Raw genomic sequence first — 144179 nt, forward strand, 5'->3', positions numbered from 1 at the left:
CCTCCCACCTTCCCCGCTTGTAGTTTCTTTGGATTCTAGAAGTCGAATGAGGGTGTCTCGTACTGGGTACGAGATCTGTGGCGTGACACGCTACGGGAGGCAACCCAGGGTAGCAAGCTTGCTACTTTTTTAGCTTGGGTTGCTTCCCTTAGACTATAGACGGGATAGCGTTTCAGTTTACCTAGCATCTCGACTGCGTCAATGCTAAATATGTGACTCGGGTAAGTATATTAATCAAATGAAAATTTAATTAAAAATTTTCGATTCTAACACACACGCACATAAGAAAAAACAATGGTTTATTTTCTTATGCCATTGGATCTGGAAAGGGGTAATGTACAGAATGACGTTTTTTGACAAGTACATTCTGAAAAAGAAAAAAACCCACCCAGATGTATCCTAAGACAAACGCACTCACGCACGCATACACACTGACACACACATGCACATACACGCACACACCTTTAATCAAATTCAACATTATATCAGCAACATTAACAAGATACAAAGCTAGTAAAGGTACATAAATGAGGGCATGAAATGACTGGTGTTTTTTTGTGTCTGTGCAACAGATCAGCTGTATGGCTTGGAGAAGTTCTGGGCGTTCCTCAAGTACTCACGAAAAAAGGTTGAAATCAACCCCAAGTTGAAGGTGGCATTGGCTCACTACAAGCGCCTTGAAGACTTCAGAGTCGAGGTGAGTGTATTGTGCACAGAATGTCTCGTTGATTAATTTTCAAATCAACCTTAACGGTCGAACGCGGAAGAGGAAGAAGAAGAAGAAATCAACCTGAATTTGAAGGACCCTATTGTCTCGCTGTAAGCGCCTTGAAGATTTAAGAGTTTAAACATTCATATATTTTTTATTCTTTTGTTTCACCAGGTTCAGAGGTGGACTTCATTTTGATTGCAATAGCTTTTTGATAGGTGTGTCAAACAAAAGGGCCAGAGAGCTCAGGCACAGCTTTTAAACCCCACGTGCGCCCATTTAACTGACGCATGTTTCGTTGACTGCTGTTCATGTCCGCTTTCCTGTGTTTCAGCCCCCAGAGTCGGAGATGCACTCCAGTCTAAGTCAAGCGTTCTCCGGCCCGTCAGGCACACGGTCGCGCACCACCAGTTCTTCGGAGTGCGGGCGACGATCGCGGACAACCAGCGCCTCTGAGGGCCACCCCCCCATCTCCCACAAGCCTCACCCCCACACCACCTCTGCAGTGGCAACGGAGGGGGCTGCTGGGGACGCTTCTGCCAAATAACCATCTGCGATATCTCTCCCTCTGGTTTCAACCTGTGCACCACAGAAGAAAACTTTGTGATCGGAGGGCACACAAAAACTGGAGACATTGGGCGCTCTGATTAGGAGAGCCAGCTGGCTGGATGTGTTCCATCTTCATCATGAGAACTGGTGAACATCATCCGCTTGGATAAAACAACAAAACCTAGTGATTCGTTGTGGTGTGGGGATTCTTCTGTCTTCTTTTTTGTGTTGTCATCAAAAAGCGCGAAGCGAGGATTGGATTTGGATTCTCTGTTCTTCGTGTTTGCCTTCAGCGAGGATTGATTCTGTGCGTGTGGTTGTGACGTAACAGTTATATATATGCACATCTTCTTTTACATCGTTTTTGGTGGAAGGTTTCTTCGTCTCGTCCGCATTTCTTGTGGAACGTGTGCTTCTCTTTTTACTTTCCGGATTTAGAATTGTAATGCATAATGTTGCCTACTCTTCATGCGCTCAAAATATCTGAAGCTTTATTGAATAATAACCAGCAGAGCCAGATTGTGAACTTTTTGGCAAGCGGTTGAGCAGGAATAAAAACGTGATGAAAACCAAGATGGAAGCTTGTCAAGAGAACTTACCTGAAGAAGGAAAGACATGTTTCTAAACAAAGCAATCCCTCAGTCAAAGTGAAACGGGACGTACGTTTCCAATATGGTTTGTCTGTCAGTGTCAGCAACGCCTAGCAAGACGCCCTTGAATACCACAGAATCCAAACCATGACCAGATGGGTGGAAGAAGGAATCGTGTGTTTGCAGTGAAGAAGTTAATCTGGCCGGACTCCACACAGCCCTGAATGCAAGCCATCAAAACCACTTCTGGCAGAGAGAACCATTCTCACACCTATGCAATGTGTGCTCTCAACGTGTCTCTGCGTCTCTCTGCTACCAGGTAGCTGAGCACAAACTTGTCCTTGACTGGGTGTCGTGATTCACATTATCCATTGCAGGTTGGATGAATATGCTGCTTAGTGCAGGGAAAAGACTTAAAGATAAGATGCCCGTTTCCTTGGAACGATATCACACATTTCTGCAGAAAGCAGTCTAAACCAATCTTATGGTATTGGTATACGGGGTTTTCTGCGTTACACATCGTTATGCTCTTTATAACAATATTATGGGTATTTGTATGGCGCAAATCCTGCCATAGTTGTAAGCACATCTTACGACGATGAGGTTAGCTACAGATTTTTCCATCCCAACCCAACCACCCACCCAGACGAAATCTGGTGACAATAGCCATTAAAATAACTTTCATAAGAACCAAGATATAATTTGTATGGGTCTGAATTGAAACTTGTTGGTTGTCTCTGTGACGTGTGTAGTGTCATACCTGCTTACCGTTGCCAAATGGTGTGCATAACTGTGAAACTGAGGTCAAGTTTCCAGGGATTTTTTTCTTCTGTATTTAAGGGAGAAGGTGCGTTTTTTGCTTATCGTGTTTGACAGACTGTTATTGGTGAGTGTGTATGATGCAATGTGTTCAGGATATGTTGTGAAAACTGTACTGCTATGTATGTCAGGTTTCCTGTCCTGTGATTTTTTTTTTCAAAAAGAAAAAAAAAGAAAAAAAATCCAATCATTGGTGGTAAAAACACAAAAAAAGTTACAGAGAATTTCATTTTCAGTGTTTATCTCAAAATACATCCATCAGATTATTTTGTCAAGGGCATTGTGTGCATTTGCTGCAAAATCTTCAACTTGATAATTTCTCTCCTGCTCGATGATAGCATGCGTACAAGTGTGAAGAAAGTATGGCGTTCTAGTTGGAGAATGTCTGTTAAATTGCGTGCAAAGGTACCAGTGGTATGCGTTTATTAGCCTAAGAATGTGTTACAGAACTTTGAGTCAGTGTAAAATAAATGGAGAAATATACCCGTAAATAAATAAGAATGAAACATTGTGAATGTGATGATGTACTATCGGAGACTGATTCGGTGATTAGGACCACTGTAGGCTCCACAAGAATTTGTCCGATATATTGCAGTTGTGCTTTTATGTGTCGTTTTAATATGCATGGAGATTTATCCTCTAATGGGATTGGATGAGAATGTGTATGTTCCTCTCTTTGTGTACTACATTAGAGGTTTTTTTATTCTTTGGTTTGTGCTTCACACTGATGGCATTTGTGACACTTTGTTGATGTAGGTGACAAGCAAGAGATCTTGATTCTTTAATGAAATTAAAATAAAGAATTAAAAACAAATAAAAGGCCAAGATGTGATGAACTATGCCAAGTTATATTGTTTAAGTCCATCTAATCGTGTGTTTTTTCCTTCTTTTTTGTTATTGTAATTACGCTTGTTGTCCACTTGCTATCCCTGTACCTCAAGGTTCCACTTCCTGGCTTCTCTGCATTTTCAGCGCTCATTTTTCATTCTTGTTACAGTGGGTGTCGGCATAACACCAAGTCTTTCAGATTTCACAGCAGCATATTAAAGTATTTAAACAGTAAAAGTAAACACCAATGATGTTCGCATTTTGGAACTTAAAAAGAATAAAAGGAGGGGAGGCTGACTTGAGAGAGTTTTCTTGGGAGTTCCATTCACCGACTTGGTACTTATAGTGGAAATGACTGCGTGTCATGTACAAACCAAGAATTCCAGCCTTTGCCATCCCCCCCCCCCCCCCCCCCCCCCATAGTTTGTGTAAATATTGCTTTTGTTTTGGTTGCAACAGGGGAAAATGTTTGTGCGTTTAACTCCAGCACAAAAGACGTCTGATGCAAACGTTTTTGAGTTTTTTACTTTTGCAGAAGTTGCCAGTGAAAATCAGTTTGTTTTGTTTGTAAAATCATGTAAGAATCAATTAAGTCACTGAGACATTGCAAAGTATACATTTGAATGTCATTATGTTGTGTTACATTGACAAAGGGTCTATGAACAGGGTCAGACAGTATGCATGTTTTGTGAAACCCACACCCATCCACTTAATTTCTCGTGATATTGCTCACATGTGTCCTCAGTCGGTTTATCCTTCGTCAGCCAGTCACGGTGTTCATCCTTCATGTACACTTTCTGTTTATTCATTTAAAAATGTAGACAATGGATTATCATGTTCTTCCAGGCTAAATCATTGCTTGTTACCTGTGTCTGTGTGGAAACTGATGTGCAATTAAGATTTTCAGTACATAGACTCCTTAAACGAAAATAGCTGTATATGTCAAAGAATATGCAGACCTGTTTACCCTTACGATTTTGGCGTAATTTATTACGATTTTCTGAAAAAAATACGCCATTCCGCTATCCGTGTCAAGACTACGATTTTCATAAATAAAAAAAATGTAAAAAAAAAATTTTTTTTTTTTTTCTTTTTTTCTCTATTCACGTTTGGCATTGTTTTTTTCAATGGCAAAATGGGGTGAAAAAGCACAGGACTGACCAGAGATCATGTCTGTCTGATGAGACGCTGGAGAGCCTTATTCTAGTGGTGAAGTCTCGCCCTCACTCATTCGGCAAGCGCAAGTACAGTAGAGAAGCGCTTGACACACTGAAAAAGGCCTACTACGAGCAAAAGAAAAAGAATCAGTGATGCATGTGCTTTTGATGTGATCTTCTTTGAAATTATGATGACTACAAAAACTGACTGATGTGTGAATGATGGATATATGTGCATGATTGCCTTTCACAGTTGTCATGTGCGTTGTAATTGGCGACGAATGCTGGATGATTACTATTTTTGTGCCAGGATTACTATTTTTGGGGCTGAGCATTACTCCAAAACACTTATGGGGGTAAACAGGTCTGAATATGGGAGAACGATTGGGGAGGAGGGGGGAATGATGGGGGGGGGGGGTGTGCAAGCGTGTCCTTGTGGACAAGTGTTCTATTTGATGTTAAGACCTTGTGTTCCTTGATTAGCTGCAAGGTATGATGTTGAAAAATATTTTGTTGACTCTACAAAATAAGTTGAAGAAGAAAAAAAGAAAAGCAATGGTTGGTATTCATCTAACCCTGAAGTGGCTGGCAAATGTTTGTACTCGCATCCGTTGATACCAGTCTTTGACCTTTGGAACTTCTCTCCCCTTCCCTAGTTCGTCTCCTAACCCCCGCCCTCATCTCCTTTCCCCAGCTCCCTTTTATCCCTTCTGACACCTTCTGTCTCTGCCTTACTGTCTGGACTTTCTTTTTCTTTTTTTGGGGGGAGGAGGTGAGTGGGGGGGATTCTTGCTTTCCTCTTGAGCTCTTATTGCCAAGGAACTGTTACTGTACATAGTTTTTATGTGTTGAAATTGTGTAAATAGTAATCTGCAAACAAAAAATATCTATATGATACCATGCTGAATTGTGCGTGTTGCATTTTATTCCACAGGTTTGCTGGTTGGGGTTTTACTTTTGTACATTGATACTTCCCCTGTGTGTTATCTCCCTTCTGTGAGTTCGACAAGTATTGCTTCAGCGTACCCCAGTGATTAGAGCTTTCTCTCAGACAAGTTTCACAGTAAATTTTCACGATACTTTCAAACAACTGTGAACACAGAATCATCTTAACAATGGAAGAGAAATATATGTTTGAATAGGGAAATGTGATATGATTTCTTGAGTTGACGTAATGAATTTTCGGCTGCTTCAAGGTTTGAGCTTTCGACGTGTGGCTTTTCAGACAGAAGAGCCTGTGTGGTTTGATCTAAGCTCTTTGATGTTTTTTCCATTTTTTTATCAATTGTTTTTACAGTGTATCTTGATATGCTTATTCTGTGAAAGCTTTCTCGTTAGGTCTTTAAACAGAGTGATGAAATGTGTTTCAGATGAACATTATTTTGATTGCATTATCTGCTAAAAACAAGTATCAAAAAAGATAATGGTTATTCTTTTCTTTTTGAATTGTGTGTACATAGAAATATAGGAAAAAGGTGAAGGATTTTTCTCTTTTTGCTTTATCGTGTTCTGTGGCACAACAATTTTGGGAGCTTTTTTTATTTGGTTTGCTTCAACAAAACCAATAGTTACGATTTTAAATTCTATTGCCATTCATGGCAAATTTTTAACATTGGAATAGTTGGATCAAAAATTGTAAATCTGATGTATGATCTGGATTTAGATGTATAATTGAATAAAGTAAGCCCAGGCAATCAATCATGTAACATTATCCAGCTGCAGGATAGGTCAGAGCCCAGCTGGTTTGCAAATCGCAAGAATTGCTTGAAGAGTCCACAGGGATGTTGTTTGGCATTTGGCAAAATGCTGAAACCTTCTTTCAAATTGCTGAAAACTGTTCCGTCATATCGGCAGATGACACAGCAGGTGAAGGCAACTCCAAGGACTGTACTTAACTGCCCAAATTTGCCAAAACTTTCATGGCCATTTTGTCAAATTTGGTGTAGAAAATGAATCTTGGCAACATCCCTGGTCCATCAGACTTGCTCTTGAAAAACTTCTTTACACAAATGGCCATCGAGACTTTGAAGATTGACTCACTATGTTTCACGTAGTGTAAAAGTGTAAAACCTATTGATGCAGTTTGTTTACAGGTGATCAGGGCATGTTTTGCATTCTGTTTGGTTTGCAGTTACATGTAGTGTTGCACTTCACAAGTCCGGTGGTCGGTGCTGAATAATGTAGAGCTGACTTAGCATCAGATTTCATCTGGTTTCTTTCGTTTCATCGGGTCTGTTTCGTATTTTGTGTCCGCTCCATCTCTTATACTTCTCTTTTTTACTGGGCTGGAGACTGAAAGCATACTTGATTTACTTGTACTTCATATCCAACTTGTAGTTATATTTAGAAAAAATAAGATATTAAAAAGTGTAAATATTTGAATTGGTGTTGTCTTTTTCTTTCTGAAGTGTGAAAACGCAACTCTCAGGTCGAAAAGTATTTTTTTCATTGGGCAGCAAAAGAAACTTGACAGTTGTTTCTGCGTATAATGTTTATACACTGAAACTTTTGAAAACTTGGGAACAGAATTTTTGTTTCTTTAAATTCTGCATCAGATACACACAGTCATCTGCTTCTAGTTTAGTTGAGAATCGTAGGTTCAGTTGACTAAAAGGGGCCAACAGTAACGCTAACAATGAGACCATTTATGAATGAAGAAGCTTGACAATGCCACTGATAATGATGACTTTCTTGATGTCTTTCTTTATTTGGTGTTTAACGTCGTTTTCAACCACGAAGGTTATATCGCGACGGGGAAAGGGGGGGAGATGGGATAGAGCCACTTGTTAATTGTTTCTTGTTCACAAAAGCACTGATCAAAAAATTGCTCCAGGGGCTTGCAACGTAGTACAATATATGATCTTACTGGGAGAATGCAAGTTTCCAGTACAAAGGACTTAACATTTCTTACATACTGCTTGACTAAAATCTTTACAAACATTGACTATATTCTATACAAGAAACACTTAACAAGGGTAAAAGGAGAAACAGAATCCGTTAGTCGCCTCTTACGGCATGCTGGGGAGCATCGGGTAAATTCTTCCCTCTAACCCGCGGTGGGTACTGTCTTGATAATGATAGACAACGACGATGATGACAATGGTGGTGGTTGTGATGATGATGATTCATACAATTATAAAACACAGAGCAAGAGACACATTCATGCAACACAGTACAGACAGCAGTTGTTCAGTTTTACTGGGTGACTTTATTGAGACCTGGCAGGCATGGCACAATGTACACAGTGAGTGAGACGTGAACAAAGACGGCACAACGTTGAGACGTGAACAAAGACGGCACAACGTTGTGTTCACTATGCACTCATCTAGACTGACCACAAACACATCCGTGCCACAATAAAATGTTTGCCAAAATATCAACAGTACACAGACTTTACCTGTATACGGCGATCTGATAATGGAATAACCTCATCATTCAAATCGCGCTAAAATATCTGAATGTCAATTTTAAAGATAAAAAAAGAATCTTCTCTAAAACTGACTTGCGCTAAGAATTTTCCATATATATCACAAGTGTTACAAGTGTTTAACCATACCTTCCTTCCAACTTAAACCCTCTTTCAAATGAGCACAAGACTAAAAAATGTACAGCTTGGCTGTATTCTGTGCAGTTGTGGACAATGCTTGCTGACACCTGTGTCATTCAGTTCAGCCATAACATTCTTATTCTACACACGAAGCAGCCGTGCTGTTGACTTTGGCAAGTGTTCAAAAAAAATATGCTAAAATATATCCCAAGTAAAAACCTAGACAGACCTGTAGTGGTTTATATCATGGTTTTCACAGTCCAACCTGCCTTTGCGACTTCCTCTCAAACGACCACCTGCCCACAACGACCCCGGAGAAGGACGAGATTTTCTTCCAAAGCGACCACCTGTCTGATGATAAATGAGCACTTTTGGTCAGTCCTTTGGGTGATTGTTATGGATAGGTTTGACTGTATCTTGAAGTCACTAGTAACATGCATTGCTTTAACTTCCTTGAGCACCTGCTGCCAAGATTTTTTTTATTATCGCAATTTGATCCTTATTATTAGATCACAATATTATTAACAGTGGACGGATTGGTTTATCAACAACAAAAATGTTTTCTTCTGTCACAAAAATAATGATGCCTGAACAGCAGTTATCTGAGGAGTCATGTTCTACTCAACAATCATTTTACAATACTACTTCATGAGTTCAAACAGTCCTTAGGGCATGTAAAAGTTATCCTAAATTTAGAATTTCAAGATAAAATGAGTACCTGCAAAGTGCTCATTTGGGCATAACTATGCACACACGATACATGTATACTGTTAGAAGGCATCATGAAGTTGCACAAGGCCTACCAATTCCCATACAAGAACACTTTTTTTCTCTCCATTTTAAGTTCCCATACTCAGTGCATTTATAATGTTTTAGTTGAATTTTTATTTTTGAATCAGAAAGTGGTAAAGATGAACCACTGCAGTGCTGCATGCTCAATGCTTGCTGCAGTTTGTGACGGGTACTTCAGAAACTATAACAGTAGCACTTTTTTTTTTGTCCTGCAGAAAGTTATGTTAATTTTTATTCATTAAGTGGTTAGCTGAAGTTTGCAGAGTAATACTGGACGATACAAAAGTTGGTAGGGAGTATAACACCAGGTGCTTGTATGCAAACTGTACATGAACAATATGTCAGAGTATTTACAAGACAAATGCAAACATACAGGTAACCTTTCTGGCTGCAACGCTTAAATAAAACTAAACAACAAATGCAAGGGCTACTGATTTCTATGCGGGAAAACGTAAAGAAATTGTTGCAGCTGCACATACAATAAACAGTACTGATTCAAACAAAGGAAAAAAGCTTTCTGGTGGTGGGGGGGGGAGATAAATATCTAGGTAAAGATTCAAAATAAAGGGCAAAAAATCGTTGACTAAAACAGCTCCTATCAAACAACTAATGACAAGAATTAACAACTAATGACAAGAAGTACAGCGGCAAAAAATACAATGTGTCTCCATTGTGAATGATTGTCTGGAGATTTGGAATACATGACATGTTCTCACACTTGGCTAATGCATTCACTACAATATTGACACATGTTGGTCTGCAATACTTCTTCTTCTTGTCGATCACTCAGATGGGAGTGGTCTGCAATACTAGGGAGAGGAAAAAATTTGACAGGCAGCAGCAGGTCCTAAAGAGGGGGGGGGGGGGGGGGGGGTACCGCTTCCCACTAGTATTATACCTTGTTTGAATTTTTGACCAAAATATGACAATTTGATTTAACACAGATCGAGACAGCTATTGTTCTGCAAGAAAGCAAGACTGAACAATGACTACATGTATAATCAAGATCTGTGTTAAATGTCATACAGTATTTTGGTCAAAAATACAAATAACATTTATGTATCGGTCCATTTTAGTTCAAATTCTTCTTATTTTTTTACCACCGAATGCTCACAAACATGCACTCTTTTGCAGTCTCGGCCAGTTGCCTAAATAAGAGTTTAATCGGCCTCTCAAGTCACATTTTAAGCACAAAGAAGGGAAATCCTAGGTTGAATTGATACATTCAGTTTTAACTTGTGTTGGCAACATGTTCAAGAATCTCTGACAACGGCGTACAATGGTAAAACGCTTCCTCTGGCTCTGCCGCTGCCGTTCATGCTAAGGCTAACAGCTGGCACAAAGCAAAATCGGACCACAAAGCACCCTTGTACTTCCCATCATTGTCAGAGGCTATCAGTCATGTTAGGGACTTGATTCAAATTTCTGTAACTTTCAAGCGTAATAAGATGATTATTGGCACCAATATCCTGATTTGCAGAATGTGACACCACAGATTTGTAGAGAAAAGTAAGAGAGACGCGATATATACTGAGCAACAAAAGAAACGCGAAAAAATTCTGCAATGTTTCATTGACAAAATCTCGAACAATTATAGAGTTAGAATTATCAAACAACAAAAGTTTGAAGAAGGCATGTTTGACCTAGCTGTTGTGTGATTATTTTGATGCTGCGACTGTTTCAACACACGGGACAAGCAGGTTTAACGTTGACGAAGTTTTGGAGGTCATCGCGCTCTCTGGCCACTGATCGGACAATGGTGGCTTCCAATGATGTTCCTTGTAGTGTCAGTGGCTGTATTGAATCGATCTCGAAGACGTTGTGGCAGGAAATTGCGATCTTGTCTTATTTGGGGTAATCCGAAAAATCCACCGCGTTGCATAACTGCAGTGCTTCCAATGTCAACGGAACATTGCTGAAGGTGATAGACTGTTGACATATGCACGTTTAAAGCACATGCCAGTGCTTCTGGATCATCCCCAGCTTTAAATCGACCTGGCATTTTGGTGGTGTCAATCTTGGCATGCTGGCTGTTTCAAAAGTGAGACTGGCAGCAAGCGTGCCATGGTCTCTTTTGGTTGCTAATGCATTAGTGAACACATCTCACACATCAGATTTCTCCTGCTCCACTTGCACGTGCTGCGAGCGCGCATTATGTGTTTAACGTTAAACCTGCTTGTCCCGTGTGTTCAAACAGTCACAGCATCAAAATAATCACACAAAAGCAGGGTCAAACATGCCTTCATCAAACTTTTGTGGTTTAATACTTCTAACTCTATAATTGTTGGAGAATTCGTCAATCAAACAATGATGAATTTTTTCGCGTTTCTTTTGTTGCTCGGTACATGTATATATGCGTCTGACCCATAGCTTAGGGTCTGCTCCGCTTTTAGAACCAAAGTCACCCACCATCAATCAATGTAGAGTTCTCATTAGACTAGAAAAACACCAATGCTGAAACTGAGGTACTGAACACTAACTCTCGATATATCTTTGAAATACGTACAAAAAGCCTACAAGCCTTTTTCCTCAACTACTGAGCATCAATTTAGGTAAGGGGAAACAACTGTTGTTCGACCACCAGGATCCTCAATGGCTCAGCTGGTAAACAGCTATTATCAACATCCAGAGGCAGATGAAATGAGGGACACAGACACAGGATACAAGGTGATAGTAACTGAAGTGAACCAGGTCTAATACACAAAAATAAAAGAAGTTTATACAAAAACATCCTACAGTTCAGTGCATCTTTTTTTCACCAAACACGCACAGAAACAATCATAAAATTTCAATGATCACAGAATATCACTTCTTTCTTCAGGCAAAAGGACCCACAATGTAACTGACACAAATCTAAGCAAGACATCTGTGTAACATTAACCACAGTAAAGTTTAGGTTACTAAACTTTACTGTGGTTAATGTTACACAGATGTGAAACCACATCCGTGACTCAAATGGTAACTGCAGAACCTAAAAAATTGAGCCGTCTTTTGATTTGATATTTGGAAGATCTTTTCATCTCTTGGCAGCATTTTATTACAACTCTGCACAGACAATTAAAATTACATTTGTCTTTTTTTGCTCTTGAAAAAGAGTAGAACGTAATTATAGCTCAACCTCTACTGACATAGACAGTGACTCAACGTCTACTGACATGACAGCGACTCAACGTCTCCTGACAAAGACAGCGACTCAACGTCTACTGACATAGACAGTGACTCAACGTCTACTGACATAGACAGCGACTCAACGTCTACTGACATAGACAGCGACTCAACATCCACTGACATAGACAGTGAGTCAACGTCTACTGACATAGACAGTGACTCAAGGTCTACTGACATAGACAAACTAAAAGGAAATATAGTTAGAAACTACAACGCCAAAGTCAAGAAGTACTGAAATTGTATATATTTTGAATAGAAAGAAAAGCCACAAACTCTGCTGGTTTTTTTCGGCCACCTCCATTCACCACAGGAATGGATGTAAGTGAAGATGGGTAGTTAAACAGTCACACATTCAACACCATAAATGCTACAAACTTGATCAGTCAGACAATTTCAGGAAATCTAAAATGGGCAGTGAACACTGTGTACAATGCAAACATACAGGCACACACATAGGTATATAAATATATATATATATATATATTATACGTTATTTGCGTGTTTGACCAAAATATGACATTTTACACAGATCGAGACAGTCATTGTTCTCCGAGACCGCGATAGCGGTCGAGGTGAACAATGACTGTCGAGATCTGTGTAAAATGTCATATTTTGGTCAAAAACGCAAATAACATTTATGTATCGATCGAATTCCTTTCAGGTACTATGACTTTGTTGTTGTTTTGACGATTGAACGAGCACACACACACATGCAATCAAACACATAAGCTTCATATTTGGGCGTTTCAGGTTGACCGAAACTTCAAAGGAACTACAAAACACACGTCATGTACTGACTTTGTTGTTGTTTTGACATTGAACAGCACACACACATGCAAACAAACACATGACGTGTGTTTTGTAGTTCCTTTAAAGTTTTGGTCAACCTGAAACGCCCAATTATAAAGTTTTGTCGGCCTCTGACGTCACATGACTCAAAGAAGGGAAATCCAATCTCCAATCGATACATATATATACACATGGCTGCACATTTAGGTGTATATGACATGGATTGTACATGAAAGAAAAGGTACATGAATATGTACCAATAGAGAAAAACGGCAACACACCAATATCATAAAACCGTTATCAAATAATTGTCTCACTCAGTCGGTCACTGTACACAAGTGCCAATAAATCTTGTTTTTTAAAAAGAAAACAACATGAAACAAAAACAAGTCGCGTAAGGCAAAATTACTACATTTAGTCAAGCTGTGGAACTCACAGAATGAAACTGAACGTAGTCCGCCGCTAGTGCAAAAGGCAGTGAAAGTGACGAGCCTGTTTGGCGCGGCAGCGGTTGCGCTGTGCTTCATAGCACGCTTTACTGTACCTCTCTTCGTTTTAACTTTCTGAGCGTGTTTTTAATCCAATCATATCATATCTATTATGTTTTTGGAATCAGGAACCGACAAGGAATAAGATGAAGTAGTTTCTAAATCGATTTCGGAAATTTAATTTTGATCATAATTTTTATATTTTTAATTTTCAGAGATTGTTTTTAATCCAAATATAACATATGTATATGTTTTTGGAATCAGAAAATGACAAAGAATAAGATGAAATTGTTTTTGGATCGTTTAATAAAAAAATAATTTTAATTACAAGTTTCCGATTTTTAATGACCAAACTCACTTATTAGTTTTTAAGCCACAAAGCTGAAATGCAATACCAAACCCCGGCCTTCGTCGAAGATTGCTTTGCCAAAATTTCAATCAATTTAATTGAAAAATGAGGGTGTGACAGTGCCGCCTCAACTTTTACAAAAAGCCGGATATGACGTCATCAAAGGTATTTATCGAAAAAAAGAAAAAAATGTCCGGGGATATCATTCCCAGGAACTCTCATGTCAAGATCGGTCCAGTAGTTTGGTCTGAATCGCTCTACACACACACAGACACACAGACACACATACACCACAACCCTCGTCTCGATTCCCCCCTCTATGTTAAAACATTTAGTCAAAACTTGACTAAATGTAAAAAGGAGAAAATATAAATGACATGTTATCAATCTATCAAAAAGCTGTCGTTCCACAGTCACAAATTTGCGGCACCATTAACGAAGTCGTCATAAAGACATGTCTTAGTCATTACACTTCACACCACCCCATTCACTAGCACAACCACCACCTTCTCATCAGGCACACTCCTTCTCGTGAAAACAGTTCAGCTCACCATCTCAGACCTGGTGAGGCTTTTAACTGGGACAAGACCATCCCTCTACTTGGTCACAAATAACAACAGCCTTGGTGCTCTCTGTGGACAGTGGACATTGTTTGACCAATTCATTTTTTAAAAAGCCACCAGTGGCCACCAGTGACTTTTACGAAATGAATTCATCAAACAATTCCAAATCACCACAGCTAGCAGTCATGGTGTTGATTTTTGGTTCTATCTATGTCTCTGATATGACCAAATGGAGTGGTCTTATCCCATGTACAAGCCTGGCTAGATCTGAGAGGTTTTCATGAGAAGGAGTGTCTTTAAAATTCGACCACATACACACACACAATAATAGATATTATTGTAAAAAATACAAACCAACTCACAAACATTATAAGATACTAATAAACACACCAGCAGAATATAATTACATGTACATGCATTTAGTATAGATAAAAAAAATGGATCTATATATAAATACTTTAATTTCCCACGCACACACAATTTTAAGTATCTAGATCTGTTTCAATATAAAAAATGAACCATCAAAATTCACGAAGGCATGTATTTTGTATTTTATTCATTTTGTATTAGCAAAAATCAAAGTGTTAGGATCCCATTTTCTTAGAGAACACTGTCTTTCTCCCCACCGTCACCAAATGCATTGACTGGCCTGACGTGAAGGTGTGCTAAACCTAAGCATCAAGCCCACGATGGTCGATATTCTCACTGTCAGGAGATCCAGTACGTGCTCTTCTAGCAGAACATGAGTTTGTCCCTGAAAATTATGACTGGAACCAAATATGTGTAAAAATGATGCCTGTATACCTTCACACTTTGTGCCAATATTTCACTCTTGTTTGAGCGACTTCTGTCAACAGCACAATTTTAATTACGTCAACTTATAATTCAGTCTATTTCATCTCACTGCACACAACTGATCTAAACTGGCAAGTCTCTTTCGCATTCTCGCCATCACAATTTGGCAGATGACAGTTTTAATATAAGATCAGAACAATAAATGGATGTAACTCAATGAACTCGCTAGAATTTGTTTCAAGGAGACCTTCACTTGACTTTTTGCTCTAAAGTGTATGTTTCTAATGCTAATTTTGTTCCCAATCCAAGCCAAAGAAAGTGCTGTCTATTTGTTTTTCTTAACTTCAAGGTGACACAGTATTAACCAAATACAACACAAACCAATGTCCTACCAACTCAAGCTAGACTCTCTGCAACACATAAAGCCAGTAACTAAATGCTCTTGATTTCTGCGCAAAACAGTTTCCTCAGTATAAATTGTGCCTATCCCGAGTTCTCTGCCCCTTCTCCCAATTCTCTCCCTTCTGCCTTTGTACAAGTCGCTTTGATACTCCAAACTTCCCCATGACGATGAAGGAAAGCAGCGACAGGCTCTTAGGAAAGTAAAAGGATGTTCATGTGTGGGTGCAGGGAGAGCTAGAGCTCAATACTGGGAATGGTTGCGTCCAGTTTTGCTCGGCTTGAGGGATCGGAGGTCGTTGTGCCGCGGCGACGTGCTTTCTAGGTGGCTGTCCATCCCCAGCACAGACGGAACCCGCCCTTTGTGCTCCGAGCTCCCAGCATGCAGCACCTGACACAACGACGCAACACACAAATATAATTTATGTGAAGGAATGGTGGACAAGAGTGGTGAACTGTTGAGGAATTCTCGTTTCGTACCCAATCCGAAAGTTTCATACCAACGTTTGAATACCCATAAGGCAATGCTTCCTTCCACCTACAACTGGGCAACAAGAAAGAACGCTTTAGTCATCAACTGGAAATTACTGGAAAATGATGCTGCCTTATTTTCTTAATTTTTTTTTAAAGTCTTTACAATGACAATGACAACTTTTTATTTTTGAGGGTAACAGCATGCATATAAGCTTTAAAAGGGTGGGAGTTTTAAAATTGGGGTAAATGCACAGAGGTTTATGAACATAAATTTGAAAAAGCAGGGTCTCAAAAAGGTATCAGTGGAATCAATCCTGCTTTTGTCCTTTTTCACGGAATAAAGTGAAGAGTCTACCTTAGAGTTGTTAGTGTTTCTGTGAGCAAGCTCCGCATTGTGGGGACCGAAAGACATCTGCGTTAAATTCATCAGAGGCTGAAGACGTGTACCCTGCACACAAAAAGATTACACACATTCACACATCTTGATATGGCTCAGCTGGCATGTGTCAAATTGACACTACATATGAATAAAGATAAGCCTGAACCATTCTTTCAACAATTCCATAATACATGTGTATGAATTGATGCACCAATACTTTAAATTCAATGTTTTGTCAACTCTCTCTCTCTTCACAATTAGAGGTGAATATCTAAACATAATTAACAATAACAGATCCACCGTATAATAACTGGAAAATCTAGATATGTCAGAAGTTGGAAACAGTCCAAATAGAATGACAACTTGTACTTTTTTTTTATCTTCTTCTTCTTCTGCGTTCGTGGGCTGAAACTCCCACGTACACTCGTGTTTTTTGCACGAGTGGAATTTTTACGTGTATGACCATTTTTTACCCCGCCATTTAGGCAGCCATACGCCGTTTTCGGAGGAAGCATGCTGGGTATTTTCGTGTTTCTATAACCCACCGAACTCCGACATGGATTACAGGATCTTTTTCGTGCGCACTTGGTCTTGTGCTTGCGTGTACACACGGGGGTGTTCGGACACCGAGGAGAGTCTGCACACAAAGTTGACTCTGAGAAATAAATCTCTCGCCGAACGTGGGGACGAACTGACGCTGACAGCGGCCAACTGGATACAAATCCAGCGCACTACCGACTGAGCTACATCTTGGAAGCTGAGCACCTTTTAACATAGCACCTTCCACACAAGAATATTTCTGATTCAGAGTATAACAAATACTACTTTATCACAGACAGATCAAGTATTACTTTCACTGCATCACTATCAACTTAACCAACTTTCAAGTCTACAGAGTCTACAAGAAAAAAAGCAGCAAGCAGACCTCATGACCAAAATAGATTATTTCATAGATCTGATCATTACTCCACTACTCATTGCTATGCATAAAAAGTGGAAGTTACTACTGTTCTTTGATGAAGAGTGGAGAAACTGGTGTCAGGTTAAACTGCTTACATTTTAAGCTCACACGAAGCTGAGTCCTACAGCAACGGCAAGATGCAATGTTACCTCAGAATTAAGTTTGACGAAGTTCTACCAAGCATAGCTACGAATGAAAGACTTGAATTCTTCAATTAATCTTTCTCTCTACTTTAGATGAAACACACGTGAAACACAATTCTTATCAGAAATAAGATTTTCACTTTAAACATTTTGTTATGTGTGACCTGTCGTCACACATGACAAAATGTTTCGAAAATTTCAAAACTAAATTTTCATTTAATTAATATACTTACTCAACTCACATAAATGGCATTAACTTCAGTTCATTGCTAAGATATTGAAGTAGTACTCGACCCTGGTAAGGGAGGAAGTAACTCCCAAAGAAAACAAAGTCCGTAGTCAAGGACGGGAGTCACCTCCCCTACCGGTAACCCGCGCATGTGCGGTCCTACTACCGGCCGTCATTCCCCCACGGAAACACACACCTGTAACACATATAATGTTAGCGGGGATGGATGGGAGGGTATAAACGATGTGAGTTGAGTAAGTATATTAATTAAATGAAAATTTAGTTTTGAAATTTTCGATTCAATCACATATTCTTACCTCAACTCACATAAATGGCAGATTGCACATAAAGGCGGTGGGATACTCACATTAATCTCTTGGAAGTATCTGGCCTGCGGCAACCATAACTGGGAGGCAGTTGGTACCGTCCGGATGAGTGCTGGCAATGCCCCGGAGGTAGTAGCTGAGGAAGACATCATGAGTCGTCCAGTATGCAGCTTTGAGGACATCTGACATCCTTCCAGACTTGAGGACAGCTAAGGAAGTTGCCCACGCTCAAGCCTCGTGCGTACGAGGTGATCGAGGAGGAAGGACTGACTGCCCCCCCCCCTTTTGTGTCTGCCACCACTGATAAGCCTGCCTTATAAGTGTGGAAGACCATCTGGAAAACGTGGTTTTTGCAAAGTCTTTATTTCGGGCTGAAATGATCGAAATAAACAACAACTTCGGAGCTGATGCTCGAAACGGAGCGGTGCGCGACAAGTAAGCCTTAAGCGCGCGTACCGGACAGTTAGAAAGATCCGGATCGCCGGGGGCTAAAAATGTCCCGGAGAGGCCGAATGGAAATGATCGGTGAAAGTTGACCAGGTTTTTGATTCTTGGCGAGAAAATCGGGACGGACACGCAGTGAAACCGAGCCGTCTCTTTCGAAAGTGATATCCCGGTCTAGGCCTGAGAGGCCGTGGATCTCACTGCCCCTCCGCGCGGAAGCGAGCAGTATGAGCATGAGAGGTTTGCGCGTAAGGTCAGAGAGACTGGCGTCTTGTAAAGGTTCAAAAGCACTAGAACGGAGAAATTCGAGTACTAGAAGAACGTCCCAAGCCGGGACAGAAGTTCTCTCCGTTGCAGAACTGAGGGCCGCGCCCTTTAGCACACTCGCGATAACTCCCCCGAGGGAGATGGAGCGTCCAAGTTGCTTAAAAGTAACAGAGATGGCTGAGCGGCGAGCGCGCAAAGCGGACGCGGCGCGTCCCCGAGCGGAGAGCCATGCCAGATGGTTTGCGACCTGCATTGATCGCAGGGCGACCGGGACAACATTGTTAGCCGCAAACCATCGAGTCCAAGCCAGCCAGTGTGACTAGTAGACAGAGGAGGTGGCCTGTGAGCCTTCTGGCCTAAGTCCAAAAGCGAAAACGGAGGCGCCTGAGCACCCCAGTGATCTCCGAACCCTCTCCAGGCGTGAGGATCCAGGCCCTCGGGGCGATTGTGCAGAGTCCCCGTTCTGGGCTGGAAAAGCTCCCCTCGCCGGCGGCCGAGCGGGATTGGCGGGCCGCTGGCGAGCCGCATGGGGTCCGGGAACTAATGCTGACTGGGCCAGCGCGGTGCCACGAGAAGGAGATGAAGCCGCTCTAAGTCGGCTTTAGGCTGAACCCTTCCGATGAGTGGAGTGGGAGGGAAGGCGTAAGCCTCTAGCCCTGTCCAGCTGATCGTCATCGCGTCGATCTGCCAAGCTTCCGGGCCCGGAAACAGACACAACGATCGGGAGGCGACGTGAAAATCTCGTGGCGAAAAGGACGACCATCGGACGCTCTACCTGCGCCCAAAGAAGGAGGAGCGCCTGATGGGTGATGGTCCACTCCGTGTGGAGGATCTGGAAGGAACGGCTGATGACGTCGGCAAGGACGTTCAGGCAGCCGGGCAGATAGCGAGCCGAGATCAGGATCTAAGAAAGAGTCTCGCATGCTCGGCTGGACCACAGCCGAGATCGGGACCCGCCCTGTTTGTTGGAATAAGCAGAGACCGCCGTGTTGTCGTAAAGAAACAACACATGGGTGCCCTGGAAAGCGGAGAGAAAGTGATGAAAACCCAGAAAGACCGCCTCGAGCTCGAGGCGAATGTTGTGCCATAGACCGCTGCTCTTGTGACCACCGACCGGAAGTCGTGTGCGTGTCCAAGTGAGCCCCGCAGCCCTTCTGTGCTGCGCCCGCAAAGAGATGCGTGTAAGGAGGAGGAAGCGCTATGGGCACTCCCTGCAGAAGCCAAGGAGTGTTCATCCACTGAGGCGTGGTCTGCTGCAACCAGACCCCGAAACGGAACTGAGACGTCCCAGCCGTGTGACGTCGGATTCCAGACTGAACTGAGCGCCGCCTGAAAAGGGCGCGCCTGCAGTTTGTATAAACGACGTTGAGTGGGACGGACTGCCCACTCCCGTGAATCGAACACCATGCCTTGGTGCAACACCCCGGGGACGACCAAAATTCTGCCGTAAAGTCCCAAGAAGGGGTGGCCGAGAAACTCCTCTATAGCCTGCTTCCGCAGAAAGAGAAGGATTTCCGCCTGTAAAGTCTCCTGAGCGTCTGGGCTGACCGGAAACCGGAAGTTGGCCGGCGCCCTGGACGAAGGGGCTTTGCCTTCCTGCCAAGGAAGGCGGAACCCCGATCGAATCACCCCCATGCTCCATAGGCTGCTTGTCCGAGACAGCCAAGCTGGAAGAACCCGGAAGAGGCCGCCTGCTACCAAAAGGGTAGAGGCTGGGGGGGGGGTGACTGGATCGGGGGTGGCTCATTGGGGGTTGGGCTTGTGCCCAGACCCCCGCTTCCCGAAGGAAGGTTTACGCTGGTAAGGACGGGACCGTGACCCACCCCTACCTGCGCGAGACGACTGCTGCCCAGAAGAGCTGTCTGGCGCTGACGCAGAACTCCGTGGTTTGTTGCTGTGCTGCTTAAGAGCGAGTTCCGTCAGTTGCACCACATGTTGGTCACGAGTTTCCTCAGTTTGCTGCCGAAGGGCATCCAAAGAGCGTGACCCCAGCAACGCACCCTCTGAAAAGGGAGAGACTCTCAAAGAGTCTATGGTGGCCTTATCCGTCAGGCGAGAGCCGTTAAGAAAAGCCTCGCGCCTCCAGAACACCACCTGAGAGTAGAGCCGAGCAGCAAGCGTCATCTGACTGTCAGTGACCTTCGCAAGCGCCGCCAGGAGCATGGCAGCATCAGCCTCAATAGCATCGTCACGAAACCTAAAAGGCTCGATGGACGAAGCGATGGCTCTCATGAGAGACCGGATGAGCGTTTCCGCTAAAGAGGTCAGTTCAAGGGAAGAACGCCCGCTTTCCTCCAGCCCGAGTAGACTCTGTTCCGTACAAACGGAAGTCCTATCTCGGCTATAACCATCCTGCCGCAAGCGAGCCAGTTCCGGAGTCACCGGAAGTGGAGCTGTGGGCAGCGAAAAAGAGGAGAGAAGAGAATGTGGCCTGCTAGGCAGCCGCGATCTTCTTGAGTTGGCTGGGAGGCCGCCGCCTGCCTGAGCCGAGGTTAACCAAGGCTGGGCAGAAGGGGGGGCTTCCCCATGAGCAGCCAAAAGAGGGTAGGGTGTGTTAGCGTCCGCCAACACCTGAGCCATCACAAACGGGACGGAAGGAGATTCCATGAAACGGAACTTCGCCCTCGTGTCCCCCGCGCCCGCAAAGTCTGCTAAAGCAGAAGGAGGGGGTGCGACAACAGTAGAGTCGGCGGAGACACCCTCAGGGAAGTACCGTGAGGTTATCTCCGCAGCCAACTCCAGAGTAGGGCCCAGCTTATTGGGAATCCGTAAGGGGGTAACGGATTCGGAACGATCCTCATCCCCTTCCTGTTCCTCTGCAAAACCTTCCTGATCCCCATCGAAAGGAGGGTCCGGCAAACCGGAAACCCACCCATCCACGGAAGAGGAAGTGGCTAACGTCGGTTGAACAGTAGACGGAAGCGCCGCAAACTGTCCACCAACAGCACCGCCGACAACCGGAACCGCCGCGGCGGAACCGGAAGTCAGGGCCGGATGTCGATGCGTGACCAGGGACGGGATAGCAGGGACACTGCCACCGGAACCGCTAGCCCGCTGTCCTCCACCGGAAATGCCTGCCACAGCACAACCGGAAGTCGAGGACGACAACCCGCGGGTAGGCCCGACCGGAAGCCCCGAGGGGAAACCAGAGGAGCCTACCCCCTGCGAGCTCGAAACAGGAACGGCGGCAGCCGAACCAAGAGCTACAGGACGATGACCGCCGACAGAATCTTGCAGGCCAGAGCTGGACAAGCAAGACGCTGCTGCCTGTCCCCCAGAGGCCGGGACAGCCGAAACTGATCCCAGGGGGGCAAGCTGGCGCGCTTCGCCGCTCCCTAGCGCACCTGCCACATGATGGACGGTGTACTGCCGGGGAGGAGCCGTCTGTGAACCCGAAGGAGACGCAAGAGCGTAACCAGGGAACGCAGGCAAGTGTGAGCCCCCAAAAAGATGGGGACTCCCACAAACGCCGCCCAACGCCGAAGCGCTAGAACCGGGCGGCGCTATGGACGCGAACCCCCCTGAAAAGGCAGGGGGATCCGCTACCGAACCGGAAAAATCCGGTCCGAGATCAGCCGAAGTGATCGTCGCTGAAGGCCGCAGCCTAGAAAGTGAAGCCACCCCCCCCACGCCAGGCGGGAGGGGAGCGACAGGCCTTTCCGCAGAATGCAAGGCAACCAAATCATGCTTCAAAGTAGCAAACATTGCCAAGATTTCTTCCCGAGACACGGACTCGCTAGGCCGAGGCGCCTGCGAGCGCGAGAGAGGAGAAGTAGCGCGTTCCTGCGTAAGAAAAACCGGTGACGGTGACGTGGAGTCAATCGAAACCCGTTCTGACTTCTTAGTCACCGGGTCAGTAACCAGAACTAAAGACGTAGCCTGTGACGAAGTTACAGAGGCACGCGTCTTTGATTTAGACTTAGACTTGTCCTTATCTTTCTCTTTCCCCGGTGAAGAGAGCAGAGAAACAAGATTGCCCTTGCTTTTAGAGCTTTTGTCCGCCATTTGCAATTTCGAACACGCGCACGTGGAGACGAATTACAACAGCGAAATACTCAAACAAACGCAACGCGCAGCGAAGAGAAGTGAAACGATCTTACCTAAAGATAGCAACGCAAATACCAGGGTCAAATGGCCTTCCACAAAAGGCCAAGGCAAAAAAGATGCCGGAGTACCACAACACGTCTGTGCTCGAGTGTTGAAGTGGGTGGAATGACGGCCGGTAGTAGGACCGCACATGCGCGGGTTACCGGTAGGGGAGGTGACTCCCGTCCTTGACTACGGACTTTGTTTTCTTTGGGAGTTACTTCCTCCCTTACCAGGGTCGAGTACTACTTCAATATCTTAGCAATGAACTGAAGTTAATGCCATTTATGTGAGTTGAGGTAAGAATATGTGATTGAATGTGTAAATTATAAAACACCAGTTTTGGCATGTTAGTAAAGGACTTGACCAAGCCAGTCAATTTCTTACTGAATAACCTCGGTGTAATCTAACCCGTTATTTACATTACAAAGCCACAGGCTTTAACATTACTTCTATGACAACACGTCCAGGGGTGGAGTAAGAAAAGATCGCGAAGAATACTGCTTGAATCTCCACGTTTTACTCAGGCACTGCCTGCAGTAAGATGCTATAAACGCCACACAAAGCACAACATTTTAAGCAACAATTTCGGAATTTTACCCGAAAATTCCATCTTTTTTCGGGAAATGAAACCAGCAATGGATCATCAAAACCGGTTGAAATTTTGCTTGACCAGTTTCTTTCCCAACAAATATAATGCAATCACTTTGTTTTAGACTAGGGCAGGTTAATGTCACTTAAAAGGGTATCTGGTTACTGTGAGAAGCAGGTTTCCTAGTTGCATAGAAATATAGTAAAACCTGCCTTTGTGACCACCTTTGCCCACAACAATCGCCTACAAAAATCCAAGATTATTTGTTTCTATATAATTGGCCTTTGCGGGGCAACCACCTACATGTATCTATAACAACCATTTTGAACAGTCTCTAGCAGGTTTGACTGTACAGGTTTTGAACATGGCAAGTTTAGCGCAGTAACTGATATGCATTATCCTATGCAAATGACGCACATAGGGCCAGCAAAAAACAACAAGCATCTTTAATCTTGTAGCTCAGGTGGTAAACTTAATTTTTAATTGGCCTTTGAATGGAAGTATAAAATGTGAAACATGGATTGAGTCTACTCCTTATTTTCTGTCAAGGGCATGGAGCATCAAGCATTCACATTCAGCCTGAAAGCCAAAGAGCTTTGCAACAAAAGCTAACCACAAGAAGTTTTTACTCCATTACACAAAACATTTCCTCAAAGTTCCTCTACGAATCTTAGCTGAGAACTGTGAATCTTTGCATTCTACCTTCGAATACAAATTCTTACCATTTGTTTTCTCACAGTTTTCTTCCTTTTCTAACACTCTTTATTAGTATGGCCGTCGTGGTGAGTTAAGGAGCAGCAACCAAAGCACAAGTCTACAGACTATGACCTCCTAATAAGATATCAATCGCTGCCCTTTACCTGACTGTCGTACTGATCTGCTGCTATCATCTGGAACTCCTGACAGAGGTAGGGTAAACTATTTGAACTGGTGAGTTCCATTTCTCTAACACTCACAAATATCTTTGCTTGCTTAAGTAATTTATGTTTACCCTTATAAGTTCTATGAACAGTTCTTATCGTGATAAGTAATTTATGTTTACCCTTATAAGTTATATGAACAGTTGTTATGGTGATAAGTAATTTATGTTTACCCTTATAAGTTATATGAACAGTTCTTATCGTGAAAACATTTGGGCTCACTGTCTCCAATCTGCCCAGGCTATTCCATAGGTTGAGACCATTCCTCCACTTAGGACACATACCAAAAATCAACATCCTGGCTGCTTACTGTTCAAAGTTGGATTTTTGTTATGAATTAATTTTGCGCACTTATACTAATGGCTTTTAATAATTCAATTAAGCAAAAAACATTCTGCTCTGCACAGAAAGCATCCGGGGTGTTCATTTTTGGTTCGTGTCCAAGTGGTGAGATTGGCTTCATCTCATGTAAACGCCTGGCCATTCCTGAGATGGTGAGCCAAATCGTTAACATGGAAAGGACTGTGCATTTCACCATCATCAAAATTGTAATTTTTTTTTTTTACCAAAATAAAGTACACATGTACAGTAAATATTAAGTTTTGCTGCAGAAGACCACAAAGAAAAGCTCTTTTCAGTCAGAGAACTCAAGCTCACGCTTGCCAAGACAGTCAACCACAACCATATGACAAAGAGGCCAAAAGCGAGATATGAATGTAGCACCCTCAATCCCCTACAGTTCTGATTATCTTGAAAGGATAAAGTGAATTACCGCACACACTGGTGATTAAAACCATGCACAAATACACAACAGGGTTGATTAATATGTTAAACAGTGGATTAAAGTCAATTCACTTTTCAAGCAGGCTACGTGAAACAATTCGTTTTCTGGAGACAGCAAACACTGTGCTCAAACAACACCATAACATTGAGTGTGTGTTAATATTTTCCAAAGCCGAGACCACACACGAAAATCTTTCTCAGAACTGTTCAGTCATCAGTACTTAACCTATCAAAATAATAAAGCCCCAAAAATGTATATAGCCCATGTGAGTGAGAGAAATATCTCACTCTGAAAATAAGTCTGAGTTGTACACACTTTGGACCATTCACTATGGCATGGAATGCACACGTGGATGAAATTCCGATGCTATCAGTATCAGACGGATGGCAGTACCATGTGAATTTTTCAGTGAAAAGGAAGGCATGGTGGTATGAACTGAATGAATAGCAATCACTTCAATGCAGCAAGCCTTTTGTCAGGTATAGAAAGTTTAGCGTACCCTATCTCTGGGCGTGTACGTGGTACGGCGTAAGCTGACGGGCTGTTTGTACGGCCGCCGCTGATCCCGCCCCCCAGAGTCGTGAAAGGTCTGTTCACGCATTTTGAAGGTAAAACTGTACTGGTCCCTATCGCGCGGGGTGAAAGGATCCTTCAGGGACTCGGAATCGTCGCCACGGCTGCAGTCATCCAGACGAGACAGACGTGAGGGGTTGCGCAGCGTAACCGACGGAGATAACCGCCCATCTTCGCTGGGTTCTGGTACCTGGGACGTGAGTAAGTCACAATCACAGGGGTTAGTTACACTGATGGGGTCTACTGCTTCTACCCACAACATGTGATGCCACAATGGGTGCTTCCGCAGTGGGTGTTACCACAGTGGGCGCTCCAGCAGTGTGGGTTGCTTATCTTGGAATATAAACTGGTGCTGGCAAATTGATCTTGTGCGGCAGCCCATGCTTTTTGGGGGGCTGCATGGTATTAAACAGGTTTGAACTAGTTTGTGTGAGGGACATTTTCTTTTGCATGAAACAAAAGATAAAGGTTCAAGTTGTTCAAGGAATATTGATAGATATAACAGCTGTTACGTAAGCAAACTTTAACTTGGTGAAACACAGTCACGTGATAGCTGACGAGAGCACCACTCATCATAAGAGGTCGACACTCGTCATATATACTAGAGGAAAAGTGCAGCAACATACACTGCGGAAGCGCTCATTACGGGTCAGAGTGGTTGAAGCAGACCCCATCAGCGTTAGTTACGGCTACGCTATCATCAGCATTAAGTCAGCATGCATGAAGTGACTTCATGCGTCTTTTGATTTCAGCAGGAACATTGCCAAATCATTGCTGATCAATCATTCCACAGCAAAAGACAGTTCTTGCATGCAAACATTGACAGTTACTAACAGTGTTGTTATGCCATGCTTCTAATGTAAAGGTGTGTTATTCAGTCAATTCTTACCATGCTCTGGGGTGCACTTTCTCTGGCTTTCCCCTTTTAAGAAATGTGACACAACATCAAACTATAGCTTGACTACGACTGAGAAATGAGCGAGTTAAATGGAAACATACAGAAACAATATGATTTACACAAATGACTATTTAGCACAGAGGTTAAAGGCATACTTTTTCTTGTTGAAACAGTTGGGCTCACCATCTCAGATCTGGCCAGACTTTTACATGGGGTAAGACCATCCCTCCACTTGGTCACATACCAACAATGAACCGCCTGGGTGCTCTGTGTGAAGTGTGGGAATATAGTTTATGAATAAATTGTGTCCATGCAACCAGTGGCTTGGCAAGAGATTCATTCATTCAAAAAAATGGCCAAAGTGCACAGAAAGCACCCATGCTGTTCATTTCTGGTATGTGACCGAGTGGAGGGACAGCCTTATCCCATTTGAGATGGTGAGACGAACTGGTTTCACGAGAAGGAGTGTGCCTTCAACAGATAAATGAATACATTAATACATAGCCAATAATCCGTCCACCATTACATTAGGACCAACATTCACTGCTAATGATGCAGCCCTTCACCTAGCTAGCAACAATCTTGCTCCCAACTGCACAAACACAAAGCACTACACATTACTGTGCATTACTCACTGGAATGAACTTCTTGTTTTTCTTCTTCTTGGCTAAGTTGTACATGGAACTACTTTGGCTGATGGAATCGGATGCTCTCCTGGAATCAAAAACAAGTCAAAGTTATGTGCCATTCACAAGGAAGTCATTTGGTGCCGGCAATCAGCCCAATAGTCAAAAAATCAACACCAACAACTTTGACGTTATTTTAGCAAAATTGCCAAACTATTTAATATTAATGGATCAATTTAATTCAATTTAATTAATTAAAAGCTTTGGGTCATAATTTTTTGTAGTACATTATGTTTTCCCCCATGATCAACTCTGACTAACAGAGGTCTTCACTATAATGTTTCTACTTTGCTTGAGCGTAATGGATGAATGCTCCCTCAGAGCTACATTTCCTAAGTGTGTTGGCACATGGTTACAGTAAAGTCTGATGCCTCATGTTTTATGTCTTCACCCTTACAGCTCCAACACAATTTAGGGACAGCTCGATTTTTCTATAAAATGAAAAAATGGCTTAGTTTTCAATTACATTTTTGTTTGTTAAAGATCAATTGATCCAATGGTTCAGATGATATAAGAAGTTAAAGACCAAAACTAAGGCTTTTGGGGCTGGTAGTTCATGAAGTAAGAAAGTCTGATAAATATCTACAAGTACAAGGGATTTGGCTAAAAGGGTTGCAGGCTTACCAGGTGGAGGAGATGGCAGCGGAGGAGGTGTCGGTCATCAGGTTGTATGGCTGGGGTCCTGGGTAGCGAATAGAGGAACGAGAGGGTGTGTTCAGGTAACGATTGTCACACGGAATATCGCGCTGGGGGAACCCCGGCTCTGGAACATTAAAGCAATTAATATTGACACACATTCACGCTACACTGCTCTCTCTCTTCAGAGTCCTCCATACATGGGAATCAAGTACAGTACATGTAACAAGAATGGTTCATTAAATTGACTCAAGATTTACTTTTGTCATCTTGAGATTAAATAAAGAAGCAACTGAGCTTAATCCTTACTTTCTGTTCGTTTCTTCCCCATCGCCTTCTTCAAAGAAGACCAAAGTCAAAGTTCTAGTAAATGTTTCTGTTTGTCCATTATTAAACGCTCCATCAATTACTAAACACCCCACACATTAACCATTCATGTTGTTTGCATTTGATTCTTTTTTGTGTGGAATGTTGGCAGTACGTCTGTTTCGGATTTCCATAAACCCGAGTGATAGTTATCCTCAAAAGAACAGGTACATAATTTTACACATTTGATAAGTTACACGTAGGCAGCAATGTTGTTTATTGTTGAAAGATGGCAAATCTGGAGCCAGGATTATATTGATAGTGGGTTGTCCACAATGTAGGCCTATGTGTCACATTAAAGTAACTTATTTGATTTAAAATACTTTTTTTCTTAAAAGCCCTAAAATAATGTTGTTAAATAACAAAGAGATAAACAAAAAGATGCATTAATTTACAACTTGGGGAAATCATCTATTATTCTGCTTCTCCCTACGGCCAACAGCATCTTAATCAGAAATTAGAAACACGAGTAACAACTTGATGTACACACACCCTATGTGCTGATGCAAGGAACACAGAGCAAACGCAAAGAGAAAGCAAGACATCTCAACCCTAATCAACCCACCCGTTAAAGCCAATACTTGTATCTCTTTCTTCTTTCAACAAGGTAACACACTAATCAACCCACCCGTTAAAGCCAATACTTGTATCTCTTTCTTCTTTCAACAAGGTAACACACAATCACCTCAAGCTGGCTCAAATATGCCATCCACAAAGGCTGCTGCAAAACAAAAGCTAGGCTCACATCAAGCAGCCGCTGTTTCTTCCACTCAAACAACCATTGTTTCTTTCATTCAAACAACCATTGTATTTCTTTTACTGAAGCAGCCATTGTTTCTTTCCCTCAAACAGGCATTGTTTCTTTCACTTAAACAACCGAAGTTTCTTTCACTCAAGGGGCAGTTAATTTTTTAACTCAAACAACCATTGTTTCTGCTACGGGACAGGTTGTAAGGAAAGGCATAGCCCAACGACATCTAAAGAAAGGACTAGCAGAGTCTGCCTCCTGACCCCGCTAGCGGGGGCGAGTGCCTTACTTGCAGAACATCACTTTAAAACTGACAAAGCAATCAAAATGGAGGTACTACTATTTTATGGACTTAGTGTGAAAGAAAATAATAATTTTGTGAGAAATTCTGTGCTTTTAATCAACATTTTATCTGAAGGTACTGCTAATTGGCTGTTAATTGAGTTACCTGTAGTGTATATGTTGAAATCACTGAAAGAGCTCTAATATCTCTGCCATGAACTAAGACACTGACAACAACAACAGATTTGCACACACAGTGTGTTTGTGTGTGTGTGTGTGAGAGAGAGAGAGAGCTAGAGAGAGAGAGAGAAAGAGAGAGAGAGAACACCGTGGAGAGAGAGAGAGAGAGAGAGAACACCGTGGAGAGAGAGAGAGAGAGAGAGAGAGAGAGAGCTAATGGTTGGGGGAGACAGACATACTAGTACTAGAGAGAGAGAGAGAGAGAGAGAGAGAGAGAGAGAGAGAGAGAGAGAGAGAGAGAGAGAGAGAGAGAGACAATGAGACAGACACAGAGACACACACACACAAAGATAGTGTATATGTTGAAATCACTGAAAGAGCTCTAATATCTCTGCCATGAACTAAGACACTGACAACAACAACAGATTTGCACACACAGTGTGTTTGTGTGTGTGTGTGTGTGTGTGAGAGAGAGAGAGAGAGAGAGAGAGAGAGAGAGAGAGAGAGAGAGAGAGAGAGAGAGAGAAAGAGAGAGAGAGAACACCGTGGAGAGAGAGAGAGAGAGAGAGAGAGAGAGAGAGCTAATGGTTGGGGGAGACAGACATACTAGTACTAGAGAGAGAGAGAGAGAGAGAGAGAGACAATGAGACAGACACAGAGACACACACAAACATAGTGATAGACAGAGAGAGACATGGGAAGAAACAGTAACACACACACACACATGAGCATGCATTGTGAGAAGCATATCACTTAGCTCACTCAATCCGCCAACCGAGCCCTCTTCACGGATGTCTGGAGCAGCACAGCATTCTTCTGATTGTCTTTCTCAAGGTTGTGTAATCCATTAAGAAGAACATTGGACAGACGACGGTACATCTGGGGGTAGTCCATGTCGATGCTGTGGTAGCTGGCCATGATGGAGAGGATGTTGGAGAGTCGTTTGCGGCAGCATGCACGATGACGCGCCTGCTTCACAAAGCACAGTCCAAGTTGAACCAGTTGAAAGGTGCAGTCATGAGGAATTGTGAGGGATCCTCGTGAAACAGTCTCAATAAAGTCCTTCACCTCACTTGTCACAACTGGTTCCTCCTCATCAAATGTCAAGTCACATTTGCTCTCCAGCCACCCAGCCACGTATGCACAGCTGCTCTCCTCATTCACAGTGAGGGTCACCCCTGAAATGCACCCCTCTATCACATCTGCATCCTCCGCGATGACATCCCCCAAGCAGATGTGTTTCTGGGGCTCAGACTGGAGCTCAATGGACTGGAGGTAGGATGCAGCGTACCGGGCGAGGCGCTTCTTGCATGCTGCAAACACATCACCGGCCGTCATGAAGGCATTTGATCCAGTTGACGCCCTGTATACAGAGAATTCTCCCTCTAAACGGTCACTTTGTAGTTCACGCAGCACAACATAGTCAAAGCCCGCTGATGAAAGGAGGTAGTTGCAGACTGCTTTCAGTCCCTGCATGGTCTGCACTAGTGCCTTCTTGGTATCATGGGTGAGGCACTGGATACGAGACGAGCCATGCCCTGAATCAGCTTCCTGGAAGATGTCAATGAAAGTGTCCAGACTCGAGGAACTGGATTCTTGTACGGCACGATGGGGATCCTTCAGGCGTTTATCCAGTCATTTCTTTGACACGTTGACAGTGTTCCACCAGTTCAGGACAGTCTCTATCACTGATGCAGTCTCAATGCAGCCTTTCATCTTCAGCGCACCAACCACTTTCTCATTGAAGACTCTAAGAACATGTTGAACATTCTGCAGTTGGAGTTTGGATGGAATGACACAGGTTTGGGTCAAAGGGGTAGTCTTCAGGATGCCGCCTTTCTCATCTTCATACAGCTGCTTGACATCAGAGAAAGAAGCAACTGACTGGCCATTGAGACGGATTTTCTGTGTCTTCTCAGTGATCCAGTTGTTCCGGATGCATTTTAACAGATGAACCGTATCAAAGAGGAGAAACCAAGGACGCCCGTTGTCGAGTGGATGTGTGACTGTGGCATTGTTCTCGCCTGGCCTGTCAAAGAGCTTGCAAAAGTGTTGGTTCACCTTATGATTGTCAGTGATGGAGCCTATGACACGTCCCCCAGATCTCTCTACAACAGCGGCTGCTTCGTTCACTGCCTGGAACTGGAACTGGGCTGTCAACTTGTGCACTGGGGTCACTGACACCATCACACTGGGACCGCTTCTCAAACACTTCATCATGATGCACATCATGGAAGTTGCACGGCACTCTTCATTGTTCTTGGCCATGCCACTGAGAATCCCACCAGCAAACGCTACAGTTGGACGGATTTTGACCTCGTCGATCAACAAGAACACATTCTTCTGCTGAGGGAGTAAAGCATTGAATGTGTTTCGCAAAACTGCATCCTTGTCGACTGAAGACACAACATCCTGAAGCTTGCGCTTGCTTGGTAGCACCAGAAACTCCCTCAGCTGTTCATAGCTACAACGAGGAAAGCTTTCAATGGCAAAGCAAATGTCACTAGGAGTGAACTGTTTGTGGGCTAACAACTCCAACTGGTGTGTCAAGAACTCCAACTTCTTTACCTTGTGATCCACGGAACAGTCAGCTGCAGCTTTCAGATCAATAACCACCTTCTTCACAACTTCTTCCAGCGGAATGTCACTGTTGACAGCACAATGAACCGCATCAAAGAACTGTGACTTGGAGTTGAGGCCATTGTTGGGTCTTAGGATTGCACCTAGTGGAACTCTGATGCCATCTCTGAAAACACTGAGAGTTAGGGGGGAACACAACGTCTTCTTATTTTCAACAACAACTGAAACACTGCATTGGCTATAGTCATCTGACATGAGAAGACACACAATTCGTTTATCTGAACGTGAAACCAAAACATTGTTATACTTCTTCTGTAGGTCTTTGACAGGATCAAAACTCTCAAACGAAGTGATCTTGTCCCTTGCAAAAAAGAGCTTGGTCAGACGATCTTCATCTTTCACAGGGCGAGATGAAGGCTGAGGTGTAGGCAGACATGACTTGGGAACGTCAAACACACTTGGAGGAATGGCAGGTCGAGTGGAACCACCAGGAATCTTGATCATAAGAGGGTCATCCCAATGCCTCTCACAAATGAAACAGTTCTCTCGAGTGGGGATATAATTCACACGTGGAGGTAGCGCATCCAACCATTTCTGCTTCTCACACTCGTCCTTTGGTAGTCGAAACACACGACACTTGTTATTCTCATCGTAATTGCCCTTGCAGTTCACAACACTACACTTTTTCACCATTTTGAAGACAAAGAAACAGCACTTCAACTTGAAACAATGAAAACAAAACAGTGCGATCGTCCATTCAAAAAGTAGCGCGGTAGACGAACCACGGCTTCCTGTATTAACTAATGCGCAAACAAAATAGTGCCAACTTTGTACGATCCAAAACAACTGAATAAATTCAGTGACGCACAATATAATATAACAGTTGTCGATTAGATGATAGAATCTAAGAGATAAATGCAACTGAAAGGTGTTTATACCAAAAAATATTGCACATTTTAGCATTTTCGTCTGCTGAGTTGTTCTTCCGCCACACCAAAACAAAACTATTATGGGATGGCTGAGCGATCGCCACTCGCCTGGCTTGCAACCAAAGAAACTACAATGGGAAGAAGGATAACTTCCTCATTGGGCATGCTTAGAAATGAGAATGGCTAAATACGAGTTATTGCCCTTTTCTACATGCTGACCAGGCTGTCTCCTGCTTTGTCATGACTAGTACAGTCGATCTTTCTCATGCTGTGACTTGCTTTATTTTCACATTTTCGGTATTTAAAACAGCAAACACACACACACACACACACACACACACACACACACACACACACACACACACACACACACACCGAAGAAGTTTCCATTCTGATTCGGTTATTTTATTTGGTGCTATATGTTTGCTTCACATTGTTTCTTTTACATTGCTTTAGGTATCCCAATTCGCTAAACACATCCATAATGCATGCATGGCTCATTCGAAACAGGGCAACTGAACAACTGATGCCCAATAGCAATAAATACTGAACAACTGATCAATAAATAGCAATAAATGATGACAGTGCCAAGTTTTTAAGTACAAAGTGAAATCATGTGACTGGACAAAGGCACAATTACAAAATACAAATAAAAAAAAATCGAGGCCCATTTTAAATTAAGTTCTCAGCTCATATGGAAGCATAAGGTGACCCTAGAAACCGAAATTGGGAGACCTCCCGCCCCCAGGGCAGACTACAAAAAGAAAAGGGGGGGGGAGGGGAGCTAATTTGTGAAAAAGTATAAAAGGAATCAAAAACTGTATACATGTATTTAGTTAATACCCCAAAAATTGTATAGTAATATACAATGTCAGACCCTAAAGAAAGTTTGTTAGTCATTGCTTAGGCAAAACAAAGCAAAATAGTCTGTTTACGGTATCCCGACCAACCCTATTTTTCCCCCGCCGACCCTAGACTTTTTTTTGGCATTTGGAGAAAAAGAAAAAGAAAAAAAAATCAATTTTGTTCCTGTTTTTTTGCAAAATAATTTAAAAAGATGGTTATAAAAAAAAAAAAATAAGAAAAGCCGACCTACCGACCCTCTTTTTGTGTGCCTATGTTACTGTAAACAGACTAAAAGGTACATCACAAACAACACACCAGGGATGCTACTCCCCCCTTAAAAATAGCCATGAGTCATAGGTGTGACGTTTGAATCTTTTAGCTAAATAAAACAATAGGCAATTGATCGGAAATAGCAGGAAAAATCTTAACAAGTTTATTATTTGTTTGCTTGGACCAATCCTCTTGCCGAATAGTTTTACAATAAAAATTGATTTTACGTCAAAAATATCACAGGAATATCGAATGTTGAGGTAAGGCTGGGATAGCCAAGTTCAAGAATAACGGAAGGTGACTGTTGAATCTTTTTGAAAATGTATAAAAATATAGATGGTAGGCAATTCAAAATTAAAAAAAGGACTCTCGGAGCATGGACTTAATGAGTCAAAAATTAAAGAAGGCTCTATGAGCCGAAGTACATGTTTTGTCTATTGTCTTTTTTTATTTTGAATTGCCGACCATCTATATTTTGATACAACTTTGGACCCTCTTTGTACGGAGAGAGTTGGCAATTGTTAATCACATTCTCTCATCTCATTGACTCTCATTCGGCTCCTTGGTAACATGCGTTCCCGTCTCTGCCAGGATTGGACACAGCAGCAGATAACCGGTAAATATGTAACAGGCATAAATGGCAAAATAGCTCGCCTCGCCTGATAATATATGAGACAACTGTTCTATTACAAAGTCTTTCTTGGGAGGCTTGGCTAATTTACTCGCTCGTTTTACACGGGGTTCCATCGTTTTCTTTTCTAATCGGAAAACCTTGCTCCTCAGTTTGTTGACCTTCTGCCAAAGTTCTGCTTCACGAGGGGATGGGGAGGATGACGACTTTGATGCTTTACATCCTATGTCCTCCAGGATCGCCTGAATGTCATCTAAAAAAGAAAACACACACACAAAACACATAAAATAACATCTTTACGTGTGGGAACTACAGGTACAATTTCATCCATCCATGCATCCGCCCTATACAGCTTCTTCTTCTTCTGCGTTCGTGGGCTGAAACTTTCACACGCACTCATTTTTTTGCACAAGTGGAATTTTACGTGTATGACCGTTTTTACCCCGCCATTTAGGCAGCCATACGCCGCTTTCGGAGGAAGCATGCGGGGTATTTTTGTGTTTCTAAAACCCACCGAACTCTGACATGGATTACAGGATCTTTTTCGTGCGTACTTGGTCTTGTGCTTGCGTGTACACATGAAGGGGGATAAGTCACTAGCAGGTCTGCACATAAGTTGACCTGGGAGATCGGAAACATCTCCACACTTAACCCACCAGGCGGCCGCGACCGGGATTCGAACCCTCGACCTTCCGAGTTAATAGACCGACGTCTTACCACCCCGCCACAGCGCCCGTCACCCTATACAGCAATTATCAACTATGTAATGGATGGGTTTAAACATTTTTTGATGTCAGGGTGTTCTTCATGGTTAAAAATCTCTTACCTGGTTGAACAATTTGTGCATCAGGCGACAGGTCGGTGCTGGCTTCATTTGTAGCTACCCTTTGCGATGGTGGCTTCCTCCCACTAGCAACCTGCAAATGCACAGCTCTTTAACTGACAAACTCACAACCAACACCCAGTCCCAATGAAACAATTCTCCCAATTTCATGGCATTGGTCTTAGGCCACACAAAAAAGTGTATGTTTCTGGTAAGGCAAAACAAAAAATAATCTGTTTACGATATCCGGACCGACCCTATTTTTTTCTCACCGGCCCTAGACTTTTTTGGGGAATTAAAAAATAAAATTAAAATATTCAGATGGCTAAAATACAAAAATAAAAAGCCGACCTACCGACGCTATTTTGGGGGGGCCTATGTTACCTTTAACAGACTTTTTTTGTGGCCTAACATGACTAAAGGTGGAGATTTTTTTTCTAAACTTTTTTTTTTAAACCATCTTTTTAACTTATTTTGTTGAAAAACAGGAAAACAAGTGATTTTCGAATACCCCTTTTATTTTTGAAAATGCAAAAACAAAAGTCTAGGGTCATCGGGAAAACATAGGTAGGGTCAGGTGACCAGAAACATTACTTTTTTGTTGTTGACGCCGACCCTATACTTTTTTTGCCATTTGGGGCTGTTTTTTGGCAAAATAAGTTCATCATATCATCATAATCAAGACGTCAATCCAAAATAAGTAACGTTTTTTTGTTGGCCTTATCATTATTTTGCGCTAAATGCAAACAGGCATTATTTGATGGGAACAATGCTGGTTTTTTTCAATTCTTACATCAGCCTCAAACTTGTCATTACTCAACCTGCATTTATTAGTGTGCTTCTTTGATTTGCAAAAACCTAAAACCAATAAATAAATAACCTTCGGTGGTGGATTGAGCACTGCAAACAATGTCGGGACAGCATTCCACACAAGTGATCCTCTCTGCAGGATTGTTTTACTGGTTGGCCTCAAAGTGATCAGTACAAAGCTTGAGACCTTGAACATCAGCTGGCTGCAGCTTTTCAAAGTCCTCTCGCCTTGTGAATTGCATCCATATTCTGCACCTAGTTTGACAATAAAAACAACAATGTTATTGTTAAACTAAGCAAAAAGGAAAGACAAAAAAAGCTAAATCAGATCTTCAGTCTAAATCTAACGCTCTGCCGGAACGCAAAACGGATGAGTGATGTACCTTTGTACTGTAGTTTTCCCGTAAGCAAGGTTTGATAAAGGTTTCGGCAAATATGCCCACGGGTAGTTTGTCATCAAGTGTAAACTGTTGTTTTGTACTGACTGCTGACTCACACTCACAGTCGTAAGTACTCGCTGACGCTGTAGTCTACTGAGTGAGTTGACTCGAGCCATTGCATTCATTCTTCGAAGAAGGTAAACCTGATGAAATAATCACTGCACAACCCACCTTTTTTCTTCTTTAGGGAACTTGTGGAAAGTTTTCCCGAAGCAGCTCTGTTTGCAACGGGCGTTCTTGCAACAAAAAGCCGAGCACAATTTACCACCACCACGCACGCGATCGGTACCTACGCGATCCGCCATTTTGTTTTCGCCGCCAGCATGTGACTAGGGACGATAACCCACAAACACTTTTTCGCATTTTCTTCGCAAGTTCCACGTCTTCCTTTTGTACAGTGTTTGTTACAACACAGGCACAGCGCTGGCTGCACTCGCCCCCGCTAGCGGGTCAGGAGGCAGACTCTGCTAGTCCTTTCTTTAGATGTCGTTGGCATAGCCTTAAATCATCATCATCATCATCATCATCATCATCATCATCATCATCATCATCATCATCATCATCTCAATCATCATCATCATCATCTCAATCATCATCATCATCATCATCACTTGCTTCCCATCAAGGACACTTTGAAGAAGAAGAATAGGTGATCAAGCATCTACTCCATGAAGAATCCACCAAAATACCTCATGTGTCCAACACACAGACAGACAGACAGGCAAGCACAGAGTGACAAAGGCAGGGGGAGGGGGTGAGGGATAGGGAAAAGAGGTAGGTGAGGGACTGTGAGAGGGAGAGGAAACAGCATGACCTGCATTAACCCTTGCAGCTCTGACGCCACCATTTAATGACAATATATCTCAGCCCTAAAGTCACTTTTAATGACAATATATCTCAGCCCTAAAGTCACTTTTAATGACAATATATCTCAGCCCTAAAGTCACTTTTAATGACAATATATCTCAGCCCTAAAGTCACTTTTAATGACAATATATCTCAGCCCTAAAGTCACTTTTAATGACAATATATCTCAGCGCAAAAGTCACTTTTAATGACAATATATCTCAGCCCTAAAGTCACTTTTAATGACAATATATCTCAGCCCTAAAGTCACTTTTAATGACAATATATCTCAGCCCTAAAGTTACTTTTAATGACAATATACCTCAGCCCTAAAGTCACTTTTAATGACAATATACCTCAGCCCTAAAGTCACTTTTAATGACAATATATCTCAGCCCTAAAGTCACTTTTAATGACAATATATCTCAGCCCTAAAGTCACTTGATTTGCTAATGTCAAATAAAATAATAACGTTTTAGCTTTCATTTAAAAAAAAAAAAAAGCAAGTCTAATTGGACAGGGACTGAGTGTGAGAGGAAATGGCACAACCTGCATTATTAACCTTTGCAGCTCTAATGTCACAATCTAGTGACAGCATATCTCAGCTCTATTATCAAAGTCACCTGATTTGGTTGGCCAATGACTTTTTAGCTGTCATAAAAAAACACAGAAACAAGTCAACTGGTCCACCACTTCAAAGGATATAAGCAGCTCGAAGACCGAAACCAAGATTTTATGGGGCTGGAAGTTCATGTAATACTAACGTCAGCTGGAAATATTGAAGTAGACATATGCGACTGAGAGGGTTAAAGTGCAGAGGCTCATCAAACATATGTACACTGTGCCAGAGGGTATTCTTTCTAGACAGTGTTTTACACAAGCACACCCATCAAAATTCTTACATTAAAGCACACACCCTTACACACTCTGATTTCAAATTTTGCAAACTGACTGTGACTGAAGTAGTGACACACGTCAGGCAAAACACATACAATGAGTGATGTTAAAACTCATTAAGATGCTTTCCAGTGTGCTCAATACATCAATATTTAACATCAGAATTCAAAATTACAATCAAATGCTCTCACTGTTCAATTTCAATTGCAGTACTGCACATTAACTCTATATTCTCTGTAGTACTATCAACTGTGCCACCACCCAGCCTCTCCTCACTGTTATCTCTCAGACCTCTTCCCATGGTCTGGTATCATCAGTTAAAATAAGAGTACATTGTGCACCCTAAACTTATTCCAGCACAGCATCCTTATGCTAATGAGTTTCACTCTGTGCTCAGCTCTGTTACTGTATGCTGCTTATATCTTATGCTCTATACTTTAATGAATAAACTTAGTGATAGACATTCGTCTGATGTTATACTGATGTGGCTGAGAGTGTGACCCTACGATAGCCTCCGAATATAAACACATAACACCAAACTATTACATGGTGGCAGCTCTGGTGCCCCAGTGTGAACATCTTACAACTTACAAGTGTTTTCTGTGCCAGCTTTTGTGTGTGTGACACTGACAGCTTCTGATCATCGGAACTGTACTACCTAGAACTTTGTGACTGTGATTGTGATATATGTGAGTCTGGAACAGTGACTAACCATTAGTAACTGTGTCATTCCCTGTCTTCAACTGGATTACTGAATAATTATCCTGGACACTATCCTGACCACCAGTGACTGTGTCTCTGACAGACAGTAATGCTAGTGTTGTACACGGATACACCATCGACTCCATAACCGTCACTCCGCACAATCCGGTAAGTGGTATCTTTCTCAATTTTACCACGCACACACAACCAACATGGCTGATGCACCATTGCCACGCCCAAAGATGGACTGGTCATCAGATGACAAGGCACAATGTACTCTTATTATAACTGATGATACCAGACCGTGGGAAGAGGTCTGAGAGATAACAGTGAGGAGAGGCTGGGTGGTGGCACAGTTGCTAGTACTACAGTTGCTGATTTGTTTTACGTAGCATTTTGACATTGGAACAACAAACATCAATTAAGTTGAACGCACTCTCTACAGGCTAATACTGAAGTTTGCAAGATGACAAAGTGATATCTTTTGTTGAGGGGGAGGAGTGCATAACAAATATGTTGCACCAACGCCAGTTATGTGGATGCAGCAACGTACCATATCAGATTCAGATTCAGAACATCTGCTGTTTGTGTGAACGTGAGCAAGCATCAATACCAAGTTTTTTTCTTCTAACATTCAACTCAAAGAATGTAAAAGAGTCACACAAGCAAGTCTCAAGCAATGCCCTCAACCCTTAAGATGCAGAAGCTCTTTCAAAAGCATGTTGCCCAAAACTCCGAACACTGAACTTAACTGAATCATTAGTTCTGTGTACAGCTGTACTACTCTTGCAGCGCTCTTTCACTTGACGTCTAGCTGTAGACGTTAAGAATTCCTTGTTGTAAATGAAAACAATAAATTCCTAAATATACTCTTAAACTAAAAAACAAAAGAAATAGGTATTTCAAGATTTCTTTTTCTTTTTTCTTCATTTTCTTTTTTTCTTTTTCTGAACTTGTTTGAAATGCAAACACTGAAGAAGAAATGCGAAGAAACGTGAAGAGAAAACAGTTGTCAGTGAACTAGACAGAGAGTGAGACGTGTTAGACAACACTCAAGTCAGCACACATTGTGCGGCAGCATGACAGCCATGGCAAAAATACCTACAGGGAAACGTTTGTCTTTTACCTGTCTCAGTTATGTCTGTGGCCGACTCTGTCAATACAACCACATGACAACATGACTTCATGGAAAATAACATGTTACACTAATTCAGGCCTCTTTTTTGTACTATAATTACACACGGCTTAACTATCGATCCACAGCTGATTTATGTTCAAACCAGTATCTGCTGATCACAAACAATACCTGAGGTGGTGTGCACGAGAAAGTATCAAAGTGGGTGGGAACCAAACGATGCGTCGGACTGGTTAAGAGTGAGCTTTATTTGAGACTTCAACCAATCTGAATCAGTGCTTGGGTCCCACCCAGTTGAACACTTTCTAATGAACACCACCCTTGTGATTAAAAAAAAAAAGGTAAAGGTTGGAGGCAGGGGTTGGGTGTGTTAAGCCTTAAATTGATGGGGTGAATTCGACCTCACAAAGTCTACTTCACAAAGCTCGCTGAAGACGCTTTAATGGCAATGATTTTTGGTAAAAGACTTCGCAAAGTCACCTTCCGACTCAATTAAGGAAGGCCTTTCGGAACAGGACTGTGTGGGAATGGAGAGTGGGGATACAAAAACTGGAACAGATCTTAAGTTAATACAGAGGGCTGCATCCACAATCAAACACCCATTTTCAAATAGGCATAGCCGTTTCAGATTCCACATTATCCACAGTTTCAAATGTCCATAACCTCTATGCTTACATCACACAGTACAGGCAGGATTGGAGTATAGGGTCATACATGTACTGGTGTTGTTGACGCCTGGTTTGGGGCCACAAGGGAAAACACTCAAAGTGGTAACAAAAAAGTCAATGAATGCTTACCATGCAACTGATTCCGAGCACGACGAGGTTGTAAGTAATAATTATGGGAGTCTTTCCAACGTTCTCCGCCCTGAAACAAAAACACAACATTCAGTTACAACGAGTTTATTTTTTTAAAGTTTAAGCAACCCTTTTTTCTGAGACACTGGTTTTGGAACCTCCATTTCTCTTTTTATATTTAGTCAAGTTTTGACTAAATATTTTAACATCGAGGGGGAATCGAAACGAGGGTCGTGGTGTATGTGCGTGTGTGTGTCTGTGTGTGTGTGTGTGTGTCTGTCTGTGTGTGTGTGTAGAGCGATTCAGACCAAACTACTGGACCGATCTTTATGAAATTTTACATGAGAGTTCCTGGGATTGATATCCCCGAACGTTTTTTTTTTCATTTTTTTGATAAATGTCTTTGATGACGTCATATCCGGCTTTTCGTGAAAGTTGAGGCGGCACTGTCACGCCCTCATTTTTCAACCAAATTGGTTGAAATTTTGGTCAAGTAATCTTCGACGAAGCCCGGACTTCGGTATTGCATTTCAGCTTGGTGGCTTAAAAATTAATTAATGACTTTGGTCATTACAAATCTGAAAATTGTAAAAAAAAAATAAAAATTTATAAAACGATCCAAATTTACGTTTATCTTATTCTCCATCATTTGCTGATTCCAAAAACATATAAATATGTTATATTCGGATTAAAAACAAGCTTTGAAAATTAAATATATAAAAATTATTATCAAAATTAAATTGTCCAAATCAATTTAAAAACACTTTCATCTTATTCCTTGTCGGTTCCTGATTCCAAAAACATATAGATATGATATGTTTGGATTAAAAACACGCTCAGAAAGTTAAAACAAAGAGAGGTACAGAAAAGCGTGCTATCCTTCTTAGCGCAACTACTACCCCGCTCTTCTTGTCAATTTCACTGCCTTTGCCATGAGCGGTGGACTGACGATGCTACGAGTATACGGTCTTGCTGAAAAATGGCATTGCGTTCAGTTTCATTCTGTGAGTTCGACAGCTACTTGACTAAATATTGTATTTTCGCCTTACGCGACTTGTTTCTTTCTTTTTTCTAATCTTTTATTTTTCTTCATGAGAAAAGGAATGATTTCCAAGCTACAGTGATACAACAGGTTTCAAAAACCGATTCACGATTAACACTGGACATTATTTTTGGAAATCATGTTGTTTTGAGATTTCGTTAGTCTGACGTTTTATTAATTAAAAACAAATTGTTTATCGTCTCTGATTTAAGGTAAAGCATGTAAATGAGAAAGTATGTGTACAAACAGAAAACACACAGTTACCATGTTTGTTATCACGTGTTTATTGATTGATTAAAAAAATGTTGGCCAAAAAACCCAAAAAAAAACAACTCGCCGTGACGCTATTGTTACTGCGTTATTCCGAGGCAGGAATATTGTTATTTTTTTAGTATTGGATCTTGTATCGTGTTGCTACTAAATGGGCTGATAGGGATTTCAGACTTCCGCGGAGGCTAGACGATTTTGCATTGATTTATGGTAAATGTTGTGATACCTTGTTCTTTGGGACTGAGTGCATTTTTGTGAAAGAAGAATATGTTTATAAAAATAAAAAAAAGTAAAAAAAACAACCCCACTATACCTGCCAAGAGCAGACACAATGTATAAAGCAACCCTCTTTCTGAGACACTTTATTTTTTTACCCTATTCTTTACTTTTTTCTTCATGAAAAATGATTCACTAGCTGCATTAAAGCAACAGGTTTTACATAAGGCCCCCCCAAAAAAATAGTCTGTTTACGGTATCCCGACCGACCCTATTTTTTCGTGCGACCCTAGACTTTTTTTTGGCATTTGGGGAAATTTTTTTTTAAAAGAATTAAAAAAAAAAAAAAAGTCTGTTTTTTGGCAAAATAACAAAAATATGTTTTTTGGGGGAAAAAAACAACAAAAAAACGACCTAACGACCCTATTTTTTTTGCCTATGTTACCGTAAACAGACTATTTTTTTATTTGGCCTAACACTATGTATCAATTGAACACTGGATTTCTCTTCTTAGGCCGTATTGTGACACCTGAGAAGCCAACTAAAACTCATATTTAGGCGGCTGGCCGAGACTACAAAAGAGTGTGTGAGAAATCGTAATTAAAACTTATCGACAAATAATGCTATTAGTATTTTTAACCAAAATATGAACATTTGAAACATATCTGAACAGTCATTGTTCAACTCACAGTTTAGCAGAACAATGGCTATCTCAATCAGTGTCAAATGTCACATCTTGGTCAAAAATACAGATAACGTATATATAATAGTTGCCAACAGCACAAAGAGGTTGAAGAGACTACCTATAACATTTGAAACAGATTTCGACAGTCATTGTTCAACTCGCAGTCTTGCAAAACAATGGCTATCTCAATCTGTGTAAAATACAAATTAAAGTATAATAGTTGCCAACAGCATGAAGAGGTTGAAGAGTCTACCTTGTTGTCGGCTGTCTTCTCTGCCACGGCCTGATCCCTGGCTTTCTTCTTGCTCAGTGTACTGGAGCGGATGCGTTGAATCTCATCTTGTGTGGCTTGTGTGAGAAACTGGAACACAGACCACAACACTGCAGAGTGCTGCAAGGTACACTTCCATGGACTTGCTATGTATTAGAGTCACACACAAAAAGTTTCTTTCCGATGAAGCGGCCAAAAAATCAGTGTCAGTAAGTTGGGTTTTTTGGCAGGGGGGGATTGAAGTTTGTTTTTCATTTACACAGGCCTATGTGGCTTTTTATTGGCTGCAAATCGTGCGACTTGGTATTTCTCAAAGCTTGCAAACCATACAACGGACTTTGATGAAGAAAAAAACATTTCAGATTCAGAATCAAAGAATTAATAAAAGAAAAGTGGCTGTGCCAAACAATCAGAAATTCTTCCGCACACAGGCATACTCAAGTGTGTATTTTAGAAAGAGCCACAGGTCCCAACAAAGGAGGAAGTCTTAAAATGGGAGGTAATCTACACAGGTTATCAATACAAAATCTGAAAATCAAGGCCTGAAAAAAGAAGAAGTCTTAAATTGGGGGGGGGGGGGGGGTCTTTAAAGACAGGGTTCCACGGTATTGATAAGAACAAGTCCATGACATGCACTTTACAGACACAACAGTGAAACAAACGATTACACTCACTTTCTTCTTCTCCACACCCTCTTTTGACTTAGCAGCATGCGTTGTGGACTGACTGTGAGAACTGTTGGCCGTGATGTTCATGACGTAGGTACTGGTGCCACGACCTTGACCCTCCCCACTGTCCGGTGCCCCTCCCCCCACTCCCCCTTCCCCACCGCCCCCCAGTCGCAGCTGAGTGTCCTCGTGAGCGAGGCGACTGCTGTCCATGTGTTCGCTCCCCACACCCCCAACACCACTGGGTAAGCTGATGTCACTGCGCTTAGACTTGAGGTATTTGGAATCACTGGGAGTCCAGTCCATCTGCTCCAAGTCGGCCACCCTAAACCCCCCACCACCACCACCACCACCACCACTACAAGAGTCTGACGGGTCCGTTTCTCCTCTCTCTCCCCTCCCTACCCCCAAAATGTTGCCGCTGCTGCGAAAGTCGGAGAAGGTGCTGTGATGGCGGTTCTCCGCCACCGTCAGTTTCTTGGTGTCCGCCATTTTCAAGAAGCTGTTCACTTCCGCCTCGATCTCCTGATTGCGATTGTCAGATTCTGATTTTGATTTGTCGGTCTTGACGAGCTGGGGCGGGAAGATGGCGGCACTGACGTCCTTCTTAGCGACGACCTTGTCCTCAGCGCTGTGTTGTTGTTGTTGTGGCACGCGGCTGAGCACGATGGGTGTGTTTGAACCCGCCATGGACTGGTTGCGGGCTTGCTTCAGGTACTTGCTGCCAGACGTGGGCGGGGCCTGGATGACGTAGCCCTCCCCCACCTTCCCCTCCCTGTCCGCCTCGTTGGTGTCCATCTTCTCGGAGGGCAGGCGAGGGTGGTGGGGGGGAGAGGGGCTGACCGCCGGCCACTGCTTTTTCTTTTCGTCCTCCCTGGAAGAAAGAAACGTCCGCAGAACAGTTCACACCAAGTTGTACATAAATACAGCCAGCAAATGTCTAATTCCATTTGTCATTGCTACTGTTTGCTGGCTGTATTTTTGCCAGATCAAAGCAAAAACCAACATGTCCTGTTTCTTTGTTTCTTTGCACATCAGATAAAAGCCAAACTCACATGTACTGTCACACCAGATCAAAGCCAATCTCACATGTACTTTCACACCAGATCAAAGCCAATCTCACATGTACTTTCACACCAGATCAAAGCCAAACTCACATATCCTGTGTACTTTCACATCAGATCAAAGCGAATCTCACATGTACTTTCACACCAGATCAAAGCCAAACTCACATGTCCTGTGTCCTTTCACACCAGATCAAAGCCAATCTCACATGTACTTTCACACCAGATCAAAGCCAAACTCACATGTCCTGTGTCCTTTCACACCAGATCAAAGCCAATCTCACATGTACTTTCACACCAGATCAAAGCCAATCTCACATGTACTTTCACACCAGATCAAAGCCAAACTCACATGTCCTGAGTCCTTTCACACCAAATCAAAGCCAATCTCACATGTACTTTCACACCAGATCAAAGCCAATCTCACATGTACTTTCACACCAGATCAAAGCCAAACTCACATGTCCTGTGTCCTTTCACACCAGATCAAAAGCAAACTCACATGAAGACACCACCATAAACCGTAGGCTTGTCTTTTCATATTGATAAGTGTATGTAAAATTCATGAATATGTAAACAGAAATAAAACATTGTTTAAACCCAACTCACATGTCCTGTTTCTCCGTTTCCTCTGTACGTCGCTTCTTACTGGTGCTGTGCGCGCTGGACGGCTTGACAGGGATGCGTGTGCTGCGGTCCATGGCACGGTCCGTTTGGAAGATGATATGGTCCAGACACTCTCCTACAGACAGTCTCTCTTCTGGCTCAAGCTTGAGTGTGGTCTGTGAAGCAAAACCATACAGAGGCGGTTCCACACTAAAATAACATTATATAGATACAGCCTAACGCACGCACTTTCTTTCTTTCTTTCTTTCTTTCTTTATTTGGTGTTTAACGTCGTTTTCAACCACGAAGGTTATATCGCACGCACGCACGCTCGCACGCATTCTAGCACACACAGACACACACACGGTTAACCCCAGGAAACTCAAGAAAAGTCAATCCACACACATTATTATTATTATTATTATTGTGATCATTTTTATGCGCCTAATCTAGATATAGCCCTAGGCGCTTACATATTAATTTCTGCCGTTTGAAATGGAATTTTTTACAGACAGACAGACAAACAGACATTTTTTACACACAATATATAACGCATTCACATCGGCCAGTAAAGCTCAGTAGCCTATTAGGCGAGCATTCACCTTTCACGGCCTTTATTCCAAGTCAAACGGGTATTTGGTGGACATTTTTATCTATGCCTATACAATTTTGCCAGGAAAGACCCTTGCGCTCAAGAACATTCCAAATCATACTCACACTCATGAAATCCATCAGAAGGCTGGTAAGGGTTCCATGGTAGTGTTTTTCCAGTGTCTTGGGTTTCTTCACAGCTGGAAACTGAACATACAAAGCAAATGTGTTGGTATAAAAAAAAAACGCATTTCATTATGTGTTTAGCAGTGAGAAAGTAAAAAGAGAAAACTCATCAGAATAATGTCCAGCTATCTATCAAAGGAAAACATCCACACAATAGTTAAACCAAAGAAGAAATCCAGAATGTATGTTGGTGCTTTCAGCAGGTACATGTATATATTCAGTACCAAGTCAAAAGCACATTTAAAAAATACCTGTTCATTTACAAAATACATACAGCAACAGCTAAAGTGGTACTTTAAACACCAACATTTAATATTAAAAGCTGGTAAGCACTACAAGACTTTGCCATTATAAGGTAGCTAGAAATGCCAAAACTTAAAACCAATAACCAGCTAGCAACACCAGGACTTGAAATTAAAACTGGCAAGGAACACCAAAACTTGGTATTAGAAGTTAGCTAGCAACACCAGAACTTGAAACTAAGCGAAAGCTAGCTAGGAATGTCAGAACTCATACTCAAACCTTCACTAGTATAATGCGATGAAACACAGAAGAGCCCATTCAAGTCCGAGCCTCTCCAGTTCTAAACTGACCTTGAGACCCGAAAAGCGAGGGTTCTTGTGGAAGAGGTTCATCTGGTAGGAGGGCAGAGGGCCGAGTATTTTCTGGATGACGTAGAGCTGGTCGATCTCGCTCTCCCCTGGAAACAAGGGCTGTCCGTCGCTCAGCTCCCCCATGATGCAGCCAATGGCCCAGATGTCCACCGCCTTGCCATATGGTGCACTGCATGTAATAATGAAGTTCAAATGTAACCAGTCATTGCCACGCAAGAATGATAGACTCCTCTCTCTCTCTGTTGGTCTCACACACACACACACACACACACACACACACACACACACACACACACACACACACACACACACACACACACACACACACACACACACACACACACACACACAAGATGCAACATTACCGCCACCTTGCTGCATCATGCACTGAAAACAACACACATCATTATGATCTAATGAGCACTATTAACATCCTGATATGTTTAATGTAAGAAGGCACAAACCATGCCCAATCTTAATTATTTTGCTTTAATCTTATACTGAAACTTAACTTCATAGAAGATGTGTTAAACAATAAACTTACCCAAGGAGAAGCTCGGGAGAGCGGTACCAACGAGTAGCAACATAATCCGTGTAAAGCCCATTTGAACCGTTGGTGATGTTCCGTGCAAACCCTGCAACATGTCATAGTGTCCGAGTTTGTCTGTGTATTCAAAAACTCAAAAAAGGATGTAAGCAAGAGAGTTTAATTTTAACAGAAAAGTGCTCATGTCCAGACAGACAACACACATGCATGCTCTCTCTGTCTCTGTCTCTCTCTGTCTCTCTCTCTTGTGATTGCAGGCATGCGGCGCGCGTGTATGTGTGAGTCGATTTTCATGATTTTTCTTTTCCTTTCTATTATATTGACATACATGTACATTTCATTATGTATTCATATAGGTAATGTTGTAGTTTGTAATACTGTATGATTGCGGTTGACGATTGTCCTTTTATTGTCTCTATCTTTATGTCTTAGTTTAGCAGGGACAGATTGTAAGACTAGGCGTCAGCCTAAAATCTCTATCCTTGAGTAATAAAGTTCGTTCGTTCATCCGTTTCTCTCTCTCTAACTCCTCTCTTTCTCTCTCTCTCAACACTCTCGCCGCACATCCACATAGCGGAAATTGTTCAGAAAGAAACTCACCAAAGTCACAGAGTTTCAGAACATCATTTTTGCTGATCAACAGGTTCTCTGGTTTGATATCTGCAAATGTCAACAAAAGTATGCATTTCTGATTTAACCATAAAATACATAATTTTTTGTAGACCTAAAACAAAACATGCTAACAACCGAGAAAAAAATTCAAAGCTAATCCAGCTACCTTAATATATACTTTGTACAGAAAGTTTAAAGCAAACAGTCAATAAATGAAAATGAGACTCAATTTGCAAAGTAATAACAATTATTGCTTGCATCCAGTAAATACCCCCATTTGAATATCAAACTGAGTACAAAAGTTTGTCCCTTTGAAATTTGTTTAACTTCATTGTTTGACGAAGTCATTATTTGTAAAAAGAAATTTAACTTTCAAATTATCAGACTAATTGAACAATTTTCAAACATCACATCAAGCTTTATCGATGTATGACGGACATGACCCAGCACTGTATATTTCCAGGTGCCAGAGTTGGGAAAGACCTAGGTTCATGCGTACACACACACATGCATTGAGACAGACAGGCACAGAGAAAGTCACATGCACACAGACACAGACGTACACACTCTCTCTCTCTCTGTCTGTCTGTCTGTCTGTCTGTCTGTCTGTCTGTCTGTCTGTCTGTCTCTGTCTCTCTCTCTCTCTCTCTCTCTCTCTCTCTCTCTCTCTCTCTCTCTCTCTCTTTGTCTTTAGTCCATGTAGTTAACTGCTTACTCTATCACCCTCGTTAATCTCTCTCTCTAACCCCCTTCCCCTTCCAACCCCTCAACAATCAATCTGTTTTCTTAGCTTGTCTTTATTCACAGCAAAATGTGAAATATTCAGACACTTTCAATAAAGACCTAACTGATAGCTATTTCTGTGCTATCTGCCCTTCTCAGCAGGAGATAGTACCTGTCTTAGCGGGAGATAGGATTCCGCTTGTCAAAGCCACAATAATACTTAACACCAGTCAGTGCTAAGGAAGACTTTTGTCTGTTGTCTATATGCTCAGGCAGCCATAAAACAGCACATAAAAGCCTGCTCATGAAAGGCAGTGTCCCAGTACAGTGGAGCCTCCCTTTAAAGTCTGACACAAGAAGGGCAAAGCCCATACGACTCACATGCTTGACCTTGACCTTCACATGACCTTGACCTTCAGGGTCAAGGTCAAATAACTAAACCTAGCAATGACATCATACACTAAGAACTGCTTTACACATTTTTCCTACCAAAATACATGTGACCTTGACCCAAGGTCAAGGTCATCCAAGGTCATGCAACACAAAGCTGTTAATTCAAGACATAGGAAGTACAATGGTGCTTATTGGCTCTTTCTACCATGAGATATGGTCACTTTTAGTGGTTCACTACCTTATTTTGGTCACATTTCATGAGGGTTAAAGTGACCTTGACCTTGATCATATGTGACCAAATGTGTCTCATGATGAAAGCATAACATGTGCCCCACATAATTTTTAAGTTTGAAACAGTTATCTTCCATAGTTCAGGGTCAAGGTCACTTCAAAATATGTATACAATCCAACTTTGAAGAGCTCCTGTGACCTTGACCTTGAAGCAAGGTAAACCAAACTGGTATCAAAAGATGGGGCTTACTTTGCCCTATATATCATATATAGGTGAGGTATTGAATCTCAAAAACTTCAGAGAAAATGTGAAAAATGTGAAAAATAGCTGTTTTTTAGGCAACATTTATGGCCCCTGCGACCTTGACCTTGAAGCAAGGTCAAGATGCTATGTATGTTTTTTGGGGCCTTGTCATCATACACCATCTTGCCAAATTTGGTACTGATAGACTGAATAGTGTCCAAGAAATATCCAACGTTAAAGTTTTCCGGACGGACGTCCGGACGGACGGACGGACGGACGGACGACTCGGGTGAGTACATAGACTCACTTTTGCTTCGCATGTGAGTCAAAAAGGGCTTGAATGAGAGGTAGTCTTAAAAAAAGAGGAACATTAACACAGGTTATGTATAGAAAATCTGAGAAAGCAACGTTTTGAAAAGGGGGAAGTCTTACATAAGGAGGTCAGATAAAAAAAAAACAAGTCGCGTAAGGCGAAAATACAATATTTAGTCAAGTAGCTGTCGAACTCACAGAATGAAACTGAACGCAATGCCATTTTTCAGCAAGACCGTATACTCGTAGCATCGTCAGTCCACCGCTCATGGCAAAGGCAGTGAAATTGACAAGAAGAGCGGGGTAGTAGTTGCGCTAAGAAGGATAGCACGCTTTTCTGTACCTCTCTTTGTTTTAACTTTCTGAGCGTGTTTTTAATCCAAACATATCATATCTATATGTTTTTGGAATCAGGAACCGACAAGGAATAAGATGAAAGTGTTTTTAAATTGATTTGGATAATTTAATTTTGATAATAATTTTTATATATTTAATTTTCAGAGCTTGTTTTTAATCCGAATATAACATATTTATATGTTTTTGGAATCAGCAAATGAAGGAGAATAAGATAAACGTAAATTTGGATCGTTTTATAAATTTTTATTTTTTTTTACAATTTTCCGATTTTTAATGACCAAAGTCATTAATTAATTTTTAAGCCACCACGCTGAAATGCAATACCGAAGTCCGGGCTTCGTCGAAGATTACTTGACCAAAATTTCAACCAATTTGGTTGAAAAATGAGGGCGTGACAGTGCCGCCTCAACTTTCACGAAAAGCCGGATATGACGTCATCAAAGACATTTATCAAAAAAATGAAAAAAACGTTCAGGGATTTCATACCCAAGAACTCTCATGTCAAATTTCATAAAGATCGGTCCAGTAGTTTAGTCTGAATCGCTCTACACACACACACACACACACACGCACACACGCACACACGCACACACGCACACACGCACATACACCACGACCCTCGTTTCGATTCCCCCTCGATGTTAAAATATTTAGTCAAAACTTGACTAAATATAAAAAGGGGGTTCCAATCTAGTTGGTTTACAGTCCTGTAAGCTTGCATACTTAACCAGCGCTAATCGTAAATGCTCCTGTCACTAATAATAGACAAGTTGCACTGAGCACAACAAAGCAGCATTTACAGAGTTTCTTTTTTTGGACCCACATTACTGACAGCTGAATTAAGCTCTGCCTTTTGATGACAGAAAGCGCTGTCAGATTGGACTGCAAGAAAAATCTCCCTTTGCAATCTTTTGAATGCACTGACAATGAAGCCTTGAAACCTTGCTGCATTCACTGTCGTTCAGTGCAGGAAAGACTCACTAGATCGTCTAAACCGAGGTCATCATAAACTCTGAAAGTATTTGAAGGTTCAAAGCTCTAGCATAAAAAACACACGAAGAAAGTGATAGTTTTTCATTTTTGACCCAAACTTGACCCCATTGTGACCATGAAATTTGTCAACTTCAGCTAGACAAGTTGAGTCATGTCAGAAGGTCATCAAACCGTAGAAATGTGTAAAGTTTCCAAGCTTTGGCTTTAAAAGCATCACAGAAATGATAGTGTTCCATTCCTTGACCTGAAAATGACCTTGAAATAAGGCCAAGGTCACCCAAACTTTGGTCATGTCTGTAGGCCATCAACCCTCAGAAATGTGTAAAGTCTCAAGCTCTAGCTTAAAATATGTTTAAGAAAGTGACTTTTTTTACCCCAACATGTAAACCTTTTAACCATGAAAACATGTGACCTTGAAATTTGACGATAGTCAGCCAGACCTGGAGGTAAAAAAACCCAACCTATAAGTAGAAGCATGTAAGCCTTTCAAAGCTCTAAGCGAAAAAAAACCATCTGAGAAAACCTTAGCGTTAAGGTATTCTGTTCAAGGACGAGCTAACCTATCTGCTCATTACTATGTCTCACCGAGTAGTCTGGCGAGCCAAAACAAGTATATCGTTGCTTTGCTCATGAGAAATAATCAAAATACAGAAGTGATCAATGTCGTATGTTATCATGGGAACGCAGAAGAATAAGAAGAAGAAGAAGAAGAAGAACAAGAACAAGAAGAAGTAGTTTGTTTGCTTAACGCCCAGCCGACCACGAAGGGCCATATCAGGGCGGAAAAGAAGAAGAAGTATGTTATCAAAAGAAGAAGACAGGCAGAGCACATCTGGGCCCGTATGCTTATGGGGGAAGTTCGCGACAACTCCCGAAGTTTTGAGTGACATCGGAAGTACTTGCCTCACTTTCGTATGCATGGGCCGGAAAAAGGGTTTACCTCGAAGCAAAGCGAGGAAGTAACTCAGGGTATTTTGCGACTACTTCTAAAGTTTTGAGTGACATCGGAAGTACATCCTCACTTTCGCATGCATGGGACGAAAAAAGAGTTTACTTTGGAAGCTAACGAGGAAGTAAATGAGGGTAAATGTACTACAGCCAGACCCAGTAGTAAACACGCTACTTCCACAGTTTCTCAGCGCAAAAAGGCAGGGCTTTTCTTCAGTTTTTCATGTCAAACCGCGCTGACGCTCCCAAAGAGAGAAAATAGAGGGAAAAGTCCTATCTTCTGCATGCATTTCGTGCAAATTTCCCTGAATACAAACCTGAGTTGCCAGCTTTGACTTTTGTTTGTTCTGGGTCATTGGCCACCACTCTTTCATTCCCGCTTATACGAGGGGGTTACTGTGTTTCTATGAAAATGGGCGTCGTTGTGTGCATGTGTGTGTGTGTGTGTGTGTGTGTGTGTGTGTTTGTGTGCGTGCGTGCGTGTGTTTGTGTGCATGTGCGTGTGTGTGTTCGAGTGTTGAAGTGTAAGTTTCTGCTATTTTTTTTTGTCATTGCTTTATCTCTGTGTGTGTGTGTGTGTGTGTGTGTGTGTGTGTGTGTGTGTGTGTGTGTGTATTTGTGCGAGTGCCTGTCTGCCTGTGTGTGCGTGCGTGCGGGTATAATTGTGCGTCTGTTCCTTCATACGTTTGTTTGCGTGTTCGCGCGTGCCGTGTGTGTGTGTGTGTGTTTGTGTGTGTGTGTGTGTGTGTGTGTCTGTGTTTTCGATGTTATGTGTGTGTTCGACGGTGTGTGTGTGTTCGACGGTGTGTGTGTGTGTTCGACGGTGTGTGTGTGTGTGTGTGTGTGTGTGTGTGTGTGTGTGTGTGTGTGTTCGACGTTATGTGTGTGTTCGACGGTGTGTGTGTGTGTGTGTGTGTGTGTACCCACTCCCCACACTATGATGAGCTGACTATATTTGCGCCTTGATATTTTATTCATGTTCTTACGTTTTATGCTGTTTATTGTGATTCACCACACCCGAGTTTATCGTAATTGAGATAATAAAGTGTTCTATGTCTATGTATTATGTCTAATACACATGCACACACGCACGTAGGCTACAAAAATCCAATCTTGACTTTGAACTTTATATAAACATACATCCTCTTCACAATTAACGAGGACAAACGTAATTTACAAACACCTAAGTACAACAATTTTTCTGTTTTAAAAATTCGGACACACATTTTCTCAAATAATATGAAATTCGCTGAACTTATCTTCTTTTCACTACACCTTATATCTTGATTCCCAAAAAATGGAGTTCTGCCTTTTTATATTTAGTCAAGTTTTGACTAAATATTTTAACATCGAGGGGGAATCGAAACGAGGGTCGTGGTGTATGTGCGTGTGTCTGTGTGTGTGTCTGTGTGTGTGTGTGTGTAGAGCGATTCAGACTAAACTACTGGACCGATCTTTATGAAATTTGACATGAGAGTTCCTGGGTATGAAATCCCCGAACGTTTTTGACTCACATGCGAAGCAAAGGGGAGTCTATGTACTCACCCGAGTCGTCCGTCCGTCCGTCCGTCCGGAAAACTTTAACGTTGGATATTTCTTGGACACTATTCAGTCTATCAGTACCAAATTTGGCAAGATGGTGTATGATGACAAGGCCCCAAAAAACATACATAGCATCTTGACCTTGCTTCAAGGTCAAGGTCGCAGGGGCCATAAATGTTGTCTAAAAAACAGCTATTTTTCACATTTTTCACATTTTCTCTGAAGTTTTTGAGATTTAATACCTCACCTATATATGATATATAGGGCAAAGTAAGCCCCATCTTTTGATACCAGTTTGGTTTACCTTGCGTCAAGGTCAAGGTCACAGGAGCTCTTCAAATTTGGATTGTATACATATTTTGAAGTGACCTTGACCCTGAACTATGGAAGATAACTGTTTCAAACTTAAAAATTATGTGGGGCACATGTTATGCTTTCATCATGAGACACATTTGGTCACATATGATCAAGGTCAAGGTCACTTTGACCCTTATGAAATGTGACCAAAATAAGGTAGTGAACCACTAAAAGTGACCATATCTCATGGTAGAAAGAGCCAATAAGCACCATTGTACTTCCTATGTCTTGAATTAACAGCTTTGTGTTGCATGACCTTGGATGACCTGACCTTGGGTCAAGGTCACATGTATTTTGGTAGGAAAAATTTGTAAAGCAGTTCTTAGTGTATGATGTCATTGCTAGGTTTAGCTGAAGGTCAAGGTCATGTAAAGGTCAAGCATGTGAGTCGTATGGGCTTTGCCCTTCTTGTTTTCATTTTTTTGATAAATGTCTTTGATGACGTCATATCCGGCTTTTCGTGAAAGTTGAGGCGGCACTGTCACGCCCTCATTTTTCAACCAAATTGGTTGAAATTTTGGTCAAGTAATCTTCGACGAAGCCCGGACTTCGGTATTGCATTTCAGCTTGGTGGCTTAAAAATTAATTAATGACTTTGGTCATTAAAAATCTGAAAATTGTAAAAAAAAATAAAAATTTATAAAACGATCCAAATTTACGTTTATCTTATTCTCCATTATTTGCTGATTCCAAAAACATATAAATATGTTATATTCGGATTAAAAACAAGCTCTGAAAATTAAATATATAAAAATTATTATCCAATTTTTTTTTTCGAAATCAATTTAAAAACACTTTCATCTTATTCCTTGTCGGTTCCTGATTCCAAAAATATATAGATATGATATGTTTGGATTAAAAACACGCTCAGAAAGTTAAAACGAAGAGAGGTACAGAAAAGCGTGCTATCCTTCTCAGCGCAACGAATACCCCGCTCTTCTTGTCAATTCCACGGACACTGCCTTTGCCACGGGCGGTGGAGTGACGATGCTACGAGTATACGGTCTTGCTGCGTTGCGTTGCGTTCAGTTTCATTCTGTGACTTCGACAGCTACTTGACTAAATATTGTATTTTCGCCTTACGCGACTTGTTAAATTTACCAGTAACACAAACATTCGCTCTGACCAAACTATTTTTGTCCAGCGGTTTTACCGATACACAATCATTAAAAAAAAAACACTACAAAAAGAGTTTTAAGTTAACCGACTTTGCTACCACATAAACAACCTTTTTTTTATTGTCCCCAACATTCTGGTCAACGAAATCATTATTATAGACAGTCATTCTATTTAAGGACAATTATCACAGCTTTTGTTCAACCAGTTAAAAACAACAATTATAGTAAAAGCTACAGCGCGATCAACGTTTGCCCATTTACGAACTCGCGATGAGATTCGTTTCTTCTGGTCACCAAGCCTACCGTTTACAAACGCATGCGCACTAATTGGGATTCCCCCAATTTTCTCGACCTTGACCTCAGAACTCTCGAAGCCACTACTTCGGCGTTCAATTTAGCTCGTGCATACCGAGTAGCTGGCAACTTTGCTTTCGAAGTTCCCACTTCCAATGTCAAGGGCCTCTCGCTTGACATTTTATACGACGATATCGCATCTCAAGGGTCCTTACCCATCCAAAAGAAACCTCCAGCGCATACTACAATTGCAGGACATTCCGTTTTTAAAGGCAGCTCATTGGGAAATGATCTCAGACACAATATCGAAGACGTGAAATGCGTCAATCGAGCAACTGTCGTAACTTGGCTACAATGAGACGGTCTCCTACCTTGCACCATAGACACGGACTGTGACATTCTTGTTTAAATGCTTAAAACAGAGTGACTCAAAAGCGACAGTTCGATCAGTTACTGACCGAAAAAAACGTGCTCGAGTCATTCGGCGAAGGTGGCGAGCTTTCAAACCAGCACGACTGAATAACTCAGAATGCCTTTTTTCATCATGCCTCTATTCTACACGAGTAACATAGTGCAGTGGTAACGGTTCCGGACTCTCCTTCATTCGCTCCGGGTTCAAGTTCCGCCGGGAGCTATATATTTTTTTTTATTAATCTTTTCCTTTTTAAGCCTCCGCAATTGCATTCCGGCTGCAAAAACCGGGTTTTGCCTCTGTGTTAATTTTATTCATTTGCAAAAGAAACCTTCCTATGCTTTGAAAAAATCATATCATGTCTTGACTTTCAACTGTACGCGCGTGTGTATATGTGTGTCACTACGGTGAGTATGTGTGTGTGTGTGTGACGTGTCACTTGTGTCATCATAGTTTCAGTGTGTGTATGAGTGTAGATTGAGAGAGAATGAGAGAAAGTGAGAGAGAGTGAGTATGTGGTTATTTGTTTGTGACTGTGTGCGTGCGTGTATGGGTGCGTGTGTGAGTGTATATGTGTGCGCGCGAGCGCGCGCGTGTGTGTGTGTGTGCAGTGTGTGTGTGTGTGTTTTTGTGTGCCGTGAGTGTCACTTGTGTCATAGTGTCAGTATGTGCATGAGTGTACGTTTGTCTGTGTGTGCGTGTGTCGTAAGAGAGAGAGAGAGAGAGAGAGAGAGAGAGAGAGAGAGAGAGAGAGAGAGAGAGAGAGAGAGAGAGAGAGAGAGAGAGAGAGAGAGAGAGAGAGAGAGAGAGAGAGAGAGAGAGAGAGAGAGAGAGAGAGACCGACACTTCTCCGTGTCTACTTTCTTTTTGAGCAGCACACGTGCCTTGCCATTTTCGTTGACTGCCATGTTGATAGAAACGTGCGAATGCGTATTAGTAGGGATTCCCCCAATTTTCCCGACCTTGACCTTAATACTCTCGCTGTCACTACTTTGGCGTTCAAGTCAGTTCATGCATTGTGAACAGTTAGAAAGTTGACTTCGGGAGTTCCCACTTCGAAAAGAGGCCTCTACTACCAGTGTTTCTTACTTCTAGTTCATGCATACGGGCCCTGGAAGAAGAGACAGAAGTAGCAAACTAAATGAGTCACTAACCTCTATGTATGATATCATTGGCATGACACCACTCCATAGCCTTGCACAGCTGGTATGTGTAGCTGCGGACTTTTTCCAGCGGTACTCCATTGGGCTGCTCTTCCAGAAGCTCCAACATATTCTGTCAAAGAGAGAGGTAAATGACTGAGATTTAACTTGCATACATTATGTCCGACTGATTTAAAATGCTATTAATCAAAAAATGCAACTTCCACAAGATCAACATTGTCACTTTGTGTCTGTATGTATTTCAGTTCCACCGCACATTGCCAGACCGACTGACACACACACACACAGACAGTCTCAGACAAAAACAGACAGACAAACAACAGACACAGACACACAAACATTCACCTGCACATGCAAACAAGATGAAACATATGAGACAGAAGTTGATCAACCTGAGTTATTCAGACAAGGGAGATTTAAAACTCCCTCTGGAGGAGCAGACAATGGATTCTCCTGTTTCTTTGGGGATGGGGGAGGGTGGGGGGAAAGAAAGATAAGTGCAAAAGTTCATGATGACTTTTTCACAGAACAAAATACATTCACGCTTGTAAAAAGATTCGAATCTGATATTTTTCAAATCAAGTCCGGAGGTAAAGAGAAGGATTTATCCCCGAGTACGCAGTAGGAGGGTCCAGCAGACTTTAATTGTGTGTGTGTGTGTGTGTGTGTGTGTGTCTGTCTGTCTCGACTTAACAGCTTATTGCTGGGAAACTACTGGGCGCAGTTCGTTCAAAAGTTGATACACTAACTTGATAATAGGTCCGATTGATCGTATTAAAACTTCATAATGTTACCTGGGACCTAAATGCGAAATAAATCACAAAAGCCACTCTTAACGGTGGGAGTTTTTGCGGTGGGAGGCTGGTCGCTTTGCGAACAGCCTGAACTAAAGGTGAGACTTGAGCGGCGAACACGTCACGCAGTAACGAGAAAAGCATGATTTGCAAGCCAGACAACGGGTGAGGAAATGGTCTCGGCAAAGAAATTACAATGCAGGGTTTGGTCTCGGTGAAAGAGAGAGTCTATGGCCAAAATGATCCGGGTTCGATTCCCGGCATGGGCGTTCTATTTTTTTTTTTTAAAATTCTTGTTTACTATTGTTTATTATGAACGTTTTAATTTTAATTTTACTCTAATAGTTTTTTTAATTGTGTAAAATAAATAAATAATTTTTTTTTTTTTTTTAAATTCAAGTGACCCGGGTTTGATTCCCGGCATGGGCGGTCTATTTATTTTTATTTTATATATTTTTTTTAATTCTTGTTTACTATTGTTTATTATGAACATTTTAATGTTTTATTTTACTCTAATAATTTTTTTAATTGTTGAAAATAAATAAATATATATATATATATTTTTTTTAAATCCACGTGCACAAGACAAAAACTTTCATACTGGAGGAGCGAGCCAGTCTGAAGAGTACTCGGGTCCAGCGCCAGCGTTTTTTATTTCAACAAACCCTACAAGAGTTCATGACAATAAACATTGATCACCCAGACAAAATGCCTAAAACAACTCGATCAAAAACCCAAAGGGTTCACTGAAAAAAGGAACTACGGATGATAATCTGAAGCCCTTTTTTTTACATTTAGTCAAGTTTTGACTAAATGTTTTAACATAGAGGGGGGAATCGAGACGAGGGTCGTGGTGTATGTGTGTGTGTCTGTGTGTGTGTGCAGAGCGATTTAGAGTAAACTACAAAGTGTACTGGACCGATCTTTATGAAATTTTTCATGAGAGTTCCTGGGTATGATATCCCCAGACGTTTTTTTTCATTTTTTCGATAAATGTCTTTGATGACGTCATATCCGGATTTTTGTAAAAATTGAGGCGGCACACACCCTCGAAATTTTGGCCAAGCAATCTTCGACGGAGGCCGGACTTTGGTATTGCATTTCAGCTTGGAGGCTTAAAAATTAATTTAATGACTTTGGTCATTAAAAATCTGAAAATTGTAATTAAAATTATTTTTTTATAAAACGATCCAAAATTACGTTTATCGTATTCTTTATCATTTTCTGATTCCAAAAACATATAAATATGTTATATTCGGATTAAAAACAACCTCTGAAAATTAAAAATATAAAAATTATGATTAAAATTAAATTTCCGATATCGATTTAAAAACAATTTCATCTTATTCCTTGTCTGTTCCTAATTCCAAAAACATATGTGGGCGTCTTCAATCTTGGCACGGAGAGTGTGACATTTTGTAATTTAAAGTTGGATTGTCACAAAAATTGGCATAGTAGTCTGTTGTTCTTAATTAAACTGAAACACATACTTTTCAAGAGAAAAAAGCAATATTTTTGGCAGTTAAAAGTCCGTTAAATCTCATTTTTAAGCCGATTTTTGTGAAATTTTGTTAGTAGGTCTGTTGTTTCTAACTGAATATCATAACATACTTTTCAAGACAAAAACCAAAGTTTTGGCAGTTTGAAAAACCGTTAAACCCCATTTTTTCACCGATCTTAGTGAAATTTTGTAGGTAGATCTGTTGTCCCTAACTAAATTTCAATTCAAACTTTTGATGAAGAAAAGCAAACTTTTGTCCGTTAAAAACAGTTGAGGTTTGATATTTTTCTTTGATTTTGACGATGTTTGTTTGATAGGACCACAAACCCTGACTGAATTTAGATATACACCTTTTAAGAAGAAAAACAAACTTTTGTCAGTTAAAACCCGTTATATCTCATTTCTGCACCGATTGTGGTCATCAGACGTTGAGGTTAAGCAGACTGATATTTATAGCCTACTCCAACAGGATCAAGCCTGGTACAGGTTCACAGGCCAAATACCTGAGTGTACCGGCTGAATAACAGTGTACGGGCCGAACAGAAATATGTACGGATGACGTCACGAAGAAATTACGTATTGTAATGACGTTCAGCGTTCCATTTCGTCATTTTGAAGAATAAATTGCATTGAATTTGCTTGTCAAAACCAGTAGCCATTTGGTGTGTACATCTATTTTGAGTTTTCAACAAAATTCAAATAAGCCTTGCAGCATTTCGATTATATATTTTTTTAATTGATTTTACTGAATTTTAAATCGATTTTGTCATTCAAAATTCACTGTTTGGAGAGTAACATGTTTGTGGTGTGTTCTCAGGAGTGTTTTTTCCAAAGTCAAATGTCTCTTGAATCTGTGGGGTATGGCAACATAATGATTTCATAAGAGACATCCATAGTGTGATTCGACTTGCTATTCACAGCACAAAGAAGCCAGTGAAAATGTGAGTTCTTGAGACCATTTGTTATTGAATATGTTAGTGTATGTGCTTTGCTGGCCTTAGATGATTCTACTCTCATATTTTCTTGAAAAATGGATGTACGCGACCGACTTTTTACCGTGCCTGTTTAGGCGAAATGCCTTGTCATTTATCAACTTTGCTTAGCATTATTTAACTTTCATCCTTTGTGGTATTTTCAACACCTGTATCGCATTTGAAAACTGTGTCATTTTAAAACATGAGCACTTCAAAGTTGCGTGTTGACCGATGTCACACATTTCGTCGCCATTTTGACTCGCTCATCGGATTACAAAAATATATTATAAATTCACAAGAACAGATTTTTGTAATATTGAGCGTTCATTTTATTAGTAAAATGCCTCAGAAGGCAAATGAATAACATTTGGTTCTGTCATATTTGCAGCAATGTGTCCAAACACATCCCCAAAGTTGTACACCTATCAATTTTTGGTCTGTGCTCAGTATCAGAGACGCCCACATATAGATATGATATTTTTGGATTAAAAACACGTTCAGAGAGTTAAAAAGAATAGAGATATAGAAAAGCGTGCTATCCTCCTCAGCGCAACCGCTACCGCGCTTTTCTGGATTGTTAATTTCACTGCCTTTGCCACGAGCGGTGGACAGAAGATGCTACGAGTGTACGGTCTTGCGCAAAAAATGCAATGCGTTCAGTTTCATTCTGTGAGTTCGACTGAGCTTGACTAAATGTTGTATTTTCGCCTTACGCGACTTGTTAAGATTAGTTTCTTCTCAATCATCTTTTGTTCTTAAATTTCTTCTTTTTACTTCTTTTGATTCTTAGATTGTTATTTGCTAAAGAATAAGGTTGAAATGCTCAGTTTTGATATTTGTGTATTTAGTAAAGTGATATTAGTCACAGTTTGTGTTTGTAAAGATCCTTGCACTACACTCTGTCTCAAGAGCACCCTCTTCTGAAAGGAAGCTTCCCGTTTCCATGCCATCTATTGACACCCCCATGTCCTGTGACTAAGCTGTACTACCCCCTCATCTGAATATGTTTGTGGTTTAAAAGAAAATACAATGTATTCCTACGCAAACCAAACAGGTTAGGATTACAAGTCTCCCAGTCTCACAACATGTGTATCACAAATCAAAGGGATCAACCTTTATGACATTATAGATATCATGAATGTCTACATTTATAAGACAGGCATGGGAATTGAAAATTGTAAAAAAGGCGGAAAATGTATAACTGAAGACGCGAAGCGTCAAGTCGACGGCGCGAAGCGCCTAGCCTTACTAGGGGGGTCCGGGGGCATGCCCCCCCGGAAAAAAAATTCTCCAAAGAACCCAGATGGTGCAATCTGGTGTCATCTGAGCTCCAAGTTTGCCATTAAATTCTGTTTTTAGAATCAGAGTTTTTAGTACCAATTTTTGCTTTTTTGAAGAAAAAAAATTATAAACATATATATGTATTATACAGTGAAGTCCGGGTACAACGAATCTCAAGGGAGATAAATTTTAGTTCGTTATATCAGCAATTCGCTGTGGAGTTTTCAACCCTAAATGGTCTTAAGACAAGTTTTCCCACTCACCTTCAAATGATCGTCCCATCGATCTTTCCTTGGAGACTGAGTACAATCTCTGCATGTTTTCAACAGCTTCATAATATAATCCATAGAGAGAGGCATAGTTCAAATGTTCACTTTACTGTCACATTTTTAGAAGTAAAATTTAAAAAGTCGTGTAAAAGCATGTACATGTACATCTGATCAATCTCCGATTTCATGGTGTCCACCAGTTCTGGTGCATGTACTACCCTGGCCAAGTTTCCTCTCAAGACATCAAAGAGACCGCCCCATAGGTTAAACTCCCCATAGGTTAAACTCGGTCACTGACCCGGGTGCAGGAAGTGTTTCCTCTCTCATATGAAAGGGGAACCACCTCTCATAGCTAAAACTGAGTCAATGACCCCTAGAAAGAAGGTCAGTGTCTATAAATAAGGCCATCCAGCTATCACAATGGACCTGCCTTTGATCTCGCCTCACACACAGATCGTTGTAGCCTTGTGACTTTTAGAGACAAAGGTACACTACGAATCCTTTAGCGTGCCCGCGAATCAACAGCGAGCTGTTTCACTCAAAGTTCAAGTAACTGAGGCGGGCGGTAGCAGTGCGTGAACAAAGTACGGACAGTTTTCGCGGGCTTTTGCGCAAAGGCAAAAGTAACCGGTGCTTTATTTGTTTGCCTCCCCCCTTTATTTTTTCGGCGGACACTTTTGCTTTTTCGGCGGAACAAAATAAAAATTCGGCGGAAATCCGCCGTTCGGCGGACAATTCCCATGCCTGATAAGAAAAGAACACACACACACACACACACACACACACACACACACACACACACACACACACAGTCAAATCAAATGACAGCAGCTCAGAAGAAGAGGGGGGTAATGGAGCATTCCCTCTGGAATTCCCTACTCTTCATGAATAAGAAACAGATCTGCCTGAACTTAAAATACCAAGGTAAATCGTGACAATCAATCACTCTCAGACAGTCCAGCGCACAACAAACAGGCTCTGTTGCTAGCAACAAGGGGTGAACTGCATGCCGCTTTATATATACTCTCGGGCAGTGATTTACTATTACTGCCGCAGTTAAACAGCTGACCGAAATATGAGTATTTAAGTTGCTTTAGCATGAAATCAGGACAGGCACAGAATGGGACATGATCCTGCAATGTTTGCAAAGACTAAAACTACATTCCACTCAGATTAGTATCTTGTTCTTTCAGAGTTCCAGTATCTAAGGTATATATTTACAAACATTTAATCCCTTCCAGCCCCGATTCTTTCTTTGTCTCTGCCCTCTTTTTCTGTAAGCACGCAAAACTCCCACAATGCTTTATTTACTAAGCCCTGTCTACTCAAGGAGAGCCCTGGGGCCCTATTTAAAGGGGGTGAGAATTGGGGGAATAAGAGAGAGAGAGAGAGAGAGAGAGAGAGAGAGAGAGAGAGAGAGAGAGAGAGAGAGAGAGAGAGAGAGAGTCGAGAGAGAGAGTCTAGAGAAGGAGAGAGAGAGAGAGAGAGTCCAGAGAAAGAGAGAGAGAGAGAGAGTCTAGAGAAGGAGAGAGTCTAGAGAAAGAGAGAGAGAGAGAGAGATCAAATCAAATCAAATTTTATTTTTCGAGGGTTGTGGCATAAGCAATACGAGCTTTTTTTCAATCAGTCTATTACACAAAAACAATGCATCGTGATTCGGTCCGAAGCATCCAACTTGTAATCCAAGTCGGGAAATAACTTTTCCGTTTCGAACACGGTATTGTTCCATATCGATCGCGGTTTGTCACAAACACACATGAAATATGTGTGCTCTGTAGTTTAGCGACAACAGTCAGTCTGGCATGGCATGGAGGTAGCACTGTACCAGTGTAGACACGACATGAAGGTCAGTAGTGAGATGGTCGATTTCTTCTCCAAAGACGTTGCGGTCGACTTGGGGCAGACGCCGGACACACGGGGGCGTTTACTCCTCTTCTCGGAATGACGTTGTCTGTGCTGTTTCGCAGTCGTATGCCAGGACGTAGTCGTCTCCCCTTGCAATCAGCGTCTTCTTTCCACCTTTTCTTTTGCACACTACTTTTGTGAGAGTGCGGTTCCTCTTTCTGTTTAACAATTTCTCTTTCAGTCGCACGTTCTTTGAGCAGTGCGAGGCTAAGTCGTAAACATCATCTGGTTCAAACTCTCGGTCCGTTGCTGCCAGTTCAGCTATAGTGGTTTCGTCGTCTGCCGTCTGTGACGTCACAGCACGACACACCCCAGGGTTGACATTCTCGCACGTGGTTAAGCTTGCAGTGTCACAGAGGGCAGGTGCGTGCTGTGTTGGGGTGGCCAGGCTGCGTGTTTCACGTGATCTGTCTTCTGTGGAATGTTGTTGTGTGACACTGTCAATTGTCACTGTACTTGAATTGGCTGTGTGGTCAATTCCAAATGTCGATACAGTAGCTAAGTCTTTTAGAGAATCACCTTGAAAGTCAGGCATTGCATTACATGAATCCATTCCCACCTGTGTTTTCCTTTGCTCTGCTCTTTGCTCTGCTCGTCTCCTGTCTCGGCGGATCTGTGCTGCTGACTTTTTTCTCCACTGGCCGGTTGGTGCGGTAATGGCAGCTTCTTGTCCATGTTGACTGGAGCTCAGACAAAGGACAAATACTGTGTCCTCTCCCTCGCCAGCAACTTTCCACGATTTAACGTGGTGGTCAGACATTAGGGTGGTTAGGATTGCTTCCACATGTGTTGGTATTCCAACAATGGTCATCTTGGCGAGTTTAAACCAAAACAATTGGAGAGCTGCTGTCAAGTCGACTAATGTCTCTTACGCCAAGGGACACCACCCGAGAGAATTGAATTGAATTGAACTTTATTTAACAAGGATTAAGATTTAAGGCTACGCCTTTTCTTACAATCTGTCCTTGGGACGCATAGACACACAATTATATAATTAAAAAATTAAAAACTAAAAAGTTAAAAAGTTAACCAACAAAAGGAGGTCGGAAAACTTCAGCACGTGATAATAAAGATGACGATGATGATGATGATGACGATGACGATGATGATGATGATGAAGATCATGAAGAGCATACATAATTATGTGGTTATTCATAAAAACAAATGCATACTGTGCAGGTAATTATAAATACAAGCTGGTAGCAATCGAACATGTAGCAATAGTACAACAAAAATATGTTCAGAACATACAAGGCACAGCATATCTTTGACGTAATACTAAGTGTGGTAAATCAAAAGGCGTTAAACTACTCAGACATTAAGTGGTTTTTAACACATTTTTTAAAACTGTTTAATGACTTTAAGTGCTTAAAGGATGATGGAAGCGAATTCCAAACTGAAGTACCCGAAAAAGCAAGACTGGTCTTATACAGGTCAATTCGTGGAATCGGTGGGATCAAGTTGACCGACCCATATTTGTGGGTAGCTTTATTAAATAATGATGTAATGTAAATCGGCACTTTACCGTAATACAATTTATGCATGAAAATGGCTTTGTTTAACTTGAGATGCTTTTCCAGTGGAAGAAAGTTAAGCATTTTTAATTTCATATCTGTTGAGGCATGCATTATATAGGACAGATTGTAAGAAAAGGCGTAGCCTTAAATCTTAATCCTTGTTAAATAAAGTTCAATTCAATTCAATTCTCTCTCTCTCTCTCATGGCTTGTGGTTACGCCACCAATCGCATGCATTGTGGAGTAATTGGCAAAGCCAGCTATTCTCACAGGCAAAATGAACACGGTAAGCCCAGGAAAGGCCACTAGAAGTACTGGCCAGAGTTCACTGGCCCAATTCCAAGACCACTGCATCATTCATGAGGCTAATCAAGGTAAACAATTTATACACTCCGCTCTTCAAAAGAAGTTGACTCACCCACTTAGCCGATCGCGGAGTCCCTTAGTTCAAAATGAATCCTTTGTATCCGAGACAAAGAAAAGAGTCAATATAACTCTGGGACTTTACACTTGCAGTGTTTATACTTTTGCCCCCTCCCTATAAACTTCAGCGACAGAAACATCAATGTTTAGGTGTTATGAATGTGTTTGGAACAAGTGATGAGAACAAGGGTGTGCAAGATGCGTGTAAGTTGTGCATTTAAATTGTGTAATGCGAGTGGCTTGGGGGTGTGTTTCAATAAGCTGTGCTCTGGTCTTTCTCCAAAAAATATTTAGAACATAAATTAATTTATGATAAAATCATAAATACTTTTTTTTTTTTTAATGAAAATCGTAGTCTTGACACGGATAGCGGAATGGCGTATTTTGTGCAGAAAATCGTAATAAATTACGCCAAAATCGTAAGGGTAAACAGGTCTAGATTAATATACTTACCCAATTCACATATAGCAATTTACTTCAGTTTAGTGCTAGAGAGACTGTGCCAAAAGGTCAGGTGTCATGTCTACTGTCCCGAATGACACACGATTGCTGACATTTCACCATTGCCAACAGAATAAACAAATAAGAAATAGGTAGAAAATGAATGTGAAAACTGACTTTAATTGTTGATCAGTATTTTCTATACCACTAACAAATAATCTACTTGCAATAGCTGTTTGGCAAATGTATGTTGCATGGGACACACTGACATGAAAGTGGAAGATGTTTTTCCCTCTAAAGAAACTACATATCAAGTTACACTTTTTGTGCTCTTCCATTCCAGTTGGCAATCAATTGTTAACGCATGTTATTAGAAAAAATAGAACGAAAACAGATTAGATAGAATGAAAAATGTACTGGTGATGTCATTTGGGACATACTGACATGAAAACGTCACCTTTTGGCACAGTCTCTAGAACGCTGAAAACTACGCTCCACCCTGGTAGGGAGGGGGGGGGAAGTAACCCTAACAAGAAGGGCAAAGCCCATACGACTCACATGCTTACATAGCAATGACATCATACACTAAGAACTGCTTTACACATTTTTCCTACCAAAATACATGTGACCTTGACCCAAGGTCAAGGTCATCCAAGGTCATGCAACACAAAGCTGTTAATTCAAGACATAGGAAGTACAATGGTGCTTATTGGCTCTTTCTACCATGAGATATGGTCACTTTTAGTGGTTCACTACCTTATTTTGGTCACATTTCATAAGGGTCAAAGTGACCTTGACCTTGATCATATGTGACCAAATGTGTCTCATGATGAAAGCATAACATGTGCCCCACATAATTTTTAAGTTTGAAACAGTTATCTTCCATAGTTCAGGGTCAAGGTCACTTCAAAATATGTATACAATCCAACTTTGAAGAGCTCCTGTGACCTTGACCTTGAAGCAAGGTAAACCAAACTGGTATCAAAAGATGGGGCTTACTTTGCCCTATATATCATATATAGGTGAGGTATTGAATCTCAAAAACTTCAGAGAAAATGGGAAAAATGTGAAAAATAGCTGTTTTTTAGGCAACATTTATGGCCCCTGCGACCTTGACCTTGAAGCAAGGTCAAGATGCTATGTATGTTTTTGGGGGCCTTGTCATCATACACCATCTTGCCAAATTTGGTACTGATAGACTGAATAGCGTCCAAGAAATATCCAACGTTAAAGTTTTCCGGACGGACGTCCGGACGGACGTCCGGACGGACGGACGGACGTCCGGACGGACGGACGGACGGACGACTCGGGTGAGTACATAGACTCACTTTTGCTTCGCATGTGAGTCAAAAATAGAACAGCCTTGACGGTCACATGACCATGCCAGGTCAAGGTTACCTCCCAACATGCATTGCGCATGCGTGTTCTCGCCGCCATCTTATTCATTCGCTCGAAGCGCCCTTTTATTTTTAGGGAGAGTATATTAATCAAATGAAAATTTATTATTAAAATTTTCGATTAAATTACATATCTTATCCCAATTCACATATAGCAGATTGCTTATTAAGGTGGTGGGGTGCTCACCTATGAGCTAGGCAACAATTGCCCTGCTGCTACCATCGCTGGTAGCGCCTTGGTACCGTCCTGTCGCGCACTGGAAATGTCGCGCAGGTAATAGTTGATGAAAACATCCTCCGATCTCCAGTAGGCAGAATGGAGGACCTCAGATAATCTTCCTGACCTTAGCACAGCTAAGGAGGATGCCCAGGATCTTGCCTCATGGCGTCCTTGCCGACGTTAGAGGGAGAACTGACTGCCCCCCTTTCTTTTTGAGCCATCACTCATACGCTTGTTTGATTAGCGTTGAGACCCATTTAGCAAGAGTTACCTTAGATATGTCTTTGTCTCTAGCAGTGTTCAGAGATAAGAAAAGCAGCTTCTGCTGTTTACCTCTGATAGGAGCCATGCGAGACAGATAACTGCAAAGAGCTCGAACTGGGCAGTTAGACAAATCGGGGTCTCCTGGCACCAGAATTTTGCTAAGAGGGAGAATTCTGATTATGGGAGAAACTTGACCAGGCTTCTGGTTTTTGGCTAAAACGTAAAGAAATAGAGCCATCTTTTTCAAAAGCTATGTCTCTAGCTAAGCCTGAGAGGGCATGAATTTCACTGCCTCTTCTTGCAGTGGCCATTAAAGAACAAGCAAAAGTGTCTTACGTGTAAGATTAACTAAGCTTGCTGATTGCAACGGTTCAAAATCTTGCGATCTTAAGAATTCTAGAATAAGGAAGAGATCCCAAGCAGGAACTGGGGCTCTGATTCTTGCAAAACCGATCGACGCACCTTTTAGGACACTAGCGATAACACCGCTAAGGTTAATGTTGAGACCTAACTGCCTCAGCGTAGCCGAAATAGCAGAACGTCGAACTCGAAGAGACAAGGGGGAGCTGCCCTGAGCTGCTAACCAAGATAAGTGATTAGCTACCTTCATAGAACGCGGGGAGACAGAACTGACCTGATTCTCCGCGCACCATTTAACCCAAGCTGTCCAATGTGAAGCGTACACTGAGCTCGTCGAAGTCCTGTGCGCTTTTTGAACCAAATCCAGTGTCCCGTCCGAGGCACCCAACCGACGCAGGGATCTTCTCACAGTCTCCATGCATGAAGGAGCAGGGACTGTGGGTTCTCGTGCTGAAGGCCGGTGCGTGGTTGCAGTAATTCTCCCTTTTCCAGGTTTAGAGGAATGGGAGGACCTTCTGCTAAGCGGAGGAGATCCGGGAACCAATGCTGACTCGGCCACAATGGGGCGACTAGAATCAGGGATGGCCGTTCCAACTCTGCTTTCCTCAGCACTTTTCCGAGAAGTTGGAATGGTTGGAAAGCATAAGCTGTGAGTCCTGTCCAGTCGACTTCCAGTGCATTCACTTTCCAGGCTTCCGGGTCCGGAAACGGGGATATAAACACTGGTAGCCTCCTTGAGAACCGGGTTGCAAAAAGATCGACTAACGGTTTGTCCACCTGCGCCCAAAGCCGCTGGAGAGCATGGTGGGTGATTGTCCACTCCGTGTGGAGTACCTTCGAGGATCGACTGAGCGAATCTGCCAAAACATTCAGTTTCCCCGGCAGATATTTTGCTGATAACATGATCTGATGCTGGTGACACCACTTCAGAATTTGGCATGCTTTGAGTGAAAGCGTGAGAGAGCGGGAACCGCCCTGTTTGTTTATGTAGGCTGCAACAGTTGTATTGTCTGTATGAAGACGAACATGTTTGCCTGCCACCAGCGATAGAAAGCTCTGGAGATCGTGGGCTACAGCCTCTAACTCGAGCACATTGATGTGTGAGAGGGCTTGACCTGTTGTCCACGTGCCTGAGGCTGTGTGGTGAGAAAGATTAGCCCCCCAGCCTGATAGGGAAGCGTCTGTAAACAAATCCTCCTCTGGAGGAGGGGGAGTGATGAGGACTCCCTGTGAGATCCATGGTTTTAGCCACTGCTCTGTGGTCTGCTGAAACCAGCTTTCTAATTGAACCGAAACCTGCCATCCCTGGGAGGAGGGGTTCCAAATCGAGTTCAAAGCTGCCTGAAAAGGCCTCTTGTACACTCTGCCCAAAGGGACAAGCGTGGCCATGGATTCCATTTGACCGAGCACTGAAGCCAGCGCCTTGGCCGGAGCTTGCTTCTGCGACGCTAAAGATTTCACCAGATTTTGCAGTTTGTCGATCCTCCTCTGTGAGGGGCGAACTGACCAATCTACCGTATCGAACCTCATTCCCAGATACGTGAAGGTCTGGGATGGTGTGAGTTCTGACTTGGTTTGGTTTACCGAGAAACCAAACTCGTAGGCTTGAGACAGAACAAGCCGAGTATAGGCGCTGCACGCTTCTCGATCCTGATGAAGAATGAGCCAGTCGTCGAGGTAAGCTCTGAGTCGTACGCCTTGCTGCCTGACTAGGGAGCACAGCTGGCGTACCACCATCGTGAAGATCCAAGGAGCAACAGATAGACCGAAGGGAAGAGCCCTGAATTGGTACATTTTCTCTCCCCACCGAAATCTCAGCCATTTCCGGTCTGATGAGTGAATGAGGATGTGAAAGTATGCGTCTGTTAGGTCAATCGACGTCACCCAGTCTCCCGGCCTGAGTGCGTCTCTGACTGACGCTGGTGTCTCCATTGTAAACTTGATTTGTCTCAGAAATCTGTTCAGGGGAGACAAGTCTAAAACCGGGTGCCAGCCCCCTGAAGCCTTCGGTACCACAAAAATTCTCCCATAAAAACCTGGGGAGTTGTAGTCCGTTACTTCATCTATCGCCTCCTTCTGTATCAGAGACAAGACTTCTGCTTGTATCGCCGTCTTTGCTTCCAGCTTGACGGGAAACTTTAACGACGGTGGGAATCTGGTTAAGGGAGCTTTTCCCTCCTTCCAGAGTAGCCTGAACCCCGAACGCACTATACCCACTATCCACTGACTGTTTACTTCTAGCAACCAAAGTGGGAGGGCCCTTGACAGGCTGCCTGTCACCAAAGGCGTGGTGGATGCATGGGCTAGTGGTTCGGGGACGCATCATTGGGGGTGTGATTTGCGTCCCGACCCCCTTGAATTGCCGAAAGACGGCTTCTTCTTAGGGTAAGGCGCGCCTCTTCCCCGTCCTCGTGAAGAAGAGCTGGCTTGTGCTGACCTGCTCCTATTCGCCGAAGAGGCGGAAGGTTTAGGCGGTCCATAGCTCTTGCTCTGAGGCTTAGGAAAGCCGTGTTGCGCTATCTTGGCTATAGCCAAATCCCGATCGTCGCGGGTTTGCTTGTGGAGCGCGTCGAGCGACGGCTGTCCCAACAAGGCACCCTCCGTGAAAGGGGATAGCTTGAGAGCCTCAAGCGTGGCTTTATCTTGGATCCTGGAACCCGAGAGAAACGCTGACCTGCGCGTGTGCACGGCATGAGCATAAAGCTGCGCAGAGAGACACATTTGTTCGGCTGAAACTTTGGCCAAAGTAGCGAGCAGCGTCGTCACATCCTTTTCACTCGCGTCCTGTCGAAACTCAAACGGTTCCAAGGACGTAGTGATAGAACGGGAGAGGGACCTGAGTAGCGTTTCCGAAAGAGAAGCTAACTCTAGGTTGTATCTCCCTGTTTCCTCCAAAGCTACGAGAGCTGACTCTGTATAAGGAACAGCTCTGTCCCTACTGTAGCCATCCTCCCTGAGTGTCGCTAACTCCGGTGTAACCGGAAGTGGAGCACGTGGTAGAGAAAAAGTGTCTAAGAGATTGTGTGGCTTAGAGTTCAAAAAGAACTTCCGGGCAGCAGCTTGCCCGACATAAGGGGTTGGCTGTGCGGAGGCTAGCCACGGCTGTGCTAACTCTGGTGCCGGACTGTGCGCTGATAGCAGAGGCACTGTGTCCAAAGGCACATATTCCGACCGGGAATTCGTAGCCAGAATCTTAGACATCTCATACGCCACTGAGGGAGATTCACGAAACTTAAAAGTTTGTTTTTCTCCCTGTGTTGCGCGAAAATCTCTGACAGCAGAAGGTGGTGGTGCAGACAAGCTTGTTGTTGCCACCACTCCTTCCTCAAAGTATCTTGAAGCTACCTGTGCCACCAACGCTACTCCATGGGGAAGCTTGTCTGGTAGCCGGAAATTAGGATCTTCCTCAGAAAGGGAAGCCCCGTATTCTGCTTCTCCTTCCGGCACGGAAGTGCCTGCCGGAAATTCGCCGCCATATTGACTGTCATAGTCATAGGCAGTGTCATCTGGAAGAGAGGTACTGTGTGAGGCATGCCCTCTACTCGTATCCTCTCTGGAGAGAACTTCCTGCCCCCTGGGCGGAAGTGTGGAGAGTTGTGCTAGGGATGCTTTCGTTGAGCAAACCGGCACTTGCGTGTCTCCTGTTGTAAGTACAGGCCCCTGCAAGTCGTGATGCGAGCAAGTTTCCTGCCTTACAACAACTTCCTGCCCCCTGGGCGGAAGGGAAGAACGCTGTGCTAGGGATGCTAAGCAAACCGGCACTCGCGTGTCTTCCGTTAAGAGTACTGACGATTGCAAGTCGTGATGCGAGCAAGTCCCCTGTATCTTAACAACTTCTCGCTCCCGTGGCGGAAGTTTGGACCGCTGTACCGATGTTGCATCCGTATAACAACCTGGTACTTGCGTGTCCTCCGATCTAAGCACAGATGCCTGCAAGTCATGCTGCGAGCAGGTCCCTTGTCTTATCACGGCTTCCTGTCCCTGTGGGACAGCTACACTACCTTTAGTGTAGCTGCTGAATCCGGAAGTGGAGGCATGGTGAGGGAAACTCTTTCCGTCTTCACCGGAATGTTGTTCAGCGTGAACGTCGGCCGACGTAACAGTGGCTGACGGCGCTGCCTTAACCCTCGACCGAGAGCGATCGTCCACCGTTCTTGCCTGAAGAGAGAGCAAATGTTCGCTCGCCGAGCGCAGTTCTGACGAAAACATGCACCTCATTTGATCGCTAACCGTTGCAAACATTGCTGACAAATCTTCCTTCTCCGATGCTATGCTAGCCTTAACCGGCGCTGTCTTGCATTCTTGCTTCAGCGCCGGCATTATTGGACTCTTAGGATTGTCAATTTCTACCGTGAAAGTATTCTGAGAAACTGGCTGAAACACCGTAACTGTAGGTTTAGAACCCTTGGGCTTCTTAGCCGCTTTCTTAGACGGAGACTCTGTATTGGCTACCTGTCTAGAGCTGGGTTTCTTCTTCCCACTGTCCGCCATACTGGCGTTAGTCTTGCAGACGAAAGTAAACAAAGACTAACTCGTGGCAAACAAAAGCAAATAATACAAGAAGAAGAGCAAACGCTCGATCGAGTCACTTTCGCAGTTCTGAATATTATATGAGGCATCAGATGGACAGGAAGAAATTGCTATTCACAACACAATGAGTCACGTTCACATAAAATTTGAGCCCGGTCACTTTTATAGTTTCCGAGAAAAGCCCAACGTTAAGTTGTGTGTTGCCGAACAGAAAAGGCTAGTTATCTCCCTTGTTTTTCTGATAACGTTCGTAAAAGGCTACAGATGTAAATACTTTGATGTAAAGAATAATCCTACAAAGTTTCAATCACATCCGATGAACTTTGTCAAAGATATAAAATGTCTAATTTTTCCTTTGACGCTGACCTGTGACCTTGAAAAAGGTCAAAGGTCAACGAAACCATCGTTAAAGTGTAGAGGTCATTGGAGGTCACGACTAAACAAAATATGAGCCCGATCGCTTTGATAGTTTCCGAGAAAAGATATAAAATGTCTAATTTTTCCTTTGACGCTGACCTGTGACCTTGAAAAAGGTCAAAGGTCAACGAAACCATCGTTAAAGTGTAGAGGTCATTGGAGGTCACGACTAAACAAAATATGAGCCCGATCGCTTTGATAGTTTCCGAGAAAAGTCCAACGTTAAGGTGGTGTCTACGGACGGCCGGCCGGCCGGCCGGCCGGACAGACTAACACTGACCGATTACATAGAGTCACTTTTTCTCAAGTGACTCAAAAATGGAAAATTCTCACCCAATCTCAGCTAGAAGCTAAGATACAAACGAAACCAGGGTGTAGTCTGCCAAAGAAGCAGAGGGCTAACAAAATAGCCCGAGCGTAAACCAAACACGTCCTTAGACGCTATCGCTGAAGAGTAGAATGAATAAGATGGCGGCGAGAACACGTATGCGCAATGCATGTTGGGAGGTAACCTTGACCTGGCGTTGTCATGTGACCGTCAAGGCTGTTCTATTTTTAGGGTTACTTTCCCCCCTACCAGGGTGGAGCGTAGTTTTCAGCGTTCTAGCACTAAACTGAAGTAAATTGCTATATGTGAATTGGGATAAGATATGTAATTTAATACAGCTTTACAAAACGGCTCCCAATATCACTACACATTTTGCAACAAAATCTTTTGGTTATAAATTATACCTCAACAATGCACTCAAAATCCTAAGTGGGCATTGCTAGCATACAGTTTATCCAAAGCATTGTCAAACCCAAGCACACTATAATACAGGTGTGGACTTGCAATCTGCATGAAAACCCCAATTTCACTGTGTACTCCTGACCTGGTGGAAGTTTATGGCCCCATACTAGCATTTACCATAAACCAGCCAAGTACACTAGGCATGAGGACAAAAGTGTTGGGAAGAGAACCCATGATTACCATCTGAAGTACAGTAGAAACCCCTTTTTAAGACCCTCCAATTTAAGACTGATTATTCCCCCAATTTAAGACCTTGCTTTGTCAGATTTGTTGGTTCATAACGACTGTAAATTTACCTCCATTTTAAGACTCCAGCCTTTTTAAGACCTGATCTCCGGAGAGAGAATGGTCCATTTTACAAAGGGAAATGCTTTTCTGCTATTTAGGGATGACCATGTGTTAGAAATATAATGGTCTGACAAATGAAAATGCAAATGAATTCTATTGCAGTTACAGTGGATATTCCTTTGTCAAATACAGAATAACTTTTCCAAAATGTCAATCCCTCCACAAAATCTACCCTCACTTCACCCCTCCCTCAGACACCCACCCAACTCTAGCCTATATTAGCCCCTGCCACAAGCTCAGGGTTTCCCCTCTTTTAAAAACTCATCAGAGCCCAGACAAAAGAATTCCCACTGGAGTCTGCCCTGAAATAGGTGCTTAGCACTGTGACCATGCAACCACAGTCAAACACACCCAAGAGAACAAACGACACAAGGGGACTCCTAGCACCCCAGCCCCTGTATAAATACGTCAGGGCAGTGCCTGAGACTAAAGCAGGTCTACATTTAGTCAGTGTACCTGCCCCTTACACCGTTTACTGCTATGCCTAAACCTGCGTGAACAGTTATGGCGCTCTCGTTGTATTGTTGCGAGGCAAAGGGAAGATTGTTAGTATGGGGACATTGATTGGGCTGGGGCTGGGACTGTGATGGAGAGGGGAGGGGAGAGTAGGGATTAATATAGTGTTGTGGTCGCGGGTCAGTCAGAAGGCTTCTCTGCTGAGTCTGTCTGCGGTTTTGATTATAGGGCTAAGAGAGACAGGAAAATGTTAAGAGAGAATAAAAGAGAGAGGGTGTCCATATATGTATGTGTGTGTCTGTGTGTGACAGAGTGTGTGTGTGTGTGTGTGTGTGTGTGTGTGTGTGTTTGTGTGCGTTTGTGTGCGTCTGTGTGTCAGTGCGTGTGTGTCAGTGCGTACATGTGTATTTGCATGCGAATGTGTGCATGGAAACAAAATAACTGCAATGACAGTCATTTGTGTTACTGAAGCTGATGTGTGGCCCTGTACATTGTGAACAATAGTTTCACTTTACAAACTTACCCGTTCGACATATTCGAAGACGAGGTAGAGTTTGCCCTTCCGTCGAAACGCTTCCCTCAACTCCACTATGTTGTCCTGTTTGAGCGTCCTCAGCATCTTCAGCTCTCGGAGGGTCGTCCGCTTCACATCTTCGTTTTCTGGCAGAAAAGTAAAAAAACACAATACACATTGGATTTTGCCATATACCCACTCCATAAAAACTTCTTTTCAGAGAGTGAATAATATACTTGCCCACAAATGGACACGTCTCCATCTGAGGCAAGAAAATACAATCATGTTCAACAAAAAAGCTCAGGTTCAGTTTCAAATTGGTGTCACAAAGAACAGCTTTGGCTATTTTCTCTGGCCATAACAATGTGCGCACACAGGCATGTACGCACGCATACACAGGCAAACACGCACCCATAGGAAAGCCACTAGTATGAAAAATAACTTCAAACCCCTCAAAACTCTGCTGACAACAGGATCTCAAGAGAGAACTCGGGGTTCAATTCACAACATAAAATACAATCCTAAAAGTCTTCCAAGTATATGTATCAAATTTTACAAGGGAAAGAAAAAGAAATCAAAAGTTCTTTGTTCGCATTTAAGGTTTGATACAATTTTCTCTTTGTAAAGGGGAAAAAATAGAACTATATCCCCAGAAAGGTTTCCTCCACATGCAAGTAAAATACAAAATATATGCATAGACTCCAGCTGACCTGAGGAACTAACACTTAACTGGTGACCTAGTGTAAGAACATGATGCTAATCCTACTACTCAGCAGGGAGCTATCACACTTCATACCAGCTTATCCTGATCAAGTATTGTTTTGATTTAGCACATAAACGTAACAACAACCTCATCAAATATGCATGCTGCGGCTCTGAGCTCATTCCCTTCCTAGCAGCTAGTACATCATTGCCAGTATGGGTTCTACAGCTAAATGTCCCACCTGTATGAAATATTAATGAATGGTGACGCAGTACGGCTTACAGCAAGAGAAAGGGGTCTGGTGCTTTGTTTTGCCTCGAAATTAAAGCTTTCCCTGTTTGTTTGTTTGTTTGTTTGTGTGTTTTGTTTTCTTTTATTGCTTACTTGAAGATCACTGCTTGCTGTGCCTGCGTGCACTCTCATTGTGCGCGTGTTTGTGTGTGTGATTTAGCTGTTTAGCTGTGTATTGTGTTAGATTCAACGCCCTATGGGCCTAAAGCCAAATAAAACCTTGAACCCTCTGATGTGGCTAGTATTAAAAGTGGGTAAATTGCTGTGGCTAGTATTAAAAGTGGGTAAATTGCTGTGGCTAGTATTAAAAGTGGGTAGATTGCTGTGGCTAGTATTAAAAGTGGGTAGATTGCTGAGGCTAGTATTAAAAGTGGGTAGATTGCTGTGGCTACTATTAACAGTGGGTAAGTTGCTGTGGCTAGTATTAAAAGTGGGTACATTGCTGAGGCTAGTATTAAAAGTGGGTAAATTGCTGTGGCTAGTATTAAAAGTGGGTAAATTGCTGTGGCTAGTATTAAAAGTGGGTACATTGCTGAGGCTAGTATCAAAAGTGGGTAAATTGCTGTGGCTAGTATTAAAAGTGGGTAGATTGCTGTGGCTAGTATTAAAAGTGGGTAGATTAAAAGAGGGTAAATTGCTGTGGCTAGTATTAAAAGTGGGTAGATTGCTGTGGCTAGTATTAAAAGTGGGTAAATTGCTGTGGCTAGTATTAAAAGTGGGTAGATTGCTGTGGCTAGTATTAAAGTGGGTAGATTGCTGTGGCTAGTATTAAAAGTGGGTAGATTGCTGTGGATAGTATTAAAAGTGGGTAGATTGCTGTGGCTAGTATTAAAAGTCGGTAGATTGCTGTGGATAGTATTAAAGTGGGTAGATTGTTGTGGCTAGTATTAAAGTGGGTAGATTGCTGTGGCTAGTATTAAAAGTGGGTAGATTGCTGTGGCTGGTATTAACAGTGGGTAGATTGCTGTGGCTAGTATTAACAGTGGGTAGATTGCTGTGGCTAGTATTAAAAGTGGGTAGATTGCTGTGGCTAGTATTAAAAGTGGGTATATTGCAGTGGCTAATATTAAAAGTGGGCAGATTGCTGTGGCTAGTATTAAAAGTGGGTAGATTGCTGTGGCTAGTATTAACAGTGGGTAGATTGCTGTGGCTAGTATTAACAGTGGCTAAATTGCTGTGGCAAGTATTAACAGTGGGTAAATTGCTGTGGCTAGTATTAAAAGTGGGTAGATTGCTGTGGCTAGTATTAAAGTGGGTAGATCGCTGTGGCTAGTATTAACAGTGGGTAGATTGCTGTGACTAGTATTAACAGTGGGTAGATTGCTGTGGCTAGTATTAAAAGTGGGTAGATTGCAGTGGCTAGTATTAACAGTGGGTAGATTGCTGTGGCTAGTATTAAAAGTGGGTAGATTGCTGTGGCTAGTATTAACAGTGGGTAGATTGCTGTGGCTAGTATTAAAAGTGGGTAGATTGCTGTGGCTAGTATTAACAGTGGGTAAATTGCTGTGGCTAGTATTAAAAGTGGGTAGATTGCTGTGGCTAGTATTAACAGTGGGTAAACTGCTGTGGCTAGTATTAACAGTGGGTAGATTGCTGTGGCTAGTATTGAAAGTGGGTATATTGCTGTGGCTAGTATTAAAAGTGGGTAGATTGCTGTGGCTAGTATTAACAGTGGGTATATTGCTGTGGCTAGTATTAAAAGTGGGTAGATTGCTGTGGCTAGTATTAACAGTGGATATATTGCTGGGGCTAGTATTAACAGTGGATATATTGCTGTGGCTAGTATTAAAAGTGGGTAGATTGCTGTGGCTAGTATTAACAGTGGGTAGATTGCTGTGGCTAGTATTAAAAGTGGGTATATTGCTGTGGCTAGTATTAACAGTGGGTAGATTGCTGTGGCTAGTATTAAAGTGGGTAGATTGCTGTGGCTAGTATTAAAAGTGGGTATATTGCTGTGGCTATAGTATTAAAGTGGGTAGATTGCTGTGGCTAGTATTAAAAGTGGGTAGATTGCTGTGGCTAGTATTAAAAGTGGGTAGATTGCTGTGGCTAGTATTAAAAGTGGGTAGATTGCTGTGGCTAGTATTAAAAGTGGGTAAATTGCTGTGGCTAGTATTCTTCTTCTTCTTCTTGGCGTTCGCAGAGGTTACACAATCAGTCCAGCACTGGTGATAAATGTTGTCGTTTTCTCCAACTCCTGTCGACTGCCGTATAGTTTGGTCTGCAAGGGGGTTGGTGACGGCCACACTTCTTTTCGTTCCTCATCTAGTAAGGGACATCGCTGTAAGATGTGTTCCGCTGTTTGGTCCTCTTGACCGCAGGCACATGTTGGTGATGGCGCCAGCTTGAACTTTCGGTTCATGTGAGCATTGAGCCTGTTGTGGCCAGTACGCAGCCTGATGAGGTTGACTTGCTGCTCTCTGGACATTGTGTGGTAGTCATCTCTGTTTGTCCTTGGCCTCATCAATGCCTTGATGATTGTCTTCTGCTCACTAAAGCTGACACTGTTTTCAGGTTGGTCTTCCACGGCTCCTTCTTTTGCCAGCTCATCTGCCCTTTCATTTCCTGGTATCCCACAGTGTGCTGGTATCCACTGGAGGACAACTCTTCTGGTTTGTCTGACCATCTGTAATGCTTTGGCCAGCTGTGGGAGTTTGTCGTTCTCTAGGGCCTGAAGGACTGAAAGGGCGTCCGAGAGGAAGACAACTTGGTAGCAAGGGTCTGCGGAGTCCTGAACGAAGGAGGCGGCCTGCATGAGAGCTTCTGCTTCTGCTTTATAGTTTGTGCAGTGTTTGCCAGTGGCAACGCTGGATGTAGCTGTATGTCCCCCAGGGAACTGGATGAGAATGCCTGCACCTCCATTGAGCACGGCGTTAGTTGCTGATCCATCGGTGTATACATGGATCCACGCCTCTTTTGGGTACTGTTCGTCGATCAGGGCTAAGGTGAGTGCCTGTCGAGCTGTGTCATTCTGATCTTCTCCTGAGGTAACATGTGGAACACTGGTGCAGATCTGGATGCCTGGTTTCTCTGTTGCCTTGGGGGTTTCCTCTTCTTCTTGAGTCAGAGGTAGAGTGTTCTGTGGAAGGACTTCCCTGTACTGTCGAGAAAGTCTCTTGCTCTCGTGTACAAAACTGCTCCGTTTAAGCCGGTTCTTGGTGAGGTTGCTCAGTCTGTGCTTCATGGGGTGGTCGGGTAGGCACTTGAGCTTCTCGGCCTGTACCATAGTCTTGGCTTCTCTTCTCTGACAGAGGGGTTGGATGGTGGTAAGCTTCTCCATTTCCTTGATGGGCGTGGATTTCATTGCACCGGTGATGAGTCGGAGGGCCTGGTTTTGCACACGGTCAAGGGTCTGCAGGTTTGTCTTGGCTGAGGTTGACCACGCTGTGGAGCCGTACTCGAGGTGGGGTCTGATTGTTCCTTGGTATACTGTCTTCAGTATCTTCTCGTTCGCTCCCCAGGTGGTACCTGCCAGCTTCCTGAGTATGGCTAGCTTGCGCCGGGCCTTCGTCTCTGCCTGTGCAATGTGTGGTTTCCAGGTCTGCCGTCTATCAAAGGTGACACCAAGGTACGTTGCTTCTTCATCCTCTCTCAGAGGAGTTCCACCAAGCCTAATGGTTCCGGCTTTCTGCTTTGGCGACAGTGTGAATAGGGTGGTGGAGGATTTCTCCTTGTTGATGGAGACGCACCAATCTTCTGCCCATGCGTTCAGCCTATCTGCCGCTTGCTGCATTCTGTAGGTGGCAGTACTTGCGTGCTCCTCCTTGCACCAGATCACAAGGTCGTCTGCGTAGAGAGCAGCTTTGATCCCCTTGGGCATCTCAGACACCAGATCGTCGATGAAGAGAAGGAAGAGTGTGGGGGAGAGGACTCCGCCCTGAGGGACGCCATGACGAAGGAGGAACTTCTTGCTTTTGGTCTGGTCGACGTTAACTCTTGCCCTGCGGTTATAGAGGTAAGAGCGAATCCACTGGTACATGTTGCTGGACACGCCTTTCCTCAGCAGTTTTACAAGGAGTCCATCTTTCCAGACCTTGTCAAAGGCCTTCTGAAGATCTATCCAGGTGACGAAGACCAGCTTCTGTTCCTGAAAGGCATCTTCAACTTCTTGCGCCAGGTAAGTGACCTGATCTTCAGTGCTGCGGAACTGTCGGAATCCAGCTTGTTCAGGGGCGAGGAGGTTCCTGGATTCCAGGTACCACCTGAGGCGCTCGTTCACAATTCTCTCCAGGGTCTTCACAACACAGCTGGTGAGGCTGATTGGGCGATAGCTGGTGGCCTTCTTTGGATCCTTCCCTTTTTTTAAGATGGGGATCATGATCGCTTCTCGCCAGAGTTGTGGTAGCGATCCTTCTTGCCAGCTGCTGTTGAAGACCTCGAGTAGCTTGTTCTCTGCTGCACTACCAAGGTGGGTTAGCATCTCGTTGGTGATGCCGTCTGGGCCAGGGGATTTCTTCGCCTTTGACTTTTTCAGAGCTGAGTGCAGCTCGTGGAGTGTGAGTGGTTGACTCATGGCGTCCACTGTCGACTGTCTGGCAGGTCTCTCTCTTTTCTCTCTTCTTGCTTCTCTCTGTTTCTCGGGGCTAACATGGAGGTTGCTCTCAGCTGCATAGCTTTCAGCAAATTGGTTGGCAGCATGCTTTCCAGTTAGCACCTTCCCGTTCTCTTCTAATGTGATCTTTCCTCTGCTGGTGTTCTCATCATTCAACTGCTTGGTGAGCCTCCAGAGCTTTCTGCCATCCTTCTCAAGGTTCAGAGAGCTTGTTTTCTCTTGCCAGCTTCTCCGTCTTGCCTGTAGCTTCTTTTTGAGAAATTTGGCTTTGGCTTCCTGGAGGCGGATGTTGTTGTTTTGTGACGGGTTGACTTCTGCTTCCCTTCTGGCGTCTGCCAGATCATCATCCAGTTCCTGCAATTCATTGCTCCAGTAGGGCTTATAGTCTCTCCTGGCACCCCTGGGAATGGACTCACGCGCTGCTCTGAGGATGCTCATGTTTAAGTCCTTCGCCACCATGTTGATGTCTCGACCCTCGACTCTGATGTCTTTGGTGAGTTCGCTGGTGCGGTGTCTAAAGAGGAACCAGTTCGCTCTTTTGTAGTTCCACCGTGGGAAGGAAGCTTCAGTGCAGGACTCCATGCCCAGGGTCAAAAAGACTGGCCGATGGTCACTTCCACCTAGCTGTTCTCCGACCTCTCTGCTGGTTAGCTGGTGCATGTCTTCCGTGCAGAAGGCTAGGTCAGGAGTTGATGTAGTGTGCCATCTTCTGGAGTAGAATGTAGGGCAGTCAAAGGGACTGTTCAAAAGGATGAGACCTTTGTCGTCCTGCCAGTTCTCCACCTCTTCTCCTCTCCGATCCAGGTGGTCATATCCCCAACTCTGTGAATGACTGTTGAAGTCACCCACCACGATGAAGTTGGAGGCCTTTGCGGGGATCGTGTCAAGGGCGAGGTGTCTATCATTGGGGCAGTAGAAGTTGACAAGATGGAATTCTGATGTCTTCGTCTGGATTCGAATCACCTGATATTCGGAGTCCTCCATGTGCGTTTCTATCAAACAGGCATTGATGTTGTTCCTGATGAGGGTCAGGATTCCTCCTTTGCTTCGGTCTGTTCTGTCGGACCTAAGGCACTGGTAGCCTCTCACTTTGAAGGACTTTTGGGGTGTCAGGTGCGTCTCCTGAATACAGCAGATGTTGATGTTCTTCTCATGCAGGATATGCTCCAACTCTGTCTTCTTGTTCAGGATACTTTCTGCGTTCCAGTGCATGACCTGAAAAGGTCGCTGCTGACTGGGTTTCTTCCTGGTTGTGGTGGTGCCAGTCACTTTCCTCCCGCGTCCCCTGGCGTGACAAGACGGACGGGAGGGACCTCCAGTAGTTGGGGCTGAGTCCCTTTGAGGCATGGGACCCGACGCTGCTCCACCCTGGGGGGTCCTCAATGGGCGAGCGCCATTTCCATCTGTGCTGGTTGATTGTGTCATCATTTGCGTAAGTGCGTGTACCCGTGGTTTGTTAGAATGCGCCGTGCGGCCCGGGTCCTCCGTCTTCAGCATTCGGGGTTTTCTGTCGGGGTTACCTCACCCTTAGCTCATGGCCCGTACGTCCTACCCTGAGAGCACAGGGGGGAGGATTTTCCGGGATCCCACCCGGAGCCAGTTTGGTCCGCGGCCGCAAGCGGCTGATCTCCATATCTGAAGACCGTTCCCCTATCCGCCACCCGGGGACGCGCTGGGTTGGGGGTGGTCGCCCCACTGAAAATCTCACACTGGGTTAAAAAAGATCAGCCTGTCCCAGTGGCTAGTATTAACAGTGGGTAGATTGCTGTGGCTGGTATTAACAGTGGGTAGATTGCTGTGGCTAGTATTAACAGTGGGTAGATTGCTGTGGCTAGTATTAACAGTGGGTAGATTGCTGTGGCTAGTATTAACAGTGGGTAGATTGCTGTGGCTAGTATTAACAGTGGGTAGATTGCTGTGGCTAGTATTAACAGTGGGTAGATTGCCAGTGTTACCAGTCACAGGACTGACAGGATTGTGGGAGGTACTGCAAGAGTTTTGTCAAAACTCTTTCACAGAATAATCTGTCGATGACTAAATCTCTCTCATTCTCTCTCTTGGAAAACGAACACGCAAACATAAACCAATAAATCGTTGGGACATAATTTCCTGCCCCATCAATTTCCTCAGGCAAGGCGACCGCACGGGGGCTCAGGCAGACAAAAGCAGTCACTTTATTGCCTTATATTATAGGTACCCCTGCGCAGTCAATCAATCAATAATTGTGGCTTTAGTCCGGCAACAATCAGGAAGTGAACAAGTGGTTTTTCTCCCCCTAGATCAATAGCCGACACTTGGAAGGTAGACGGCCGCCCCTTGGATTCAGAGTGATACCAAATTCCCGCGGCTTCAAAGAGACAGGCCCCTTCCCATCCTGCCCCAGTGCTATCAGGTGGCGGCCACTCGACCAATCAACTATTACAATCATTGATCAGGGCAAGCCTGCTGTAGCTCGCTCAAGATAGCACTAGCAGAAAAGGCAGCTTGCTGAAATAATTCATAGACGCCTGAGCAAAATAGCAACGGTGGTGTGTAGGATGCATGTCTGGTAAGGACCATGAGAGGCTGCAGTGCCTCTGGCGTTAGCAAAGGAAATAATGGATCAGATTCAGTCTCTGTCTTACACAAGAGAGAATACAAAAACCCTCAAGAGGATGCCCAAATAATCTGTTTACTTTTCTCTTCTCTGGCTGTTGTCACCTGCATGTTTCGTGTTCTAAAACATTACACTAAAGTTAGGTTACATCATATCTGAACATTTACAACAGTTTTCTGAACTTGCAGGCAAATTACATAAAGATGATTCACTTCGTCTGACTTCCACACCTTTGAACCTTTCTTTTCAGTTTAATTAAGTTGGGTGCATGCTACTGTCGTACACTTTTGAGTTCCATTCAACCTGTTAATTAATTGTGCATGGAAGGATGAATGCTTGTGTGAATAGCTTTTGAAAAACACTTTGCTGCAATATGCAATCACCATATGCAGGAGTACAATTATCAAAAGGCACTTATTTACTCGCTCCTTTGCCTCACAAACCGCTTTTACCGATAAGGCTCAAAGGATAATTTCACCTGAGAGCAAATGTACCAAAACCCCTTCCAAATGTAAATACAGGTTGAATAGAAGCGTGCATGTATTGCAACCCAGCCAAGAACCAACAGCCAAGACATGACGCAGACAAAAGAGAAGTTCTCCAAAGTAAAACAGCATTCTCTGCACCCTGTTTGCACACACTCCACATCATTGTCCACTCTGCGCTTTCCTTCCCTCTGGGCCCTTCATTAATCTATTGACTGCACCGCTGCGCAAATAAAATGATCGAAATATTAACTCTTCAAATTTCCATCCATCGGAACTGAGCAGCATGGTTCTATTTTGTCTGGGGGCAAGATCGATGGGATGCATTGGAAAAGCGCACACCAAAATCAATAGAGGAAAATGAGGTGTGTGGCTATGCCGGAAGCTTGAGAAAACAAACCCCGTAAAATGATCCCTTCCCTTGGCACAACAATTATTATCCTGCCTCATAACAAACACTCAGGTGTCAAAAGCGGATAACTAAGCATCCTAGCCGACTGTTGCCAGGAAATATAGAACGCAGTTCCAAAACTTAGTTTTTTTATAAAACAGTGTTCCACATATTGATATGTATAAAAAGAATTGTTACAAATAAAATTACTTTTTTTTAAAATGATACAGGACTGGGTGGCCGAGTGGTAACGCACTTGCGCTCGGAAGCGAGAGGTTGCGAGTTCGACCCTGGGTCAGGACGTTAGCAATTTTCTCCCCCCTTTCCTAACCTAGGTGGTGGGTTCAAGTGCTAGTCTTTCGGATGAGACGAAAAACCGAGATCCCTTCGTGTACACTACATTGGGGTGTGCACGTTAAAGATCCCACGATTGACAAAAGGGTCTTTCCTGGTAAAATTGTATAGGCATAGATAAAAATGTCCACCAAAATACCCGTGTGACTTGGAATAATAGGCCGTGAAAAGTAGGATATGCGCCGAAATGGCTGCGATCTGCTGGCCGATGTGAATGCGTGATGTATTGTGTAAAATAATTCCATCTCACACGGCATAAATAAATCCCTGCGCCTTGAATATGTGCGCGATATAAATTGCATAAAAATTAAAATAAAAAAATAATTTAAAAAAATAAAAAAATCCCTGCGCTTAGAACTGTACCCACGGAATATGCGCGATATAAGCCTCATATTGATTGATTGATGTATACAATGTACATGTATGTATAAACATAGTTTAGCAAGGAGGTTTAAAATCATAAAAAATTGATTCAGAAGGTATACAGATAATGATTCAAGTGTTTAATTGTGCATGCGTGTGTGCAATTGATGTGCGCGAAATTGCATGTGTACTTGTGTGTGTGTGTGTGTGAATCTGTTTGTGACTGTCAGTCTGGTTCAAGTCTTACTAAACATTCTACATACCTTCGCTGTCTTTGAACTTCTTGATCGCCACCATCTCCCCATTCTCCTGTAAACAACAATTATCAGTTATTAAAAATTGTATTGAAAGCAAAAGTCATGTCATCACAAGAAGAAGTGTGTAACCCACTTGTACTAAAATCATCTCTATAATTTCTATTCTGTAAGCAGATCAAACTTTCCATAAACATTACATGCAGGACAGCATTCTGAAACCTCAGAAAATCCAAACTGGTGACTGGCATTGGCAATAAAAGAAAGTACTACTAGTGCCTACATTTTAGACAGGATATTTTGACTGTTTCACAAATGTATTTAAGCCTAGTGTTAATTACAAGACCACGTTAGACCATAATACCAAATGCATACACAGGGATGTATGTTTTGGGAGCTGTAACATGAGCACTCCTAAACAATATAAAACAAACAATAAAAATCCTTCATTAAAATTACAGACAGTTTTTTGAAGTTTGAGATAAGGCTGGAATTTAGGTCTGTGTGCAGAACAGAAAAGGATATGACCAGACAAAATCTCACAAAGTTACAAATTCTGAAAAAACAATTAAAATGTATTTGTCCCCAAAATAATGTTGAAAATCTTCTTAAAATTAAATTCTTTATTTTTTCTTCTTTTCTTTTCAGTCAGCTTCTACATAAAACCTCTTTGTTTTATGACTCCCTAGTTCAAGACCCCCTTTGTTTAAAGACTGTCTACCAGGCCTGTTTGTAGTCTGTAAATCTAACTCCCTTTTATGACTACGTACCCAAGTTTCTTACATCATTGTAGGTGTGTTAAAACTGACATGGTTTCATTGTGGATTAGTGATTACTGAGTGTACGTACACAGTTTCTTACATCATTATAGGTGTGTTAAAACTGACATGGTTTCATTGCGGATTAGTGATTACTGAGTGTACGTACACACAGTGAAACCCCCCTTTTATCACCTTCAAAAATTTGATAAAATCCAGTCTTAAAAAAGAGTCTTAAAATGGGGGTACACTTACTGAGGTCATGCTCAGAAAGTCTGAGAAAACAGGGCCTGAAAAGGGAGGAGTTCTACTGTATAAGAAACAAAAGCTTGGTAGAAATGGTGAATGCATCACAATGAGAAAGTGGTTTCATTTTCTTCTTTCCTCTCTGTTTTGCGTGTGTGTATTTTTACAGTGAAACCCATCTTTTAAGAGCCCCCAATTTAATTCCCCCCCTCCACTCCCTTTTAAGACCTTGCTTTTTCAGATTTTGTGTTCGTGTAACCTGTGTAAATGTACCCCCATTTTAAGATTCCCTCCTTTTAAAGACCTACATTTCTCAGATTTTTGAAGGTTGTAAATGGAGGGGTGCGACTGAGTAAGTGCTTTATTACCGTATTTGACCGGCCCGGAATAAGCTTTTTTGGGATGATTTACGACTTTTGCGCACATTTCGAGCAGACGAAAACACAACATCGCGAGACACATAAAAATGAAATCTCGCGCGCGCGAGATCCTGATACATCCGGTGTTTCTCTGTACGCTATCTTGTCACGACGACTTGTTGACAAACGAAGATTCGCGAAAGAAAGAGAAAAGCGCCGAGTCTTGAGTAGAGAGCTAATAAAGTACCGGTAATCGCTAATCGAGAGAAATGAAAATCCGCGGCGACTTAACATTAGGTGAATGCTATTCAAGTTTAGGTAACGCATCTTTTTATCAGCCGCAATGCGATTTTTTTGGAAAAAAAGTCGCGGCTTGTAGTCTGTCAAATACGGTAGTGTGTGTGCATGTGTGTGTGTGTGTGTGTGTGTGGGTGCATGTGTGTGTGTGTGTGTGTGTGTGTATGTGTGTGTGCATGTGTGTGTGTGTGCATGCGTGTGTGTGTGTGCATGTGTGTGTGTGTGCATGTGTGTGTGTGTGCATGTGTGTGTGGGTGCATGTGTGTGTGTGTGCATGTGTGTGTGTGTGTGTGCATGCGTGTATATGTCTCACTGTCTTTCTGTATGGGTCTGTGTGGGAACATTACACCAGAAAATCTAAGTGTTCTTCTTAATGGAAATGTCAACCGTTCCTCACCTTTGTTCCGAAACTTTTAACCTCATAACCTTAAACCAACAAGCAAAACCTCTCTCCCTCCCTCGACTCCTAGCCCGACGCTATCTCAACCAAGCAAAGGAATGTATACAGGGCTAGCAAGATAAGAAACAGAAGTCTTGCCCATGCACACACTATCTCTTGTTCAACTCAACAAAAGCCAGTGACACTAAAACCCCTCAATCAGACCAAGGAGTGCTAATCTCTTGTCGTGAAACTGTTTTACATTGCAGGGCCATTGGCCGTATCTGGCACGTTGGAACGGGAAAAGCAAAAACTGTCCAGCTTGTATTACCCCTCTAAAAACTGTTCACAAAAGAAATGATTTATAAACAGCCCCCACTGGGCTTTTGTCAATGTTGAATTGTTTCACTTCAAAGGGAAACCAGATGTGTCTGTTATTCACACCATTTGACTTTTGACAGAAAATGGAGGGAGTAATCTTGGCTCCGTTGCACTCAATAAACAAAATTATAGGCACGACAAGTCAGGGAGAAAATTTGCTTCAAGCCTGATCTACGATGCATTGACTCACAGCCATTTTATAACAGCTTAAAGCCGGAGTCAATTACGCTTGAAGTCAGCTCCTAAACCACAATCATTACATCCCTTGTTAAAAACACATTAGCCGCTAGGTCAGGCAAAACACTGAGACTAATGACAATGACTTGCATAGAAATGTGATTTCTTAAATGGCTATTTCACCATTTGTTAAAGCTGAAGATAAGGAATGGAATTATGTACAGTAGCAACAAAAGATAATTACCTTGTGGCGACATTTCAGCACGACGCCGTAGGCACCTGAAATTAAAAAAATAACCAATTATGTTGATTGTATATATATATATATATAATCTCAAGTTAGTTGTAACCAAATACTAGTCATGCTTCACTCATTTTGACACCATGTGCATGTGTGCGTGCATGCTGGAAAGAGAGAGATTAAGTGTATTGAATGAAAACTTTTACTGAAATAACAATTGGACATTCTTAAAACACCACAAATCGTTCCTGCTTATGAGTATGTTTGTTTTATTTGTAAACTCAAAGGTCACTTTTCACTACGTTTGTAGATTCAACTTTTCTCATTTAACTAAGCACTAAGAACGTATTGTACACATGTACATCATTAAACTTTGGGTTCTTTGAGTGGTGTCACATGATTTCAAAGTAGCGTGCAGGTCTCAAAGTGATTATCTATTCATGACTTACTCAAACCCTTAGCATGAAAAGAGCATTCCAAACCAATCAGCCTTCATAAACCTGACTGTGCATACCATTCTTTACCTAGCAAACAGCAGGTGTGAACAGGTGAGAACGGCTAACAATGCTACCGTGTTGACTCTGCTATCAGACAAAACACCTTCAGTAAACACTGGTACACAGTAAGCTCTTTGAAACACAAAGCACGTTCCATACTTGTGGTTAGCCATAAATATGTTTTGGTTTACTGAGCTGTGGTCAAAGACTATGAAGTGCAATCAGTTTTAAAGACACAAATCTGCTATAACAGTACTGTACTATTATAGCAGGTTTGTGTCATTAAAACGGTACATGTGAATGTGAAACTTATACAATTTTATTCATCAGCTCTGAACGATATCAGGTGTAGAGAATGAAGGCCTATAGTGCCAGTGGGGAAGAAAGTAGAAGGGGGGACAAGAGAAAAAGGGGAGGGGGAATTGAGATGAGGTAGGGGCAAGACGGGAGGGAGGGAGGGGGGTGGGGGGGCAAGACAGGGAGAGAGGACAAAAGACTGATCAGGTTATCAATTTAATTACACTCATGTCTAAAAATCTGATGGCAGTAAAATACACTTGTGTATCTTACATCTTAGAGAAACATCATGATTCATAATGAAGTAATGGCAGTAAAATACACTTGTGTATCTTACATCTGAGAGAAACATCATGATTCATAATGAAGTAATCTCTTTCTTCTTTGACACAAAATGTGTCTACAAAAAATCTCAGCACTGCACTTTTATGTCTGAACGTTTTAGATACATTCTGCTCACATTATATTCCTCTATCCTACTGATTTAAAATGAAGACATAATACCAGGTGTTTACAAATAATGAAAGTAATATGCAGAATGCATACTAATACAGTTGTTCTCTTTTTTTTATTTTTAACTGGTCACAAATGTATTCCCTTTACTAGTTTACACATGTATGTATTTTTCTTGAAGTAAGATTGGAACTTTGTAATTTTCCATGTCCATACAGAAAGCTTTCTTATACTAATTCAGGGCCATGACTTTTTCTGCTTGGAACGCCAATCTATCACAATACCTTAAGGCAGTGTAAGTTAGTATCTGAGCTGATTGCAATGAATATAGCACACTATTAATCTATTATACTGGTCTTTCTTGTTAAACATTATTTGAAAGACACCTGGCTCCTGTTTAACACAACAACAAATAAATGTAAAAAGAAAGACAACAAGAGGCGAAGCCTTCAAGGCTCACGTAAGAAATAGACAAACAGTAACACAAACTCAATCACTCCGTCACACATACACACCCACACACACAGTAAGCTTAGGTGACACTGTGCAAGAAAGAGAGACACTAGATCTAGATCTGTCTGTGTCTGCATGTAGCCTACTTACACTGGGACACGACTGCCAAATAGTCTCGGCCCGCTCAAAATAACAATGACCGAGACCACACACACCACGCGAGAGAGAAAGACTACAGGGAGGCATGCCGTCATGATGCATTAATTGACGTCAAACACTTTTGACCGTGACGTAATCTTATGCGAGCTTTATCCATAGTCTTGGATAACCACTCACACATAGACTCGGAAATGTTAAAGTTTCTACCACAGACATACACACACACGCACACACGCACAAACGCACGCACAGACAGACAAAGTTACGATCGCATAGGCTACACTTACGTGAGCCAAAAACCAAGGTAATTAATTCTCTTTAATATTATAAGGTATCATTTATATCCTCAGCTTTCATGACTAGTATTATCACAACAAACAAATGCAAAAATAAACGTTTTTTCTTCAATCTGACACACCCCTGACTCACATCCTGAACAACTAGAACAAATGGTGAAATGTTCAGCTTCCAACTTTCCAAAAAGAAATAATTCCGCAAGACATATATATCTTGTAACACACACATACACACACTACACCTAGTATGCTAGCCTTCTAGAAGTTTTCTATTAATTCTAAACACAAACATTTTCAAAAACACTGTACTCACCTTCACCTACAACCCCCAGAACCTCGTACTTGTTCATCACATTCTTTAGTTGCATAGGCACACAGATGAAAATTCAACACAGAACTCTGAAAACAATACAACAAATATATTGAAGTACGCAAAAATTAGTAATTAAGACTTTTGTTTCTTGAACTGTTTTGCTTGTTCATTAATCCATTTGCTTTCAAAATAAAAAGTGTATCTAAAAAAATGCATTTTTTAAATTGGTTACAATCACATTAGCTAAGTTAGAATACATAAATGTCTTCCCTTTTCACAGCATGTTTAAATATGTCACCTACACATTAGCCAAGTTAAAATAAATAAATGTTCCCCTTTTTTCACAGCATGTTTAAATATGTTACCTACACATTGGCCAACTTAAATAAATCATGTCCTCCCTTATGGCGGATTCACACCAAGACAACGCACGGCCAGCGCACTGAAAATGAATCAAAAATGGAAAATAATGATCAGTGCGTCGTTGTGTGACCGCGGTTTTGTAGAAGCACATTTTTGTGCATGCTCAAAAAATCCCAACGCACACAGCGAATGACAACGAATGCGCAGCGTTGGTTTAGCGCGCTCGACGAACAAGTAACGCATATTGATAATTGACGCACACCCAGCGAACGACAACGCACTGGCCAAAATCGCAATTTTTCGCGATATTTTCAGTGCGCTGGCCGTGCGTCATCTTGGTGTGACTCCGCCATAAGTATAACCGAGTTAGAGAATGTATGTTTTTGTGCCAATGTTGTTATGTGACCAGAACTGTAAGTACAGCATAAAGCTGTTAACGAGAGTAGGAGCAGTCAGAAACACTTCCAGAAATAAGCTTCTATTTGTTGGCTCACAGTTTCTAACTTGGCAAAAGCACATGTGCCGTTAATGAGAGAGAGAGAGAGAGAGAGAGAGAGAGAGAGAGAGAGAGAGAGAGAGAGAGAGAGAGAGAGAGAGAGAGAGAGAGAGAGAGAGAGAGAGACTAACTTGGCAAAAAGCACATGTGCCGTTAATGAGAGAGATAGATAGAGAGAGAGAGAGAGATAGAGAGAGAGAGAGAGAGAGAGAGAGAGAGAGAGAGAGAGAGAGAGAGAGAGAGCGTGTGTGTGTATGCAATGAGATTTTTGGTTTTGATTAGTAGGTCCTATGGTGGGGTGGTGGTGGGATCAATATCTACACATGTATGAAAGCTACACATGATTGCAGTGTGTGTGTGTGTGTGTGTGTGTGTGTCTGTGTGTGTGTGTGTGTGTGTGTGTGTGTGTGTGTGTGTGTGTGTGTGTGTGTGTGTGTTTGGGCTTTAGATATTTTCCTGTTTTTGATCTGCGTCAAGTATATATATATAGATATATATATGTGTATGTGTTTATGGATGGTAATGATTGTACGTCTTTTTTTCTTGCTCTTTTAGTTTTAAAGCTACCTTGTGATAAGTTTTGCTATAAAATCTTAAAAATATTTGCAAAAGAATAAATGGAATGATGCTTTGTTCTTACACCTGTTATTCCTTGGGAAGAATTTATTCCTTTTATCTTGACATATTTCAGACAGTTATTTTCTTACCGTGATGGAAAAACATGTTTAAAATAAATAAAATATAAACACAACATCCCTTCTGTAATTGAAGTGAATTAAATCTAGCTTACCTCTTTGTCTAAGTGTACTGAGGACACACTATATCAGCAACAGTTAATGAAGTATCCATTGCGTTCATTTCGTCGAACCTCAGCTGGTCTGCTAAACACAGAACTAAGTTGGACCGCGATAGACACGTCGCGACCGCACTGCGGCACTGGACTAGAAACCACAGAACACGCGAGAAGAAAAACTTTCTTTACACCTAAAACACGTCGCACAAAACTGCCTTAGGACAATAACTGACTCGCTCCATCGAAAATAATGAAGGACAAGAATCTCCGCGTATTAAGGCCATCCAAGAATCGATAGTTCACACACTGAGGCACCATGTGACGAGATGTTGCAAACGGACGAAAACAGATTCCGCCATTAGTATTTGCCTTGCCAACATACCCAAAATACAATGCAACTTCCGGTTGAATGAGGTTCTGAAAGGGTTCCAAATAAAGAATTGAGGGTCTGCAAGGGAAATACTAATAAAAGCTTGTTATTACTTCTCACCGCTGCCTTACACGCCACCAGGCGTGAAAGGCAGTGGGAATTACTTCTCACATTGTTCTGTAACACCGCGTTGAGCAGATTGCCAATGTGAGTCGTTAGATCATTAATGTCTCCCATTAAGAAAAAAACCATAAAATTATGTCAATAGTATTTTCAAAAGTTTGTTTCATTTCAGTATTTTTACCTTGGTTATAGTATTACCACGAAAAGCCAGAATTTTCAAACCGCCGCAACAAAGTGGAAAGAGGCTTGGTAGGATCCGGGGGAATAACAAGGAAACAAATCAACTTCATGCTGCAACTGATCTGGTGCAATCTATGCCTAAAAAGATTGGCATTTTGGCAGCATGAAATTCCAGCTATGGGAAACTCAAACTGAGAACACAAAGAGCAGAACATCCTAACCAATTATTGTCGTTTGTACAGATCAGATTATCTCCAATTCGAATTTCATAACTCAAAATTATAATCAGTATCATGCACACCTCCTCCTCCACACAAAAAAAAGAAAAAGACAAAAAACCAAAAAACAGACAACAAAAAATAAACAATGTTGAAAACATGTTGAACACAAGCACATCAATTTTTTACATTTTTTAAAACAGTTGAGGTATATCAGCTCTCTCCAGGCTTTTACATGGGATCAGGCCATCCCTCCACTTGGTCAAATACCCTAAATGAACAGCCTTGGTGCTCTCTCTGTGAACAGTGGGGATTTTTTGATGGATTAGGCCCCCCCAAAAAATAGGTCTGTTTACGGTAACATAGGCCCAAAAAATAGGGTCGGTAGGTCAGGATTTTTTTTTTTTTTTTTTTTTCCAAAAAAACATATTTTTACGTTATTTTGCCAAAAAACCAAGATTTTTTTTTTTTTTTTTTTTTTCCCCAAATGCCAAAAAAAAGTCTAGGGTCGCGCGAAAAAACTAGGGTCGGTCGGGTTACCGTAAACAGACCTTTTTTTTTTTTGGCCTTAAATAATTTCATAAAAGCCTCTAGTGGCTTCTTAAGAAACAAATTCATTTAAGGGGGGACAGGGTAGGCAAGCACTTTTTTTTTTTATTTTGGAAACAGCTTGCTGCTTGTTTGATTTTTGCAAGCAGAATAACCTAATTAAGGGAAACCATTTTAAATTTTGAGTGAAAAGCAATTTTGGGGGGTTTTATTCACCAAAATGTGAGAAAAACGTTATAAAATGTGCTTTTTTTAAAATGTTGCAGTTTGTGAACCAGTGCATGTTTTGATCCAATTTTTCTTCTTTGCAGCAATATGTGTGTGTTTAATAATTCTGTGTATCGAAAAGCATTTCTAAGCAATATATTATTTTAATTTAGCATTTTCAGTTACCGGTTCAGTTTTGATAAGAAAAATACATGAAATCCTAACTGTCAGACTCATAAAAACCCAACCAATGCACTGAACTCTTATTCCATACACAGAACTAATGCTGTACAACTCATAAACAACATATACAAAAACTGAACAAATCCATCAAGCCTTTCAAAAGTTGCAACATTTTAATTGTAGCGTTTTGTCTGAAAATTACATTCAGAGAAAACAGCATTTTAAAGATTTGAACCAGTACATAAAAAAACCAGTAGCACAGTGCACCCTGAATTCATATGTTTTTATCAGAATGACCACTTTACTATGTAGGGAAAAGGATTTGACAATCAAATTATCAGGATTTTTTTTATATACATCATATGAAAACAGCCATCTTTGTTTGTACCGATATGAAAACATGAATCAGAACCAAACTGTCAGACTCATAAAAACCCAACCAATGCACTTAACTCTTATTCCATACACAAAACTGACGCTTTACAAATCATAAACAACATAAACAAAAATGAAACAAATCCATCAAGCCATTCAAAAGTTGCAACATTTTAATTACAGATGTTTGTCTGAAAATTACATTCAGAGAAAACAGCATTTGAAAGATTCCAACCAGTACCTCAAACTAGTAGCACAGTGCAGCCTGAATTGATATGTTTTTATAAGAATAACCACTTTACTATGATGGGGAAATGATTTGACGATCAAATTATCCAGACTTTTTTTAAAAAATCATTTGAAAACTCATCTATGTTAGTGCAGATATGAATCAAAACGAAACTGTCGGACTCATAAAAACACAAGGAATCCACTGTATTCTTATTCCATGCACAGAAATGGTGCTTCACAAATCATAAACAACATATACAAAATTGGAACAAATCCATCTTGCCATTCAAAAGTTACAACATTTTAATTACCACATTTTGTCTCAAATTACATGTAGAGAAAACAGCATGTAAAAGAGTCTCACTAGTACCCCGGTAAACTAGTACCACAGTAGAGCTTGAATTAATGGGGTGTTTTTTTTTTTAACCAGAATAACACTTTAACTATGAAGGGGAAATGATTTGATAATCAAATTATCAGATTTTTTTGATTTAAAAAAAAATTATATGAAAACATTAAAAAAGTCAATTATCTGTGTTTGTGCTGATATGAAAATATTGATCAGAACCAAACTGTCAGACTCATAAAAACCCAACGGATGCACTGATTTCTTATTCCATTGCATAGAAATGATGCTTCAACATCAACAACATTACATAATTATATATACACAAATGGAACAAAACTATCAAGCCATTCAAAAGTTGCAACATTTTAATTACAGTATTTCTGTGCTCAATCCTAACACTGCAGCAAATTTCTGTAAAGCTGAATGTCCCTTTCCATGTACCAACTTGGTCATACGCGGATTATTTAAAATGCAACTTTACCACCCGAAGCAAGCGTTGCAAACACCGGGAGAAGAGTAAACAACTGCAGACTTGAATGGACACTCATATGCACTCCAGATGCAGGGCCTGTGCAAATCCTTGGGCTGATGCATCACCTTCTTTCATAATCAGACTGCTATCAGACAAGCATTCAGTACAGGATATAAACCTTTCAGCAATAGATTGAGCTGATCAATGTTGACAAAAGCCCAACACATGTCAGCGGAGTGACGTTGCACAGTACCAGTATCCATATCTGCTTGTGATGGGTCAGAAGATGGCAAAGTATCTGTATCTTCTTATGGTTGGTCAGAAGATGGCAAAGCTGATGTTTCTGCTGTGGAAGAGGGTAGTTCCGGTTTAGCAAACTTTTCCATCAGGTCAATCTTTCTCCTCGCTGCCACCACAGGAGGACTGGCTCTCCCCTTGCTCCAACCTAATAAATACACAAACACTGATTTAATATTTGATACAACTGTCCATGGTTTTTGTTTGTAATAAGCTGCAAATTTTAAGACTCAATATAAACGTCAACAAGTGCTTGTACTTTATTTTGCAAATGACCATGTTACATGGGGTGTACCTCAACTTTTTGGCTAGGCTGGTAAATCAGAAATCCCAATCAGCCCCCAACCACTGAACCAGGCGGGTTTTCTTACAACCACCTCAGCGGCTCGTACCCACATATGTCGGTTGACGAACACACACACACACACACACACACAAAAGACATTCATTAATTGGCCCCTATCACAAAATGTACATGTCAAGTTTACAGGAACTAATACTGAAACTAGCTGAATTATTTTCTTTCTTTCTTTTCATATTTTTCTTTTAAAATTAATTTATTTCATCACACTTGCTATGTATTTGCTTGTTTCTTGTCTGTTGTCTGTTTTGTGTGTGTGTGTGTGTGTGTTCTGTGTGTGTGTATACATTTTCAGATTTCCTAAACCTAGCACTGTTTGCAGGTGATCTTTATGCTTTTGATTCATGAGTTGCATCCCCAGTCCTTTAGTTTAACTCTTTTTTTTTCTTTGGTGAAGTAAATTGGATCTATTTTTTTTATTCCTTAGTTAATGGAAAAGATTTGACAACAATATTGCTGTCAATGATAGGTTGGTCAGCCATGCTGGTGTAAACCAATCCTTTAGAATTAGAGAACGCTCTCTAGTAGGGTACTTATTTTCCTACGGTCAATGACCAGAAACAGAAACTGTGTCAGTCGTACATCGCTCAGATGCTGCTTCTCAGTTTGACCCCAGACAAAGAATACTGATGACATGTTACACCATAGTAAGCTCTCAGCCAGCGAAGAACAATAAAATAGGGGTTGTGAAGACGATATCACAGATGATCGAGGGAGGGAGGGGGGGGGGGGGGGGGGGGGGGAGGGTGTGCGGCGGCGGCATGGTCAGTAAATTGGATCAAGAAACCCGCAAAATACTTCAGACACAAACTGTTTATCATTTACCTGCAAACCCTAACACATTCTTACAACAACAACAACATAACGATGTGCAATAAATCACGTTGTCAAACAAACAAGATCGAAAAGAGAAAGAAGCAAAACCCACCTCGTCGAGTCAAGAATCTTAGAATGTCGTCTGCTCAAATACGATCATGTTGGTTCATTTCGGAGTGTTGTTACTTCCTTCTACTGTTCGCTGCTGCTGGTTCATCTTTCTCTGATATTTCTTGCCACTATGCCGAACATTTCCAATGTTAGGGTTGTTCTCCGCAGCTCAAAACTTTGAAAAATGCTGCTGAATCGGTGAAAACGTCATGGATTTGTTGACACCGGGGGACTGATAAGTTGTCTACTGCGCTTGCGCCAAATGCCTTTGACCTACATATATTTGCATATATTAATTCCAGGGTTTCGGTTGGAACGGATTCTCTCTCTTTGTGCCTATGTCAACGGAAATTCCCCAACGGTGATGACGTCATCTTGAAGAACGGAAATTTCCACACAGTTTGAACAGCGAAGGGTCATGTCATGTGCGCACATTTACCAGCACGGAGTATCCAAAGTTGACCATTTTTTCGATTTTTTTGATAAAACACAGACAAAAACAACAAAACATCGGTTTGAAAATGGTTTTATTTACATGAATACATGTCTAAAATGACAAAAGCAGATTATTGAATGCATTCCAGGATGTTCAAAGGTGTGAAAAATGCAACAACCCCAAAAAGGTGTATGAGACCAAAAATAACTCATTTTGCCTACCCGGTCTGCCCTTAAAACAAAAATCCTACTCACCAAGCAAGCAGCCGGGGTGTTGATTGTTGGTATGAGTCCAAGTTGAGGGATAGTCTTGTCCCATGCATCACATGTACATTTTACACCAGTCAGTCTTGTCGCAGGCACAGACTTATAGTTCATTCAGATTATACTTGCGTGAGGGGTATTCCTTGATAGAGTATTTAAAACATTTCTTCAGGCTCCCTGGATTTATCTGTCCCTGTGTCTGGACCGCCGACTCCATACACACACACACACTCATATGCACACACACACACGCACACTCATATGCACACACACACACACTCATGTACACACACGCACACGCACACAGACATACAATGAACACATACAAAGGCAAGCATATCAATGTTTTTATTTTATATGTTTACTTGCATTTTCTGTTAACCTTGCAAGTACTTTTTCTTGAAAGGTCTTTTCCCATGGTATATGTATGTATCCATGTTGCCCCAAATTAAAGCACAGAAGCTTTACACACACACACACACACACACACACACACACACACACACACACACACACACACACACACACACACACACACACAGCACCACCAAATTTAATCAAACAATTAATCTTTTACGATGGAATAAAAAACAACACATAAACATGTATACACAGAACTTTTGCCAGATCTAAAACCAGAGTCCAGCGTAGGAGAAAAAACTATGGGTCAATTGACTCCTTAAACCAAATTCTGATGAGACATGGTCAAAGGTGGAAAGTGCCAAGCATGACCCTCACCCCCCCCCCCCCCCCTCTCCCCCCAAAAGTCTGAAGATGCCACATAGTGCAATCTAGTGCCATCTGTGTGAAGGGTTTTCTGTCTTATCCTGTTACCAAATTTAGAGTGTGTGTGTGTGCACGCACAGTGATGACAGAGACAAGATAGACATAAATAAGCATTTCACTGTGCGTAAGGTGCAGTGGTAAGTAATTGCGAGATGTCCTGTTGACTCATTGAAGAGAATTCGTACACTTCATTTTCAGAATGCATGCGTCAATGGCATGTTAGTAAAACAATCCCTGTGAAACAATGGAATCTATTTCTTTTACAAGGGATTGGTAGTTTCAGCGTACACACACACTCACACCTTTGCACAAGTTTTTTCCCCAGGACAATGCTGCTTCAACAATGGAATTCTAAATTAACAGCTTATTAACATGTGTCACATGCATCTTTGCACATAAAACACAGGTTGCAAAAAGAAAACACTTACCACGGGATCTGGCAGTGTTAATGTAATTAAAGTTTTCAAAGTGGCAAACATAGCACAGACAATCCCAGTCAGCACCCAACAAATAAACGTTTCTCCCATGCAAGTTTCCTGCTATGAATCCCCCACCCCTATCTTCCAATAGCCCCCACACAGGCACCTGACAACAAAACGTTTCTCCCACGATTTTTGCTCACTGCAAGTTTCTCCTCTAGGAATCCCCCACCCCAAGCTTCCAATGGCCTCCGCACAGGCACCCGACAACAAAGTGTTTTTCACCCGACAACAAAGTGTTTTTCACCCGACAACAAAGCGTTTTTCACCCGACAACAAAGTGTTTTTCACCCGACAACAAAGTGTTTTTCACCCGACAACAAAGCGTTTTCCCCACGATTTCAGCTCACTATAAGTTTTCTTCTAAGAATCCCCCGCCCCAAGCTTCCAATGGCCTCCACACAGGCACCCAACAACAAAACGTTTTTCCCACGATTTCAACAACACGGACGTAGTGGTGCCGTGCAATAGAGAACAGGCCCCGCAGCGAATACACTCCCTGACCGCTCGACTGGGACGAACACCCAATTGAATGTGTCGCACAATGTCATGCTTCTGCCGCGTGTCCGGCGCCACTTCCGAGGGGTACTCAAGGTAGCCTTTGCGGACGGCGTACAAAAAGTCTGGCTCTGTGCCGAAGGTGAACCGTAGCGCCGGGGGCTGCGTGAAAACGGCAAAGCTGCAGGAGTCGTGTCCGTAGCTGTAGTGGAAGTCTGGCACAAGCACCTTGGAGGGGAGGCTGGCACACTCGTCCACCAACCCTTCCTCCAGTTCCACGCTGGCGCCGTCTTTACGCATCTGCACATAAGACATAAGATTTTAATACAACCACGTTCAATACACATGAATGTTGCTTTGCTTGAGTGCATTCAATAAATAATACATTTAAATACAACACAACACAGTGCTCACCGAATTGCTTACACGCACACTCACTCACTCACACACACGCGCACGCACGCACGCACACACACACACAGATAAAGTGTCTTGCAAAGTCGCTGGTGTGTTTACCTTTTCATTTAAAACTGGCATGTGAGATTAATTTTCTTTTTTTCTTTGGAGGTGACGCAAAGATGTTGTTCTTTTCTTTTCAGTGATTTGCTAGGAGGGAGCAGGAAAGCTTGGAGCCTTTCACACAGTTACTTGCTGTCATCATGCTAATTACATATGCAACCAAGTGATCAAGTCTTTCTTGTCCGACCCATTCTATTCAAAGGGAAGGCAACACAGAGACAATGATTAATTGTTTACGTGCAGTAGTTTTCTTCTCTAGACTACAAGAAGGAAATTGCTGAGATTTCCCTGAAAATATTAGGTACAGAATAACAGCCATCACTCCTTGTAGACATAAACAAGGTAACAGAAATGAATTTCCCCCTTCAAAAGATAACTGCATTGGTTCCGCAGTCTCTAAGCTATGACCTAAATAGAAAGGACATGACTCCAGAAGATCCATCGCCTGTGTTAAATAAGCAGTTGTCCAAAAACAGATAGACTGCTGCATGTTCTAAAGTTCAGCATCAAAGAACAAGAATGATTAGTTAATAGAAGGTTTGATTTTTTTGGGTCAAAAAAACCGTTCACAAAATGTATTGTCAAAAATTAAACATTCCATAAACTAACCAACCTGTTTTTGTTTTTTAATATGAGTGGTTGGCTTGTAACTATCCTACCTGTCCCAGACGAGAAAGCAGCTTGAAGATGTGACCCAGACAGTCATGGCAGGTGGAAGGCGTGGTGGTGGAGAATGTCGGCGAACAGGCGGGACTGACGTTGCCCCAGATACGTATGACGGCCAGCATGTCTCTCAGCATGGCCAGGACGCCCACGTCCCGCAGGAGGGCCGCCCCCGGCATGTTGTTACCATTTTGCACCAGGGGCACGATGCTGAGCAGATGGAGGACAAAGTCCGCCACCCACTGGATAAACGGCTGGAGAATGTGCAGCGACGCTAAAAGTAAATGTTGAGCATTTTCATGAGAAATTAATACAGTGGACCTCCCTTTTAAGGTCTTCTAAAATTTGAGAAAATCAGGTCTTAAAAATGAAAAAGTCTTAAAATCGAGGTCAATTTACAGAGGTATTGAATAGAAAGTCTGAACAAATATGGTTTGAAAAATGGGGTAGTCTTAAATTGGGAGTTTCACTGTATGCCATTTTGTGCTTGATTCAATTGGCGGTTTAATGCTAGTCATGGCGGAAATTGTGTTATTTCAGTGGCAGGATTACAGCTGTGATTGAATAAATGCAAAGAAATAGCACACATCATAGCACAGATCAAATATTTACCAGAGAAAAAAGTTCTTACTGCATTTCTTCACCAAGCTTTAATTTGACCATCAGTCTGAAGAAAAAGGAGTCTCTAGATAACCCTTGTTCCTAAACTGGATACATTCACACCATACCAAATTAGTAGTCAGGCCAATAACCTCAAGTCTGATTCAATATTAAACACAAGCCTCATCAATAGATTTTAAACATCAAGAATAAACTGCACTGCGACTTACCCTGTCCGCCTTTCTCTCGTTTGATGCTCTCCACAATGAAGTCATCAGGGTCAAGGCTCTTGATCAGAGCGTCAAGGTCAGTCTCCGACGACATACTGCAGAGGGCTGAAAGTTTCTCCATAGGACTCTGCACAGCCAACACAGAATTTCATTCAGCTGTGCCCAAAAGTGTATTGAATTGTGTCACTCATAACCAAAAGTTTGTCAAAAGGCCTTGCAAATTACACAGAAGGAAAAAATCACTCTGCGGAAAATTGTTCATCTCCCAAGTGGTAGGTAACAAACTTTGTTAACCAGCTGTTCACATGCTTGAACAAAATTGAACATAAACTTATCTAGAAAATGCTCTCAACAATACCTTGGTAACCAGCTGTTCACATTCTTGAGTTGCTCCAAATTTAACATCTAGAAGAAATCGCTCTCCACAAAACCTTGCTAACCAGCTATTCGCAGTCACATGCTTGAACAAAATTTAACATGAACTTACACACAAAACACTCACTCTCTCTTTCAATTGTAAATGATTATCAGATACCCTGTGAGGGTAAATGCATAAGACGTGTATATGTGTAAGTGAAGGTAGCTTTTCCCTACCCACATCCTCTCTTTCCTGGGTTGTTTGTATGTATATGGGCCAATGGCTAAATGTACAATAAACCATCAAAAGCTCTCTCTCTCTCTTTTTTTATTTTTATTTTGTTATATTAAAAGTCCTTTGGTTTTAAGCCATTAAGGACTTGAGTGTTTGTTTGTCTCTCTCTCTCTCTCTCTCTAAAGTTTTGAATCTCAATCTGAATCTGAATCTCTCTCTCTCTCTCTCTCTCTCTCTCTCTCTCTCTCTCTCTCTCTCTCTCTCTCTCTCTCTCTTTTTAATTTTATCATTGTGTGTCGATGCGTCCCAAGGACAGATTGTAAGAAAAGGCATAGCCTTAAATCTTAATCCTTGTTAAATAAAGTTCAATTCAATTCAATTCAATTCAATTCAATTCAATTCTCTCTCTCTCTCTCTCCAGCTAACCTTCTCCTGTGCAGCGACAGACTTGGGCCTAACAATGCTGCGCAGCACAAAGGTGATGGAGAAAAGGGTGAGCAGCGCACGGCACTCTGCAGAACGCGGTCGCCCTGATGGGATGATGCTGCACAGCGCCATGCGCAGACGAAGCACACGAATGCGCAGCATTTCCTGGATTGAAGGAGTCTGTTTCTGGAAGTTTTCGTTGACATGTTGGCGAAGACCTTCGACCATCCCTAAAAATATGCAAAGAATATATACTGTGTTCCCGTTATACAGACATTTTTTTGTTTTTTACTGTTCAATTATATGTTGTCAATCAGTGAGTCTTACCATTTTGATTGCATTTGGGAGTATTTCTTATCAACATAAAGCTACTGCACTGTCCTTTAAATTTCATTTGGGCGTTTAAAAAAAACATCTTGTAAGATCACTGATGCAAGTATCTCACACAGACACATGACTAAGATCCTTGACAAGTTGGAATAGAGCATGCATCATCTGTTGCCTGGTAATTGTGACCAACTTCTAAAAAGCTTCAGTCCAATCAGTAACACTGAAAACCCATTCTCAAACCTCTGAAAATCTGACACAAATCTTAAAGTCTTAAAATGCAGGTAAATTCACAAATTTTAAGAACAAAATTCACTGAAAAATAAAGGTCTTGAAAGCGGGGAGGAGGGGAGTCTTATAATTGGAGAGTCTGAACATCGAGAGTCATAATATCAAGGGAGTCTCAAAATCAGGGAGTCTTAACATTGAGGGAGTCCCAACAATAAGAGAGTCTTAAAACCCAGGAGTCTTAAAAAAGGGATCCCACTTACCCTGCCGGACAGCCAGCAGCACATCCCAGAAGTCATATCCTACAAACATAGTGTATTCCAGCATCTGCACCACGAAACCGGCTGACAGCTGCAGCGAGCCTTCCCTCGAGTTGAAGACGCGGAAGACACACAGCGAGCCCTGACTCTGGCCGACCAGGCCGCAGCCAGTGTTGGTCTGCACGCAGGAGATGAGGTGGGGGCCCCCTGCGTGGTGGTGGTGGTCTGTGGTGAGGGAGGACATAAGGTCCAGCGTGTCCATTGAGGAGGTGTAGAGTACCTGGGAAATTCAAGTTGGAAAGAATTAACAAAGTCAGCGCCACATCAAACATAATATAATTATAATCTGTCTAGGGCGGTGAAGTTGAAAAGTATTAACAGTGGAACCCCCCTTTTAAGACGTCCAGAAATCTGAGAAAATCATGTCTTAAAAAGGAGGGAGTCTTAAAATGGAGGTAATGAACAAAAAAACCTGAGAAAACAGGGTCTTTAAAGGGAGGGAGTCTTAAATTGGGGGTCAGGGCGGGGATGTAGCTCAGTCGGTAGCGCGCTGGATTTGTATCCAGTTGGCCGCTGTCAGCGTGAGTTCGTCCCCACGTTCGGCGAAAGATTTATTTCTCAGAGTCAACTTTGTGTGCAGACTCTCCTCGGTGTCCGAACACCCCCGTGTGTACACGCAAGCACAAGACCAAGTGCGCACGAAAAAGATCCTGTAATCCACGTTAGAGTTCGGTGGGTTATAGAAACACGAAAATACCCAGCATGCTTCCTCCGAAAACGGTGTATGGCTGCCTAAATGGCGGGGTAAAAAACGGTCATACACGTAAAATTCCACTCGTGCAAAAAACACGAGTGTACATGGGAGTTTCAGCCCACGAACGCAGAAGAAGAAGAAAAAAATTGGGAGTCTTGAAAGGGGGTTCCACTGTAATCTGACTCGTGTAAATATGATAATAATGAAGATTTATTAACTGCTCTTTCTCCTAAGAGCGATGCACAACAACAAAACACAAACAAAGGCTAAGAATCTGAGTAAGTAAGTAAGCAAACACATTCACGCCAAATTTGAGGAGGATTGGTCAAGAAACACTAGCTATAAGTGCAGGAAAGCGTGCGTGAGCGCTTAATTGTATGTAAATGTAACTCCAGTACTTGCATAGAGATTGGATGAAAAAATTCGAACAGATATGCCGTAATAATGGCATTTGTCATACCAAATTTGGGAAAAATCAGCCCATTAACACCAGAGTGAAAAGCAATCAAACGACAGACAGAGACCTTTTAATGATATAGACAGATGACAGGTATCCTTTACCAGCAGGTCTGCTTTCATTAGATGGGCTCTACACTACAGTTACACCTGTACAAAACTGCCACCTCTGTTGCAAAGTCAACAGGTTGTGAGCTATTTACCTGATAGCTCTGTCTGTGGATGATCTTGATGACGCCGTCCCTGTACGTGCAGGCAAAGTAGGAGAGGAAAGAAGTGGTCTCAATGTTGTAGCTACGGTTCATGGGCAGCTTGGGCCGGGCGATGTCCGTCAGGTTCGCGTTGTGCTGAATAGAAGCTTTGTGCATCCACTTGGGCATCTTGTAGGCGAGTTCGGGGTTGGTGGCGGACTGGAACATGCGATGCAGGGGCATGGTCTGCTCCAAGAGATGCCAGACCTCCACGCAGCTCTGTCCTGGGGCCGCACAGCATGCCAGCAGCACGTCGCTGTTCTCACGATTCAGGAAGCAGATCTTGGACACGTGTAGTTGCTAAAGATTCGGGGACAAAGAGGGAGAACATTGGTTTTTTAGGCTTGTACCAAAATTCAAGAATCAAAAAACCAAGTTAAGTTAGGGGCACATCATTTTTGACAAAATAAGACATACGTTACAAACAAATAACACAATTCAAGACAACTGGTGCAGTTTTGCCTGCCAGTGCCACTGAACTTTGTCAAAACTAACAAACAAGTTCAGTCTAATAAATTTGGGGACAGAGAGGGAGAAACATACATATTTTTATTTTTTAGGTTTACAAAAAAATCTTAGACAAGCATGGCAGTTTTGCCTCTCCACTAGAAATGAGGCAACATGTGTGGATAATGTGCAGCCAATGGGGAGTTAACTGTATGTAATATCAAGACTTTGTTTCAGCAGAGGTAACCTCCCTTCCATCTGACATCAGTTCAGCTTCAAGAGGATTCCTACCTCAACAATTTTTTACTGAAAATAACGAACTTTGTAATTCAATCAAGTTTGCGTTTTAATGAAAGAGATCCTGTGATTGGTCAGAATGCCCCAACTCATTAAAAATTACCGGTCATTAATTGCCGATAACCACTCGCTAAAAAATCCATTAACAACCTGCTGGCGAGGCGCATTGAAACAGCTTCAACTAGTCTCGGTTAGCTTTGAGGGTCATTTTACAAGTAGGAAATTTGAAGGCCAACGAAATACCGAGACCATAAGGTATGCGAAGTGATGACGTCGAATACGTGACGTAAGTTGATGCATGAATTCTTCCGGACTACGTCAGTCAATTCCAAAGATCGCTTTTGTGGTGAAAAGAATTTGTTTTAGAGTTTGCTGTCCAGAAACCAGTCAAAAAAGAAGGGAAAATGTGTGTGAAAGAAAACAAAACAGGAGCAGAGTGATACGATAGGAATACAGAGACATATTTCTTGGGACTTGACCCTTGCAGGTAGGTGGACTGAAAGTAGTGTGTGAACAGAACAGAACCAATTCTGTCTGTTTACAACCGCATGAAAGCAGGAAAGAGATCGTCGTCAGATTGAATTACAATAACATTAACACGCTTCCATTTGAAACTTCTCGGTCTTCATCGTGGATTGACGCCCTCCCAAAGTCTAATTGAAGCCTTCGCTCCGTCGGGCTTCAATTACCTTTGGTCGGGCGTCAATCCCCGATGAAGACCTCGAAGTTTCAAATGGAAGCATGTTAATGTGTAATTATATGGTAACTTTTCTTCAAAATAAATTTGATTGTGGCTTGAGACACATGCTGGAACAATCTGACAGCAGTGTGAATAAGCTTTTCTGTCTTCTTACTCCCATGCCACTAACATAAACAAAAATGTCAAAAGTGTAACAGCAAATCAAGTAACCATACTGCAGTGTACCAAGTCTTAACCCCTTCACTGCCCAGCACATACTAGGTACGTGGTCATGTTTGGTTTGTCATATGCCCATACACGTACTAGGTACGCATTTACATCAGCACTTTTCAGGACATTTGTGAAAACTAAATGGGAGGTAACCACTGTCCAACTTCTTGTAGGGGTTTAAACACAGTTCTTTCCCATTGACCGTTCAGATAAGTTAGTACCACGTGGTAAAAACATTTTAAGAAGTTTTTTCCGATCTATAAGATTCAAAATGGCGGCCGAAAGTCGGACATCAACTCGTAGACCTGTTTTCAAATGATACAGTGTTCTGGAAGCTCTACAAGAAGTGATTTATGGATTACCACACAGAAGAATACCGTTATGGGCTGTAATGCGAGTACCTGATGTTTGACACCAGTTTTAGCTGTGTTTTCTGCGGTTTTACGTGCTGCAGTGTGTGAGTGAAAGTTTGGAAACTGTAATTTTTGACAAAAACGGTCATTATATCGATTTTTACTATAACAATCACAAACAAAGTCCAATGATCATGTTATCACATATTAGCCAAGGGTGTAAGCAAACCACATGCCAAAGATCTAAGAGATATCTCAATAAATGATTGAGCAGTGAACAGATTAGTGAACCTACCGAAGAAAGCGAAATTTGCCCTGGCGCACAGCAATACCAAAATGCTGTTATACTGTGGCAGTGAAGGGGTTAAAAAGGAGCAAGTCTGGGGGTACATAACACAGATTCTATGAGCTGGAAATCCTAAAAAGCAAGAAATCACAAAACAGATAGACAGCTAACGTTCCAAAACTCATAATCAAAAAGCAAGAATTGTAGGGTATTGGAACTTTTGATTACATGCATGTATTGACAAAACGTAATTATTGAAACGTAAAAATAATTGTAACGTTTTGTCAATAATTAGACTTTCCAATAACATACAATTCTGGTTTTAACGTAGAGGGGAGAATCGAGACGAGGGTCGTGGTGTATGTGCGTGCGTGTGTGTGTGTGTGTGTGTCTGTCTGTGTGTGTGTGTGTAGAGTGATTCAGACTAAACTACTGGACCGATCTTTATGAAATTTTACATGAGAGTTCCTGGGTATGAAATCCCCGAACGTTTTTTTCATTTTTTTGATAAATGTCTTTGATGACGTCATATCCGGCTTTTCGTGAAAGTTGAAGCGGCACTGTCACGCCCTCATTTTTCAACCAAATTGGTTGAAATTTTGGTCAAGTAATCTTCGACGAAGCCCGGACTTCGGTATTGCATTTCAGCTTGGTGGCTTAAAAATTAATTAATGACTTTGGTCATTAAAAATCTGAAAATTGTAAAAAAAGAAACAATTTATAAAACGATCCAAATTTACGTTTATCTTATTCTCCATCATTTGCTGATTCCAAAAACATATAAATATGTTATATTTGAATTAAAAACAAGCTCTGAAAATTAAATATATAAAAATTATTATCAAAATTAAATTGTCGAAATCAATTTAAAAACACTTTCATCTTATTCCTTGTCGGTTCCTGATTCCAAAAACATATAGATATGATATGTTTGGATTAAAAACACGCTCAGAAAGTTAAAACAAAGAGAGGTACAGAAAAGCGTGCTATCCTTCTTAGCGCAACTACTACCCCGCTCTTCTTGTCAATTTCACTGCCTTTGCCATGAGCGGTGGACTGACGATGCTACGAGTATACGGTCTTGCTGAAAAATGGCATTGCGTTCAGTTTCATTCTGTGAGTTCGACAGCTACTTGACTAAATGTTGTATTTTCGCCTTACGCGACTTGTTTTATTCTGAAAAAGCAAGGTCTTCAGAGGGGGGTTCCACAGTCACTAGCTTTCAGTGGTATTCGGTGAAGTTCACAGAACTCACATTCTGATGCTCTCTGCTGCTGTAGTCTGTCAGACTCCTGAGGAAGAAGCTGGCCCCGGGAGCACTGGCAATGTGACACGTGTTGTTCTCCATCTTCACCGACACAATGAAGCATTGCACCGCCGAGCCCACCGTGCCGTCGCTAGCAGCAACCATGACGTCTCCAGAAGCCATGAACGCAATGTCGGCCTGCGTCAGGCGGAGATAACCAGGAGCAAGACACTCTTTGGCGGAGATCACTTTTTGCCCTTGCTCTTGCAAAAGGCCCACTGTCACCTGCGGAAAAACATGGTGGATGTTACAGACACAAGACACAATATTCTTTGATTCTGACAAGGCTTAACCATACCTGCTTCCAGTCTGTAAAACAAGCTTCAAGAAGGTTTTTTTCTATTGATAATGACTGTAAATTTACATCCATTTTAAAACTTTCTCTTTTAAGAGACCAGATTTTCTTACATTTTTGGTGGTCCTTCAAAGGGGGTTCCATGGAATTAGGTGTTGAGGGTGGGTGCATTCAACAGCAACAACTTTTAGCAAAGAAATAAATGGTTACTGAACACACAAAGTACCGGATGTTACCATTCCTGATGATGTCACTGCCATCCAGCCATCCATAGGTTTGTTGCCGAAGAGAGATACCGTCGGGCAGAATTTGGACCTCTGGTACTTCTCATTGTAGGCAACTACGTTCTGCTTATCTGGGTTGAACAAAACCTGCACAGAACAAAAAGACGAAGATTGCTTGTAGCTGACTTTGGCATTCTTCATCTCTTTTGTTGCAGTGTGATAGAGGGATATCAAATTAAAGATTATAATAATCTAAAAAAACAGAAAGTTTGTTTATGGAATAATGAAACATTCTCAAGTACGTCGACCTAGTGTTCTTTGTAGTGGAGGGACATAGACATTATAATAAGACATTAATGAAAAGAAGAACTTTTCATTATCAAGATAACAAGAGGGGAGGATTTTTTTGTTGTTGTACAGACTATAACAACTTGTGCGTAATCTTTTTAAACCTTAGTACATGTATTTACATGCTTATAATGTTCTAAGTTGTGTTTGTCGTTTTATGCACAACTGTAATTTTTCATGCTTGAGATAATAAAGTTGACTTGATTTGATGTGTGCAAACATGTGTGTGTGTGTGTAAGAGTGTGCCTGTGCAAGCATAAATGTGCATGGCCAACCTAATTTCATAGCATCCAATCAATTATATGAGGGTTACAAGAAAGTCAAACTATAATTTTGTACTGTGTTGAATTGACCTCTACATACAAACCTGAATGCCATTGTGCAGCTAGGCAAGCACCAGCACCTCCTCTCCTGGCAGTTCCGTCTCACCAAACTATGGCACGCTAATGAGACCACAAAGACTACACACAAACCTGAATGCCGCTGTGCAGCTAGGCAAGCACCAGCACCTCCTCTCCTGGCATTTCCGTCTCACCAAACTATGGCACGCTAATGAGACCACAAAGACTACACACAAACCTGAATGCCGCTATGCAGCCAGGCAAGCACCAGCACCTCCTCTCCTGGCATTTCCGTCTCACCAAACTATGGCACGCTAATGAGACCACAAAGACTACACACAAACCTGAATGCCGCTATGCAGCCAGGCAAGCACCAGCACCTCCTCTCCTGGCATTTCCGTCTCACCAAACTATGGCACGCTAATGAGACCACAAAGACTACACACAAACCTGAATGCCGCTATGCAGCCAGGCAAGCACCAGCACCTCCTCTCCGGGCAGTTCCGTCTTGCCAAACTCTTGCCACTGGTTGATCAGGTAGTTCTGCCCACATACAATCACTCTTATTTAAATAAGAACAAAACAAAATACTGACTGAGCATTGCTGTTTCTATATTCTATACTTCATATATTACTAGCAGGAAAACCTGGCTCCCCCAAGCTTTCGCTAGGATACAGTGGAACCCCCCTTTTAAGACCCCCAATTTAAGACTTCCTCCATTTTAAGACCCTGTTTTTTCAGACTTTCTGTTCACAACCTGTGTAAAAGTACTCCCATTTCAAGACTCCCTCCGCTTTCAAACCTGATTATCTCAGAGTTTCGGAGGTCTTAACTTAAGTTAAAGGGGAGGTTCCACTGTAATACTAGCAGGAATACCCGGCACCGCCCAGCTCTCGCTAAGAATTAAATTACATCTAATTATCTACCCGTGCCCATTTACACACAAAAATGTAAGGGGGGCAAACATCTCTAGGTCAGAATCACAGCCAAATAACCTACCCATTTACACATGAAGGTGTAAGATGGAAAAAAACACATATAAATTTATTCAATTTCAATCTGTAGAACTCACAGAATGAAACTGGACGCACTGCTTTTTTTCACCAAGCCAGTATAGCGCAGTAGTGCTACAGCTTAACAGAAAAGTGCACTTTTCTTCATTCTTTTTAACTTTCTGAGCTCGTTTTTAATCCAAACAAAATTGACTAAATGTAAAAATAATTTGTTTAAAACACAAAAGCTTATTTTCAATCAGTAACCAGTCCAAATGTGGTAATGCCTGGGCAGTGTTATATGTTGTGCACAAGTGTTGCCTACCTCCATCACCCAGACTGTGAACGTGCCCTCTGCATTGACGATGAGAAGGCGAGAGCCGCTTGGGTCCCAGCGCATGTACACCACAGGCACCGGCTCCGCTGTGATTCTGAACTCCTCCCATGGTCGGTCAAGGTCAAACACGCACACCTCGTGAACAATCTCAAAGTGGCATCTGAAATTGTGAAAAACAGTGTCTTAAAAATTCCAGAGAACCTCTCTTTTATTATCTTAAGACCCCTTGATTGAAGACGACCCTCCCCCCCCCCCCCCCCACACACACACACTTAAGTCTGTAAGTTTACCTCCGTTTCAGGACTATCTCTCTTTTAATACCTGATTTTCAATGATTTTTTAAAGGTCTTAAAAGGGAGGTTCCACTGTAATGACTAAAAATAACAACTCACTTGTTGAGGTCGTATTACAGAAATGTGTGCGAAACTTCAGTGGTCGTCTTACATTGTGTGCCTTTACATGACCTTGACCTTCAGGGTCAAGGTCAAATAACTAAACATAGCAATGACATCATACACTAAGAACTGCTTTACACATTTTTCCTACCAAAATACATGTGACCTTGACCAGGTCATCCAAGGTCATGCAACACAAAGCTGTTAATTCAAGACATAGGAAGTACAATGGTGCTTATTGGCTCTTTCTACCATGAGATATGGTCACTTTTAGTGGTTCACTACCTTATTTTGGTCACATTTCATAAGGGTCAAAGTGACCTTGATCATATGTGACCAAATGCGTCTCATGATGAAAGCATAACATGTGCCCCACATAATTTTTAAGTTTGAAACAGTTATCTTCCATAGTTCAGGGTCAAGGTCACTTCAAAATATGTATACAATCCAACTTTGAAGAGCTCTTGTGACCTTGACCTTGAAGCAGGGTAAACCAAACTGGTATCAAAAGATGGGGCTTACTTTGCCCTATATATCATATATAGGTGAGGTATTCAATCTCAAAAACTTCAGAGAAAATGGGAAAAATGTGAAAAATAGCTGTTTTTTAGACAACATTTATGGGCCCTGCGACCTTGACGCAAGGTCAAGATGCTATGTATGTTTTTTGGGGCCTTGTCATCATACACCATCTTGCCAAATTTGGTACTGATAGACTGAATAGTGTCCAAGAAATATCCAACGTTAAAGTTTTCCGGACGGACGTCCGGACCGGACGGACGGGGGGGACGGACGGACGGACGACTCGGGTGAGTACATAGACTCACTTTTGCTTCGCATGTGAGTCAAAAAACCAATTTTCTCCCTCTTTGTCCCTGAATCGTAACTGCTACAAGTGTCCAAGATCTACTTCCTGTATTGAGAGAACAGCGAAATACTGTTTGAGTGTGAGGAAAGAGCTCTGATCAACAACAAAACCTTTATGAAACCAATGACCATGCCATTTTATTTTGAGCCAGTACAAATAATTGTCTTATCTTCCTAAACATTGTATTCACAACTGAAACAGTTAGCATCATCAATATATGCATATATTGCTTATCGCAAGGTCTTGCTCACAGAACAAATTGTTTTGCTCACACAGACAACTTAAGATACTTATCACATTGGTTGTGGTCGACTCAAAATGCCAGGTATTTTTACAACTTTTTAAGTGGTTACACTGGAAAAACACCCAGCAAGGTATAATTATAAACTTAATAAATCATTAAATGTGATTCAAACTGTGGTCTGAGTTTGTTTGTTTGTTTGTTTAACGCCCAGCCGACCACGAAGGGCCATATCAAACTGTGGTCTGAGGCAAGCATAACATTAACAACACACAAAACAAGAATAAGACTGACAAAATGAGCGCAAAAACAAAACCAGAGATGCTGGAAAGAAAGAAGAAGAGATAGCGCTCTACTTGTGGGGGGAAAACTTCTGTGGGTTGATGAAACACCAGATGATAGAGGATCTCTCCCAAGAAAAACAGCAAAGACTACACTGACTGATACAAGGAGCAAATATTCCTCTTATCACCAAATCCTTGAATTAGAATCCTGAAACTTGAATCTGTAGCCATTCCAACCCATTCACTCACTGATATCTGGCCATCCTTCTCCTGACAAGTTGACTGACAGGCCCTCCCAGCATGCCAACACTTGGCAACAGGTCCACCATTTGATAAAAACATTTCCCAGACACAAAAAAACTTATCACCACGTACCAGCCATCAAGATTGCTTTGAACAGCTGATTCCTTCTTACGCTGTTCCCCTACTACTATAACCCTTCCCTTCCTCAAGAACAGTTAAATACTGATAATGAATGCTTGAATTTCTGTTCACACAACAGGTCACTTTGAAAGACAGGATCAGATATTCACAAAAAGATCGGAGGAAAAAACAAAAATCAGAAATGAAGAAAAAATAAACAAAAAGAAAAACAGAAACTGAGAAAGAAAAAAAGATTTCAAAATACACAAACCACATTTTCTGGGGGAAAAATGCTTGCTTGTTTTTCAAGATAACATCATGCAAAAATAGACTCTTTCCAAAATACATTCATTTAAAGAATAATCTGCGTGTTTTAAACTATCTCAGTTAAAACATAAACTTCAGGGTTTAAATAGAGGACACATAAACTGGGAAGAGACCCTCAATGGTGGGCTATTTTCAAGACAACGTGTTTGTTGCTGCCAAAGACAGAACAACTTAGAATCATGTTCTCAAATCTAAATTTTAAAGTGATTGGCTCACGAAGTGTAGCCTATGCGATCGTAACTTTGTCTGTCTGTGCGTGCGTATGTGCGTGCGTGTGTATGTCTGTGGTAGAAACTTTAACATTTCGTCATTTGAAGACGTCACATTATGGCGTAAGAGGGTTAGACGTCACGCGAAGGAATGTCTCGGTCATTGTTATTTTGAGCGGGCCGAGACTAATTGGCAGTCGTGTCTGTAAGTAGGCTATATATATGCAGACAGACAGATCTAGATCTAGTGTCTCGCTTTCTTGCACAGTGTCACCTATGCTTACTGTGTGTGTGTGTGTATGTGTGACGGAGTGATTGAGTTTGTGTTACTGTTTGTCGATTTCTTATGTGAGCCTTGAAGGCTTCGCCTCTTGTTTTACTGTTTTACTGACGAGAAATTGTGCTCTTAAAAGTGCAAAAATATTTTACTTTCAACTTTAAAAACAAATCCTCACACTTTGGAATGCACAAGAACAAATTCCTTCACAGCTCCTCCTCCTCCTCCCCCCCTCCCCCCCCCCTCTCCAAATTAAGAAAGGTAAACACTGTACGTATTTTTGCCCCCCCCCATTATTCAACTTGCTCAAATTATAGTCACAAGTGCATTTCAGACAAGGTTAAAGTGAAGAGTAACAGATTATTTTGCATGTCATTGTCAGAGATGTTTAAAACACAGTGATAGTTCATGTGTATGCATTACGGTATAAATGTCACTGTCAGGAAGGAAACATGTCAAATGTTAGGCCTAAAAAAAAAATAGGTGTGGTTACGGTAACCCGACCTACCCTATTTTTAGGGGCCGATCCTATAACTTTTTATTACATTTGTCAAAAAAAACCAAAAAAAAACCCACCGATACTGCCCTGCCTTTGATCTGGCCGCACACACAGATTTCCACTCTGTTAAACTCGGTCACTGACCGGTCACTGACCCCGATGCAGGAAGTGTTTCCTCTCTCAGATATGACAGGGGAACCACCTCTCATGGCAAAAACTGGGTCATTGACCCCTGGGAAGAAGGTCGTGTCTTTTAACAAGGCCACCCAGCTATCACAATGCCTTTTGTCACTGACCGGTCACTGACCCCGATGCAGGAAGTGTTTCCTCTCTCAGATATGACAGGGGAACCACCTCTCATGGCAAAAACTGGGTCATTTTGGTGCGCCCTATTGGCCCCCTGCGTCCAATGGGTGACTGGATTACAATTTTTTTTTTAAAAAGAAGGGGGTGCGTCTTAGATAACAAAGCGCCTTGTCACCCGGAAAGTACGGTAGGTTTAATTTGTACACATTAGAAAAAAAAGTTAACAAAAAAAAAAAAGTGATTGCCTACCTACCTACCCTATTTTTTTGGGCTATGTTACCGTAACCACACCTATTTTTTTTTTTTGGCCTTATATGAACCGTTCACAAATTTGATTTCCGGTACTTTAACAAAAAATTCTGGGAACATACTGGAAAATTTCCACGAAACGCAATCCCTGTGTGCATCAAATGTTGAATTTTTTGTCTCCAATTTTCCCTGTATCTGCTGATCAATCCAAACAGCTTTTCTGACCGGTTAGCCAAGACCAGCACAGTGAATGGAGTGTGGGAAAGGAAGGAAGAAGTGTTGGACAGAAATGTCAGCTATGCTCTGCTGCTGCTGCTAAATATCCGCTTTGAGTACGGCCGTGCACATCGTGGTGTCAGTCAACCAGTCCGTCATGATTGCCTGTATCCTACAGAATGCAATCTGATCATCTGGAAATTGCTCACGCCCACCTCCACCTTCCCCTCGTTAGTGCATGAAAATGTCTACTGTACAATTTTTTCATTTTGATGCTTGTCATAATTTGTAAGACTGTCCAGTGACTATTTAGATGAATTCTTGATGTAAAACATTGATTAAACTTAACTCCCCCGAAATCGGCGTATGCTGCCTGAATGGGGGGGGGGGGGTAAAAACGGTCATACACGTAAAAATCCACTCGTGCTAAAAACATGAGTGAACTTTGGAGTCTAAGCCCATGAACAAAGAAGAAGAGAAGATTAAACTTAGGCCTAAAAAAAAAATAGGTGTGGTTACGGTAACCCGACCTACCCTATTTTTAGGGGCCGATCCTATAACTTTTTATTATATTTGTCAAAAAAAAAAAAAAAAAAAAAAAAGAGTGCAAAAAACGCAATGAAAGCGAAAGCGCCCGTGTCGCACACTTATTTCCCTGTCAAGTAGGTTTAATTTGTACACATTAGAAAAAAAAGTTAAAAAAAAAAAAAGTGATTGCCTACCTACCTACCCTATTTTTTTTGGCTATGTTACCGTAACCACACCTATTTTTTTTTTTGGCCTTAACGTCTGTCTATCTGGTGAACGGATTTTGGAACAATATCCCCCACACCACCCCGCTTTATTTTTAAGACCTCCAAAAATCTGAGAAAAATCAGTTTTATAAACGAAGGTGCATGTAGTCTGAAAACGACGATAAATATAGGCTGCACAAAACCAAAATTGTTTCTGTTTTCTTTTCGTTTAATCCTTTTATTGCATCGTAATTTCTTTTAAAGCTTGTTTTTTATTCACACAGATGCATGTGGATTTTCATAGGGTGGAAATAGTGCGAGATGTCTTCCCTGAATATCAGAGAAGAGTGACTTTCTGTGTAATTGTCTGCAAAATCGAGTCGTGTCATTTTGTAATGTTTTTTTCAATTTTTTTTTTTAGTTAGAGTTAAAAAAAAAGTTCTAGAGTTGAGAGAAAATTATGGGTTGGTTGAGGAATCGGAAACATTGATTTTTTTTTTTGGGGGGGGGGGGGGGGTTAGAGGTTATGAAGAGTAAATCGGGAAAAGTGAGAAATTCGAAACACTCAAACACTGAACAGACAATGAGCGAGACAGACTGTTTTGGTTCCAAAATCAAGAATCAAAATCCAAGAAAGAAGACAGCAATGTTTTGCATCAGGGGAAGTCTCAAATCAGGGGGTATTTAAAGAATGATGCCACGACAGACAAAACAAAAGCATCACGGCATCGGTGGGTTAACGGTACACGGGGATAAAATCAGCTGCTTTCGAACGGGAGAGACACAATCTAAACAAAACTTCTCAGCTGAGCTGCATGGAAGATAAACAAGCTCTCGTGCCAGTATTGACGTCAAACAGTCCTGAGGTAACTGGGGGCTAAACCTGCTGATAATATCCCGAGTTCCCTCACTTTCTCACTTCGCAAATCACTGGCACTGGCGTTGTTTCTGTACGTGTGCTCCGAATGAGATCGTAAACAAACTACGAAGTACGATGCAACTTGCTACCAGTAACTAGGTCTTCAAATGCCGGTAACATACCCATCTTTGCTGCCACTGCTCTGACGACTAAACGCAAGGATATTTTTACACGACAAGCTGCATACAGTTTTATCCTCCAAGAGAAAATCACTCGTCTTCGGAAGACTCCTATAGTCAACAGAATACACTAACTCCATCGTAGAACTTTAACTTAGAATCAAATGCAGAACACATTGGACGCCATTCTGCTTTGAGTACTTCCGGTTACGCAGATGTCTTTGCTTACATTTTATGTCCTCCGATAGTAAGCTTAGCTGTTTCACATGGTCATTCGCGTTCAACATTACATTATTTTTCGTAAAATAACCAGACTTCTGCAAAACTGTACAACAGATGTACACCTGATAAACGTGTGAGTGATGTCGGCATGTAAACATGTGTGTGTGTGTGTGTATGTGTGTGTGTGTGGTGGGGGGGGGGGGGAGGGGGGGTTGGATGTGTATGGAGAAGTTTGAATGTGTGTGCAGTCTGCAGATGTGTAGTTTTTTTTGGTATTAATGTTATCTCTGATTTAAAGTTTTAATTCTTGAGTAAGGTTGTGTTTTCTTTACGTGATGAAATATGTGTGTATACATACGAGCCAAAAGATTTTTGATTTTTTTGGCGTTTTACACATCCAAATAATAAAGTTGTGTTGAATTGTGAATTGAATTCAAATTGAATTCAATTGAATTCAATAATTCTGAAGTATATGGCGGAAAGTTTTTAATACCACCCCCCCAAAAAAACTAAAACAAAGAAAAAGAAAGAAAGAAAGAAGAAAAAAAAACATCAAAACAAAAACAAACAAACTTTGAACTTCTCGTGTAAAGGAAAGCAGTCGATCAACCCAGTAACACATATAAGTGAACGATTTTCTTCGTAGTGTGATTGAGAGAAAAAAAACCAGCTTCTGCAATTGACTACAGGTATGATCATACCAACACAAGCTTGCTGTTGTTCTTGTTGTTCTTGTTGTCACGTTGATCAAAGACACATACTCAAAATAGGTAAAGAGAGTAGGAAAGCACATCAGAACATCATGACATTGTCTTTTTGCGCAATCATATTGTTATAGACTTGGAATCTGGGCTGCTCCAACTGGCTACAGCGGCTTTGGGTAGCGTTTTTAATGAAAAATTGGATAGTTGGTCGATACTCACCTTGTTAAAAGCTAGAATGTTCCCACCTTTTTGTTTAACTTCCATCCCCAACTGTAGCCATAGTTTGGTAACAAAAAAAATGCTTCCTTACTATGTATCTTGTCAAGAACTGGCCTTCAGGCGAGTCAGTATAGTGTGCGTGAAATATCTTCCATCTTCGCTGAGATAATTATCAAGACATTTACTGTGACATAGTAATCACGTGACACAAAAAGGTAATGGCCGGCGATGTAATTATAACATAGGTACAACTTTCTCTACAAATAATAATCTATGTCTTTCTTCTTCTGAACTGTAGTCAGATCTGGTTGCAGCAGGATTTGTCTGGTGTGTGTATGTGTGTGGGAGGGAGAGAGAAAGAGAGCGTGCGAGCGAGAAAAAAAAAAGAGAGAGAGAGAGCCGTCACTGTCATCCCCACTAAACCACAAAGTGCGAGCACGAGTTCTGCACCAATCATGGCCCAGACATCCCTCAAGCATTCCCAGAGCAGGAAAGTTGACCCCAGGGTCAGATAGCTGGTTGCTCAACAGAAGGAATAAAAGACGAACAGCATTGCATCCATCGGCAGAGAGTTGTAAATATTTACGACCGAAATACTTTTTCTTCCCTCCTGTGATATTGTGATTGTTGTGATATATAAAAAACCAAACCATGGTTACTTACGGAGTTTTATTGTGCAGCATAATTGTTTTGATGGTAAGTCACTTTGGATTTGCTTCTTTCATTATTTGTTTTCTGATTGTTTACGGATTTAAGAGAAAATGTTATCATTATTCTCAAACAAAAAGTAATGGCTATAGCGTTCCCTCCTCACTATTTCCATCGGGTGTGTTACTAGTGTCTGACTTCTTCAATTTCCAACCGTCTTGATACACAAACAAGTCGCGTAAGGCGAAAATACAATATTTAGTCAAGTAGCTGTCGAACTCACAGAATGAAACTGAACGCAATGCCATTTTTCAGCAAGACCGTATACTCGTAGCATCGCCATCGTCAGTCCACCGCTCATGGCAAAGGCAGTGAAATTGACAAGAAGAGCGGGGTAGTAGTTGCGCTAAGAAGGATAGCACGCTTTTCTGTACCTCTCTTTGTTTTAACTTTCTGAGCGTGTTTTTAATCCAAACATATCATATCTATATGTTTTTGGAATCAGGAACCGACAAGGAATAAGATGAAAGTGTTTTTAAATTGATTTGGACAATTTAATTTTGATAATAATTTTTATATATTTAATTTTCAGAGCTTGTTTTTAATCCGAATATAACATATTTATATGTTTTTGGAATCAGCAAATGATGGAGAATAAGATAAACGTAAATTTGGATCGTTTTATAAATTTTTAATTTTTTTTACAATTTTCAGATTTTTAATGACCAAAGTCATTAATTAATTTTTAAGCCACCAAGCTGAAATGCAATACCGAACCCCGGGCTTCGTCGAAGATTACTTGACCAAAATTTCAACCAATTTGGTTAAAAAATGAGGGCGTGACAGTGCCGCCTCAACTTTCACGAAAAGCCGGATATGACGTCATCAAAGACATTTATCAAAAAAATGAAAAAAACGTTCGGGGATTTCATACCCAGGAACTCTCATGTCAAATTTCATAAAGATCGGTCCAGTAGTTTAGTCTGAATCGCTCTACACACACACACACACACACGCACGCACGCACATACACCACGACCCTCGTTTCGATTCCCCCTCGATGTTAAAATATTTAGTCAAAACTTGACTAAATATAACAAGTCGCGTAAGGCGAAAATACAATATTTAGTCAAGTAGCTGCCATTTTTCAGCAAGACCGTATACTCGTAGCATCGTCAGTCCACCGCTCATGGCAAAGGCAGTGAAATTGACAAGAAGAGCGGGGTAGTAGTTGCGCTAAGAAGGATAGCACGCTTTTCTGTACCTCTCTTTGTTTTAACTTTCTGAGCGTGTTTTTAATCCAAACATATCATATCTATATGTTTTTGGAATCAGGAACCGACAAGGAATAAGATGAAAGTGTTTTTAAATTGATTTCGACAATTTAATTTTGATAATAATTTTTATATATTTAATTTTCAGAGCTTGTTTTTAATCCAAATATAACATATTTATATGGTTTTGGAATCAGCAAATGATGGAGAATAAGATAAACGTAAATTTGGATCGTTTTATAAATTTTTATTTTTTTTTTACAATTTTCAGATTTTTAATGACCAAAGTCATAAATTAATTTTTAAGCCACCAAGCTGAAATGCAATACCGAACCCCGGGCTTCGTCGAAGATTACTTGACCAAAATTTCAACCAATTTGGTTGAAAAATGAGGGCGTGACAGTGCCGCCTCAACTTTCACGAAAAGCCGGATATGACGTCATCAAAGACATTTATCAAAAAAATGAAAAAAACGTTCGGGGATTTCATACCCAGGAACTCTCATGTCAAATTTCATAAAGATCGGTCCAGTAGTTTAGTCTGAATCGCTCTACACACACACACACACACACGCACGCACACACATACGCACATACACCACGACCCTCGTTTCGATTCCCCCTCGATGTTAAAATATTTAGTCAAAACTTGACTAAATATAACAAGTCGCGTAAGGCGAAAATACAATATTTAGTCAAGTAGCTGTCGAACTCACAGAATGAAACTGAACGCAATGCAACGCAGCAAGACCGTATACTCGTGGTCCACCGCTCACGGCATAGGCAGTGAAATTGACAAGAAGAGCGGGGTAGTGGTTACGCTATGCTGCATAGCACGCTTTTCTGTACCTCTCTTCGTTTTAACTTTCTGAGCGTGTTTTTAATCCAAACATATCATATCTATATATTTTTGGAATCAGGAACCGACAAGGAATAAGATGAAAGTGTTTTTAAATTGATTTCGAAAAAAAAAATTTGATAATAATTTTTATATATTTAATTTTCAGAGCTTGTTTTTAATCCGAATATAACATATTTATATGTTTTTGGAATCAGCAAATGATGGAGAATAAGATAAACGTAAATTTGGATCGTTTTATAAATTTAAATTTTTTTTTACAATTTTCAGATTTTTAATGACCAAAGTCATTAATTAATTTTTAAGCCACCAAGCTGAAATGCAATACCGAACCCCGGGCTTCGTCGAAGAGTACTTGACCAAAATTTCAACCAATTTGGTTGAAAAATGAGGGCGTGACAGTGCCGCCTCAACTTTCACGAAAAGCCGGATATGACGTCATCAAAGACATTTATCAAAAAAATGAAAAAAGTGTTCGGGGATTTCATACCCAGGAACTCTCATGTCAAATTTCATAAAGATCGGTCCAGTAGTTTAGTCTGAATCGCTCTACACACACACACACACACACGCACACACACACACACGCACGCACATACACCACGACCCTCGTTTCGATTCCCCCTCGATGTTAAAATATTTAGTCAAAACTTGACTAAATATAAAAAGAGTCAGCGGTCAGTTGGTTGAGCTACGGTGTTTTTGTTTTCGTTTTCTAAGTCAGGCGCAGTTTTAACGTTTCCTCAGGTGATGCCGCTAGAGTTTCTTTGTTTGTTTGTTGTTGTTTTTCTGAATATGGCAAGGCGCAGTTTCGGCGTTTCCCGCTCTGCAGATCATTCTAACCCACCCAGACCCACCCACTCTCTCTCTCTCTCTCTCTCTCTCTCTCTCTCTCTCTCTCTCTCTCTCTCTCTCTCTCTCTCTCTCTCTCTCTCTCTCTCTCTCTCTCTCTCTCTCTCTCACTCTCTCAGCCACCGCTCCGACGTCAGTTTACACTTTGCACATGTATGTGTATGGACTGATTTTCATTTGTGAATATTATCATTTTGATACACTTTTAAATTTTCTTTATTGTAGTCGCTTCTGTTGTTTTCTATTTTTTGTCTGTTTCCTTGTTTGTTTTGGCTTTTTTCAGGTTTTTTTTTTAAATTTTTTTTTACATTTGCATTTAATCTCACGCAGTTACATCAAAAGGCAAGGGCCAAAAGTTAAAGGCACAGTCCTTCGCGTGTAAACTCGATCAGTCATGCCTCACCACAACCGACCTCAGTTATTTCACGTCTACTCACCTTGTCTTACCTTACCCTACCTTGCCTTGTATTACCTTACCTTACCTTACCTTACCTTACCTAACTTAACCTAAGCGTGACGGTATTATTGTTCTCTCTCTGTGACTCCAAGGACGTTTTTTTTTTTAATTTTAAAAAGCTTGGATTGTGTGATAATGAGCGAATATAGAATTTATCTAATTCTTGTTGTCAGTCTTGACACGTGATCATGATCTTAATAAAAACACATCGTGTGAAGGCGGAACATGTGGACGGACGTTACTTTTCAAAACCTCAATATAAGTTGTTCTGTTTTCACTGATTTCGGTAGCTGTGTGTTTAGTTATTAGTACATTGTGTGGTATGCATGTGTAAAGCGAAAGATTACAGTGCAGTATTGTATTAATGTCAAACTAATTATCTATGGGCAGATGTTCTGGACTGATTTTCTGTGTCCGCAGAAGACTAAATTTTCTCTTTTCTTTGTATGGCTTTGGGAAAGAAAATTACTACAGATCTCTTGTAAACAGGTCTGAATTGATTTTCTGTGTCCGCAGAAGACTGAATTTTCTCTTTTCTTTGTATGGCTTTAGGGAAGAAAATTACGTCGAATCTCTTGTAAACATCAATAGTGTGTATCAAAATTCAGTAGTAGGAACTGCGTCACAGAATCGGCTTCAATCACTGGCACAGACAACCAACAATGGCTTTCCGCATCTAAATAAAAACACTGTACGTTTCAGCGTCAGTGGCCACTTGAATGAATGACTGGAACAATGAGATCGTTGTGCTCGCCGCACAGCGCTATTAGCATGCTGGTGACATAGGTTGCTGGGACCTTTGCTTTGGAGTGCAAGTCAGTTCAAAGACGGTCAACAGGAACCAGTGACTTGGCTATACTCAAGGGTCACTCTTGGCGGTAGCGCTGAGAACGGAGTATCTCGACTGACTTACAGCTTGCCAATAAGTAGGCCACTGTGGTACGTGCAATGCGAGGCTCCTTTCGATGAGAGGACACCTCCCTAGAAAGGACACCCCCTCTTGTCCCTTTGAGGCTTTGTCTATTACCAAAATATGCCTGTTGTGACAGGCCACCGGCTGCAATCATGTAGGGACACTTTTGGCTGGTTCTAAAGGTGTCCTTTCATTGCAGGTACTCAGTCTCGGTTACGCTGTATCACAGGTCAGACACTCGGATGTATAGCTTTACCAGATAATTATATCCATGATATAGTCCAAGACTGGTCATGTCATGTTGGCCCGTCTGAACGAAGTCTGAAGTTAAAAGCAAGTAGCATTTTACACATCAGCAGGGATTTGTTCTTTGGCGTTACGTTTTCGGCGAAACGAATAGGCCTACTATTTAAATTGGCTGAAAATTTAGCAGTTATCTCGTCAACATTGAAGACATTTGTCATAGTGGGGAAAAGCTTGACCCCAAGGAATGCACGAAACTTTGGAAAATGAGCGAAACTGTTACAATCCAACCTGTCTATAACGGCAACCAAAATTAAGGGACCAACCGAAAGTGGTACTTTTAGACAGGTGGTCGTTATTAAAAGGTGAATTATAAAGAAAAAACCCAACTTGTTGGGGATCCTTTGGATGGTCGTAATGGGTAGGTGGTCATCGTCGACTGAGGTGGTCACCAAGGCAGGCTCGACTGCACGGCCATTTCGGCTATTTGCCGAAGTTAAGTAAATCCTAGTTGAACATCCCAGCATCAGTGTAGCGTAGTTGGTTAAAACACCCCCAAAAGTGGCGTGTGGCTGCCTGAATGGCGGGGTAAAAACGGTCATACACGTAAAAACCCACTCATGCAAAAATATGAGTGAACGTGGGAGTTTCAGACTATGAACGAAGAAGGTGAAAAAGAGAAGGTTGAAACAAAATGTGTATTCAAAACAAATAGCATGAATCCCATATAGTGTATCCTAGTTATCCAACGCTTCACACTTTGTCACACGCGTGCAATGGTTTCAGTGTGATGTCGGTCTCAAATGTCACACACAAGTGAGAGCAGATGTAACTCTATTTGTGGTAACTGTAGATTGCACCCTGGATTAGGGGCAACTACTCTTTTTTGAACAGTTTGAACAGTTTGAACAGTTTTTATTCACAAAAAGCTCTTTTGAGCCGCATAGTGAAAACAATTTACACTTAATGAACATGCAAAAGTACAAATGGAAAGATGGCATGAAGCAAAAACATGGTTATGATAAACTTGCATAACGGTAGCATGCAAGGGGACTGTACTCTACTTCACTATTCTCATTCCATCCAACCTCCGCGTCATCGACACAGCTTTAGCATTGTACGCTGGTCCTGGCACCCTTCCAAAAGGGCACACCATTCGATAAGAGGTCTGGTTAAACAGTTCTTATTCTCCCAAACGCAGAGGCTGAACGACTTCAGTTTAAGTTGCCCTTTTGGTATACGGAAATGCTATAAGTTCTGTCCGTTATGTAACGACCTGTTAGTCCGGAAGTCAGTGTTTGAAGCCGAATTCTCCATGTACGTTGCGGTCTGTTACAGAAGAGAACTATATTTTTAATTGCGGTGTGAAAATACTTCAAGAGAAGACATCTTCCGATAAAGAACAATTTCTGGTGTCCCTTTGTCCATTACATGATTTAAAACATGCATGCTATATAAATGGACAGTTTGTCAAGTCCAAAATATGTTCTCTCATCGCAGGTATAATGTAAATATTCAGGCTCAGAAGGTCCGAGCTGTTTTATTCAGTCTCACATTATTTATTTGTAGCCAACGTGCTTCAGCCGACAGTATTCAGTGAAAATGCCAAAAATTCGCATCTAGTGCTATTAGTGATCATTCAGCTCATATGGAAGAAGATTTTAGTTCCCCATGCCGTTCAAGTCAAGCCAAAAACATCCACCATGGTGATATCTCTGTCATACCACCGCATGGCTCGGAAGTGGCCAGCTGAAGAGGACTCTTGCCCGAAATCAGTTAAGGAATGACGTCGGCTCACTCACACTGCCCGGTAAAGATGTTACGGCACTGTTGTGTCGTGCAAAATTGCTAGCGTTTAACTTTCAATTTTCAGAATTTCAAGCAAGTCATACAATTTACAAAGAATTGTAAAACCATATAAATCTTTCTTTGGTAAGACGGCGCACTATAGGTAAATGCATGTACCCCTAAATTTGAGAGGCTAACGACAATTTAATCAGTCCTCTTTATCAATAAATCAATCAATATGAGGCTTATATCGCGCGTATTCCGTGGGTACAGTTCCAAGCGCAGGGATTTATTCATGCCGTGTGAGATGGAATTTTTTTTACACAATACATCACGCATTCACATCGGCCAGCAGATCGCAGCCATTTCGGCGCATATCCTACTTTTCACGGCCAATTAGTCCAAGTCACACGGGTATTTTGGTGGACATTTTTATCTATGCCAATACAATTTTGCCAGGAAAGACCCTTTTGTCAATCGTGGGATCTTTAACGTGCACACCCCAATGTAGTGTACACGAAGGGACCTCGGTTTTTCGTCTCATCCGAAAGACTAGCACTTGAACCCACCACCTAGGTTAGGAAAGGGGGAAGAAAATTGCTAACCCCCTGACCCAGGGTCGAACTCGCAACCTCTCGCTTCCGAGCGCAAGTGCGTTACACTCGGCCACCCAGTCCATTTATGTAAATCCACTGTCACAGGACAATTATTTGCATTCTCCGAATACGGGAGGGTTGAGGAAGAAGACAAGCGTGTTGAACCCTCTTTTAAGTATTTCTCAAAGTTCGCTACATGATAATCCACCAATAGAAGTATAGCATAGTCTTGAGAAGGAATAAATCCTGTTGTCGCTTGCAGGGCCGGACTAGGCTAAGAGGAGGTCGGGGTTGCCAGCGGTGGTCCAGGGGGATGTTCCCCCTGGCGGGGTCAAGGGGCAGAGCCCTTTGTGGGGGTCAGGGGGCTTCGCCCCCTGAAGCTGATGGGTAGGTCATATTCTGAGATAGGAAAATGGTCGCTCCTTGCATGAAACGGCACACAATAAACAATAATAAAAAATGTTTTAAATAAGTGAGGTACATGTTTAGGCCAGGGGGGGGGAGGGTTGCGCAACCTCCATAACCCCCCCCCTCCCCGGGTAGTCCGGCCCTGGCTTGATTACAGCACTTGCTTTCTGACTTGGGGAACCCCGATGCAAAAAGACCACCTCGATTTCTTTCTCGTGAGTCAATTTGATAAGGTGACTCTTTTCAGCGAACGCCAGCGGAAGATTTCGCAAGCATGAACAGGATCGCGAACGAATGTGAAAGCACGATAAGACAACTCCTTTAGGGCCATTTTAGACATTTCTAGATTGCGAAATTCAGTCTGATTGAAGCGTTCTTCAGCTATTTGTAAGGCGAAGTAGACATCGTCGAACTGAAAAGAAATACGGACACTTCTGGGTATTCAGACTCATTAAAGCGGTTATTTGGAGGAACCCTGCCTGGTATAGCCGCGAGGGAGTAAATCTCTATACACACCCCCCTCCCCCGTTCCGTTTTAACCTACACAGCCAAGTAGTGCAGACTGGACAGCCCACGACGCTATTGTTGTCATCAACTTCCATTGTTGGGCTCGGAGTCTACAGGCCAACATAACAGAGAGAAGTCCTCATAAGCTACTTACAATTGACTAAGTCAGCAGGATGAATCATGACACTGATCGGTGTTTCTGATCGGCGTTCTAAATAGCATAACTGGTGACAAGTGTTCAGCTGGAAAACAATCATAACTTAGCCATAGCGGGCTCCTCGAAAGCGGAATATGGCTGCCTAAATGGTGGAGTGACAAAAACACGACCACACACGTACAACCTTACGCCCGCTCGTGCAAAAAGAACCCAAAAAACTACAACAAACAAGTGTACGTTTGGGTTGCAGCTTGCAAACGCAGAAGAAGTTAGGAAGACGACAAAGAAGAAGAAGAAGTAACACATCGAGGTAAATGCCGTGTATGCATCTCTGGACAATTTCAAAGTATGTTAAAATACGGAAGCCATGAAGTCACGGCAGCAGAGTGTTCATTCATCTTTTTTTTGGATTCAGTTCTCTACTGTTGGCTTTATTCTTATAGTCATCACAACTGCAAACCTTACCCTAAACTCTCTGCCTGTGTGTGTGTGTGTGTGTGTGTGTGTGTGTGTTGTGTGTGTGTGTGTGCGTGTGTGTTTCTCTCTGTTACTGTCTATCGGTCAGTCTTTGTCTCTCTGTCTCACACTGTCTCTCTCTCTCTCTCTCTGCCCCGCACCCTCTCTGTCTGTCTTTGTCTGTCTGTTTATCTGTCTGTTCGTCCCCTCCCCTCTCCCTCCCCCTCTCCCCCCCTCTCCCCCCCCCTCTCCCCCCCTCTTTCTCTCTGTATGTGCGCGTTGGCCTGTTTTAGCGAACAGGTGAATGACAAACGGTTTATGACACCTCTACCTCGTTGATATATATCTAATCATGAATGTTACACTGATTGGTGACAAAAAAGCGTTTCATATAACCACAACACTACAAACTGCAAGAGTGTCCCAGTCACGATGTCTCAAATGAACCATGTTTCTGACAATTCATTTATCAAGTGATAACTGGCCGCGTTCTAAACACTTCAAAACAGATGTGTCCTTTGTCACAGAAGTACACACGTTGGTTGATAAATTGTAAACACTTTCTACAATAAATCAATCCTGTATTATTGAAGCCTTCGGGTCCATCTGTGGCCAGATTATTTTTGGCGTCAGAACCAGTTAGCTTTTAAATATACTGTCCTTCCCATGTGAGCTTTCAGAGAGCTGAACCAAGTATACAGAGTGTCTAAAAAGAAAGTACCCGATTTTTTTTCAATACTACAGACAAGCCAGTAACTTTATTGAAATCATTTTTGTGTGATAGTGTAGTCAGTTCATCGAAGTTTTGTCCCCAGTTCACAGCTTTCAGTTGAGATCGTCTGTTTCTTCACACCAGGTAATCAATGTAGCCACCCCGTTTTCCAATGACAGACTGCATCCTCATTGCCATATTGTTCATTAATACATTGGGGAATGTTTCTTGTGGGATGTTCTGGATTTCTCTGAGAATGGGGTGGGGCTCCATCCTGTTGGAACCACTTTTCTTAGTTTTTCCATTTCTCGGTACTGATGTTTCAATGTCTTTTTGGGTACTTTTTTTTTGAGACAACCTATATAATATATGAGAGTGAGGGGCTTCTAAAATGCGGCAGGTACAGTATTCCAGGGCTGGTCAGGCGTAGAGTCGGGGGAGGGTATGTTGGTCTTGCACCGCAGCTGCTCTTGAAATTTAGCATTGGAAAGGGGTATTTTGGGTCTCTCCTTGAGAGAGAAAATACATTTTCACATTTCGGTCAAAATTTGAATATGCCAGATTTTGTGAGTAACAAAACAAAACCAAATTTTAGGAAAAAGGGAAATGTGAGATCTATGCACCCCCCCCCCCCCCCCCCAATAAAACTTTGACGATGACAGCAATTATAATGGCTTTCGTGAATGTGGCCACATCGGGCGAAACCAATCAAGGCTGAAAGTTACAACTCAGACTCAAAAATGTGTTTTCGTGTCCTTTTGTTGAAATACCCCCTTCCCGTGTAAACGATTCGGCGCTCCACCTCAGATCTTGCCAGGCTTTTAACATGGGATGAGGTCATCCCTCCTGTAGGTCACATACCAAAAATCAACAGCCTGACTGCGCTCTGCAAAATTAATTTCTCAAATGCCACTATTAGGGTCAAGTCTGCCAAATGAATTCCTCAACAACAAGTTGTGTAAGGCGAAATTACTCACGGAATGAAACTGAACGCACTGCATTTTTTTTCACCAAGATAATACAGCTTCGTCAAACCCCGCGCTAAAGAAATCGCTTATACTTTTCACGTGGAAAACGTAGTGAAATTGACAAGCCAATATAGCGCAGTGGCGTTTGCGCTTAGCAGGAAAGCGCACTTTTCTGCAATCCTTTTGAACTTTCTGAGCTTCTTTTTTTTTTAGCCAAACATAACATATCTATATATTTTTGGAATCAGGAAACAATACAGCATAAGATGAAATCATTTTTGGATCGATTGCTACAATTTTTTATTTTAATTCGCATTTTGAGATTTTTAATGACCAAACTTATTAAATAATTTGTAAGCTTCGAAGCTGAAATGCAATCCCGTAGTCCGGGCTTTGTCGATGATTTGCTTGGCAATTTTTTTAATCAATTTGATTGAAAAATGAGGGTGTGACAGTGCGGCCTCAACTTCACACACAAAAAACCCACACGGATATGACGTCATCAAAGTCATTTATTGAAAAAATGGAAAAAAAATGTCTGGGGATATCATTCTCAGAAACTCTCTTGCAAAATTTCATCAGTGAAGATCGGGAGTGGTATTCAAGAAGAAAAAGAATTTGAGGTGGTTTCAGATTCTGAAGCCGTTTTAGCTACTACGCTTTAACTTCCGATTTTAACTGGCATTCACGAGTCCCCCTCCGAACGCTGTTAGCTAACAAGGTTGTCTATTTGTAAACCACGGGGTTTCCCTCACTTCCTGTTCAGTGCGCACGGGCAGTAGGTCTTATCCGCCTTCATTGCTTTTATTCCGCGAACGAACACGTGTGCATTACATTTACTTTAGTCGACATGTACGGAACATCCATCGGACAAGCGAAAGCGCAGGCACACGAGGAAGAGATGGAGGGGAAGAGGAAACGAAGTGCTAACTGGACTGACAGCGAAACGCGGACAAATACGAGATACTGCTCGCGAAAGATTTCAACCGATGCTCGATCATACCGGCTTGTGGTGAAAACGTGCTCGCGTCTTCTTTAATGCATTACAGTGTCCAATTTCTTCTACTGATTCCGTGGCCGAACGATTCTCACATTCGCCTGATGCGCGATTGAGTCGAGTTCAAATCACCATCTGTCCGTAATTTTTTTTACTCTTTGGCATTTGTTTATTTTTGTTTATTTTCTTCATGTGCAAAAGAGTACGTTATAATAGCAAATTGATTTAAAAAAAAAATTTTTAGGCAGGAATGGGTTTTTTTTTATTTTTTTTTGGTTACCATGATATTAATTTATTGAACTTAAACATGTAAATATTTGATTTAAAAAAAAATATGAAGAAGGATGCTCCCCGCTTAAAAAAACAAAGGTAAAAGAGAAGACAAAAAAAAATAAAACTTTCTGTACAAATCTACATCGTCATATTTATCCACAGGATGAATGCGATCCCGGAAAATTCTTCTCAGATTTCTTCTCTCGGCATATATATTCCAACATCATGAAGGCCGCCATCTTGAATCACGAAGATAACACGGTGTTAGCGATTGTAGAGACGAGGGGTAGGTCCCGTAACTTTGAAGGCGTCACGTGACTTTGGCGGGTCACAACGGCCTTTCGTGAATGCCGATTAGCGCGACTTACAGCTCAAACAGCGCCACCATGCGGCCAAGTGGCGCTAAAGAGGTTTCTTGAATACCAGTCCGGTTCTGTAGTTTTTTTCTGAATCGCTCTACACATGCACACACACACACACACACACAGACACACATACACCACGACCCTCGTCTCGATTCCCCCTCAACTGTTAAAACATTTAGTCAAAACTTGACTCAATGTAAAAACCAACTCTACACAGAAACCAACCACGCTGCTCATTTTTGGTATGTGTCAAAGTGGAGGTATGGTTGTATCCCATGTAAACGCCAGGGCGGAGATGGGACAGTGCGTGGAACTGTTTTCACGGGAAGGAGTTTGCCTTGAGTGGACAATTGTCGGTTGACAAATCGCAGCAACGGAAACAAGTGAAAGCGGTCACTGCCTTCTCCTTAATCAAAATATTTCTTTGTAGTACTAGTAGAGAATTATTTGCATACACACACGTTGTCAAGAAAACCTTCTTCCGACGCCCCTTTTTTTGTCAGCTGCAGATGATTTGTAAACTGTACATGAAAGGTCACCGTGTGGGAAAAACCAGTGTGTGGGTTTGGGGAACTATGTTTGTGCGGACGTTACGTGGTGGAGGGGGGTGGATGGCTATGGGGCGGGGGGGGGGGGGGGAGGGGGGGTCTTTTTTTGCTTTTCATTCTTTTGTTCTGTCAGTGTCTTGCACTCTTTCCTTTATATTTAGTTCTTTGTACTGCTTGTGTTTTGTTTATTTGTCTGTCTTTTGTTTTTGTCGGTGTGAGTGCCTTGTTTTGTTTTGTTTTGTTTTGTCGACTGATTTGCATTTAGACTACTATTATGAGTGGTGAGTCTTTTTCGCTGGCCATTAATTTTGTATGTCAGCATCATCTCTCTCACTGCCTCACCCTCAAATTTGTCTATTGTTCCCTTTTTCCTTTGTATGTGTGGGAGTGTGTAAGTATGTGTCTGCATGCATTTGCATTTAGACAACCACTATCACCGATGAGTCTTTTGCTGGCCATTACTCTCTCTCTCTCTCTCTCTCTCTCTCTCTCTCTCTCTCTCTCTCTGTTTCCCCCTCATATTTTGTTTTCTTTGTTCGTTTTTTTAAAATGTTTTATATATCTTTCGTCGATCGATTTGCACTTCTACTACATGTAGTGCCGGGTGTGTGTGTGTCAGTGTCAGTCTGCCTGTTTGTCTATTTATTTCTATTATTTGTTTTTTGCTTGGTTGACTTTGTTTGTGTCAGCGTGAGCAAGCATTTTTTTTTTTTAGTAGTACAAAGTAACATGTGTGCGCTGACATGTGTGATCCCTCCCCCCCCCCCCCCCCCCCGAAAGAAAAGAAGAAAAAAAAAAGCCATGCTATTCGTATTCATGAGCCGACAAGTTCGTGTAGTATTACATCACGTTTCGATCTAAGTGCAAATACGCCCTACTCAAGGTAGGGACACACCTTCTTATCATCAATGACACATCGTATAGGTATTACGCAAAAACCCAGTCCGATCATCCGTGGGGGACTGATTGTACACGGATTATTTTTGTGTCAGTGTGCGTCACGAGAGGTTTTGCTTTAGGTCATTAAAGGTGATTCCTGGTGATAAACTCTGTCTGCCTGTCAGTATGTCTGTCCGTCTCTGTCTGTCTGTCTGTCTGCCTGTCTGTCCGTCCGTCTGTCTGTCTGTCTCTCTCTCTCTCTCTCTCTCTCTCTCTCTTTATTTCTCTCTGCGTTTGTCAATCTGCGCGCACGCCCGCCCGTCCGTTCTCTCCCCCCCCCCCATCTCTCTTCACACCCCCCCCCCACCTCTCTCTCACGAATACAAGTCATATTGGGTTGAACCACTATTTACAAGTTCACACCGTGATTCACATTTTCACACTATAACGCACGCTTGTTTCTCCTGGTTAATTTCACCCCCCGCGGGTTAGGGGGAGTCCCATATTGGTTGTGGGACAAGAAAAAATTTACCCGATGCTCCCCAGCATGTCGTAAGAGGCGACTAACGGATTCTGTTTCTCCTTGTTAAGTGTTTCTTGTATAGAATATAGTCAATTTTTGTAAAGATTTTAGTCAAGCAGTATGTAAGAAATGTTAAGTCCTTTGTACTGGAAACTTGCATTCTCCCAGTAAGGTCATAATAATATTGTACTACGTTGCAAGCCCCTGGAGCACATTTTTGATGAGTGCTTTTGTGAACAAGAAACAATTGACAAGTGGCTCTATTCCATCTTCCCCCCTTCCCCCGTCGTGGTTGAAAACGACGTAGAACACCAAATAAAGAAAAGAAAAGATGGTTAATTTCTCCGTTGCTCTGTTTTCACACCTCGCCGTTTTGAACAGCAGCGTAGGCCTGCTAATGGGTTAAGATTTAAGTCTTTGATATTTTGTATCGTAAATGTTGTCAGTCTACCAAACGTACGTTAATGAGCTCCTTTAAGAGTCTACGCATCGTGTACAGCAGACCATGCAATAAACATTGGCAATGAAATCGCGAGGGAAAACAAACTGCATCTGTTAAATACGTGTCTGACTTGGGACATATACCGCGTCAGTAAATAACAGGTGTACCAACATCTTGTTTTAAAAAGGGGGGAAAAAAAAAACCCACTAAAAAACAAGGGGAAAAAAACACCAAAAAACAACCAGGTGTACGTGTACGTGTACGTGTACGAGGACATGCTATTGTGTTCGATTTCGATGAGTGTTGTCAGTATTACGCTGAAGCCAACCACGTCCCCGACCCCTCCTCTTTCCCTTGATAAAATGGGCATATTGCCTGAACCAATGACCCATTTGAGTCTATGACTATACATTTGTTGACGATTATCGGTCTATAAACGTCACAGCAGACCATAGATTTAGATTGGTTGGGGGGCTACATAAGAAGATGTTGTCACATATGTCAATGCGCTGTTCAAGTGTGAACAAGCCCTCAGGCGCCAACAGATAAGACACAGATATTGCTACAGAAGAAGATGTTGTCACAAACTTATGTCAATGCGCTGTTCAAATGTGAACAAGCCCTTAGGCGCCGACAGATAGCAAACAAATATTGCTGCATAAGTAGATGTTGTCACCTCTGTCAATGCGCTGTTCAAGAGTGAACAGGACCTTAGGCATCAACTGATAAGGAACAAATGTCGTATGTCTGAGTAAGAGTACCGGGTAAACACAGTTATCATCTTCTTCGAGATAGATAATGAAACCTGGCAAGGCAACAGGCAAGCCAAACCCCATTACTCAGGGCTCTACTTAGGCGGTTCTTGGACCCCCTCAGCGCAACTTGAGAGGGTCCGCAGACCATGATGTTGATATTCCGCTTTCTGAAGTCACATTCCTTGCCATCAGGTGATATCTGGGGCGCTCAAATGCGCATGTGGCCTACTGCCAACTTTTGGAAGTTCTCTGAGGCCTTCCCCAAAACATTAGGTCATATCGATTAGGTTTACTCCGTAAATTTGAGTGGGCACGGATCTGTATGATAACGGATATTTAGTCCGTACCGGTATGATACGAAAAAAACACCCACCAAATACTACTCCACGAAAACGTTACTCCAGAGTAACAAATCTCGTCACGAATTTTTTTATAATCCACATGCACCTGTCGTTCGAGCATAGGAACCCCTCCCCTCCCCCCTCCCCCCTCCCCCCCCCCCCCCCCCCCCCCCAGGAACGAGAAAAAAAAAACCCCACAAATTCAATGTTCACGCAAAATAAAAACATTTGCAGGAAAGGTTCATTTTAATTCGTATGCAGCAAATATTTCAACAGCTCTTCAGTGAAAGTACGAGTATAGGAATATTGTACAGCTTTGTTCACTTTGCTATGCATGGAATGATCACTTCAACAGTTACTTAGTGAAGATGTGAGTGAAGGACTGAATGCTTTGCTGTGTCTTACATGGACGCTTCAACGCTTCATCGTTGTAACTTCGAGGAAAAGGCTTGGTTTGCCTTGTCTTGTGTAAAGAGTAAGTTCATGATTCAACGCTTCGTTGGTGTAAATTCAAGTATAATGATTGATTTGCTTTGTCTTGTCTTGTGTGGATTAATCCCATGATTCAACGCTTCGTCCATGGAGCAAAGGTCTTGCATCGCATGCTTTACTTTGCCTTCTGTGGAGTCAATACTTCTACACTTCCTCAATGGAAATAGGAGAAAAGGATTGCACATCTTGATTTGCATTGCTTTGTCCGCGTAAATATGTGATTAGAGTAGTCCCTCCCTGGGCGAGGGCTGGTTGAAAAAAAGCTCGTTTTAATGTTTATGCCACAATCCTCGTGAAATAAAATACAATTTGCTTTGATTTGCTTTGCTTTGATTGCAAGGCCTTACTTTCAACAGTTCACCTGAGCTTGTAGCAGTGACAGTAAGATTTGTGATTTGTGTGTGTACAGGTGAGCGGCCAAGAGCAAGGTAACAGACGAGACATCTTTCGACACCTGAACCGAGGGAACACACAAGTTGTCCATCTGGACCCCGGCAACGATGTAAGTTATACACGCTATTGGTATAATTATGAAGTCAGGTCAAGGTCAAGTGAAGTCAAGCAAAGTCAAAGTCCAAGTCTAAGTCCAAGTCCAAGTCAAGACAAATTCAGGTCATAGTCATAGTCAAAGTAAAAGTCAAGTCAGAGTCAAAGTCAAGACAAAGTCAGTCAGAGTCAAAGTCAAAGTCAAAGTCAAAGTCAAGTCGAAGTCAAACCAAAATATGATACATCATCTTAAACGCATTAAGACCAAGCGAGGTTAACAAATAGCGCTTTAACTCGGCTAAGTAAGTAAGTCCATGAAAGCCGAGGCACGGCACTGAAGCTGAACCAAAAACATAAAGAAAGCACAATCGAGAAGAAGAAGAAGAAGAAGAAGAAGAAGAAGAAGAAGAAGAAGAAGAAGAAGAAGAAGAAGAAGAAGAAGAAGAAGAAGAAGAAGAAGAAGAAGAAGAAGAAGAAGAAGAAGAAGAAGAAGAAGAAGAAGTAGTCGCAAGAAGCGATATCAAAACATTTCGCCTATCTGTCATCAACACTGAAACCCCGGGATCAGTCATCACCGAGAGTTCTAAGGCTTGGCTAGCCAAAACCCGGAGATTGAAACGGGCCGTGCCAGCCTCTGCTAAGCATACGTACACGGGACCGATTTTACATAATTTTGAGCACATTTTCAGAGTAAATATGACGTACTATAAAAATTGGTTCATAATTAAATAATACATTATCCAGGTACTACGTTCGCATGCTTCGCGGAGACGATCTTTGGGTGTCGGCTTGTCAAGCCTTACAACATGTAGTCACTGGTTTTCAGTGCTGATCTGTTAGTTTCAGGCGACGCATTGACTCAATAAATGTTTTGATATCGCTTCACGCGATTTGTTTGCATTTCTTGTCCTCTTCGGTTTTTTCTTACCAGTCTTGAACCAACTGAATGTCAAACCCAAGCAAACTGTTTTCTTGGTCTTGACGTTCAAATTGATGTCTTTTGAGCTTCCTCGAGTTATCTTTTATCTTTCAATTCATCTTTTTTTGAATCAATATTTATATTTTTGTAATTTATTTATTCAATTTTTAAAAATTAATTGTTTTTAAATTTTTTATTTAAAAATTCATTTTATTTTATTTATATTTATTTATGGATTTCTCTTTGCAGTCGTCCAGTCCCAACGGCAGTGACAGCATTCGGACGTGGCAGGATCTGGTGACCAGTGGCCAGGGTGTTCACGACGTGAATGACTTCCTCGGTCTCCTGACCAAAAGTGACGGATCTGCAGTCACAGAGGATGACAGTGAGTGTGGCAGGAATGATGATGATGGTGGTGGGGGTGATGGTGGTGGTGATGATGATGATGATGATGATGATGATGATGATGATGATGATGATGATGATGATGATGATGATGATGATGATGATGATGATGATGATGATGATGATGACGATGGTGGTGCTGCTGCTGCTGATGATAATGATGACGACGACAATGATGGTGGTGACGACGCCGACGACGATGATGATGATATGATGATGACGATGACGACGACGAAGACGACAATATACCAGGGCCGAGTTGCACGAGAAAGGTACCAACCAACCGGGTGGGAGCCAGCCGCGGGGTCGGTGTGGTTGCAGTCACAAACAAACCTCACTCAAGTTTCAACCAATTTGAATCTGCGGCTGGCTTCCACTCAGGTGATAACTTTCTCGTGAACATCAGACTCTTGGCCCGAGTGACCTTTTGCATGAAATTATCCACCCAAATTGTTTTCAAAAAAAAAAATTCAAAAAAAATCTGTGGGGACGCATATTTTGTATTAGTTCATTTAAAAAGTATATATATATATACAAGCCATCAGCTGCGGTGTATCAAGTTATATACTTATCTGTATGTGTTTTGTTTGCAGTTTACAGTCAATATCAGACAGCGGCAGGAAAACGCGTTATTATTGGAGGTACGTGAATGTGACGTCATCAGTTACCTCTCTTCATTTGATGTATTGATTGATTGATTAAGTGATTAAGTGAATGCGCGAATGTGTTCGTATTATTATGTGGGCGCGCGAAGGGGGGAGTTGTGTGGCTGTGTAGATGTGTGGATATGTGTATGTGTGTGTGTGTGTGTGTGTGTGTGTGTGGTGGGGGAGTTGTGTGGATGGGTATGTGCGTGTGGGGGGAGTGTGTGTGTGTATATATAATGTGTGTGTGTGCGTGCGTGTATGCTCGTGTGTGTTTGTGTGCGTGATTGTGCGTGCGTGCGTGTGTGTGTGTGTGTGTGTGTGTGCGTGCGTGTGTGCCTGTGTGCGTGCATGCGTGCGTGCGTGCGCCTGCGTCTGCGCGAGTGTGTGTGTGTGTGTGTGTGTGTGTGTGTGTGTGTGTGTGTGATACGTGAGCTCTCATGAGAAGAATTGATTGATGATGATGATGATGATGATGATGATGATGATGATGATGATGATGATGATGATGATGATGATGATGATGATGATGATGATGACCACGACAGCGACGACGACGATGAAGATGATGATGACGACATCGACGACGACGACGACGACGATGATGATGATGATGATGATGATGATGATGATGATGATGATGATGATGATGATGATGATGATGATGATGATGATGATGATTATTATCATTACCAAAGGCGGACTAATGGCGACGTCAGACGAGTGTTCGCCGCGCAACATGTCGGTGCGACTTCCTCTGGACTTCTCGGACAACCAGATCGCATATTACCCAGAGTGCACCATGGTTCAGAGATGTGGCGGTTGCTGTCCCACGCAGTTCCTCTCGTGTGAACCCCTCTACAAGGAGAAGATCGTCCTCAAGGTAGGGACATGAGTTATAGTAAGCCTACGTTTACAGTGGAACCCCTCCTTTTAGGACCTGAACAAATCAGGTCTTTAAAAAGGAGGGCGTTTTCTTCTTCTTCTTCTTCTGCGTTCATGGGCTGAAACTCCCACGTACACTACGTGTTTTTTGCACGAGTGGAATTTTACGTGTATGACCGTTTTTACCCCGCCATTTAGGCAGCCATACATCGCCTTCGGAGGATGCATTCTAGGTATTTTTGTGTTTCTATAACCCATCAAACTCTGACATGGATTACAGGATCTTTTTCGTGCGCACCTGGTCTTGTGCTTGCGTGCACACACGGGGGTGTTCGGACACCGAGGAGAGTCTGCACACAAAGTTGACTCTGAGAAATAAATCTCTCGCCGAACGTGGGGACGAACTCACGCTGACAGCGGCCAACTGGATACAAATCCAGCGCGCTACCGACTGAGCTATATCCCCGCCCCAGGAGGGCGTTTTAAAATGGGGGTAAATTTACAGAGGTTATGAACAAGAAGTCTGAGAAAACAGGGTCTTAAAAGTGAGGGAGAAACCGGCACGGTTGGCCTAGTGGTAAGGCGTCCGCCCCGTGATCGGGAGGTCGTGGGTTCGAACCCCGGCCGGGTCATACCTAAGACTTTAAATTTGACAATCTAGTGGCTGCTCCGCCTGGCGTCTGGCATTATGGGGTTAGTGCTAGGACTGGTTGGTCCGGTGTCAGAATAATGTGACTGGGTGAGACATGAAGCCTGTGCTGCGACTTCTGTCGCACGTTATATGTCAAAGCAGCACCGCCCTGATATGGCCCTTCGTGGTCGGCTGGGCGTTAAGCAAACAAACAAACAAAAAAAGGGAGGGAGTCTTAAATTAGGGGAGGGTTGGTCTTAAAAGGGGGGTTCCACTGTATTATGTCGTTGTCCTGGAATTTTTAGCATAACAAAATCACTGGCGATGTTGATGTTTTTGTGCTTTAGACTGAGTAAATAATTCTCAATGAGAAATATTCTCTAAAATACGATGGACAATACATGATTTAACATTGTTTTATATTTCTATCCATACCGGGTACAAAAATAAACACTTTTTCATAATACAAATAATCAGTTTGGGCCTTCTGCTGAAAAGCTGTCTAAAATAATATTAAACTGTGCAAAAAAATATTGCGACAACTATTTTTTTACTCTTATTCACGGATAGCTCAGTTTGCAGAGCACTAGACTTGTCATCCCCTGATCACGATTTCGAATCCTTACCAGGACGCATTGGTCAACTTCATGTGATGACTTTGAGATGGTATCCATGTCCCAACCACTTATCGCCATCTTATCACGCAAAAGACTTCAGTCAATCTTCCAGAACTGCACATAAGTAGACCTGGGAAATCGGAAACATTTCCACCCTTTATCCACCATTAGTGCAGTCGGAATTCAAAACCCGAATGCTTCTGGGTGATTCTGTGGAGTTACCATTTTTAAATCCGAAGCAGAAACAAAAAAAAAGAGAAATTTCTTTCTTTCCGCGTCATTGTCTTGTCATCTTGCAATCATCTGGAAGACATTCTAAGATTATTCACAGCAATCTAATTTTTTCCGTGGTGTCTCTTGTTTGTCAACTTTAAAGGCTGTTAAGGTTAAGATTCTTGTGTACGTTTGGTGTTGTCCTGAAGTGATCTGTTTAAAGGCATATGTACTCGATGACTATACACGCTAATTGCTTTACCAACAGCTGGAGACATGCTAAATTAAGTTCCCTGCAAAATATTGTGGTCTAGGACCCCTTCAATGTTGAGATATGTTAATTTTCATTTTGATCTGGATCGTCCTATTTATAGATTTGGCAACACATGTAACGTTGATGCAAGGGAGCTAACACCGCGGCTTTGTTGACATCCTCACTTTTTCAGAGGCTAGAACAAGCTGTAATGCATGTATTATGGTCCGCGCATGGTGACATATCGTCATTATATGGTCTTATGGTGCGTTTGACATCGATTATGGGCAAACTACACTTTGTAAACACGGGAGCGCGTACATATGCCTTTAAGCATTATTTATTGGTTAAAAATGTAACCTTTCTTGGGTTTTTTATTCATGATTTAGAACGTTAGCAGTCTACCTGTTTCGGATTTCAAAATGGCACCTATATACAGCCAAAGCCGATAAGCTTTAAAACACGAACACAAGCAGAGAGAAAACGTTTTGTTTTGTTCCGAATTAAACGTTCCCAAAATGTAGCCTTTCTTGTTTGTTGATTGCCGACATGTTTACTTCACCACAGGTGCTGAGGGCTCGCTACCTGTACCCTGGTGCTTTCAGCATGGAGTGGGAGGGTTTCTCCACTGTGGAGTTGGAGCGACACCTGTCCTGCCACGCCGTCTGCACACTGCAGGCCGATGATTGTGGGCCCAAGAAAGTGTGAGTGGCCGATCCCTATTCCGCAGAGTGCAGAAAGTTTCCTTCCGTTCTAACCCCAGGGGCGGATCACATCATTTTTATGTGTTTTTTTTCCAAATTTCTTTTAGGGACAATTCGACGACGCGAAGCGTTTAGTTGAGGGCGCGAAGCGTTCGAACCTCCTAGGGGGGTCCGGAAAATGTTGATAAAAACAATGAAAATTGAGTAATTTGGTGCAATCTGAGCCAAGAAACGTCCCAAAATACACCTTCCAAAAAGGAGACACATTTGGGTCAAAACAAGGACAACTGAACGATTTGGTGTAACCTGAGTCAGCAATTGCCCATCTCCTTCCCAAAACCGTCACAAAAAAGACAAAGGGCAGCTGCTAGGGGGGCCGGGGGAATGCCTCCCCCCCCTCCCCGAGAAAAAAATGTGGATATAAATCAAGGAAATGGGGCAATCTGGTGCAATCTGAGCCATCAGTTTTTCTTTATTTTCAAAATAGTTCTTTTTTTGTTCTTTCTCTTTCTTTTTTTTTTGGCTGGGGGAGGGGGGGTCCGGAAACCCCGGAAACCCCCTCTGGATCCGCCCCTGAACCCTCATTAGTGGATTGGTCAGTGTCAGACCAAATTATACGGTTTGGATGGCTTTATATGTTACAGTCAATAAGTGAAATTAGTCATTACATGTGATGACAGCATTTTAGTCATTACGTGTAATGACTGTTTCATACAGAGATTAGCATCTCTCAACAAGATATATTGTATACATGTACAGAGAACTTTTAGTCATTACGCTTATTGCTTGATTTCACCTATATACTGTCACCTCTGACGATCCGGTCATTACACATAATGACTATAGATTTTAGTCATTACAGGTAACGCCTGTATAAAACAGTCATTACACGTAACGCCTGTATAAAACAGTCATTACACGTAACGCCTGTATAAAACAGTCATTACACGTAACGCCTGTATAAAACAGTCATTACACGTAACGCCTGTATAAAACAGTCATTACACGTACAATTTTCAGGCATTACATGTAATGACTGATTTCACATATTGACCGTATCTCTGCATATAATTATAAGCGTTTCTTCAACCTAATCTTCAGATTTAGATTCAGATTCACAACTTTATTACAAAGGAGTTAAGGTTTTATGCAATGCTTCATCTTCCAACCTGTTCCTTTACAGAGACACATGTCATTAATATACATTATACATATATAACACGTTTTAAACGGCCAGAATCAGTAACTTATTAACATCGAATTTGTAATCGGGTCAAAACTAACAACAACGATAGTTATAATAACGAGGATGCTACAATATTAAGATGACGATTAAGATGTGATGTAAGAATAGCTCCAATTTTGAAGTGTAGTGAGAGAAATATCATTGACAAAGTTATTTTCAAAAAAATGTCTTGACCATTTGTGCAGGTTCATGCCTCACCAGTGCAAGTGTAAGTGCCTGACCTCGGAGCGTTGTGTCAACAACAAGAAATGGGACGACGACACGTGCAGCTGCCGGTGTGAGAACGAGCATTCCTGCTGCAGCGAGGATGAAGACGAGCGCACGTGCGTCATGTACTTTGACCAAAGTGCCTGCGCGTGAGTATTAAAAAAAAAAAAAAAAAAAAAAAAAAAAAGTCAAGGTTTTGCAATTTATTTTCAGTTGTCATTTTTAGCAATGTTCCTAACTTGATGAAAAAAAATCGTCACAAAAAGCAATTTAAAAAAAAATTTAAAATAAGAATAAAAACACCCAACGATTTCTCTAGGAAATTTAATTTTTAATTTGATTTTTAATTTTTAAATTTGTTTAAAGCTTGCCATGCACATGTGGGGCACATGCACATGTGGGGCGTTTAATTTCAATATCTACACATTTCATTCACATGTTTGTGATGCTAACGATGGACAAAACAATTCTCATGAACAGTATCTACTTGAAATTAATCAGTTATATAAACATGTGTGTATGCTGTTGAAATATGTGTTTTGCGGGTGAGTAAGGCATTGCCTGTACATCCGTAGTGTTGAACGCAAATGAATAGTGTTTTAGCGGTTCAGGTCTGCACATAGAGAGGTCCAGTAAGCAGTGCGTGTTACCGAGACGTGTACGTATAGGAATTTCGTCACCCGTACGCGTATTAAAAACTTGGTCCAGATTCACCAAGCTTGAAACTGCAACGCGAAGCAAACGATCTTATCGCAGACGGTATGTTAAGGAAAGAGAGCACGTCCGGCCTCGGTCGATAAAGATGAAACAAAAGACGATTTGCTCCACTCGGACCGACAAAAAAACTGGTTTGTCAACAACCCACCAAAGATCTTATACTGTTACCTAGCTCGTTATAAATGAAAAGTCGTGAAAACTATGACAATGTTTTGTTGCTTTGTTAATCGGTGACAATGTTTTTAGTAATCGGGTGGTTTTGGTTTTTTTAAGTAATAGGCGATACCTTTTTTAGTAATCGGTTTTACGGTTTTATATAATTGGTTTAACTTTCTTTCTTTCTTTCTTTATTTGGTGTTTAACGTCGTTTTCAACCGTTCAAGGTTATATCGCGACGGGATTGGTTTAACTGTTTTCAGTAATCGGTGATATTGTTTTCGTCTCTCAGTTGTTCGCTCAAGGAATCAATCGGCGCCTCCCCCAACGCCTCACAGGCCGAGATTGAGGCGTGGCTGGCCAGTCGCAGCAGTCGCAGCAGTAATGCCCTCCCTCCCTTCGACACCACCTCCACCACCGCAACTGCAACACCCACCACCACCGCAACGACAACAACCATCCCCACCACGCCGGCAGACCCTTGCAGCTCTCACTCATGTCCCAGGGGCATGGTCAAGCAAATGCGCTCCGGCCGATGTGTATGCTCGTTCAACTGGTCCAGGTCTCGAGCCTTCCCACGTCGTCGGGCCGGGTTAAACTAGACATGACGTCATAGCAGTGACGTCAGGAATGGGAGGTGATACGTCAATGAGGACTGAACTTGACGAAGTTCTTCATGGATATCGGTCAGGGTTAAGCTAGTTGTGACATCATAGCA

General features: G+C 42.0%; 5 protein-coding genes and 1 long non-coding RNA gene across 17 annotated transcripts in view; 2 read left to right on the forward strand and 4 right to left on the reverse strand.

Annotated features, from left to right (window-relative positions):
• LOC138968575 (la-related protein 1B-like) overlaps nt 1-7030 on the forward strand; it is a 93518-nt gene extending 86488 nt beyond the window's left edge. For all 8 annotated transcript variants that reach the window (XM_070341156.1, XM_070341155.1, XM_070341157.1 and 5 more), the window contains 2 exons: nt 573-697; nt 1044-7030. In XM_070341156.1, coding sequence (XP_070197257.1) covers nt 573-697; nt 1044-1256 — 338 coding nt within the window. In that variant the 3' untranslated portion in view covers nt 1257-7030. The remainder of the gene's footprint in view (nt 1-572; nt 698-1043) is intronic.
• An 807-nt stretch (nt 7031-7837) lies between these two features.
• LOC138968576 (cyclin-dependent kinase-like 5) lies at nt 7838-93422 on the reverse strand. 3 transcript variants are annotated; one of them, XM_070341163.1, is made up of 20 exons: nt 93026-93422; nt 91377-91462; nt 88912-88946; nt 86080-86125; nt 76091-76227; nt 57673-57793; nt 48583-48642; nt 47980-48070; nt 47415-47604; nt 46762-46842; nt 46048-46220; nt 44780-45248; nt 43689-43796; nt 41223-41292; nt 27929-28067; nt 27254-27332; nt 25647-25910; nt 24304-24342; nt 16372-16464; nt 7838-15933 (listed from the first exon to the last, which is right to left on the reverse strand). In XM_070341163.1, exons 2-20 carry the CDS (start codon nt 91429-91431, stop codon nt 15787-15789), a joined length of 2397 nt encoding a protein of 798 aa, XP_070197264.1. In that variant the 5' UTR covers nt 91432-91462; nt 93026-93422; the 3' UTR covers nt 7838-15786. The 3 variants fall into 3 exon arrangements, with proteins under 3 accessions (XP_070197264.1, XP_070197265.1, XP_070197267.1); XM_070341164.1 differs by lacking the exon at nt 24304-24342; XM_070341166.1 differs by lacking the exons at nt 24304-24342; nt 25647-25910.
• LOC138969610 (uncharacterized) lies at nt 30279-31038 on the reverse strand. Its single transcript, XM_070342469.1, has one exon. It carries the CDS (start codon nt 30990-30992, stop codon nt 30279-30281), a length of 714 nt encoding a protein of 237 aa, XP_070198570.1. The 5' UTR covers nt 30993-31038.
• Nucleotides 33152-36961, reverse strand: LOC138968582 (uncharacterized). Its single transcript, XR_011456232.1, has 3 exons — nt 36476-36961; nt 35599-35689; nt 33152-35025 (listed from the first exon to the last, which is right to left on the reverse strand). It is a non-coding gene; the product is annotated as an uncharacterized lncRNA (long non-coding RNA).
• A 5480-nt stretch (nt 93423-98902) lies between the features above and the next one.
• Nucleotides 98903-117981, reverse strand: LOC138968567 (mediator of RNA polymerase II transcription subunit 16-like). Of its 2 annotated transcripts, XM_070341142.1 has the most exons (11): nt 117785-117981; nt 111764-111935; nt 110896-110988; nt 109769-109903; nt 109187-109462; nt 105591-105938; nt 104181-104457; nt 103363-103592; nt 102345-102471; nt 101511-101788; nt 98903-100632 (listed from the first exon to the last, which is right to left on the reverse strand). In XM_070341142.1, the coding sequence occupies exons 1-11, from the start codon at nt 117919-117921 to the stop codon at nt 100198-100200; spliced, it is 2508 nt and encodes an 835-aa protein (XP_070197243.1). In that variant the 5' UTR covers nt 117922-117981; the 3' UTR covers nt 98903-100197. The 2 variants fall into 2 exon arrangements, with proteins under 2 accessions (XP_070197243.1, XP_070197245.1); XM_070341144.1 differs by lacking the exons at nt 110896-110988; nt 111764-111935; nt 117785-117981 and adding an exon at nt 110684-110744.
• A 1449-nt stretch (nt 117982-119430) lies between these two features.
• Nucleotides 119431-144179, forward strand: part of LOC138968568 (uncharacterized) — a 28706-nt gene continuing 3957 nt past the window's right edge. Inside the window, exons 1-8 of one of the 2 annotated variants that reach the window (XM_070341145.1) lie at nt 119441-119622; nt 135788-135880; nt 137033-137168; nt 137782-137829; nt 138531-138715; nt 140999-141135; nt 142567-142737; nt 143754-144179. The exon at nt 143754-144179 is cut by the window's right edge and continues 1282 nt beyond it. In XM_070341145.1, coding sequence (XP_070197246.1) covers nt 119578-119622; nt 135788-135880; nt 137033-137168; nt 137782-137829; nt 138531-138715; nt 140999-141135; nt 142567-142737; nt 143754-144063 — 1125 coding nt within the window. In that variant the 5' untranslated portion in view covers nt 119441-119577 and the 3' untranslated portion in view covers nt 144064-144179. Of the gene's footprint in view, nt 119623-135787; nt 135881-137032; nt 137169-137781; nt 137830-138530; nt 138716-140998; nt 141136-142566; nt 142738-143753 lie in introns of both variants that reach the window. The other variant, XM_070341146.1, reaches the window with a different exon arrangement.

Source organism: Littorina saxatilis, linkage group LG6, assembly GCF_037325665.1.
Source record: "Littorina saxatilis isolate snail1 linkage group LG6, US_GU_Lsax_2.0, whole genome shotgun sequence".
In the NCBI taxonomy this organism is placed as follows: Eukaryota; Metazoa; Mollusca; class Gastropoda; order Littorinimorpha; family Littorinidae; genus Littorina; species Littorina saxatilis.

Excerpts from the sequence above, each read along its gene's own strand:
- LOC138969610 (XM_070342469.1), bottom strand. The coding sequence starts at position 30,992 with ATGCAGGGACTGAAAGCAGTCTGCAACTACCTCCTTTCATCAGCGGGC.
- LOC138968576 (XM_070341163.1), bottom strand. The coding sequence starts at position 91,431 with ATGCAACTAAAGAATGTGATGAACAAGTACGAGGTTCTGGGGGTTGTA. Across the intron at positions 41,293-43,688 it reads AGAAGACAGCCGACAACAAG|GGCGGAGAACGTTGGAAAGA; the intron begins GTAGACTCTTCA and ends TTTTTGTTTCAG. Across the intron at positions 24,343-25,646 it reads CGTACACGCCCAGAGATAGG|GAGTTCCAGATGATAGCAGC; the intron begins GTACGCTAAACT and ends TACCTCTGTCAG.
- LOC138968567 (XM_070341142.1), bottom strand. The coding sequence starts at position 117,921 with ATGGAGTTAGTGTATTCTGTTGACTATAGGAGTCTTCCGAAGACGAGT. Across the intron at positions 111,936-117,784 it reads AGCAGTGGCAGCAAAGATGG|ATGCCACTTTGAGATTGTTC; the intron begins GTATGTTACCGG and ends TCACAATTTCAG. Across the intron at positions 105,939-109,186 it reads GCAGCAGAGAGCATCAGAAT|CAACTACACGTGTCCAAGAT; the intron begins GTGAGTTCTGTG and ends CCGAATCTTTAG.